The sequence below is a fragment of the Geotrypetes seraphini genome, chromosome 5 (genome assembly GCF_902459505.1).
Source record: "Geotrypetes seraphini chromosome 5, aGeoSer1.1, whole genome shotgun sequence".
In the NCBI taxonomy this organism is placed as follows: Eukaryota; Metazoa; Chordata; class Amphibia; order Gymnophiona; family Dermophiidae; genus Geotrypetes; species Geotrypetes seraphini.
Window position 1 is genome coordinate 41,765,231 of NC_047088.1, and position 121,896 is coordinate 41,887,126.

Genomic DNA, 121,896 nt, shown 5'->3' on the forward strand with positions numbered 1-121,896 from the left:
ACGTCACAACATGTTTTCAATAGTGGCCCCCCAAACTTGGAACTCCCTACCACAATACATAAGAGATGAAAAAGAACTCAGTCATTTTAAAAATAAACTAAAAACCTTTCTTTTTAACGATGCCTTTAGTCTTTAAAATAAACATAATTTATGCAGTGTAGCCAAGTCATCCTTCCTTATGTTTTTCCCTGAATGGTTCTCTCCTCTTTTTTCTAAACATTAACGATGTAACTTTTCCCCTTTATCCTCTCGTATTTCTGTTACGTTTGTTTATGAGTCTGTTTTTTACCCTTTTTTACTTAATATTATTTGTTTGTTTTTTAATATGTTTATTATAACCCGTTGTAATTCGCTTAGTAAATTATGGATAAGCGATTCATTAAATTAATAAATAAACTTGAAACTTAAACTTGATTCCAGTGGCAGCCAATGAAGCTTTTGAAAAAAGGGGGTAACATATTCCCACGTGTGTATGTGTGTGTGGGTGTCGGGCTCGCCATGGGGCAAGGGGTGACAATGCTGAATTAGTGGGAGGCAATGCCCCCCTCAGCACTGAATCGTTTGTCTTTTCCTGTCTTCCTACCAGTCATAGACCCTTCTGATGAACCACATCTATTCTTGTATAATTATACTAACAGCATCTGATTCTTAGAGTTCAGACCACTTAGATGTGCCAGGGAGAGGGGGTCCCTAAAGTTTCTGGTGATCAGAAAGACTATGAAATTGCTCATGACTTGCTGATATAAGTTTTGTGAATGTTATTTGCAGCTGTGGTCATTACGTGACAAATATGTTTTGTAAATATAACAGCAGGAGGGCATGTACAGTTGTATATGCAAAGTAAGAAATATTTGGGAGCTGGTGGGATTTTCACTCCCTTATTTATGCAGCAAGAAAATACCGTACATCTGAACAGCAGCACAGGGAGAACAAAAGGCTGGAGTTCCAAGGAACATGTTTAATACTGGCACCGCCATGGAAAAGTCAGGCATATGTGTGTGGGGGTGGTTGGCAGGTTTAGGACGGGAAGAGTGTGAACAGAAAGAGAAGTAAGCACTACATAGTGTTGAGCCTTCAAATACAGTTCACATTTACTCACCAAGTAAGCTCATGATACAGCAAAGGGTCATTAATTAAAACATTTTATTTAGGAAAATGTTCCTGATGTTTTAGGATCTTCATGTTGAAAATTTAGGGGTAATATTCGTCCCATCGGCTGAACTTAGTCTGGATATTCAATGCTGGGCTATGTCCGGGCTCTGACGCTGAATATCCAGTTACATCAGCCAGCCAGAAGTTAACCATTTACTGGCCGATATTCAGACTGGTGCGCAGGTAACTTGATTGATAAAGCTTTTTTGTTCTGAATTTCATCACAATGGCAGCACAGTGCAAATGAAGCAACTTAATAGACATGCATTTGAACATCTAAATAACATATATGCACCATTCAATTGTCTATCTTAATAACTAAGGGACTCTTTTATGAAGCTCTTTAGCATGAGCTGCTGCAGTAATGGCCCCAAAGCCCTTAGGGATTTAAAGGGCTTCAGGGCTGTTGCCACACAGCAAAAAGTGTGTGTGTGGGGGGGGGGGGTGAGAAATGGAGTTATTTAAGAAAAGAACATAAGTAAAATCCTGCTGAATCAGACCAAGATCCATCGAGCCCAGCGCTCTGTCTCCAACAGTGGACCGTCTGGGCCACCATCTATCCTATTGTCATCCCCTCTGTCTGCTATATCCTCAATTGGGCTTTCGCCCTCTTCATTCTACGGCAACTGCCCTTGCTAGAGTCTCCAATGACCTGCTCCCAGCCAAATCCAAAGACCTTTATTCCATCCTCATCCTCCTGTAGATCACTGCCTATTCATTGATATGCTATCCTCACTTGGTCCGAAGGGCTCCATCTCTGGTGCTATTCAAATCCAGGCTGAAAGTTCACTTTTTTGAAGCTGCTGCATTTAAGTCCTAACCCGACCAACTTGTAAAGCACCCACTTCTGTTTGGCATTCCCTGTATAGTCCACCTCATCAGTCTCCTTTCAATCCCCTACCTGAGAGGCATGTAGAGAGTCAACCTTTTATCCTGTGGGTCTGTCATAATTAGACTGTAAGTTCTTTCGAGCAGGGACCATCTCTTGCGTGTTTAATGCACAGCCCTGTGTGTGTCTGGTAGCGCTACAGAAATAATTAGTAGTAGTAAGAACCCAGAGGTGTGGGAGTGGAGAGACCATTGCTGCCCCATTCCATTAGCCCATCAGGGATGGCCCTGGATAAGTATCTGGAGTTCTCAGTGGTCTGGTTGGGTGGTGGGAGGGTTTGCTGTGAGGAGAGGGTTTGAGAAAGGGCTATATGTAAACATGATGTTTGGGGGGGGAGAGGCTTCAAAAGGTCAAATTGGGTGGAAGGGATCTTTTGGGGGAACTGGATTGTTTGTGGGGCTGATCTTGTGAGGGGGGGGGTCAGATCTTTGGGGTTTCAGAGAGTGGGGAAATGAATTAAGGTTTATGTTTTATGAAAACTTGTTATACCGTTTAAGCATACGACAGATCTAAGTGGTTTACAATATAAATACAATGTAAAAGGAACTCCATTAATTATAGGAAAGACACTGGGAAAATACCTATCACATCACCAGTGTCTCGAAAAGGACATAAACTGAGACCCCTCCCCCCAAAAAAAAACCACATGCGAAATCTAAAAATAAATTAAATCTAATCATACATCAAGTTGAAATGTCCTCTAACCACCATATTCCCGGGAGTCATACCGCTGAGCCAAACTCTCTCAGATACGGTTTGTTGAAGGGCTCTGATTTGAGAAGAATCGGGGGGAGGGGGGAGGTGCTGCTGTGGTAGGTTTTTTTTTTTTGAGTGAACCTACACTCAAAATGTTTCATACTGTGGCAGACAGCATGGATGCACCCACACCATACAGTGTCCCTGGGATAAGCGTCTGACCTATGCTGTAAAGGCAAAGCAAATGCTGAATATTACCACACAACCTTTGCACTTACAATGCACTGGTGTTTGCCACTGATGCACAACAAGTACAAAAACCTATTACACTTTAGTAAAGGGACCCCCAAGTGTAGCTGCGTATATTTTCCATATCTGATCCAGGACTGAGACTTCTGGTCTCCTTATCTCAAGAAAGATGTAGTGGCACTAGAAAAGGTTCAAAGAAGAGCGACCAAGATGATAAAGGGGATGGAACTCCTCTCGTATGAGGAAAGACTAAAACGGTTAGGGCTCTTCAGCTTGGAAAAGAGACGGCTGAGGGGAGATATGATTGAAGTCTACAAAATACTGAGTGGAGTAGAACGGGTACAAGTGGATCGATTTTTCACTCTGTCAAAAATTACAAAGACTAGGGGACACTCGATGAAGTTACAGGGAAATACTCTTAAAACCAATAGGAGGAAATTGTTTTTCACTCAGAGAATAGTTAAGCTCTGGAACGCATTGCAAAAGATTGTGGTAAGAGCAGATAGCGTAGCTGGTTTTATGAAAGGTTTGGACAAGTTCCTGGAGGAAAAGTCCATAGTCTGTTATTGAGAAAGACACGGATCAGTAGCATGGAATATTGCTACTCCTTGGGTTTTAGCCAGGTACTAGAGACCTGGATTGGACCACCGTGAGAACGGGCTACTGAGCTTGATGGACCTTTGGTCTGACCCAGTAAGGCTATTCGTATGTTCTTATGATCTGGGACTGAGAGTTGTACACAAGACATCTGCTATTTTTAATGATATTCTCAGTGTGCTGGTAGTATCATTTTTTTCCTAATATTTCTTGACAAGAGATTGAGAGAGTGGGTGCAGAATCGTTTTTACACCTGTGTACATTTGCATGTGTTGATCCATGTGAAGGAGAGAAATGGCCCTTCTGTTTACATGATTCATTTATAAAGACAGCTCAAAGAAGAACAGGGCAAACTTAGAGCAATTGATACGACGATCAGAATAGAAAAGCAAACTCCCAGTTCTGACAGGGGGCTTTTATCACTTCTCTACGTACTGCAGTGCTGTATATCCTCTATTCTTTCTAGAACAGCAGCAGATGCTGTTAGGAAGACACAGCAGAGAGAGAAATTCAAATGGAAAATCAAAGCCTTCCTTTATAAAGATGCTTATAGCCACTGAGACGTCACCCTCTATGCAGGACACTCCTATCACCCCAGCAAAGAAAGACAAATGCTTACTAAGAAGCAACACCTTCCCCTTATCTATTACCCCTTTCCTCTGTCTTGGTGGGCTCACAATCTATCTAATGTACCTGGGGCAGTGGGAGAAGCAGCATGGATTTGAACCCACAACCTCAGGGTACTGAGACTGTAGTTTTAACCACTGCACCAGTGGTGTAGTAAGGGTAGGAGGTGCTCGGGGTGGTGGCGCGACCCCCCCCCTGCACCCCTACTCCTTTCGCACTCCCTCGCTCCTTCCCCTCTCCTATTCCACATACTCCATCCCCATCCCCATCCCCACATACTTCTAAATCAGTGGTCTCAAATAGAGAATGACACGGGGCGCGATCCCCGCGGGGAACCGCGGCGTGGCTGTGGTTTGGCTGCAGGCTATGGAGACTCCATAGCCAAATCACTGCAGACACGGGGACAAAAGTTTTCACCGCCCGCAAAAACGGTGAAAAGATTTGTCCCCGCAGGCAAATGTATCCCCTTCTACATACCGCAATTTACCGGGTCTTCACCGTGTGTTCGGTTCACTTCGGGACGGGTGTCTGATTTTTTTCCGGCGGCCATGCTTGTCGGCCATGTGGTCTCCTCCAACTCGTCTCTCTCCACCCAACTTGCACGTTGCCTGACTCCGCCCCCTTCAATATTCTGGCTCCTCATTAGTCAGTTCTTTCCTGCTCAAGAAGGGGACCAATCGCTATTGCCACACAGGATTTTTTTTGGAGTCGCTGCCTGGATTGGAGAGGAGTCACTGCTGCAGACTTGGAGGAGCTGAAATTTCATTGAAAACTTTGGCGCTACAAGTAGAGGTAAGGTGCACACTTTCCTACTACTTGCCTGCCCAGGGTTGGCGGCGGCAGGGGTGGGGGGTGGGAGTGGGGGATTCTTTGACCGGTTGGAGACGGGAGTCTGGCTGAGCTGGGAGCTGGTTCTTTTTTTTTTTTTAATCTGAGTGGGATTCTTTGACCGGTTGGAGATGGGAGTCTGGCTGAGCTGGGAGCTGGTTCTTTTTTTTTTTTTAATCTGAGTGAGATTCTTTGACCGGTTGGAGATGGGAGTCTGGCTGAGCTGGGAGCTGGTCCTTTTTTTTTTTTTTATCTGAGTGAATTCTTTGACCGGTTGGAGACGGGAGTCTGGCTGAGCTGGGAGCTGGTCCTTTTTTTTTTTTTAATCTAAGTGAATTCTTTGACCGGTTGGAGACGGGAGTCTGGATGAGCTGGGAGCTGGTTCTTTTTTTTTTTTAAATCTGAGTACTAGTGTAGTAGTGTGCTGTGTCCATTCCCATGGGTTACTGAATCCTATTCCTGATCATGTGCTGCAAGAATGGAGGAATCCAGCACATGTTCAGTATGTAACCCATGGGAACACGTTAATAAAGATAAGTATATAAAATCATACCTGTTTGAGGCTTTTATGCATGCTGCGGTGACGGTGACGGGGCGGTGAATGGGATGGCAGTGGCGGTGACGGGGCGGTGAAAGGGATGGCGGTGACGGTGATGTGGTGGTGCAGAGGATGGGTGGGACGGGGACGGGGTGGTGACGGGGACAGATTTTTTCCCCGTGTCATTCTCTAGTCTCAAACTCGTGGCCCAGAGGCCACATGCGGCCCGCCAGGTAGTATTTTGAGGCCCTCGGTATGTTTAACATAATCACAAAAGTAAAATAAATCAGTTTCTTGATCATATGTCTCTTTAGCTATAAATGACAATATTATTATTACGACTTAGCCAAAAGGTAAGATTTATAAACTATAAAGAGTTTTCCTCATGCAAAATTGTCTTTTCTTTAATAAGACATTAACTATTTTTTTCTAAGGCCCTCCAAGTACCTACAAATCCAAAATATGGCCCTGCAAAGGGTTTGCGTTGGAGACCACCGCTCTAAATCTTCACCAGCATGAGTGGCTTCGGCAGCATGCTCCTCGCGCCAGCGTTGGTTTCCTTCTGACATCACTTTCTGGCCCCGTGACCCAGAAGCGATTCAGAGGGGAACCAGGCTGGCACGAGAAAGCAGCAGAAGTTGCTCGTGCAAGCGAAGAAAATACAAAGGTACAGGGGGAGGGAGGGATGGGGCGACCATGGCGGACAGGAGCCAGCGCCCCCACCAACTTGGCGCCCGGGGAGGTCTGCACCTCCCTTACTATGCCACTGCACTGTGCCACACTCTACTCCTTTTTAAAGGAGAAACAAACATGTGCAGCCTGTAGTGCTGATAATGAGAACCCCCCCCTCCCCATGTCTCATAGACTTATCTGCTTAACAATTACAGAGACGCCATCTAGTACAAAATACCATGGTAAAAATATCTCTATGGTTGAAAGAAGTACGATCTTGTTACTTCTCTTCATGCTGCAGTGCAGAGCACCTGCTTCCAATTGCCTATAGGATTCCTTTTAAGATTAATACTTTATCATTTACTAGCTGATGCCCCGGCGTTGCACGGGTATTTAATTATAGCAATAACACTGTAAATGGATTCAAATAAAGATACTTTATAGTGGTGAATGAAATTAATTTTTAACAGCTTTATAAAAAGTACAATATTCAAATTATAATGTGAAATATTTGACAAAATGAATACAATACAACTAACACAAAACTTGATTATAAACAACATTTTTAGTTTCACCTCCAGGAGCAAGAACATATAAATTCTTGGTTGAACCCACCCTTGAGCAAGCAACATAGAGTTGTCCATGGGAAAAACAGGGGGATCTTAAATCCACTCCACAGTATGTAATAATCTGTCCCTGTGATTTGTTGATTGTGATAGAGAATGCAAGTCTCACTGGAATTTGCAATCTCTTAAACTGAAAAGGAAGATCTGTTGGAATAAGTGGCATCCAAAAGTTTCAGTATTGATTTAAACAACTCAATATGTGGAAACTCAGGTTGAAAAGAAACTCCATGCAGTTTTTTCCCGGTTCAGAATGGAACCTGTGTTCCTAGTTCAGCATATGTGAGTACTCATGTAATGTAATAACATTATGAACTGGGGTGCATGAAGGACACAGTTACAAACACAGTTAGAACATACAAACTCTATATGTATGGTGTCCGTGGTAGAATAGAAACGATGTCTCTAGTGGTTATAGTGTCATAGAAAGTGTTTTATAGTTGGAATTACTGTGAGAATGGCAGCTTTTTACATCCTTTCCATTGACATGAATGGGTGAAATCTCAGTTTCTGTTTGTAGCTCTGCCCACGGGTGCAGGTGGGCCGCGAGACCCCCAGAACATATCACCCCAGGTAGTTGGAATTACTGTGAGAATGGCAGCTTTTTACATTTTTTCCATAGACATGAATGGGTGAAATCTGATTTAATGTTTGTAGCTCCGCCCACGTGTGCAGGTGGGCCGCGAGACCCCCAGAACATATCACCCCAGGTAGTGAGGGATCAGCATACCAAGTTTCGTTCTAATCGGTCAAGCCGTTTTTGAATTACTGTGAGAATGGCAGCTGTTTACATTTTTTCCATTGACATGAATGGGTGAAATCTGATGTTCTGTTTGTAGCTCCGCCCACGTGTGCAGGTGGGCCGCGAGACCCCCAGAACATATCACCCCAGGTAGTTGGAATTACTGTGAGACTGGCAGCTTTTTACATTTTTTCCATTGACATGAATGGGTGAAATCTGATTTTATGTTTGTAGCTCCGACCACGTGTGCAGGCGGGCCGCGAGACCCCCAGAACATATCACCCCAGGTAGTGAGGGATCTGCATACCAAGTTACGTTCAAATCGGTCAAGTCGTTTTTGAATTACTGTGAGAATGGCAGCTTTTTACATTTTTTCCATTGACATGAATGGGTGAAATCTGATTTTCTGTTTGTAGCTCCGCCCATGTGTGCAGGTGGGCCGCGAGACCCCCAGAACATATCACCCCAGGTAGTGAGGGATCTGCATACCAAGTTTCGTTCAAATCGGTCAAGCCGTTTTTGAATTACTGTGAGAATGGCAGCTTTTTACATTTTCTCCATTGACATGAATGGGTGAAATCTGATTTTCTGTTTGTAGCTCCGCCCACGTGTGCAGGTGGGCCGCGAGACCCCCAGAACATATCATCCCAGGTAGTGAGGGATCTGCATACCAAGTTTCGTTCAAATCGGTCAAGCCGTTTTTGCGTGATCGCGGCACATACACACACACACACATACATACATACATACATACACACATACATACCTCCGATTTTATATATATAGATATCATAGAAACATAGAAACATAGAAGATGACGGCAGAAAAGGGCTACAGCCCATCAAGTCTGCCCACTCTGCTTACCCACCCCCTGTCTATGCCCTAATGACCCAATTTCCTTATCTTGACCCTCGTAGGGATCCCACATGGGTATCCCATTTATTCTTAAAGTCTGGCACGCTTAGGTCTCCCTTTTTTCTTAGCCAGTCTCTTAGTTCCCTGTTCCCCTGTGAGATCTTTTCAGTCCGCTAAGCAAAGTCTCCTAACAGTTCCATCCTTCCGTCAAACTTTCCTTGATGTTTCCAGAAGCTCCTGCTTTAGTGTAGCTGTGCCAACTCTGTGAAATGCTCTTCCTTTGCATTTGTGACTGGAAGGCTCTTTCAATAATTCTAAACCCCAGCTGAAAACTTACTTTTCCTCTCTGGTTTTCCCTCCCAGACATCCTCTACTCCTTGCTACGTGGCTGAGATAGTCCCAAGCTTCCTGCTTTGACTTTCCTTTCTCTTCTTGCCCTTTAATTTGTAAACTTTCCTTTCCCCCCTTATCCTTATGTTTGTGCCATTTTGTCATGTTAGTGTCAGTGGCTAGAGCTACAGCCTCAGCACCCTGAGGCTGTGCATTCAAATCCCATGCTGCTCTTTGTGACCCTTGGCAAGTCACTTAATCCCCAATTGCCCCAGGTACATTAGATCGAGTGTGAGCCCATTGGGACAGATAGGAGAAAATACTTGAGTACCTGAATGTAAATCACTTAGGCTATAAGTGGTATATAAATAATAAAAAAATAAATACTTTATGGACTGTAAACCGCTTAGATCAGTGGTTCCCAACCTGCCAATCGGGTTTTCAGGATAGCCCTAATGAATGTGCATTGAGCAGATTTGCATGCCTATCACTTCCATTATATGCAAATCTCTCTCATGCATATTTATTAGGGCTAGCTTGAAAACCCGATTGGCCTGGTGGTCCTTCAGGACAGGGTTGGGAACCATTGGCTTAGATTGCTTCTGAAAATCGACAGTATATCAAATAAATTGAACCTATATTTAATTCAGCACACAGACCTCCTCCTGTCTTACTACCACATACCCCTCCTGTCTAATTATTCAAATAGCTAAAAAATTAGTAAAGTTCAATTTGTTTGAAACATCTGACAACCCTTTGCTTGATGTTAGTCTTTGCAGGTTACCACAGCCTTCTTGGATATATGATGCAAATAAGAGAACCGTTACCGTAGTGATACAAAATCATAAATGTTTCTATGGTAATGTTACATTTTCATTTTGCTAGCAAGGCAGGTTAATTATCATACAAGCTGCATATGTTTTCAGCCAGACCCTTTAATTGTGAGGGTATCTCAGCCGGATCTGTAAAGGCAGGAGTGTCAAAGTCCCTTCTCGAGGGCCGCAATCCAGTTGGGTTTTCAGGATTTTCACCATGAATATGCATGAGATCTATTTGCATGCACTGCTTTCATTGTATGCTAATAGATCTCATGCATATTCATGGAGGAAATCCTGAAAACCCGACTGGATTGCAGCCCTCAAGGAGGGACTTTGACACCCCTGTGTAAAGGGAAAGACAAGCCCTACCATATGGTGTGACAAACAATATTAATTCAACTATAAAACCTTACAATGTATGCATTCATAGTTGCTGCATTTCTTAATCATTTTTCAAAATAAGCAATTTCCTTCTCTGGTAGTTCTGCTAGGAATCTAAAAAAGACCAGTCACTACTTGCCTTCTAGTGGCCATGTATAGTGCCAGGTGCAGGGCCAGCTCAAGGGTATCTTGATGCCCTAAGGGAATCTTCAGCCATGAACCCCCTCCGCAAGAAGAGATTAACATCTTACAAAATGAATTTGCCTTGTACAAGACAGACATTAAAAAAATTGATAAAGAGATTATAACATTAAAACAAAATCAAGATTTCATTGTTAAAGATAACATTATTCTGTGGAAAAACTTGAGACACTTGAAAACTATAATAGAATTAATAATCTACGGTTAATAAATTTTCCCAAGATCTTCTCAACACCTCCCAGAGAAATGGTGAAATGATACTTTCTTGAGATCTTGAAGAATCCTGAAGAATCTTTGCCAATATCGCATCAAAACCAAGATGAAGAATTAAATGCAGAAAGAGAAGAAAACAGGTGAGCTGCATCATAGGTGGCCATGTTTATCTCAAGCTGAGGATTCCAGCATGAGTTCCTCCACCAGAGTGCTTTATAAGCTCACATACGCTTAATACATAAAGTGGGCCAAAAAGCTTAATGGTATTTCTGCCAAGCGTAAGACTTCTGATGCAGGCCGGTTGGGCCGAAACATGTATATGTCGAGTCATCGAGTGACTAAAGCAGATCCATGAAACATATCAGCTCACCTGCTTTCTTTGGACATCACTGTTTGTTTGTTTACATATACTGCACAGCACACATGTATTTCCATAGGAATTTGTTAGTTGCATTCATACAAGACTTTCACTCAAAGCACAAAGACACCATTGTTTCTTTTCCAGCCAAATATAATTTACTATGGTATGTTCCTTCTGTTTTTCCATTAATTTAGTACTATGTCATGCTACACAGTCAATAAAATGAAAGACAAAATGCATCAGTAAATATACACATAGCTATGATGAAAATAAGGCCATATAACATCTACGGTTTGTGAATTTCAGTTGCTGTAGGCGCCATTCTCCTTATGCTTGGAAGTCCAAGAGTTTGTTTTATAGGCAGCCCCCAACATGGGTTGGTATATGATTCATCTAGAAAATATAAGTTGTTATCAGTACTGTGATATTACTGAAGAGCTTCCCAACTCATGTTAGTTGGGAAAAGATCTTAATGTGGTTGGGATGATATCTTTACCATATCAGCCTATGGCAGAGCCTGGAAAAAGATTTTTTATAGGATATCTCTACCTGTGCTGCTTCTATCTAATTAATCATTCATTCTTTGGATAGATTAAATGAACAGGGAATCTGAATCTATCAATGTATATTTTGAATTTATTATGAGGTCTATTTATCAAGGCTTGATGCATGTTAATGTATATTCACTAGGAAAACCCACACTTCATTCACGCACCCCCCCCCAATCAAAGAAGTCAAACGGAAAAAACTATATGATGGCCTCCTAGCCACACAAGCAGCAAAACTCGACAACCAAATCTCCAATCTACTAATTATGACCCCAGACTACAAAACATTCTTTTCAAGAAATTCCTGCAAACGACTTAATAATGCTAGCTCCTTCCCACCTCCCAATACCACTTCCCAATATCTTCCTGATTCCCCAAAGCAACCTCATCTACTCTTTATCTCCTCTAGAAATTACCAGATATCTTCTTCATGTAATTTGCTTTTTGTAATTCTTTTGTAATCCGCCTTGAACCGCAAGGCAATGGCAGAATAGAAATCTCTAATGTAATGTAATTTTTTCCAATAGCAGTTTGAGGTGAGTTGCATTCAAGTCCATGGGGTATTTCCCTGTCCCTGGAGAGTTTACAGTCTTAAATTTGATCATGAGACAAATGACATACCCCAAATTACAAGTACTGTCTTGTGGGCAGTGGTATAGTAAGGGGGAGGTGGGGGGGGGCAGTCTGCCCTGGGTGCCCTGGGCATCCTCCTCTCTATCTCCCACCCCCACAACCGCATGCGCATGCCAATTCACTTCCCTGTACCTTTTTAACCTTTGTGGCATGAGCAGCAACCCCAACCTGCTACTGGCACCAGTGTCAACTCTTCTTCTGATGTCACTTCCTGGACCCACGCCTAGGAAGTGATGTCAGAGGAAGAGCTGACCCTGGCACGAGCAGCAGGTTGGGGCTACTACTCCTATCGCGAACGCTAAAGAGGTATGAGGAAGGGGCGTGCACATGGCAGGAGGGGGTAGGGAAGGGGTGGATGAGGTTGGGGGTGTGCCACTGTCCTGGGTGCCACTGTCCTGGGTGCCTCTCACACTCATTATACCACTGCTTGTGGGATTTGAATTCTGACTTCCCTAATTCTCAGGCTGGCTCTAAACACTAAGGGCTCCTTTTACAAAGCCACGGTAGCGGCTTCAGCGCGCACGACTTTTCATTACGTGCTAACCTCCGCGCTAGTCAAAAAACTACCGCCTGCTCAAGAGGAGGCAGTAGCGGCTAGCGCGTCTGGCGGTTTAGCGCATGCTATTACACATGTTAAATCGCTACCACGCCTTCGAAAAAGGAGCCCTAAGTTACTCCACAACTCCCATTGTTTGCAGAGGGTTCTAATTGCAAATAACAGAGGTCATTATGGGTTAAAGTCCTTATATTTGCCCCATAAAGTATTATACTCAGATTCCATCACAAACCTCAATTTTTCATTTATTGTTTTTTATACGTTTGTAAAACTATATTATTCTAATTTGTTAAATTACTGTTCCTGATGGTACACTGCCTTGAACCGAAAGACTAATGCAATATATAAATAAACATTTATGTTATATTATGTCATATCCATTCTGATCTTTCCTCTTTTATAGTTCTACTAGTCGTTAAGCCCGTTACATTAACGGGTGCTAGAATTTATGTCTGTCTGTATTTTTCTTTCTGTCTCTTTCCTCCCTCCATTTCCCTGTGTAGTGCTGTCTCTGCTTTCTTCCTCAGTCTGCACTCTCAAGCTGTAACATTACTGCTTAGCTTTTTCTCCCTGCAAGCATCTCTGCTCTCTTTCTCATCCCCAGTCTCTTTGCTATTTTTCTCTTCTTGCAGGGGTCTCTGCTCTCCTTTCTCTATATGTTCCTGATTCCTGCAAACTTGTTTTCTCTGTATGCTCTTGATCCTGTATTTCCCTGTAGGTGTCTTTTCCCTTTTTTTTTTTTTATTCCTTCTTCATGTATGGTTGATTTATTAAAAGTTTTTTTATTTTTCCTATTTGTTGCATGCCTGTCTCCTTGGCCGCTGTATGTTTCTAATTTTTTGCTTTGTGTGTTTGTTTGTGTTTTTTTGCTGATTGTCTACTTGGTCGCTGTCAGTCTGTCTGTCTCATTGGCTGCTGTATGTCTGTATGCCTTTTTTTCAGTCTAACTCCTTGGCCACTGTATGTCTGGAAGGTTTTTTTTTCCTGAATTTATCCTTGGGCATTGTAATTTTTATTTTTTTCTGTTTGTCTCCTTGGCTGTTTGTATTTTTTTGCTGTCTCTCTGTCTGTCTACTTGGACGCTGTATGTAAGTATGTCTGTCTCCTTGGCTGCTGTATGTCTGTTTGTCATTTTTTTTCCTGTGTCTCTCTCTCCTTGTCCTCTGTGTTTTGTTATTTTTTCAATCTGTGTCTTTAGCCCCCTGTCCTTCTGTGACTATCTGTGTGTCTCTCTCTACTTGTGCACTGTTGTTTGTTTGTTTTTTTCAATCTCTCTTTAGCTCCTGATCCCCTCTCACTGACCCTTGCGCGACTGCATGTAATTCCGGTTAGGTTTCCATGGCAACCCTGCTCGCGGGTCTGTGAGTGTAGGGCCGTTTTGTCGGGTCTGGCGGCGCCGGGTTGGGAAGAGTCCTGGCTCCTTTTTTGGTTTGGGCCCGTGCAGAGGGGCTCAACAGCGCACAACCACCTTTCCTTCCCTCCCTCCATCAGGTGCAGTGCAGCTCCACCAATGTTAAAAGCAGCCGCGTCGAAATCGGAGCCCTGCCACTGCCGTAGCACTTTCCCCTCTGCCTTGGTCCCGCCCCTTCTCTGACATATGGGACCGCGGCAGAGGGAACATGTTACGGTGGCGGCAGGGCTCCAATTTCAAAGCAACTCCTTTTAACATAGGCGGAGCTGAACTGTACCTGATGGGGGAAGGGAAGGAACGGTGGGGCAAATTTGGTCAACGGCAAGAATTGTTTGGCGGACCAAACACTGTGAAACCATGAGGAAGGCCGCCGCAGCCTCGCAGCTAGGTAGGGGGACAACAATGGCGCTTATGCTCAAGCCCCCGCCGCAGCTCCTCTCTCGATCCTGGTGCGGTTCGAGAGAGGATTCGTTGTGGCGGCTTGAGCATAAGCGCAATTGTTGTCCAAGTTGCCGAGTTTGGTGACATAAACCCGCGCATGCGCACTAAAAAAAACGCGACGGATCAGGGAACACGTTTTTTTTAGTGCGCATGCGCGTCCTACCATTTTATTATATTAGATGTACACTACCTAAGATTTCAGATTCATTGCACAATGGTTACCGTCTGCAGAGCATCACCAGTGCTGGAGCGTTTCTAACAGGCAGCCCGCAGCCTCGGATGCACTTTCCCTCTGCCATGATCCCGCCCCCTCCTCTGATGTAATGTCCTGTTTCGGACTTGGATGTACCGCAGCAGAGGGAAAGTGCAGCACAGTCCACGAGCTGCCACTTAGAAATGCTCCAGTGGTGCGGCAATTCTCTGCAGACGGTAATTAACTACTAAAGTTAGACCGGGAAGGTCAGGGGGATGCCGGATAAGGGTGGAAACAAGGAGGAAGCATGCTGGCCTTTGGCGGAGGGGCCCTAAAACGAAGGGGCCGAGAGCAAAGTGTCCTGTTTGCCCTCCTAACACTGGCCCTGCAATCACATGTCCCCAAAATATTGGGGGTGCTCAGGCACCCATAGAGCTGGTGTCTATGGAAGGGGAGGGGGGTTATAAGATTCAGGGGAAACATATTTTCTTACCATTTTTGAGGATCCTATCATTTTCTGAGTGCGATCCATTGAAAGTGGAGCAAGTATTACTAGACTGCAGAGATTTGGTTCTCACAAAAGTTTCTGTTGATATTTTGTGTGTGGAGTTGTTCTGTTGAGATTCACCAATTATACTCTTCTTATTCCACTCTAAAACAATATAAAATAGGATTTTATGTAGTGAAAAAAGAGCAAGGCATGGTATTTTTCTAGAACGCAGAGGTATATTTTCATCTATCCATGAACTGCTCCATAAAATCAAGAGAGTCAATATTCAAAAGTATTTTTCTGGACAGCAGCATTACCTGGAGAAATGCCACTGAGAAAGATATTTAGCAATACCATCCAAAATTAATACGCTCTATTTCTTCTCTCCTAGATCCTCCTTCTCTCAATATTCTCACTCATTACTTGGTTATTTCACACATCGACTGCTGTAACTCCTTGTATCATGGTATTACACAGAAAGAAATTTGTCTCGTCGTCTACAAATACTTCAAAACACAGCGATAAAGCTTATCTACATAGTAAAAAAAATTTGACCATGTTACTCCTCTACTCCGTGATGCTCACTGGCTGCCTATCACACACCACATAACTTACAAAATTCTCCCTCTCACCTTTAAAACTCGTATTGCAAACACCCCAGCTTTTATCGATAAAATTCTCACCCCCCTATCAGACCACAAGAACGCTGAGATCTAACACTCAGAACCTGCTGGTAATCCCTTCCATTCGGGATATCGTCTATGACACTACTCGAAAATCAATATTATCTGTCATGGCTCCTTTGTTATGGAATGCGCTACCCCTAGATCGTGGGCTAGAACCTTCGCTAATTAAATTTACATCTAAACTGTGCCACATCATTTGACATACACTTTTGCTAGTTATCCAAGGTCACTCGCCTGGTCTTTATTCATCTTCATAATACTGAATTTTCTCTGAAGGATTATGCTACTATGAAATCATCTTTCTCTTACTTTTTTGGAGTCGGATGACAGCAGCACACTCGGGGGACCCTTGACAAAGCATTTTTTATGCGAAACATGTCGGGTCAGACTCCTGAGCTTTTGGCTGTGTTCAAGTTGGATAACGCAAGCTAAGTACCATTACAACATAGAAACATTTAGCACTATTTATTGAATTATTTATTGAAGCACTTTTGTGAATGGGAAATATAAACAAAACACCTTAGAATACTATATAACAAGGACGGCCAATGAGGAAGAGCCACACAAATCTTCTCGCAACAAAATAACAATTTTGCGGTGGAGTGGTGGGGCTGAGGCTTCCTTTAAAGAATAGTGGAAAAAGTAAGTGTAGTCCAGATAGCAGCACAATTCCCATAGCATGGTATTTGTGCATGGAAACTTATACTAACGTACATCATTCTGGACATTTATATATATAAAAGGTTATGGGCCCATAGTTCACACTATGAAATCACTGTCATGTTATCCTGCCAAACCTTCATCAATTAGAGTTCTAAGCGGGTTACAGGCAACATATTTTTACATAGAATTTTGTATAGAGTTAAATATGTTACAAGAAAGAAAGCTATCAAATTGTTATCAAATTATACATACAGTCCGAGGTAATATACTGTGATAAAACTATGGTTCACATTATCAGTTATCTATAGTTTAGAGATTAAGAGAAATGGAACTGCTATGGATTCCATATTTCTTGGAGAGAGACTCAGGCTTGTGCCAGATCTGTATTATACAAGAACATAAGATGTGCCATATTGGATCATATCTAAGGTCCATCAAGCCCAACATTATGAGCCTCTTTTATCAAGCCCCATTGTGTGGGCTGCCGTGGTAAATGTCCCAAAGCCCATGGGGATTTAAAGGGCTTTGGGGCTTTTGCTGCATGGCACTTGCTAGCATGGCTTCATAAAAGGGAACCTATGTCACTTGCAGAAGTCAGGTCACATGTACCCAGCAGAATTTTAAAAGAGTAGAGCAGTTCCTTGTTGCCCATTCCCAGGAAGCTTTGATGGATTTTGCAGGTCTTCATAGCTAATAATGATCTATGGACTTTCTTCCAAGATTTAGCTAAACCCCTTTTAAGCCCAGCTATGCTAGGGGCCCTGACCACATCTTTTGGCAACAGCTTGATTGGACATTGAATGAAAAGGAAAGATTAGGTTCTTACCTTGCTAACCTTCTTTCTTGATAATAGGAATAGTAGTCTTGAGCAGCGGGTGAAGACCTCAATAGCTACGAGGATTGTAGAGAGCCTACTGTTTTGCTTTCATGCTCCACCTCCAATCACTCTGGGATGAGCTCCACTCCCTCAGTCGGTACCAAAGTTTCTAGCATGTCCTAGAGTGCAAACATAAGACAGGGGTGCGTGGAAACGCCCCAAAACCACATGTCTGTTCTGCTTTAAATACAAGCATTAAACAACAATGCTTTTAAACCACTACTAAACTAAACATACAAGGTGGATATAAAAGCAGCCGCCTACCTGTGTGCCATCTGTACTAATAGCTCTGTTCTCTTATGAGTAAATTCCTCTTCATTGCTGACCCTACCGGGCAGACGACAGAAACAAGACATCTGACTAAGAAGGCATGTCTGAAACAGAAAGCAGGCTAGTATACATCTGACGGGACGGGTGTCAAGACTACCATTCCTGTTTACAAGAAAGAAGATTGGCAAATTAAGAACCTAATCTTTCCTTCTTGTGCAACAGGAGTGGTAGTCTTGATTAGCAGGATGTATCAGAACAGTCCCCCATTCCTAGGGTAAGACAGATGAGCCTGCTGCCAGTACTGAGGACACAAAAGTGGTATCCAGCCCAGCTGTGACATCTACCCATAAAGCTTAATGAATGTATGGATATTGGGCCAAGTGGTCACCCTATAAATTTCTGCAGGTGAGACTGCTCTAGACTCTGCCCAAGAGGAAGCGATGCTGTGAGTGGAGTGCACCTTCACTGCCACTAGAGACTGCTTTCTGCTTCAAATATAGGCAGAAGATATGACCATCCTGATCCACCTGGATATGGTCATTTTAGATGCCAGTCTCCCCTGATGTGCCGCATTCATAAGCACGAAGAGGTGATCAGCCAGAGCTTGTTGGTCACCTCCAAGTAACGAATCAAAAATTTTCACATATCTAGAACATTCAACACTCTATCTGCTTTCTTTACTCCCATAGGTGTTTACATGAAAACTTCACTCCTGGTTTACATGAGAACTGGACATGACCTTTGTTAGGAAGGAAGGGACCATTTGAATTGAGATGGTAACCTCTGAGATTCAAAGAAAGGGTTCCCTGCAGGACAGAGCCTGCAGCTCCAACATTCTTCTTGCTGACATTACAGCCAATAAGAAAACAGATCTGACAGTTAAGACAATCAGGAACGCCTCCTCCAAAGGCTCATATGGGACCTTCGCAAGGGCCTGCAGGACCAGATTAAGGTTCCAAGATGAAAAGGGCTGGCACACTGGAGGGCAAAAATGTAAGGCTCCCTTCAAAAATCTGGATACATCCAGATGGGATGCCAATGAGCGTTTGCTGATCTGCGCTCTGAAGCAGAAAAGTCCAACTATCTATACCTTGAGAGATCCAACTGCCAAGTCTTTATTCAGATTTACCTGCAGGGAGTCCAGCACCACTGAAACTGGTGCAATTACCAGGACCAAGCATTTTCGCTCACACCTGATACATTTCTAGGCTTTTGTGTAGGCCACTAATGTGGAGTGCTTCTTAGACCTCTGGAGTGTGGCAATAACTTCAGGTGAATAGCCTTTACGGCCTAAGGTTTCACACTCAAGAGCCATGCCATAACACTAAAGATCTCCGCATTTTCCAGGGCAATGAGAGAAGATTAAGAGAAGATTCATATGACAAGGAAGCCCAAGAGCATCATCCTTCTGCAGACATACTAAGTCTGTGTACCACCTCGGCTAATCTGGAGCAACCAGGATCACTCAACCATCATCAAACCATCAAAGCACTCTATCTATCATTGGCCATGGGAGGAACACATACAGGAGCTCATCCACAGGCCAGGCTTAGACCAGAGTGTCCAACCCAGTGCTTCTGGGCTCGCACCTTTGGCTGAAGAAATGAGCCACCTTTATGTTGGATGCTGAGGCCATAAGGACAAATGTCAGATGCCTCATGCACTTGACCTATGCAGTTGAAGGCCATCCAAGAGAGAGACCACTCTCCGGAATCCAAAGTCTGATAACTGAGGAAGTCCAGCTGCACATTCTCCATTCTGGCTACATGAGCTGCCGAGATGGCCAAGAGATGGGCTTTTGCCCACCGAAAGAGCAGGTGAGCTTCCAAGCTCAGCAGTGCCTCCTTGCTTGTTTACATAGGCCACGGTGGTTGCGTTGTCTGAGAAAATTCAGACTGCCTTTCCTTCCAAGGTGCTTCCCAGGACCTGCAGAGCTAACCATATTGCTCTCAGCTCCAAGCGGTTGATCTGACCAAATTCTCTGAGATGGGGACCACTGCCTTTGCAGTGGACATCTCTCATAATGCACTCCCCAGCCAAATAAACTGGTATCAGTCATCAGAACTTCTCACTGGGAGATATGCAATGGCATTTCCCTGGTCAAGGACTGTGGCTTCAACCACTAGTCCAGGCTGCTCCATGCCTTGCTTGACCACAGCAGTCAAAGGTCTAGGGCGTCCAATTGCAGAGACCACCTTGAATGATTCCTGAAAAGAGCACAAGTGCACTTTTGCCCAGGGCACCACATCTGTTGTGGCTGCCATGGATCCTGGCCACTGTGATAGTGATTCTGGCACCTAAAATGGCCCATGGAGATAAAATGTAAACTCAAAAAACTCAAGCAGAACAGACAGGCTCCCTACTCCTCACTTAGAGAGAATAAGATTGAGGGGATGGAGCTTATCCCAGAGTGATGGGAAGTGGAGCATGGAAACAAAACAGTGGGCTCTCTACAACCTTCGTGGCTAATGAAGGTTTAACCTGCTGGTTAAGACTACCAGTCCTGTTGCACAAGAAAGTACCTTGTCCCATTTCTTTTAAATCTGTGAACTATTGCTTTCATTGAGTGTCCCCCAGTTTTTATACTATTCAAAATGTAAACAACAATCCCCTATTTACCTGTTCTACTACCCTACTCATGATTTTATAGACCTCTAGCTATCTCTTTTCTAAGGCAAAGGCCCTAACCTGTTTAGCCTTCCTTCATAGAGGAACCATCCCACCCCCTTTATCATTTTGGTTTCTCCGCTTTTGCTAAAACTTCACTGGCTTTACATTTACGATCTTGTATGGCATTTTTCCTTCCTTCCTCTATTTTGGAATTCTACAAGATCTGGGATTAGCAGACCTACTCAAAAACTTCAATTATCCTTTCCTAAGCTGAAAGGCGTCATCTATACTGGAAAACTAGGGAAGTCTCTTCTTTTCAAAATTACTGAGCTCTTGAATAATTTTCCTATCCAGCTGCATGATCTGGGCTTTCTCCAATTATTCCAAAAATATCTGAAAATTTGGCTTTTCTCAAAATTGTGATCTTTGCTTCCTTCTATATTATCCCTATCCCTATTGTATTTTTTTCTTTAATTTTCCGTAAACCGTGTCGAGCTCTATTTTTATAGAGAAGATGCGGTATATAAGCGTGGAGGGGCATAATTGAAAGGGACATCTAAGTCCGTTTACGTCCATCTCGCAAGTCGTCCAAAGTTAAAAAGAGCCTAAGACACATTTTCGAAAGATACGTCCAACTTTTTTTTACTTTTGAAAATCATCTAATTATATGTCCTGCTGATCTGATCGTCCAAGCCACTAAATCGTCTATCTTTAAACCACTTTTCTGTCCAACTTTCCATCCAAGTCCAAAACGCCTAGAACAAGCCCTGTTGGACGTGGGAGGGATCTGCAAAGTGATGGACTGCACACCCAGACATGCCACCTAAATAGTGGGGTACCTTACAGGGCACTGCTATGAACTTCACTAAAAGGGTACAATGGTTTCTCCTCACTACAGCTCGCTTGTAGGTGACGGTGAGCCCCCCAAAACACCTCCAGAATCCCCTAGACCCACTTATCTACCATCCCAATAGCCTTTATGGCTGCAGGAGCCACTTATATGCCAGTACAAAAGGGTTTTGGGGGTGTATAGGGAGTGCACATGTTTAAGTATCAATGCAGTGATTACAGGGGCTTATGGGCATGGGTCCTCCTCTATGGGTCCCTAACCCACCCCCAAGACAACTTAAGCTGCCTTTGGGCTGGACAATTAGGCTTTCCTATGCCAGGCAGCCAGGTGATCATGGTCTGGAGGCTGAAATTTAAAGTTGTGAATAAAATTTTTATGGGGGTTGGGGGGTTGGTGATCACTGGGGTAGTGTGTGTGGGGTCTGTGTTATGTGTTTTCAGTGCTTATCTGGTGAGTTTAAGTGGGTTTTTGTGACTTAAACCATGTTTTACATGTTTTACATGGTCTAACTCACAACGTCCAAGTTCCCTCTAGGCTCTGTTGTTAAACTTTCGATTTTACATACTGTAAGACTAAGTCTAAGCCGGCCCACGTCCCGCCCAACTCCCGCCCTCGACACGCCTCCTGAAACGCTCCATTTAGCTTTGGACGTTGAGCGGCACTATGAAGGCCTAGGTCGTTTTAAAATACGTCCAAAACCCGGTTTTATTATCGGCGCTTGGATGTTTTTGAGAAATGTTCGTCCAAGTGCCAACTTAGGCCGGTTTTTGGACGTTTTTCTCTTTCGATTATGAGCCCCTTAAGGTTTAGTTTAGCTTAGTTTTAGTTCTAGTTATGCTATACACTTCTCCCTCCGTATTCACAGTTTCGATTATTCACGGTTTTTAGCTTGCTGGCTCTTGCCCCCCAATTACGTCAGCTTGCATCGAGAAATCGCTGATTCCAAGTGTTTACAGAGAAAAATTGCAGATTCCCAGCACTTTCTTCATCATGTTTTGCCTCTCCTTCAGGAACAGGCCAGGTCTCCCACCATGTTATTCGCGGTTTCACCATATTCACGATGGTTTTTAATAGAAAATAGCGAATAACATATGAAAAAGTTATTCGCGTTTTTTCTGTATTCACGGGTCTGTTAATCCCCTATCACAGCGAATACGGAGGAAGAAGTGAAAAGGCAATCAGAACTGCACACGATACTTGAGTTGTGATTACACCATGGATTGACAGAGGAATTATGATATTCTCCATTTTATTATCTATTCATTAACTCTCTTTACTTGATTGTCATGGCAAGCTCAACTGAGGATTTCAAAGTATTGTTCACGGTGACCTCAAGATCCTTTTCCTGGATGATGACTCCTAATATGTACCTATTGCTGGGATTATTTATTTCCCCCCCATATGTATCACTTGGTACTTGTCTACATTTAATTTCACCTGCCATTTAGAGGTCCAGCCCAGCAAATTCTATCTGCTCATGTAAAGCTAGAGACAGATGACAGAACTATGCACTTAAATCTCCCCCTCCTAATGCATAGCACGGTTTTAGGGCTGGCAGTGTCGGTAACTTCTTCGACGCTCATAGGAATTACAAGCGTCGGAGCAGTTATCACCTCTGCCGGCGATAAAATTATATTAGAAAAAATTCAACTGCCTTGGATAACCTGCCACAAAAGTCCCCCCTACTCACCCCACCCATTCTGTGCTCAGGCTAGCTCTTCAATCATACACAGAGTTGATGTCACAACATAGCTACAGTATTATACTGCTGCAATTAACAGCCAAAATACTGAGACAAATTAGGTGTGAAAATAAGAGCTGACTTACCAGAGTAGTTAAACTGACTGAACCTACCACAGCACAGATGAATCTGACACTGTTTCCTCACATTCTCCTTCATTAAGCAGTGAAACAGAAATATAAAAAATCCTAAAACAAAGCACAAAAATATTTCCACTTAGCATTTGTCAATATAATCCTGCAGATCACTAGGGAATATTTTTCCGACTATGCCCCTCCAGTTCACTGTAGCATTTCTAGAAACTACAGGGCAGAGACTGAGTAACACAGTATCTTTCATCCTGGGAAAATACTGTATGTTGGAAGGTTGGGCAGAAAGTGGAAGTGTTCCTTCAAATTTCCAAATAGTTTGTATAATCCAAAACAAGTACCCAGGGCTATTTATTTTAAGGTGAATATCGGATTATTATTTTGTGTGTGTGTGTGTGTTATGCCTTCTCTTGAATGAATGTGTACTTTAAGAACATAAGAATAGCCTTACTGGGTCAGACCAATGGTCCATCAAGTCCAGTAGCCCGTTCTCACAGTGGCCAATCCAGGTCCCCAGCACCTGGCCAAAACCCAAGGAGTAGCAACATTCCATGCTATCGATCCAGGGCAAGCCGTGGCTTCCCCCTGTGTCTTTCTCAATAAGAGACTATGGACTTTTCCTCCAGGAACTTGTCCAAACCTTTCTTAAAACCAGCTACTCTAGCTGCTCTAACCATATCCTCTGGCAACGCGTTCCAGAGCTCAACTATTCTCTGAGTGAAAAAACAATTTCCTCCTATTGGTTTTAAAAGTATTTCCCTGTAACTTCATCGAGTGTCTCCTAGTCTCTGTAATTTTTGACGGAGTGAAAAATTGATCCACTTGTACCCGCTCTACTTTTCTATTTTTAATGAAGTTCCTCGTATTTTAATCATTTTTTTAATGTAAATAGCTGTGACCTTTTTATATCAAAATTTTATAAATAAGCATAAACCTTCCTTCAGAAATTCAAACATCTTCTTATAGGCTGAAATAAAACACACGGGAGCTTTTTACTAAGCTGTCTTAGCTGCTTAACATGGCAATTAACGCTTACCAAAAGTTAAACAGCACTAATTCCCAAGTTACACAGCTAATTTTGAAAATACATGTTAGGGAAAGGAATGGGTAGAGAACAGGCAACGACTGTGCCTTGCAGTTAATGCTGAGGTCATTAACATCTTTAGAAATGCTGTTAATGAGGCAGGTAACAGACCAGATAATGCTACCTGAAGAGGTATAGCTAATTTCATTGCACATTAAATGCTGTTCAGTTAACGCACTTCCAGAAATGTAGGGTATGCTCCCAAAAGTTAACAGCAAAAATGTATACTACTTTAGTAAATAGGGGCATAAAAGTATCTGCATTGGACTTCATAACAGATTATATGGTATGTGGAGCCATCAATGTGCATGCCTACAGGTTTTCTTATGGGGAGTGGGGTTTAGGAAAGGCCCATGCTGCTGTTACCACTACCATCAGGCCTTAGACAGGAGTGTGGAGGCCACTGGAGCAAGGACCATTGATATTAGCCTTCCTCCTACTGGAAGTACATCCAAATTATTCAGAAAAAATTGGTACTCTGTTGGAAGACCGGGAGTTTGAAGATTTTTTTTCCCCCTCCAATCATAACAAAGGTAACGCAGTGTAAATATTCTGTTTCTTGACATATAATAGTAATGCATAAATTGTATAGTCAAAATAATGTGCTACAAAGAAATAAATGAACGTTGTGTAAATGTATAGTAGCATGGTAAAAAGATGGTCCATCTAGTCTGCCTAGTAAAGTGGCTAGAGTTATTTATTTATTTTTAATATTTTAGGTATTTACAGTATAGCCTAAGTGGTTTACATTCAGGTAAGCAAATATTTTTCCCTATCTGTCCTGTCCCTCTTTCCATCCCTCCCTCATCTTTTCTCACTTACTTTTCTCCTCCTTGGTTGTAATTGTGTTGTCTGTCCTATCAATTGATTGCAGTTTCTTTCTGAATTTCTCTTACTTTTGAAATTTGTTTTATATACTGCTTAGTTCTGCCAGTCAGAGTCAGCAGTATAGCAAGTATGATAGATAAATAAATAAATAAAAATCCAATCAGAAGCACAAAGTGGGAAATTCTAAAACTAGCGACTAAACTTAGGTGTCAGTAAGCGCCCTCCCGGCACCTAAGTTAATTGAAAAACGCCATTAGAAAAAGCAAAAAATGGCAAGATTGAAGTGCCTACCAATACCTAAATAAAAGATCCTGGAATAGCAACTAGGTAGCTGTTTTAGGTCATGGAACGCCAAAGTAGGCATGGCCAACGCCAGAGGTGGCTACCTAGTCATGACTCATGCCAAGACAGGCTGCTGAAATGTAGGCCCGGAAAACCCTGGCCTACATTTCAGCAGCCTATCTTTGCCATGGGATTCTAAAACCAGACCCCCAGCTGCCATAAGCTGATCGTGGCAGAGGAATTTATCCCCAATCAGCTGAGCTGGCGAGACTCCCCCAAGCTGCGATCAGCTTGTGGCAGCTGCGGTCTGGTTTTAGGATCCCATGACAAAGAAAGGCGGCTGAAATGTAGGCCAGGGTTTTCCGGGCCTACATTTCAGCCGCCTATCTTTGCGTGAATTAGGCATGATTCTGAGCTGGCACTGTCGTGTGATTGGTAATCGATCGGCAGCCGCTTTTAAGGCGACCACCATTATGGGTGCCAGTCAGAAAATCTGGGGGATAGTGCCTGGAAGTGCTTAAGAGCCAGGAGCTCTGATACTTAGGGAGAAGTTACCAAAGTGGGCTAGCAATAAGATGGGTTATTTTAGCACAAGTTTTGCTATTTTAAAACAGGATCTCTTTACATAAGAACATAAGAATTGCCGCTGCTGGGTCAGATCAGTGGTCCATCGTGCCCAGCAGTCTGCTCAAGCGGCGGCCCCCAGATCAAAGACCAGTGCTCTAAATGAGCCCAGCCTCACCTGCGTACGTTCCACTTTAGCAGGAACTTGTCCAACTTTGTCTTGAATCCCTGGAGGGTATTTCCCCCTGTAACAGACTCCGGAAGAGCGTTCCAGTTTTCCACCACTCTCTGGGTGAAGAAGAACTTCCTTACGTTTGTACGGAATCTATCCCTTTCAACTTTAGAGAGTGCCCTCTCATTCTCCCTACCTTGGAGAGGGTGAACAATCAGTCTTTATCTGCTAAGTCTTCAGTATTTTGAATGTTTCAATCATGTCCCTTCTGAGTCTCCTCTTTTCAAGGGAGAAGAGGCCCAGTTTCTCCAATCTCTCACTGTGCTAAATAACCCGTTTTAACAGTAGCACACGTTGATAAATTTTTTAGACTCTAAGGTGGGAAATTATCATCATTATAAGCAGAGGCAAAGTCTCTCTCTTAAATCACATACTCTCTTCCCTATTATTGAATGATAAAACATTTACATACCCTGCAATGTGTTGAAAATAGAAAACAGATAGAAAAATGCAACTTTCACAGGTCCCCAGGCAAAGAAGGCAAAGCCCCATGTCAGTCCCAACAGAAAGGTCAGGCTGGCAGAGCTCTTCAGGCCATGTAAAAACCCTTCTTTCTGATTTTTCTCATTCATTGACTTCACTGAGTTTATTTGAAGGAGAACAATAATGAACATAGCCATGTTCGTGAGAAATATTATGCAGAAATAGCCCACGACTGAGATATAAAACACTGTATCTTCACGAATCCAACAGCTGTGAAATGTAGAGAGAGAGAGAATGCCATTTAGTCATTTATGGAGCACAGATAGATTGCAGGAGCTTTGTTTCATAGCTTGCAAATGAAAGCAGCAGTAATTCCTAGCAGCGAAGTTCTGCCTCAGCATGTGAATAGTAAAGACTCTATTTTAAAAACAATCTTAAATCAAATAAAACATATGTACAGTGGAGTAAGGGGGGTGCAGGGTGTGTGGACTGCCCCAGGCACCATGTCAGTGGGGGTGCTGGCACCTCTCCGCCCCGCCCCACCACACCACGTCAAGCCAGTGCCATCCCTCCCCCACCCCGAACCTATGTTTTATTTTTGCTCGTGCCAGCCTGGTTCTCCTCTGAATCCCTTCCGGGTTACGGGGCCAGGAAGTGACATCAGAGGGCAATCCAACTCTGGTGCAAGGAGTATGCTGCAGAAGCCACTCTTGCTGGTAAAGATTAAAAGGTATGGGGGGGAAGGAGAGTGCAAGTGTGGAATGGGGTGGGTGGGAAGGAGTGGGAGGTGCGGAAGGAGTGGGGGGGTACCACTGTCCCGGGCACCTGCTACCTTTACTGCACCACTGCATTTATCATTAATTCCGGTCACCGTTCTTCGTTTTAAGAATACCAACATGGCCAGACAGATGGCTGCAGCAGTCACTGGGCCAGGATTAAATGTGAAAGCAGTAGCCCCTCTCGGCAACCTATACTGTCAGCTACTGCCCCAGCCCTAGGTTATACTGCAGGCTTTCACTGTCTGAAAAATGGACACTGCAGAACCTGACAGGTCTCATGATGCATAGAAGAGGCATCAGGCATCCTATAGGCCAAGGGGTAGAACAGGGGATCTCAACCCTGTCATTCAAGTTTTCAAGTTACGTACTATATAATGAATATGCAAGAGATAGATTTGCATACAATGGAGGTAGTGCATGCAAATTTATCTCATGCATATTCATTGTGGATATCTTACAATCCAGGCTGGTTTGATGTGTCCCAAAGACTGGATTGAGAACCCCTGGGTTAGAGGGATGGAGCTACTGTCAGTCGATCAACATTTTACCAGGGAACATCTGCATAAAACAGGTCTTGTGACTCTATTTATTCCGAAAACAATGGGCTAGAAAGTAGTTATGTGTAAAAAATGAGCCTATTTGTCTTTTCAAGGGTTTTGATTTACTTAAAGTCCTTTAGGTCTTTGGAGGATGAACAGTGAGATATATTTTTGAGTTGCTGAAAACTGCTGTCAAAGAAGGTAGTCATTGAAATAGAACGATATTCAGTACAGCCTGAAGAATGAAGATACTTGAAACACATAGGGGGAGCCACCGCAAATATTCGATAACATCATCTACAACAGTGGTTCCCAACTCTGTTCTGGGGACCCCCAGCCAGTCGGGTTTTCAAGATATCCCTAATGAATATGCATGAGAGAGATTTGCATATAATGGGAATGACAGGTATGCAAATCTCTCTCATGCATATTCATTAGGGATATCTTGAAAACCCAATTAACTGGAGGTCCCCCAAGACAAGGTTGGGAACCACTGATCTACAACAGCCACACATCTGCCTGAACATACCTCTTCACCCAAATACTGTACATACACACCTTTTATTCTCCCTCAGACAGCTCACAGACCTAAAGACGTACTAAATGGGAATGTGATTGGCCGAGCAACGTTTGCCTGTTGCCTGATCAACCAATAAAATTCTGAGAAGTACCCTCAGGGCCTTTAGGGGGTGGGGTGAATCCCGTGAAGACCCTGACTGCACACCACTGGCAGAGACTCTCTTTCTTATATGTATCTGATAGAGCTGTGTATGTCTGGTAGTGCTTTAGCAATAAGTAGTATCAGTAGGAGTAGTGTGAAGGATAGGCTTATCTAGCAGCCTGCTTGTCAAAAAATTTTCAACATTATTGGTGAAGCACCTTATGCTGGCAATGGTTTGTCTGCCCTTCCTACAGGTATGTATGTCATGATGATTCTGTTTTAAATTATGTATGTAACTCTGTGAACTGTTTAGTTATAGAAATTTTTTAAATCAATAAATTAATAGAAAAAATAAGGACACAACCTAAACCAGGCCCATATACATGTACATTCTTTTCCTATAAAGGTATATGACTCAAAAATGCACTCATTGATCATAATTTTTCCATTCATCCAAAAAACAAATGCACATCCCTATTGTGTAATATATTTCAATCCTTTCTTTTACAGATATTTATTCGGCCATTCAAAATATTCTCTGCGTGCATGCAAGCCCTCTGCTGTACAACTGTACAGATGCTAAGATACAAACAGTACTAACATAGGAGTCCCTTTGCTAAGCTGAATCAAATGCTAATGTGTGCTTAACACAGGAAAACAAAAGGCCTGACGCAAGACGTGGTAAAGCATTTTGCATTAGATTTGCCATTTTCATGTTCTAACAGAGCAGTATTTAAAAAAAAAATTATTTTTAGGAGAGGGTCTGTCAAGAGGCATGGAATCACTATTCAGCTAATATTAGCACAAGGCAAGAAAAGATCAAATTGAAATAGGCCAAAATGTGAGTAGCACTTGGAAAAGTCCCGCACTAGGATGCGCTAGCGCAGCTTACCCCCCTCTTCTACAAAGCTGCACACAGCGGCCGACCATGCAGTAATGGCCCCGAAGCCCATAGAGATTTATCCCCTCTTCTATAAAGCCACGCAGTAACCGCACTGAAGCCTATAGAGCAGGGATCTCAAAGTCCCTCCTCAAGTGCCGCAATCCAGTCGGGTTTTCAGGATTTCCCCAATGAATAGAGTGGAGAGCTATGTATGTTAACGCACACAGCTTAGGGAATAAATTTCTAGAACTAGAAACAGAAATAGTTAATGCAGACCTAGACGTAGTAGCAATATCCGAAACATGGTTCACAGACTCTCATGGGTGGGATATAACTATGCCAGGATACAACCTGCTTCGAAAGACAGAGAGGGTAAGTTAGGAGGAGGGGTTGCACTTTACATCAAAGAGAACATCAAGACAACCAGGATCACGGATGTCAAGTATACTGGGGAATCCATCTGGGTGAACTTGGCCAGAGGCAGAGAAAAATGCCTGTACCTTGGTGTGGTATACAGACCCCCAAGACAATCGGAGGACAAGGATGCAGAATTAATCGAAGACATTGAGAATATCACCTTACGGGGGGACGTCGTTCTGATGGGAGACTTTAACATGCCTGATGTAGACTGGAACACACTCTCAACGAAAACTTGTGATAGCAGGAGGATATTAACATCCATAAAGGGAGCACGGCTCAAACAAATGGTACTAGAGCCCACTAGGGCCCAGGCCATCCTGGACCTGGTACTTACGAACGGGGAAAGCGTCTCGGAGGTCTCGGTGGGAGAAACGCTAGCCACCAGTGACCATAACATGGTATGGTTTAACCTTAAGAAAGGCTTCCCCAGGTCACAAACAAAAACAAGGGTACTCAATTTCCGAGGCACCGACTTCGCACGCATGGGTGATTTCGTCCATCAGACGTTGCAGGTTCAAGAAGTAACTGATAATGTGGAAGCTATGTGGTCAACCTTGAAGTTGACCCTTCATGAGGCAACTGAACGCTACATAAAATCGGTAACCAAACAGCAAAGAAAAAAGAAACCCCAATGGTTCACTAAAGAGGTCTCTTACCTCGTCAAAGAAAAGAAAAAAGCATTTCTCTCATACAAACACACGGGGAAAAAAGAAGCAAACATTGAATACAGGACAAGGTCTGCAGCGGTCAAAACAGCAGTCAGAGAGGCCAAACTTCGAATGGAAGAAACTCTAGCGAAGAACATTAAAAAAGGGGACAAATCCTTCTTCAGGTACATTAGCGACAGGAAAAAGAACACAAACGGGATAGTACGCCTTAGAACGCCAGAAGGAAACTATGTGGATACAGATTCTGATAAGGCCAAACTACTGAATGATTACTTCTGTTCAGTCTTCACCTGCGAGGCATCAGGGCACGGGCCACGGCTGGAAGCAAAGCAAAGCATGGAAGACCCATTTCAGAATTTTGAGTTCACACCAACTGATGTTTACAGAGAACTGTCAAGACTTAAGGTGAACAAAGCTATGGGACCGGATAATTTGCACCCAAGAGTGCTCAGAGAGCTATGCGATGTTCTGGCGAAACCGTTAGCCACGCTCTTCAATCTCTCCCTAGGTACGGGGAGAGTCCCCCTAGACTGGAAAACAGCCAACGTTGTTCCTCTGCACAAAAAGGGCTGCAAAGCAGAGGCTGCGAATTACAGGCCAGTGAGTCTCACATCAATAGTGTGTAAACTCATGGAAACCCTGCTTAAAGGTAAATTAGACACAATATTGGATGAGGGAAATCTGAGGGATCCCTGTCAACATGGATTCACTAGGGGCAGGTCATGCCAATCCAATCTTATCAGCTTCTTTAACTGGGTGACAGGAAAGCTAGACTCGGGAGAGTCTCTAGACATAGTGTACTTGGATTTCAGTAAAGCTTTTTTTTTTTTTTTTTTTTAGTATAAACTTTTTTATTCACCAACATGAAAGATATACACAGAGTAGAGAGAACACAATTATTTTCTCAGTACAATGCCACAATACAGAGTAACATGGGAACACCCAACTAGAAATCTCAGATATCAGCGAGAGTCCAGGCCTGTACTCTTATAGCCTGGAGCCCTCCAAATCCCTACTAGTCACAACCCCCCAACCGCTCCATCCCAACCCCCCCCCACCCCCAAAACCCCACCCTCAACCCACTGGCAAAACAGGAGCAACTGGCTTCCGCAAGCGATTGACCACCTGGCTCTTTATCACAGGGGGCAGAGTATCCAAATAAGAAGCCCAGACAGACAGAAAAAGCTTGCTCCGAGATCCAGAGAACCGAGCGGACAGGGACTCCCAGACCATTAAAAGATGCAATTTATTGCGCCAATACCAGATGGTGGGCGGGGAGTCCTGAAGCCAATGAGTAAGAATACATTTCATTCCCACAATATATCCCTTACGAATGAGCTGGCTATCCCCTGCAGAAAGGCCGCCTAAATAGCCCTCCGCCAAAAAAATAGTCCCTTCCACCGATGAGGGGAGCCGATAACCTACCAAAGATTCCAAATAACAGCGGACCTCCATCCAAAAGGCAGAAATTGAAGTACACAGCCACACCCCATGTGCCAAAGAATTATCAACCCGGTGACATTTCAGACAAAGAGCCGTAGGGGCACATCCGAAATAAAAGGCCCGCTGCTGAGAGACATATCCCCGATGTAAAACCCGAAAGTGACATTCCCGGAGCTCGGCGCTCTGCACCACCCGAGGTATCCGGCGCACCAGAGGAGCCAAGGACGCCACCCGCGGGCGACATCCCAGGTCCCGGGCCCAAGATGCCAAAAGCCGCTTATAATCCCGCCGAGGCTGCAGAGCCACCAATCTGCGATGATATTGAGAGATAGAGAGCCAATCCCACTGAGCATCAAAGAAAAAGTCGCGTACAGTGATAGCAAAAGACTGGGTCAATGAGTCCCTGGGCAAGGAGGCTGCATAATGGGAGAGCTGCATATAAGCAAACCGATCCGCCGCCCCCAAAGACCAGGACGCCTGGAGAGTCAAAAAGGGAACAACGCTACCATCCATCTGTAGAAACTGCTCCAAAGTTCGGAGTCCCTTCCTCGCCCACCGTTTGAAAACAACATTGTCCTGACCCGGACTGAAGGCCGCATTGCCCACTATGGGCAGCAGAACAGAACTAAAAGGCGAGTGACCCCACATCCGCGAAACACATCTCCAAGCCCGACGAAGCGGCTCCACCAAGCAGCTACGGGCCCCCGGCCCCAATCGCACCTTCCCGTCCCACTGTAACAGATAAGGCAGAGCCCACGGAAAAAAATAATCAACCTCCAACTCCCGATCAGTATGCTGAGAGCCAAGAAAAAGCCAATCCCGGACATGCCGAAGCAAGCATGCCAAATTATATAAACGAATCGAGGGAAGACCCAATCCTCCCTGTGCCCAGGACCCCTGAAGGAAAGAACGATGCATTTTACCTTTCTTACCCCCCCAGCAAAATGAAATCACCAGTCTCTGAAGACCCAAGATATCTTTTTCCAAAAGAAAGAATGGAAGCGTTTGCAGGACAAATAACCATTTCGGGAAGATAATCATGCGAAAAAGATGAACACGGCCCATCAAGGAAAGAGGGAGATTCAACCAGCGCCGTAAAAGCCCCTTAGTTCCCTGCAACAAATGATCAACATTCAAACGGTAAAGCGCGGAGACATCCATAGACAACAAAATACCAAGGTATCGAAAAGAGGATCCCGCCCAGCGTAACGGAAAGTCCGGCCCCCATTCCACCCGCAAAGATTCCGGAGACGCCATAGCCTCCGACTTCTGCTTATTTAAACGGAAACCAGAAAAATCCCCATATTCACGAAAACATTCCAAAAGAGCAGGGAGGGAGGCCCGAGGATCCGTCAAATAAACCAAGAGGTCATCGGCAAAAGCCGCCAGTTTAAAATGATGAGCCCCCACGACCATTCCCATAATGTCCGGGTTACCCTGCACATCCCGAATGAGAGGATCCAGAGTCAGGACAAACAACAAAGGAGAAAGGGGGCATCCCTGGCGAGTACCCCTACAAATTGGAAAAGGATCCGAAAGGGTATCATTGGCCCACACACGGGCCACCGGGTTTTCATAAAGAGTCCGCACCGCCTGAATGAACCAGGGGCCGAGACCGTACACTCGCAGGACCTCAAACATAAAGCCCCAATCTACCTGGTCAAAGGCCTTCTCGGCGTCAAAGCTGATCATCAAAGAAGGCACCTGATCCTGTGCAGTCCGCTCCAAAGCCGCCAATATACGGCGGACATTTTTAGCAATCGCACGGCCCTTCACAAAACCCACTTGCTGATCAGAAATAAGACTCGGGAGTACCAAGGCAAGACGGGTGGCCAAAACTTTAGCAAAAAGCTTAGCCTCAAAATTCAATAAGGAGATCGGTCTGTACGACTCGGGTCTTGTCGAATCCTTCCCAGGTTTCAACAGAACAATAATCTGTGCCACATTCAAGTGGCGAGGGAGCTCCCCCAGGCCGACCGCCTCGTTAAACACCGAAGCCAACAAAGGCGCCACCTCAGCTCGCAATATCTTATAAAACTCGCTACGCAGCCCATCCGGGCCAGGAGACTTACCCAAAGCGCTAGCCTGGATCTCCCGCTCAATCTCCCCTGCAGTAACCTCCGCCTCCAACTGCTCCCGAGAGGAAGCTGAAAGAGTCGGGAGATCCCGACCAGCCAAATATACCTCCCCATCTAGCAGAGGGTCAGAGGGAGCAGCATACAAGTTCTCAAAGAAATCCCGCAACTCCCTGTTGATGTCTCCATCAGTATGCACTATCTCCGAGGTCCGCGTCTGCAGAGAAGCAATACGCGAACTACCCCGCTGCTGCCGAACTAGCTTTGCAAGAAACGTACTACTCTTATTCGCAAAGCGATAAAGATGATACCTATAATGCTCCATAGACCGACGAGCGTGTTGGTGTAACAGAGAGTTAAGCGAACACTGAGCCTCCAGCAATCTAGCCCTATCCGGGAGTGCCCGAGTGGTGCCGTAGCGTCGACGGAGAGAAGAAACCAGTCTCTCCAGCCGAAGCAGCTCTCGCGTGCGCGCTTTCCGCTGAAAACTAGCATAGGAAATAATCTCACCCCGAAGGACCGCCTTTGCCGTCTCCCAAGCCAACGAAGGAGTACCAAAATGAGCTGCATTGGTATCCTGAAAAGAGCGCCACCGGGCTACCAGATGTTCGTGAAATTTACTATCACGATAAAGGTGGCAAGGAAAGCGCCAACCCCGAGGGGTCCCCGGCGTCCGAGATAGCTGCCATACCAACGCCACCCAAGCATGGTCCGATACCTCAATGGGCCCCAGCGTAGACTCTACGATCTCTGCAAACACAGAGCGGGAACAGAGAATATAGTCTATACGAGATAAGGAAGCATGGGCCCGAGAAACGTGAGTGAAATCCTTCTCCAAGGGATGCAAGACCCTCCAGGCGTCCACCAAGTCAAGAGAAGCACAAAGAATCTCAATTCCAGTAGCAGATTTCCGAGATTCCCTCCCCACCCCCGACGATCTATCCCAAAGAGGATCCGCCACCTCATTGAAATCCCCCCCCACCAACAGAGGAACATCTCCATAGACCGACAAAAGATCTGCTAAATGATGAAAAAAACCCACGCCCGGGCTATTGGGAGCATAAAGGTTGCAGAGAATGTAAGGTTTAGAGTTCAAACTAACCGAGGCTATCACATACCTACCCTCCGGGTCCCTAAGGACAGTCAGTACCTCCAAATGAAGATGTTTACCCACCAAAATAGCCACTCCAGCCCTCTTACCCAACGCCGGGGAATCCAGGACATCCCCCACCCACCAGGTTCGCAATTTGGCATGCTCCGCAGCTGTCAAATGCGTCTCCTGCAAAAAGGCCACGTCCGCCCGGCTCCTCCGCAGCTGTCGAAGCACCTTCTGTCGCTTTATTGGGGAATGAATGCCCCCCACATTCCAAGATAATAACTTAAGGGACATAAAAATGAAACAAAAATACCCAACAAGGAATCAAAAAATTCAAAAGCCTAGGAAGAGGCGTCCCAGCAAGCCCCCCTCCTAAGGCCACAGTCCTGCGGAAGCCAGTGCCTGCGGTCACCATGTAACAAGAACAACAACCCTCCCCACCCCACCCTCCCCTCCCCCCCAACACCAACCCACCCCCACCCACCACCCACCCCAACCCAACCCCCAAACCCAACCAGACCAATCCTACCCCACTAAACTCCTCCCATCCCATCCACCCCAACCCTTCTGGTCCCCACAGGAACCCAATCACTACAGACGCCCCCTCCACAGAAACCCCCCCCAAAATAGCGAAGAGAACTGGACAAACCCCCAAGAGCAACCTTGCAGAATTAGAACCCATCTCCCAATTTCAAGACAGCCTCATATAATGCCTCAGTGTCCCAGGAAGGGCCCCCGACCCAAAGGAACCTAATCCCAGCCCTATCCACCCCCTAATATCCCTTGAGAATGAAAACCAAGAACCCCAAAACTCATACTCAACAGGAACCCCAAAACCCCCACTCAAACTCTCCTCCCCCCCTCCGCACCCATCGCATCAGACACGCCGCCAACCACTCGTCCCCATGCACGCCCCTCACCCCAATCAACAAGCTCAACAACACCCGCTCCAAAACAGGAATCCAGGCCACCGTCCTCCCAACACAGCCTAGGCCGCGCAGGGGTAGAGAGAGGCCCCGGCCACCCGTAATAAACAAGAAAGCCCCACACATCCAAGGGCCTGAAGACCGCTGAAAGTCAAAAGCACAGAAGCTGAGCAGCGCCCCAGTCAAAGACCGAAGTCCAACCAAGGTCCCAGCCAAATCCAAGAAGGAGTCCCAAGTTATAGTCGAGCCAGGTGAATGAGGAGCTCCGAAGAGAGAAATCCAGCAATAGTCCAGGGACACCGTGGCATCTGGAAGCACAAAATCCGAGCGACGCCACCATCAAAGGCATAGCCGCACAGGGCCATCTAAGGACCTGACAAAGATCCAAGAAGAAGACTAGAGTTGCACCAATTCCAGAAGAAAGAGCGTCTCTGAAGACCAGCAGCCATCAAGCCGGACCAGCAGTAGAGGAGATCACACCAGCGGCACTAGTAGAAGGCAGGTCCACATTCCACGCATCCAACATGCTCTGCGCCTCCGCTACGGTAGAACAAAACTGAGTAGTGCCATTGTGATGGACCCTCAACCTCGCCGGGTAGAGGAGGGCGAAGCGAACATGGCGAGCCGCCAGCGTAGAGCACACCGGAGCAAATGCCCGCCGTTGCTGAGCCACTTTCGTAGAATAGTCCTGAAAACAGAGCACCCTGCCGTTTTGATAGGTGAGAACGCGCTCGCCCCGAGCCGCCTGAAGAATAGACTGTTTGTGAGCATAGTTCAAGATCTTTGCTATTACCACCCGTGGCCGGGCCTGATGAGCTGAACTGAGACCCAGGCGATGCGCCCTCTCGATACGAAGCGGGCCGAGATCCGCAGGAAAGGTAACAGAGGCAGCTAACCAAGCTTCCAGCGTGCCTCTCAAGTCCCGCTCCGCCACAGCCTCTGGAAATCCGATAAAACGCAAATTGGACCGGCGTGATCTATTTTCCAGGTCCTCAATACGATCCTCGAGAGCAGAAATAAGGCGCTGCTGGGTTGTCTGGACATCCTCCACGTGCTGCAGGCTATCCTCCACATCGCTCACCCGCTGTCGGAACGCCGCCGTCTCCTGGCCCATAGCATCCAGCGACGCCTGGACCACCGCCAGCTTGTGATCCAACGGCAGGAGCTTTTGTTCCAACACGAGCTCCATCGCCGCCGTAACTCCGGCCGTGATTTCAGCTATCCAAGCCGGACCCCCCGTAACTGCGCCAGGACTCGGCGGCGCCGCCATCTTGAGTTCCCCTTGCTTGCCGCGGTCCTTTTCTCTGCGGGCCGACTTCAGCGACATACCACCGCAGAAGCGGCCCGAGACTCACTCACAGAGTCCGGAGGGGGGGAGATATCGGAGGGTCCGGTCCAAAGGCTCAAGAGCCGTAGAATGCCCAAAAGGGGAGGGGAAGCTGCGTAGGGCCGCGGGAGAGAGAGACACAAACTAACGTCCGCCTCGCTGCACAACTTCACGGATCCAAGACTGCTCAATGGATAGGTGATTAAAGTCTGTGATCCTAGCTCTCAGTGACCAAGCACGATCTCTCTCAGCAGTGCAGAGAAATCCTTACCAGCGAGTCCAACCCCAGTGCAGCACCCCTCTCCACGTGGCTCCTGGTATTTTCGTTTCAGTAAAGCTGGATGTGTTCGTGGAGCTTGTTATTGCCAGAGTTCTAACAGCTGCATAAGCTGGACTGGATTATTGGGCTCATGCTGGTGTGCAGTGACTTATTTTAATTTTTTAATGCTTTCAGCATCAGCCGTGCATTGTGCTGCAGCACTTAACGGAAGTCATTTGGTTTCATTCAGTCGTTCCCCTCGGTTCAGGGACGGACATGCTGCCTTACAGCCAGTCGCAGACAGGATTCCCTAGCTGTTCCAGGGCACGGCAGCGCCGCCATCTTGACCTCCCCCTGCTTACCGCGGTCCGTTGCTTTGCGGGCCGATTTCGGCTACACGCCCCGACGAAATCGGCCCGAAACTCGCCCACCGCGTCCGGAGGAGGGGAGGTATCGGAGGGTCCGGGCCGGCGCCTCAACATCCGAAGAGTGCCCGAAGGGGGAGGGGAATCTGCGGAGGGCCGCGGGAGAGACACAGACTAGCGTCTGTCCCGCAGCATGGCGTCACGTGATCTCCAGTAAAGCTTTTGACAGTGTCCCGCACCGCAGATTATTAAACAAGATGAAATCGATGGGGTTGGGTGAGAAACTAACTGCATGGGTCACTGATTGGCTGAGTGGAAGACTTCAGAGAGTGGTGGTCAACGGCACCCTCTCTGAGACATCGGAGGTGACTAGCGGAGTGCCGCAGGGATCAGTCCTGGGACCATCCCTTTTCAACATATTCATAGGGGACTTGACCCGGGGGCTTCAGGGTAAAGTAACACTGTTCGCTGACGACGCCAAACTGTGTAATATAGTAAGTGAAAGCAATCTCGTGGATAGTATGACGCAAGATCTGATCACGTTAGAAAACTGGTCCTCGACATGGCAGCTGGGCTTCAACGCTAAGAAGTGTAAGGTCATGCATCTTGGCAGTAGAAATCCATGCAGAACATACACCTTGAATGGAGAAGCACTAGCTAGGACTTCAGAAGAACGGGACTTGGGAGTTATCATCAGTGCAGACATGAAGGCTGCCAAACAGGTAGAGAAGGCCTCATCCAAGGCAAGGCAAATGATGGGATGTATCAAGAGAAGCTTCGTCAGCCGCAAACCTGAAGTCATCATGCCACTTTACAGATCATTGGTGAGACCTCATCTGGAATACTGTGTGCAATTCTGGAGGCCGCATTACCGTAAAGATGTGCTTCGAGCCGAGTCGGTCCAGCGTATGGCCACTAGAATGGTCTCCGGACTCAAGGGTCTCTCATACGAAGAAAGACTGGGCAAATTGCAGCTCTATACTCTAGAGGAGCGCAGGGAAAGGGGTGACATGATTGAGACATTTAAATACGTCACAGGTCGTGTCGAGATAGAAAATGACATATTCTTTCCCATGGGACCCTCGGTCACAAGGGGGCACCCGCTTAAACTCAGAGGAGGGAAATTTAGTGGTGACGCCAGGAAGTACTTCTTCACGGAAAGGGTGGTGGATCATTGGAACAAACTTCCGATGCAGGTGGTCAAGGCCGCCAACGTGCTCGACTTTAAAAATAGATGGGATATCCACGTGGGATCCCTACGAGGGTCGAGCTAAGGAACTAAGTCATCAGCACTCAGACTTAATGGGGTGGGTCAGTAGAGTGGGCAGACTTGATGGGCTGTGGCCCTTTTCTGCCGTCACCTTTCTATGTTTCTATGTTTCTAATATGCATTGAAAGCAGTGCATGCACATAGATTGCATGCATATTCATTGGGGAAATCCTGAAAACCCGACTGGATTGCGGCCCTCAAGGAGGGACTTTGAGACCCCTGTTGTAGACAATATTTCCTTATGACCATTAGTTTTCTACCCCATTATTCTTTAGTGCATGGATGAAAAAAAAATTGATATTGTACTCACAATGGAATATCAGATGATGGGTTCAATGCACTGCCGTAGAAATCTCGTTTTATACTAACTACAATAACAACTATAATTGCTGGTACTCCTAATATGAAAAAAAAGACAGAGAAAAGGCATTATGAAAATAAATACATTGGTAAGAGATTTCATTATGTAAGGCCTTAAGTGCAGCTGTAAATGAGAGATTCTGTACCCTGATTTGGGTACCAAAAAAGATTGGGTGTCAATATTTTTGTGCTTCAGAAATCTTTTAGAAAACAGTTTTATTTATTTATTTAAAAATTTATATACCGCATACAACTATGCGGTTTCCATATGACATACATAGAATCTTATTTCCCTCTGATTATCACATATAACATAGACATTGCGAGACAACATCGTTAATCATCCTTGTTATAATAGGGATAGAGCACAAATTCGATCAATTCTGAAGTACAAACAAGCTTTAAATCATGTTTTAGGCACAGAAAATGGCTGTTTGTCCAATACTGGAGGTACTCGAGCACCCAACGCACCCACAGAACTGGCTCCTATGTCCAAAAAGACTGATGCTGTTATTTAGACTTGGTTCTTTGCACAGTCAAGTACAGAAGGTATTTTTCTATCCCTGGAGAGCTCATCATTAAAAACAAAAAAAAATCACAAACAGCTAAACTGGATTATGAACCTGGGCCACCCCCTTACTCCACTGTCTCCACATGGATGTTTTTTGGGGTCAGTTTATAAGATGAATGTTTCTATGCTGCCACAAAGATCCCCTTGTCTGTCGTTTTGCCCCGTTCATATTTTTGGACATTTCAATTTGTAAAATGGATGTCCTTGTTGGATGTAGCCAGCACATGGACGTCCATTTCTGATGCATTTTAGAACACAGACTGTATTTCAGCAGAGCCTGTTATAAAAATACATGAGAAATGGACAACCATATGTAACGTACCAAGCTGAGTTGGATGTCCATATTCTGAGTTGGATGTCCTTTCTAAAATGCCATTTTATATGTCTTTATAAAAATAGCACCAGAGCAGGTGCTTTCCTACTCACTTTTGTTTCAGGGAGCCTAGGCCTACCCCAGTATGTGTCAGAAATTACCCTTGTCTTTGAGCAGCTATAATGTTGTGCGGAAGCCATTTTTGCAACAAAAAGGAATATTCTAGGAATCTAATTCATAATGGCAACTTATGCATGCATATACCCGGGGCTTGGGCTTAGACATAGCCAACAAAGGCACATGCCTAGACCACCAAATTCTAAAAGTGCCCCCAAACTAGGGCTTGGGCACTCTCTAATCCCTACAGAGAGATCTCCCTACTGATCCTCTGCCTATGGTAGTGGTTTCAAACTCTTTGCAGGGCCACATTTTGGATTTGTAGGTACTTGGAGGGCCTCAGAAAAAATAGTTAATGTCTTATTAAGGAAATGACAATTTTGCATGAGGTAAAACTCATTATAGTTTATAAATATTTCCTTTTGGCTAAGTCTTAATAATAATATTGTCATTTATAGCTAAATAAACTGTTTTATTTTACTTTTGTGATTATGATAAATATACTGAGGGCCTCAAAATAGTACCTGCCAGACCGCATGTGGTTCCCAGGCCACGAGTTTGAGACCACTGGCCTAAGGGCACTCTAATCTTAAATTTGGCCTTGTAGATAAAGTAACAATAAAAAATGAGCATGTTCCTTACATTTAATGCAGGTGCCCTGTTATAAAATTACTCCTTAAAAGGGTAATTTTTTCTCAGGATGTCTATGTGAAAACTCCAAGAAAGTATCCTTTGTATCCCTAGTTTATAAAACAAGCTCTTTGTACCAGCCCCAATGGCTTGTAAATGTCCACCCACAAATTTACACCTGCTCTGAAGCTGGAGTACACGTGTGAGTATACTTTGAGTGTACATGTGTATGTTATAAAATACAGCAGAGAGAACAGACCTGGATCTATGAGCTAGACACAGTTGGCCCTAAAGGTCTGAATTCTAACACGGAGTGGTTTTATTTTTATTAGCTTTTCACCAGCTGCTTCATCAGTAAGAGAACTCAAATTTGCCACGATTGGACCTTGACTTGTTTTTGATTGGTTAACCTCACCGTTCTATTACAACAGACTGAGTTCTGATTGGTGGAGGTATAACATAAGATGTTGAGGCGACATGTTCAGTATAGAGCACAGAGGAAAGGTGAAAACCATGTCACAGTGAGTATAATATTAAATTATTGTTGTTTATCTGAACAATACAGTGTGGGTTGTTTTTTGTTTTGTTTAGATACTGAGAAATCTGTTATTTCATAGATCTGTTCAGCAAATGTGGAAGTCTGATATGCCTTGAGGAAATGGTTGTATTACTGTGAAATGTTGGCTTCTAAACATAGGGTCTAAAGTTTAGCTTTAGTCTGAAGTAGTTTTTTCAAAAATTCCATCTTTTTATTGTTGCCTTGGTGCTCACCATTTAAACAAAAGATTTTTTTATGCTGATAATGTGGATGGTAGTGCTTGTTTATGCTCACCTGTATCCTGAGGCTTTTTCTTTCGTCTAGGGTGGTAGCTTGGCTTGTATGTCTTTTTTGAGTTTAAGTGGAGAATAGTAGTTTTGTGGACTGTTACCTGCATACAACACAACTCTGCCACAGACTTTGCTCTTGGAAACATTTATATATACACACACACACACAAGCACGATGCTGTAGGCGCATATACATAATAATAATAACTTTATTTTTTATATACCGCCATATCACAAACAGTTCTAAGAGGTTTATAAGGGAAGAGACTGTATACAGACAGCGACATTACAGCGAACTTTAGCATTTACATTGGCTTGTTAAGTTTAGTCAGGTTTATCTGGAAGTGTATTGAAAGTACATCAGGTTGAGGTGGGGTCAGAGAAATTTGTCATAGAGATAGGCTTTTATTGACTTTCTAAACGTTTGGTACGAAAGTGCGTTTGAGATGAAGTTGATTAAATATTTGTTCCATTTGCCTGCTTGGAATGATAGTGTTCTGTCGAGGTATCTCGTGTAGGTGCAGCCCTTTAGGGATGGAAAAGCGAACAAGTAGGTACTGCGTGTATTAGTGGTGCCTGGGAATTCGAATTGGTGAGACAGATAGGTTGGGCCAATGCATAGTTTTACAAAAGGCCCCTATACAGCACATATTTTATATACTATACACGTGATCTCTAAGTACCTTCAGGAATGCCTATGTACAGATTAGAATATCCTTATCCTCATATATAACCCCAACAATTCTATAATAGCCATTTTCCATGCTTAAAACCTGCTTTATAAAATTACCACCATATTGTCCAGTCAGATGTGAACTGTCTCAAGAGGAACTAAATGTTTCCTTTAATTCTGAGAACAAGCGTTCTCCTTAAATTAAGTTGTAAAGAAAAAACAAAACAAAACACCCAAAGGAACCTGTGGAATTATCATGGTTTCCTCAATTGCTGTATATATTAGGAAATGTAATTTAGGTTTGGGAAATTGCTGTCACCTTCCTAAATCAGATTCTTTCCTAATGCACTTTGCTGTATAAACATCACATGGTCTTAGACAGGCTAAGTGCATGTATCTGCTGAAGCATTAACCAGTATCAAAGCAATCTGAACGCTGCTGATGACTCTATAATTTAGTTGTACAGCATTCGGAGGTAACATCGTTGAATATACATTGTAAAGTGGGTTCAACACTTAAAATTGCATGATTCAATGAGTTTAGCTTTTGCCTTATCTACTAGACACAAATGGATGAAAAAACAGAGAAGATGTCAGCAATTGAGTATCACTTCATTCATTCGAGTTGCCCTTTAATGTGTGGCACACAATTGTGCTGCCATAGACTTCACGCAGCCTTCCTTCCTTGTTCTGCCGCTAAGAGCCCTTTGTGTTGTCTCAAACGTGCTTGAATTCTGCCACAGACTTGACCCCTTCCATCTCTGCTTGAAAAATAATTCAAGTGTCCACCGCCCTTTTCCTAATGATCATTTTTATTTTCTGTTAGTTTCTCTTCACCCGGCCTCATATAATGATCCCTTGCCCCCTCAGTTTTTCATTCCACAGAAAATGCTACTTCTAGCACTTTTATTGAACCAAATTAGATATTTGAATGTTTCCTCCTAGATACGTGATGTATGTCTCACACACCAGGTCATTTACCATTCCACTTGTCTCCCAAAGGGGTTAAATACAAACGTGTATTTGACTTGCTTTTCACATATCTTGGCACCAAGACCAGGAACAACCACACAACTGACATCAGGGCGGAAACATTCTATAAGAGATTCCCAAAAAAATGAAAAACACCAACACCAACTTCTCAATAGCATGGTCTACTTCCCGCAAAACCCTCAACCGGATGCTTCTAAATCTCTCATCCACTAAAGAGCTTCACTATGAACGAGTTTTTCACTCCATGCTTACCTTCCTAGGAGTCAAAACTTGGAATGGCCTTACAGAAAAGACCAGAACTGAACCTTGTCACATCATCTTCCGAAGAAAACTGAAAACCCATCTGTTCGATACTTAGTGTGAGATAATAAAATTTGCGGACGACACAAAACTATTTAGTGGAGCTCGGACTAAAGAGGACTGCGAAGAATTGCAAAGAGACTTGAACAAACTAGGGGAATGGGCGACGAGATGGCAGATGAAGTTCAACGTTGAGAAATGTAAAGTACTACATGTGGGTAGCAGAAACCCAAGGTGCAGCTATACGATGGGAGGGATATTATTGAAGGAGAGTACCCAAGAAAGGGACTTGGGGGTAATGGTGGACATGACAATAAAGCCGACGGCACAGTGCGTAGCGGCCGCTAAGAAGGCGAATAGAATGCTAGGCATAATCAAGAAGGGTATTACAACCAGAACAAAAGAAGTTATCCTGCCGTTATATCGGGCGATGGTGCGTCCTCATCTGGAGTACTGCGTCCAATATTGGTCGCCGTACCTTAAGAAAGATATGGCGTTACTCGAGAGGGTTCAGAGAAGAGCGACACGTCTAATAAAAGGGATAGAAAACCTTTCATACGCTGAGAGGTTAGAAAAACTGGGACTCTTTTCCCTGGAGAAGAGGAGACTTAGAGGGGATATGATAGAGACTTACAAGATCATGAAGGGCATAGAGAGAGTGGAGAGGGACAGATTCTTCAAACTTTCGAATAATAAAAGAACAAGAGGGCACTCGGAAAAGTTGAAAGGGGACAGATTCAGAACGAATGCTAGGAAGTTCTTCTTTACCCAACGTGTGGTGGACACCTGGAATGCGCTTCCAGAGGACGTAATAGGGCAGAGAACGGTACTGGGGTTCAAGAAAGGATTGGACAATTTCCTGTTGGAAAAGGGGATAGAGGGATATAAATAGAGGATTACAGTCCAGGTCCTGGACCTGTTGGGCCACCGCGTGTGCGGACTGCTGGGCACGATGGACCTCTGGTCTGACCCAGCGGAGGCACTGCTTATGTTCTTATGTTCACTCTTCTTTGAAAGCATACACACCGTAGACAACTAACTCAAAATAATTAATGTCACCAAGTCTCACCTTCTACTCAAATGCTATACCAGTACAATCAAAGAACCTCCGTTCTCTTCTCTATTATCCTATTCATAATTCTGACCTCCTCAAACTACTATAAAGTAGTAGATTCATTCTGTAACTCAAAACGTTGTAAGTCGCCTTGAACCTATTTAGTCATAGCGCGACTCAAAAATATCCAATTAGATTAGATTGGATAATTGCCATACCAGGACAGACTGAAGGCCCATTAAGTTCAGTGTCCTGCTTCCAACAACAGCCAATGCAGGTCACAAATACCTAGCGAGATCTAATTACTTCCTCTTTTTAAATGTTCTCTTACAGTTATGGACCTACACATCTAAATACAATGCTTAACGTAAGGTCTTCCCAGAACAGGTATAAGCTAACGATGGAAATGGTAGGACCACTGCTGCTTTGGGGCACTGAGGGAGGAAAGGTTGGTATGTCAGGACTGCTGCTGCCGCCTCGGGTAAGTAAAGACCCTGTCAGGAGGGCCAAAAGGGTACAAAGGAAATGGTGAAAGGTGAGGTGGTGGGACTGGGATCAGTGGGAGGCAGGGTCCGGGCATGATAGAGGCGGGGCATGGGTGGGGTCAAAGTCAGGATCAGGGTATAGGTGGGGCTATTCTAGCACCCGTTACTGTAACGAATGTAACAGGCTAAAATACTAGTATACAATTATCTATCTGTATCCGATCAGTAGCATTCTATTGCTTAAATATTTTATATATACTATATCAATTAAATGATTATGAATGGGTGTGTCCTATACTCGTATGTTTGGTATGCAGTCACCAGGAGAAATAGATCGCTTACTTACCCCAACCAATAAAACAAAATTTCAGCATATATTTAGAGATATACACATTGAAGACTTTGACAAGTGCAAAATACATGTGAACAGCTTCCAACCCCATCCAGGTAAAAGAGGCCAGCAAAAAATAATGGAGAAGAAGAGCTATGGAGAGGCACAAGGCATCATTTTGCAACGATGACAGCCAGGTATCAAGTAGAAACACCAAATTTAACATTAGCAACGCCATGCTCAGATTCATCAGTATCTTTGAAGGATAGTCTCTGCGAAGTTGGCTGCAAGAAAAGTCACAAGATGGTTAAGTAACAGAGGGAATTCGATGTTAGAAGACTTGCACCAGTTGCATATGCATAATGCAGATTCATATGAGTATGTAAAAATTGCGCATATATCTAAAGATTTTAGAGCAGGAGCTACTTATGCATGATGAAGGGCAATTCTAAAACCTACCTGCTTATGTTTACCACATGCTGCATGAATGAACGTTTAGAATGGTAGCATATAATTGCTAGCAGGGTGCCTACGCATTGGTCATAAGAACATAAGGATAGCCATACTGGGTCAGACTAATGGTCCATCAAACCCAGTAGCCCGCTCTCACGGCGGCCAATCCAGGACACCAGCACCTGGCCAAAACCCAAAGAGCAGCAACATTCCATGCCACCGATCCAGGGCAAGCAGAGGCTTCCCCCACGTCTTAATAACAGACTATGGACTTTTCTTCCAGGAATTTGTCCAAACCTTTCTTAAAACCAGTTACGCTATCCGTTTTTACCACAATCTCTGGCAACGTGTTCCAGAGCTTACCTATTCTCTGGGTGAAAAAAATATTTCCTCCTATTGGTTTTAAAAGTATTTCCCTGTAACTTCATTGAGAGTCCCCTAGCCTTTGTAATTTTTGACGGAGCGAAAAATCGAACCTCTTGCACCCGTTCTACTCCACTCAGGATTTTGTAGACTTCAATCATATCTCCCCTCAGCCATGTCTTTTACAACTTGAAGTGCCCCATATAGGGTCCGATGCACAATTGAGAGTATGTGCTATTCTATGAGGTAGTGAATAACTACAAAGGGATATATGCATGGGTGAAACATGGGCAGGACATGGATGTGTCGACATGCCACATGCACTGCTTATTGAATACTATCAGTTATGCGCAAAGCATGGCACATGAACATAAGAATAGCCTTATTGATTCAGACCAATGCTCCATCAAGCCCAGTAGCCCGTTCTCACGGTGGCCAATCCAGTTCACTAGTACCTGGCCAAAACCCAAGGAGTAGCAATATTCCATGCTACCAATCCAGGGCAAGCAGTGGCTTCCCCCATGTCTTTCTTAATAACAGACTATGGATTTTTCCTCCAGGAATTTGTCCAAACCTTTCTTAAAACCAGCATCCACTTAAACCAGCCACTGACCTGGCGTGAGTGCTGCACCTAAAGTTCAGCACGCAAAAGCAGCTTTACGCTAGCATTTTAGAATGGCTTTAGGCATGCCCAGATGCTGTTATAGGACTAGTGCTCAGTGCACCCCATTGTAGCACCTAAATTGAGAATTGCCCTATGTGTATTCCATATTTTAAAAATGGCAAAGAAATATATCCCCAAAATTTTTTCAGGGCATTTACAGCTGCTTTAGGTCACATGTAACTCTTGGGCTAATGTCTCATTTGGACCTGAGGTTCAAAGGCATGCTTGAGGGAGGTATAGTGCTTGCTTCTCTGGTACTCAAGTGCACTTTGAATGACACACCATCAGTTCAGAAGACAGCTCTGTATTCAGCTCCCTATAAACATGCAATTTTACAGAATCTAAGGGCCTGAGATTCAAAAGCACTTATCAAAATTGCATCATCTGCTGCTCGGATGGGTGTTGTTGACTGGTGCCAGTCAGTGATTTTCAGCACCATTATCTGAATTATGCTACTGAACATAGTAACATAGTTCATGTCAGCAGATAAAGGCCTGCACAGTCCATTCAGTCTGCCCAACAAGGTAGCCAGATTTGAATCTGGCACTCTGCACGGGATCTACTTCTTCATGATTTAACACTGGCACACTTAATCTCTGTCTCTCCCTGCCAATTTTGGGTCCCAGACCGTAGACGTCTGCCTGGCACCGGCCCTATTTCTCAACTCCTGGTGTTGCCATTAATGCCCCTCTAGCCTTGATTAGAGAGATACATGGGAATGGGATTTGTGGGAATCCTGCGGAAACCACAGGATTCCCGCTGGTATGGAAGACATTGCCAAGGGATTCGCAAGGGAAGTGTAGTCAAAATCTCTGCTGATCCTAGAAAGAAGCTTGGAATTCACTGAGAGAGGCAACTGGAGCACCAGAATAAGGTTTGGGATGCCCAGAGCCTGCTGGAATACCAGACTGAGGGTTGGAACACTCATTGGTTGAATCGTGAATTCCATCCAAAACACAACGTGAAGCTGTTGGGATTGGGTGAAAACAGAGGGCTGTGAGCAAGTAAATAATAGCATCAACTTCTGTGGATATGGGGGAGATTAATTGTGGAGATGGCATGGATCTTAGCAGGTACAGATGGGTATGAATTAAATTCCAGTAGGGATGGGTAATATAAAGAAATAAAACCATAAAGTAATACCTTTTTTAGGTAGAGAGAGGTGAAATTTCTGTCCCCATGCAACGCTCTAGTCTTGACCCTGACCTGTTTTTTTGCCATTTATGGGACCCAGACCATAGAAGCCTTGGTCTTACTTCCAACCTCTGCAGCTGCCGTTAAAGTTCACTCCAGTTAAGAGGTCGATGAAGTTTTGCTTTAATTGGTTGCCATCCTTTTTCTATACAGTGTTCCTCTGTGTTTATCCCATGCATCCTTGAATTCTGTCACCATTTTGATTGCAAATCTCTCTATCACTATTGGGTCAGTGCCAGGGAAGTCCACATATGAAACAAAGGTGTCCCCCCCCCCCAAGTGACTAGCAATATTCTGTCCACTAACCAGATACAGTTAGACAGCAAAAAGACTGCTTAATTTTATCCAGTTAAATATCGTCATTATCCAGAGAGTGCTGTCAGTGACTACCCTATCTGGATTATTGGCACTGGCCACTATAACATATTCAGATTTAATTCAGCTGTGGTAGCCGATATTTAAAAAAAAAAAAAAAAAAATGCTGACCACCCCAGCTGAACATTGACCTGTAAGAACAGAAGAGCATAAGAATAGCCTTACTGAGTCAGACCAAAGGTCCTTCAAGCCCAGTAACCCGTTCTCACGGTGGCCAATCCAGGTCCCTAGTACCTGACAAAAGCCCAAAGAGGAGCAACATTCCAGCATCTCAAAGAATAGCAAAATTCCGGAACCCCAATGAGAGCAACATTCCAGAGCTGAGATTGTGATGTCTTAATGCCTTATTCCACAGTGCCTCAGAGCCAACTTCATCAGTGATGTTACAATGGCTTGATTTGTCCTATACTTGGCTCACATAAGAACAACCATACTGAGTCATACCAACGGTCCATCAAGCCCAGTAGCCCGTTCTTATGGTGGCTAATCCAGGTCCCTAGTGCCTGGCCATGTAAGTGAAACCATTAACATGCACAAGTAGCAAAATTGTGATTTATACACACATGTAACACTGCATACACATACAAAACCCCTAATGATGCTGCTATTTTTTTAACATGTTCTTTAGAAAATTACTTCTTGTGTTGTTCATATAACGAAACATACAAGCATCTTCTGCAGGCCCCGTGTTTGATAAATACAAAATACCAATGTGGTTTTTTTTTGAACACACAGACTTAAGCTTTTGACCTAGATAAGGCATACAGTTATTCTCTCCGTTTAGCAGTTTGGATTATAATTAATCTGTGACTCCCAAGGGAATTAAATCAGCTGGGAAACTTTGTCAGTCCTAAGCTTTCAAATTGGTAGAGATTTGGAATGGACTTCCTGGTTGTATTAGAACGATAGACCAATTGCAATTGTTCAAAAAACCTTAAAAACTCTGCTATTCCTACAATACCTAAATAGTTTACCTGCAGAATCTACTAATTGTTAACACTGCAAGATGTACTTTTATGATAGACTAAATTAATTTCTACTTTCAATTTCTTACCATAAGGCGGTAAGAGGGGCCAAAAGAGACTATGAAGAAAAAATAGCCAAGGAGGCAAAAAACTTTAAGCCGTTCTTTTGATACATTAAGGGGAAACGACCCGCGAAGGAAGCGGGGGTTAGATGACCAGGGAATAAAGGGAGTACTAAAGGAGGACAAAGCCATCATAGACAAACTGAACGCGTTTTTTGCATCTATATTTACCAAAGAGGATATATCCAATATACCAGAAGCTGACAGGCTTTACACAGGAAATGAAGACGGGAAACTAACAGGGATGACAGTCAATCTAGAGGAGGTATGCAGATAGATAGGCTTAAAAACGATAAATCCCCGGGACCGGACAGCATCCATCCGAGGGTAATCAAGGAACTGAAAGGGGTTATAGTTGAACTGCTCCAACTAATAGCCAATCTGTCGATCAAATCAGGGAAGATTCCAGAAGACTGGAAAATGGCGAATGTTACGCCGATCTTCAAGAAAGGTTCAAAGGGAGATCCGGGAAACTACAGAGCAGTGAGTCTGACTTCGGTACCGGGAAAGATGGTAGAGCTGCTGATAAAGGACCGCATCATCGATCACCTTGACGGACACAAGCTGATGAGGACCAGCCAGCATGGCTTCAGCAAAGGAAGATCTTGCTTGACAAACTTACTACACTTCTTTGAAGGAGTAAATGGGCAGATAGACAAGGGTGACCTGGTCGACATCGTCTATCTAGATTTTCAGAAGGCGTTCGACAAAGTTCTGTATGAACGTCTACTTTGAAAAATTGCGAGCCATGGAATCAAGGGTGATATACTCACATGGACTAAAAATTGTTTGGTGGATAGGAGACAGAGAGTGGGAGTGAATGGACAATACTTAGACTGGAAAAGCATCACGAGTGGAGTGCTGTAGAGTTCGGTGCTCAGGCCTGTGCTCTTCAACATATTTATAAACGACCTAGAAATTGGCACGATGAGTGAAGTGATTAAATTTGCGGACAATACAAAGTTTTCAAAGTAGTGAGGACACAGAAGGATTGTGAATACCTACAAATACACTCGTGGAATGAACTGCGAAATTGCAAATAAGATTCAACGTGGATAAGTGCAAGGTGATGCATGTCGGTAACAAAAATCATATGCACGAATACAGGATGTCCGGTGCTATACTTGGAGAGAGCCCTCAGGAAAGAGACTTGGGAGTACATGTAGACAAGACACTGAAACAGTCCACGCAATGCGCAACGTGGCAAAAAGGGCAAACAGAATGTTAGGAATGATTAAGAAGGGGATCATGAACAGATCTGAAAAGGTTATCCTGCCGTTATACCGGGCCATGGTACGCCCCCACCTAGAAAACTGCATCCAACACTGGTCGCTGTACATGAAAAAGGACATAGTACTATTCGAAAGGGTCCAGAGAAGAGCAACAAAATTGGTTAAGGGACTTGGGGAGTTGCCGTACAACGAGAGGCTAGAGAAACTGGGCCTCTTCTCCCTTGAAAAGAGAAGACTGTGAGGGGACATGATCGAAACATTCAAGATATTGAAGGGAATTGACTTAGTAGAGAAAGAGAGATTGTTCACCCTCTCCAAGGTGAATAGAACGAGAGGGCAATCGCTAAAGTTAGAAGGGAAAAGATTCCGTACAAATGTAAGGAAGTTCTTCTTCACTCAGAGAGGCTATTATAGGGGAAAGCACCCTGCAGGGATTCAAGACAAGGTTGGATAAGTTCCTACTGGAACAGAACATACGCATGTAAGGCTAGACTCAAATAGGGCACTGGTCTTTGACCTAAGGGCCTCTGCATGAGCGGACTGCTGGTCAGACCAGCGGACTGCTGGGTCAGACTACTGGTCTGACCCAGCAGCGGCAAATCTTATGTTCTTATATTCTGGTCTCCTGACTACTTGTAAACCGAGTCGAGCTCCAATGAGAGATGACCCGGTATATAAACTGAAGACTAGATTAGATTAGATAAATTACTTTTCATTGCTACTTGTACACATATCTATATAATACCTTCTTTTTTTCCCTATAAGGTTGCCCTACAAAATGGTTTGCTGCAATAGTAGCAAAATAATCAAAAATACCTCTTAAAAACAGTTTTCCTGTTAAAAGATTTGTAATGGCTCACAATGTTGTATAATGAAAAATGACATTATAAGTGACTCACTTACCGCAACTCCAAAGCACAGGGATAAACAGATACAACACTTACAAGTGAACTTATTAGCATGGTGAGGGCATGTAATGCTTCATCCAGCCTCACTAATTCACAATAACTGACAGCTATGACTTCCATAAGGAGTAATTGGATCTAGACTAGAAGCAACGGCTTCCAGTGTCTTACATCAACAGGGGTATGCAATTTTATATATTATGTATGGGATCGGTGCACCTCTTCTGTTGTGTTGTGAATACCACTTTGCTAGTTGGAGTCTAGAGAAAATGATTTGTGATTTGCTATAATCTTTTGTCAGTAAAATGAATAAAATGCACAACCCATTTTTACTATACCTTGGCTACTCATTCTGAGACTGCTATAAAACAGGTATTAACATGCTATATTATTACACATTAATTTGATGTCATTAACAGCCCATCTTACTCAGTGGCGTAGTAAAGGAGGGGCAGGGGGACGGTCAGCCCTGGGCGCTGTCTTGGTGGGGGCGCTGGCATCCGCCCTCTTCTCCGTCCCCCCCCTGCTCCTTCCCGTTCCACTATTGCATGTGTGCGTCCCCTTCCCTTCCCCCGTACCTCGTTAACGCTTCCGGCACGAGCAGCAACTCCCAAGCTGCTGCTCGAGTCAACTCTTCCTCTGACATCGCGTCCCGGACCCGCGCCCAGGAAATGACATCCGAGGAAGAGTAGCCGGGGTGTTGCTGCTCACGCCGGAAGCGTTTAAGAGGCCGCGGGGGGAAGGGAAGAGGCGTGCGCGGCAGGGAGGGGGCGGGGGGTGGAGAAGAGGGTGGGAGAGGGGCGCCTCCGTCCCAGGCACTTCTCACCCTCGCTACGCCACCGATATTACTAGACGAGCACATGCTTTCTTGGGCCAGGGCTGGGTTTCTCAGGTTAACATTTGCAAAGATAACGCACTGATTTGCAGCTCACTGTGAAAGTTAACCAACGCACGGAGGAACAGCCTAATGGCTCGAACTCCAGGGAAGTCTAGTTCAAATCTCACTGCTGCTCCTCGTGAACCTGGGCCTTAGGCGCGAACTTAGACTGCGAACCCTCTAGGGACAGAGAAATACCTATTGCGTGTGACTGTGATTCCCTACTGAAACGATGTGAGCAAAATCCAAATAAACTAACCCCCCTCTTTTACTAAGGTGCGCTAATCGATTTAGTGTGCACTAAATGCTAACGTGTGCATGTTAGTCTATGGATGCGTTAGTGTTTAGCACGCTCTAATCGATTTAGTGTTCACTAAACGCTAACGCGTACAAATTAGCCTATGGGCGTGTTAGCGTTTAGCGCACGCTAATCGGTTAGAGCACCTTAGTAAAAGAGGGCCTAAGTATGCCGCTGGCAGTGGCATAGTAAGGATGAGCAGCACCCGGGGCGGTGGCGCCCCTCCCCTGCCCCCCCACACCCCCTTCCCTTTCTCTGTACCTTTTAAACTTCTCCGGCGTGAGCCACATGCCTGCGTCGGCTCGCCCTCTGATGTCACTTCCTAGATGCGGGCCCCGGAAGTGATGTCAGAGAGAGCGCCCACTCTGACACGGGCAACAACCTCGCGCCGAGGAAGTAAAAAAGGTACGGGGGGAAGGCAAGGGGTGCGCAACAAGGAGAAGAGCGGGGGGGCCGAGAGGAGGAAGGGGGCCACGCCCTTAGGAAGACCGCACCTGGAGCGGACTGCACCTCCCCCCCTTACTATGCCACTGGTTACTAGAACTTTTAATATATACTACCAGGTGCAAACATCACCACTCTTTAGTGCATGTGCCGTCTATATGAGACAAAGGAAGCTTTATGGTCCTTTTCCTCTCAGTTCCAGAAGAATCTGCTTTTCATGTCAAGTAGAAATTCTGTACTATTTTGCTCATGTTATAGAGCTCTATGTATAGAGACTCCAGGGTCCTGCTTTAAAGTAGGAATACCATATTTGTCAAGTCAAAAAAGAGGACACCTAGAACCCAAATGAATTTCAATTTGAATTCATCCTCATTGTGGTTTCAGCCATAAACGCAGGTGCATTTTTAGCTGATACGGAAGCTTTATGCTGGGTCTCCTAGCTCTCCCTCCCCCCTCCCCCCCCGGACAAAACAAGACCTGCTTCCCGGAACCTCCCCCTGGCTTCCTATATATGCCCTGGTGGTGTAATGGGTAGTAAGGGCAGGAGCAATCTCTGCTGCCAACATGGCTGCCACGATTTTCACTGTCGCTTACTTTGTGGAGAATGCGTTCTTCTGGTTTTTCCTTTGAATGCTTTTTCACCACAACAAACACAAAAACAATGATTTTACAAATATGAAATGTAGAAATCCAAAAACTTACTCAAAAGCTATATATATTACTAAAGCAACTCCCAGGAATATGGAAGAGGTACCGCATCCTATATACGTTATTATGGTTAATATATAGTCGTTCACAGCATCAATTTTTGTTCTTGATAAATCCTAGAAGAGCCAACAAAAGAATTACTTGCCATTAGTACAGAAATTGTACTCCAAAAGCTAGGCAGTATGTCAGATTTGATAAACTATAAATGATGTTTACATCCAACATGTTGAAAATTGTTTCTCCCTTACTCTTGCCCCCCAACAGACACATAGTAACATAGTAGATGACAGCAGATAAAGACCGGAATGGTCCATCTAATCTGCCCAACCTGATTCAATCTAAAAATTTGTTGGGTTTTTTTTTTTCTTCTTAGCTATTTCTGGGCAAGAATCTAAAGCTCTGCCCGATACTGTTCTTAGGTTCCAACTACTGCAGTTTCCGTCAAAGCTCACTCCGGTCCATCTACACCAGGGGTGGGCAACTACGGTCCATTTTAGACATAGTAGAAACAAAGAAAAACAGGGAAGAAGTCTTGCCTCAATGTATAACAAACGAAGAAGAGGCAAGTAAGATGTCATAAAACAACCAGGGGGTACATTTATTAATATAAGAAAAAGTCCTAGTACGTTTACGTGATCAAATCACAAGGCTAAAGTCCCGACTAGGATCCCAGTTTCGGCTATCTGGAATGCCTTCTTCAGGGGACTAATCGAGTAAACTAAAATAAAAGACAGTTATGAATAGGTATATATACAAAGAATCATTAAAATCATAAGATACAGTATATTCCAAAGATAGCCAAACCTGGGATCCTAGTCGGGACTTTAACCTTGTGATTTGATCACGTCAACGTATTAGGACTTTTATGCTAATAAATGCACCCTTTGGTTGTTTTATGACATCTCGTGTGCCTTTTTCCTTGTTTGTTTGCTACACATGATAGAAACCAATATTCCCATTCAAGCTGAACTGGCATGCACAAATTTTAAAGCCTAACCTTCAAATTCTGTATATGGCACTTAAGGTTTTGTGTGTACAGCGGCGCACATAGCCATTCGTGTGTGCACTTGATTAACTGACCTAATCATTGCTGGTAATTGGCAATTAACACCTCATAATTGATGTTAATTGGCCTGGATTCTCAAAAAGCCGCCAAACATTAGTCGCCAGCAGGCACCTAGATCAATGCCTACCAGTGATTAACTGTAGGATTTTAATTTGTTCTGAATGGCGTGATACTTGGTCACGCCATTAAAAACCAATTGAAGCCTAATCAAAACAAAATATTAGGCGATGCTAGATGGCCTCCAGGACAGGCACCTAGGTTCATAGTAACATAGTAACATAGTAGATGACAGCAGATAAAGACCCGAATGGTCCATCCAGTCTGCCCAACCTGATCCAATTTAAATTTAAAAAAAATTTTTCTTAGCTATTTCTGGGAAAGAATCCAAAGCTCTACCCGGTACTGTGCTTGGGTTCCTGCTGCCGAAATCTCTGTTAAAACCTACTCCAGCCCATCTACACCATCCCGGCCATTGAAGCCCTCCCCAGCCCATCCCCTACCAAACGGCCATACACAGACACAGACCGTGCAAGTCTGCCCAGTACTGGCCTTAGTTCAATATTTAATATTATTTTCCGATTCTAGATCCTCTGTGTTCATCCCACGCTTCTTTGAACTCCGTCACCGTTTTCCTCTCCACCACCTCTCTCGGGAGCGCATTCCAGGCATCCACCACCCTCTCCGTAAAGTAGAATTTCCTAACATTGCCTTTGAATCTACCACCCCTCAACCTCAAATTATGTCCTCTGTTTTACCATTTTCCTTTCTCTGGAAAAGATTTTGTTCTACGTTAATACCCTTCAAGTATTTGAACATCTGAATCATATCTCTCCTGTCCCTCCTTTCCTCTAGGGTATACATATTCAGGGCTTCCAGTCTCTCCTCATACATCTTCTGGCACAAGCCTCCTATCATTTTCGTCGCCCTCCTCTGGACCGCTTCAAGTCTTCTTATGTCCTTCGCCAGATACAGTCTCCAAAACTGAACACAATATTCCAACTGGGGCCTCACCAATGACCTGTACAAGGGCATCAACACCTTCTTCCTTCTACTGGCTACGCCTCTCTTTATACAGTTCATGGTGTCTAGCGTCACCTAGTGATGTCAAAGCCCAGAAATGGGCGTGTTTAGGGACAGCGCTAGGCTTTGGCGTCACTAGCCACAATTCAGGAGGGACCCTAGGCACCGGAAATATAGGTCTGTAAAACCCTGGCCTACATTTCTACCATCAAAGGTCATTGGGAGCCATGATTCTGGAAGGTGATTGACACGGGGCAGTTGCCTGTTTTGTAGGCACCTGCCATGGCGGACTTCGCTTACAGAATCTGGGCCATTAAGACTAATTAAAAGTTACATGCACAACTTGAAAAGCATGATTTCAGTGGCGTAGTATGGGCTCCTGGCGCGCAGGGTGGTGGTACCCCTCCCCCGCCCCCATGCCTCACGCGCACACCCCCTTCCCTTTTCCCGTACCTTTTTAACTGCTCAGGCGTGAGCAGTATGCCCACTTTGGTGTCAGCTCACCCTCTGATGTCACTTCCTAGGCGTGGCTCCCGGAAGTGACATCAGAGAGAGCGCCGATGCCGATGTGGGCAGCAACCTCGCGCCAGGGAAGTACAAAAGGTACAGGAGAAGGCAAGGGGTGTGCGGCAAGGAAAGGAGAAGGAGGGATGCTGTGTCCTTAGGAAGACCGTGCCCTGGGTGGACCGCCCTCCCACCCCCCACATTCCCCTTACCATGCATGATCTTTTAGAAAGTATACGCCAGTTGCAGTGCATGGATTCTAAAAGGGGTGTGTGGCCAGAGACAAATCAGGGCATTCCTAAAAGTTATGTGCATTGTTATAGAATATGCCCAATCCATGCCCAATTTAGGCATAGGCATTTAGGCCTAGCTTTAGTGTAAATGGGTACAGCCTAAGTTATGTGCTAAGCGTGGTTCTATAAAAGGTTTGTGCGCCTTGTAGAATCATGCTAAGTGTCCTTCTAGTCAACGCCAATTTTTGGGGCGCTATATATAGAATCAGGCCCTAAATGCAGACATTTTTGTGGTGGTGCATGCCCTCCTCCCTTCCACATTCCGATACTTTCAGTGATACTTGTTCAACACTTGCATGGGGCCTTCCTCTACAGGCTGACACTGAGGCATGCTGCCAGGTTATGCCCTTTGCCTGTCATGTTTAAATATCTGAATAAATCTATGTAAACCGTTCTGTGCTCCTCTGGGAGAATGGTATAGAAAATTGAGTGAATGAATAAATGAGATGTTACATTAATTAGTCAGAATGTCTCTTCTCACCATAAGCACGCCAAAGTGAGTGAGATGGTCACATTGGCAGGTTGTGTAATTGACATCTGTGTAGGCCATTTTGCATCCTGATGAGTTCCATCCACCCAAATTTTCTGCAGAACAAAAAAAATGCGGCCTTTATCCAACAGAGAAAGCCTCTGGCAATGAAATGAGTCCAGAGAGTGTAGAATAGGTTTGTAGCCAAAAATTAAAAAGAAAATGAGGAGCAACAGCTTTGATATTATTTAATGTTTTAAAAACAAACTATGATGCATGGTTTTGGCCAATTGCAATATCCACTACAGTTATTCTAGAGTTTCTTAATCTCCTAAAAATGTATCATATAAATAAGCTTTGAGCAGTTTTCTAAAATTCGCATAAGAAGTAGAAGTGGAAAATAATTGACGAAAAACAATCCCAAGTGGCTGCCTGATATGAAAGTAATCTGTTATAGAATCTTTTTGTAACGACATCCCCTAACTGATGGAAAATCAAATATTGTTTGTATTCATAAGGAGCGTCAGGAACTAGAGAAATTAAAATGCTCAACTGGATACCCTGGGGCCATGCCATGCACTGTCTTAATCCCATTGCACTTCTCAGAGCTGACCAAGCATCCACCATGGGACTACACTGCCCTGAAATACCTGTTGTGACCTCGGGAAAGGATTCGGCCACACTCTCCAATTAAGCATTGTGCTGGATCCGGACAGCAAGAGCTAACCAGGTAAGTGCTGCTCTTACCCAGTTAGCCCCCACGCAGTACTGACCCTGTAAAGTCTGGTTTGAACTGAGCTACAGCAAACAGAATCTTGATGAGTGTGTGGTGCAGTGGATAAAGCTACAGCCTCGGCACCCTGAGGTTGTGGGTTCAAATCCTGCACTGTTCCTTGTGACCCTGGGCAAGTCACTTAATCCCCATTGCCCCAGGTACAGTGGGAGCCTGCCAGGACAGTTAGGGAATGATGCTTGAGTACATGAATAATTTGTAACCCGCATAGAATTGTAGGATACAGAGAATATAAACTTCCCCCTCCGTATTCGCAAATTCTGTATTTATGGATTTGCGGTTTTAAACAAAAAAAATTACTTTCATTTTTTGGGCTATTTTAAGCCTTGTAAGCCTCCCCTTAAGCCTTACCTGGTGATCTAGTGGGTTTTTGGGGCAGGAGCAATCTTCCCAAGCTCCTGCCCCATGCAGATTGCTCACAGGCTCGAGAGACTACGGGAGCTCAAGGCAGCCATTTCCTGTGAGCGACTTGCACGGGGCAGGAGTGTGGGAAGATCGCTCCTGCCTGAAAACCCGCTAGACCACAAGGTAAGGCTTAAGGGGGGGGCTCACAGGGCTAAAAATAGCCGGTAGAAGCAGGGGACAAGGGCAGAACCGGCCCAAATATTATTTGCGGTTTTTCCATATTTGCGGGCCGGCTCTGCCCTTAACCCCCGCGAATACGGAGGGGGAACTGTAAATTATTTTAAATATATATTGAGAGCAAGGCCATCTCAGCTAGAATTTGAGTCAGGATGTTATTGTTTAAAATTCTCTTAAAAATTTAGCCCATGTTATAATCTTAAAAACATTGGGGTCCTTTTATTAAGGTGCGCTAGCTGTTTTAGTGCACGCTAAACGCTAACGCATCCATAGACTAAAATGGACGCGTTAATATTTAGCACGCGCTAAAACGGCTAGCGTGCCTTAATAAAAGGAACCCATTAGGAAAAGCTATATAAATGATTCACTTATGTTAAGTGACTAAAATATAACAAAAATAAGGGAAGTAAATTGCCTACCATTCATTTTGAAGTCCCAAAACACACATTTTATTGTCCTGTTGTCCTACAAGCAAGAGAAAAAGGTGTTGATCGTCTTGACTGTGAGGTATTTGTTAAATTATAAAATAAAAAATTGTACTGGGAACTATGATTTATAAAAATAGGCATTCAAATCTAACAATCAACTACTATGTTATTTGTATGGATTTATAAATTAATTATATTAAATACCTCTATGATAAATAAGTAATATGCTAATATTTAGCATTAGTATTCATTTATTAATATTTATTTATTATAGAGGTATTTAATATAATTAATTTATAAATCCATAAAATTAACATGGCATTAATAATTAGTAAATTATAAAATTACCATTTGATTTATTTACACATTCAAATGCGGGCTTCAGAGATGCTTTTCACACATGCTTGGAATACAAGGCACAATGGATGAAAAGTACAGTTGGTTTCCATATAACAAAGAGAGGGTTCGCACAGCCATGAAATGCATTGTCAAGCATGTCAAGTCACACTCGTTGACGCTTCTTCTCAAGCTCACACACCGAAGTGTTTTGTTATCTTATGTTAATCGGGTTTTCTATTCCGCCTTTAGCTATTCAGTTCAAGGTCGGATTACGTTATAAGAGGTTGGGTCACTTACCCAGGAAGTTACAATGGACAGTTTGAAATGGACATTCAATATGGTTGCTAGTACAGGTAGAGCAGTACGACTATTAATACAGTTTTTATTCGTGTTAATTAAATCAAAATTTATGTGCATTGAAAAAGCATATGTATATGATCGACAACTGCTAAGTGCTAGCTTTATCATTTAATGGCTGACGTTAGCAGTTAAATGTGAAAAGGTTCAATTTAAAGTAATGAGAATTGTTTAGGAAAATTACATTGATACTGCCTGTTATCAATCATATACGTATGCTTTTTCAATGCACATAAATTTTGATTTAATTAACACGAATAAAAAAAGAAAAAATAAACTGGGGTTTTGTGACCAATGATGATGTTCACGACCCCATTAAAGTGATTTTGCTTTTAAAACACTTGGGCGTTTAAGGTCTTTCACCTGTTAGCTTTGCGATAGAATTAAAATCGGAAGCATTAATAACAGATACTATCATATCTGTTATTGTTTTGCCTTTTGGTCATTTTTTGGATATTACGGTAGATCATTTCCATTAACAACTTTGGAAAGTGTGAGGCCACCACAACCCTACTATACTGCCATGTAGGTGCCACCTGCAGTCACAAGGACTATGGGGGTAGTAGACAAGTGGGTATAGTAGGTTTGGGGGAGGGAGTTTTGGAGGGCTCAGCATGCATTATAAGGGGGTTCTGGTGACATGTATATCTGGCATCCTTTATTTGAAGGTCACAGCAGTACTCTCTAAGGTGCCCCACTGTTCTGTTGGCATATCTGTGCAGCCAGTCCATTACAATGCTGGCCCCTTGACATCCTGAAGCCAAGACATCCAAATAGGTCTTACTTTAAAAAAAAAAGGCCTGGACATCTAGCAGTTTAAAAAATGGATGTTTCCCCGCCTCGAAATTTGGACGTTTTGCAGGAAACATCCAAAGTCAGACTTAGACATCCTAGCGAAAATGCCCCTCTATGTCATTGGCCTTCAAACTCTAGCATAGCAGTGGTAAATCTCCAGCCTTCGGATGGGAAACCCTTGGTGTCTCTGCATTCTATTGTATATAATGTAGTGATATTGAAGGTATGATGCCAGATTACCATGGTGAAGTAATGCATTCTCCAAGCTCAGCTGTCCCCTAGTGCCCAACACACCTCCTCCAATGAAAGTCCAGTTAATGTTTAGAAAAAATCAGCAATGCCTAAAAACTGGATCATGTAGACCAGTGGTCTCAAACTCAAACCCTTTGCAGGGCCACATTTTGGATTTGTAGGTACTTGGAGGGCCTCAGAAAAAATAGTTAATGTCTTATTAAAGAAATGACAATTTTGCATGAGGTAAAACTCTTTATACACTTCCCCCTCCGAATCCGCGGTTTCAGCATCCGCGGATTCGGTTATTCGCGATTTTTAAACCAAAGATACATTTTAATTTTGGGGGCTATTTTAAGCCCTGAAAGCCCCCCCCCCTTAAGCCTTACCTGATGGTCTAGTGGGTTTTCGGGGCAGGAGCGATCTTCCCACGCTCCTTCCCCGTGCAGATCGCTCATACGAAATGGCTGCCTTGAGCTCCCGTAGTCTCTCGGCTTAAAATAGCCGGGGGGAAGTAGGGGTTAGGGGTATTTTTTAATATTCGCGGGCCGGCTCTGCCCCTAACCCCCTTTGGATATGGAGGGAGAAGTGTAGTTTATAAATCTTTCTTTTTGGCTAAGTCTTAATAATAATATTGTAATTTATAGCTAAAGAGACGTATAATCAAGAAACTGTTTTATTTTACTTTTGTGATTATGATAAACATACCAAGGACCTCAAAATAGTACCCGGCGGGCCGCGAGTTTGAGACCACTGATGTAGACCTTACAATACCCTAACAGCATTAACTACCAGAACTCAAAAAAGCAATAACCTTGTGAAAAAGTAGTGCTGTAAATATTATACCAGGCCCTAAAACACCAATACAACACCTAATGAAATAAACAGAACAAACGAGACTGCTACAAGATTTCTACCCAGAACCTACATGCTAGCAGAACAATGCATCTTGGTTACATGTGCAAAACCCAGATCTTCAACAATATGAAGGCAAAAAAAAAAACCCAGAACTGGAAACCTCAAGAAGTGAGACTCAGCATTTACAGCACACAAAAAACTAAAGAAATAGAAACTAAAATGCAAGATATCAGAGATGATAAACAAACTAGTATATCTCCAATTAAATTCGCTGGGTATATTTGCCTTTACTGAGCTTAACCCTCTTGCCAGGCCACTTCAAAGAGTAGGGGAAAGGCCTCAGAAGCCACGGGGCACAGCGTTGCACCGGAGCTATGAAGGGGAGCAAATCTTTCGCAGCAGCTCCCCCTCAAACTTCTATCATTGGTCACCAAGTCCTCTCTCCTTGTATTTTCCTTTTACATATTTTTCAATTTTAAATTCTACGGTACTGGCATTTAAAATTGAAAAATATGTAAAAGGAAAATACAAGGAGAGAGGGCTTGGTGACCAATGATAGAAGTTTGAGGGGGAGCTGCTGAGAATGATTTGCTCCCCTTCATAGCTCCGGTGCAACGCTATGCCCCATGGCTTCTGAGGCCTTTCCCCTACTCTTTGAAGTGGCCTGGCAAGAGGGTTAAGCTCAGTAAAGGCAAATATACCCAGAAAATTTAACTAGAGATATACTAGTTTATTTATTATTTTTACTCCAGCACCTCCATTTTTTTGGTTTTTTAGATATCAGAGATGTGCATTTCCATTTAAGATTTCTTCTTTCTCCATGTCAACAATTCATCTTTCTTCTGTGTCCCTTATCCATCCTATTCAGCATCTGTGCCCCATCCCTATTCTTCCCCAGCATGTACCCTCTATGTCTTTATCTTCCTCTCGCATGTCCAGCATCTGCCCTCTGGGTCCCTATCCCTCCACCCTCCCTCCCCCCAAATTCAGCATCTATCTTCCCAGGGTCCCGGTTATCCTCATGTCTTCAACATTTTCCCCATGTCCCTATTCCACCCGGAACTTGGAGGCGAGGAGGATGGCAGTTTGAGTGCAGAGCTCCTCTCCCTGGACATTCTCACTAAAGATTTTATAACTATTTAATCCCTTCAGTTTAACTAAAGTGATTTCAGATGGCTTCAAGAAAACAACTTACATTGGATACTGTATTTGCTACAGATGGGAAAAGTAAAAGACCAAAACCAAACCCTGTAACACCATCTAACACCATTCCAGCAGGGGAGATCTGACGGAGGAGGGCTACAGTCCGGCCATCGGACCAACGGTCAGCTCAGGGGCCCGTTCCAGCGGGGCTCCTGACACTGTCTTCGCTCCTCCCCCATTCCAGCAGGGGAGAGCCGACGGAGGAAGGCTGCAGTCCGGCCATCGGACCAACGGTCGGCTCGGGGGCACTTTCAAGCTGGACTTCAGTTTTGACTGTTTTGATTTTATTTTCACTTCTTTTTATTTTTTAATCTCACTTATTGTTTTACCACTTATTTTGTTTTATTTTATCATTCAAATTTCATTTAAATTTCCCCAGAATTCTATTGTTTCAACGGTTCTCCCTCTGCATCTATTCTTATGTCCCCTCTTTTTAACCTTTCAAATTCCTTTAGATCATTGTAATCTTATTAGTATGTTTATTTTCTTATTTTTCTCCTCTATCTCTATTTTCTTTCTTTATTACTCTTCTAATTGTCATTTTTCCTGGTACTTTAGTTAGATTGTGAGCCTTCGGGACAGTAAGGGAATTTCTAAGTACCTATCTTACTTATAATTTTAATGCACCAATATATTCATTGTAACCCGTTCTGGGCTCTTTTGGGAGGACGGGCTAAAAAATCGAATAAATAAATACAAATTTTCCAGCACTGCACTGGATTTACTAAGGGGAGATCATGCCAATCCAACCTGATCAGCTTCTTTGACTGGGTGACGGGGAAGCTGGATATTGGGGAGTCCCTGGACATCGTGTACCTGGACTTTAGCAAAGCATTCGATAGCGTACCACACCGCAGGTTGCTGAGCAAGATGAGTTCTATAGGATTAGGTGACACATTGACGAAATGGGTTGGGAACTGGCTTGGAGGTAGGCTTCAAAGGGTAGTGGTAAATGGCACCCCCTCCGAAATGACAGAGGTGATCAGTGGAGTGCCACAGGGCTCAGTCTTGGGCCTGATCCTATTCAACATCTTTATAAGGGACCTGGCAGAAGGGCTTCGAGGTAAGATAACATTATTCGCCGATGACGCCAAACTAAGTAATGTAGTGGGCAAATGCACAACGGACGAAGATTCAATGCCCGACAACATGATGCATGACCTACTCCTACTGGAGCGCTGGTCTAGGACCTGGCAACTCAACTTCAATGCCAAAAAATGCAAAGTTATGCACCTGGGCAGCCAAAATCCATGCAAGTCCTATACCCTTAATGGAGAGATCCTAGCAAAAACGGTAGCAGAACGAGACTTGGGGGTAATCGTCAGTGGGGACATGAAGTCTGCCAATCAAGTGGAGCAAGCTTCATCCAAGGCAAGACAAATCATGGGTTGCATACGAAGGGGTTTTGTCAGCCGTAAGGCGGAAGTCATTATGCCATTGTATAGATCCATGGTGAGGCCCCACCTGGAATACTGTGTGCAATTCTGGAGGCCGCATTATCGAAAGGATGTACTGAGGCTGGAGTCAGTGCAGAGAATGGCCACCCGGATGGTCTCGGGACTCAAGGATCTCCCATATGAGGAAAGGCTTGACAAATTGCAGCGTTACTCGCTCGAGAAGCGCAGGGAGAGGGGGGACATGATCGAGACGTTCAAGTATCTTACGGGCCGCATCGAGACGGAGGAAGATATCTTCTTTTTCAGGGGCCCCCCGACAACAAGAGGGCATCCATGGAAAATCAGGGGCGGGGAAACTACGAGGTGACACCAGGAAATTCTTTTTCACTGAAAGGGTGGTTGATCGTTGGAATAGTCTTCCACTACAGGTGACTGAGGCCAGCAGCGTGCCTGATTTTAAGGCCAAATGGGATCGGCACATGGGATCTATTCACAGGGCAAAGGTAGGGGAGGGATATTAGGGTGGGCAGACTGGATGGGCTGTGGCCCTTATCTGCCGTCTATTTCTATGTTTCTATGCCCCTCTGTGTCACTGTCTCTTTACTACCTCATGTCCAGAATTTCGTTTCACTTCTCTTTCCTTCTTCCCACACAACCCACCCTAGGGCCAACATTTTTCCCTCTCTCTCCTCTGCTTCCCATGGTCTGGCATCTATTTCTCTCTCCTTCTCTCCAACCCCCTCCTTGAACTGACCTCACTCTCCCCTATATCTAGCTCTCCTCTTTTCTCCCTCTCCCTAGTCTGGTTTCCACTTTCCCCATCCTGTGGATCCAGCATCTTTCACTCTCCTTCCCCCACCATCCCCCACCTGGCAGATCCAGTATCTCTCTTTCTCTCTCCCTCCCCTTTTCCAATGGATCCAACATCTCTCCTTCTCTCATGGTGAGTCCACCATCTCTTTAGTCCCTCCCCTTCCCTCAGTCTCTCCCCCAGCAGAGTCCAACCCGTTTTATACAGTGAACAATTCAACATTTCTCCCTCTCTCCATCTTTCCCCATCCCCAACAGATTCAGCATTTCTCCTTCTCGGTCTCTTTCCTCCTGCCCTCTCTTGAGTTCTTCTACCATAGTCCTCCAGGTCCAGCAGCTCTTCCTCTCCCCCTGTATCCCCTCCCCAGGACATGAAATGTGTCTTGACTGATGATCAACAGCCACAGTAATTCAGGCAAGCAGATCCTGGCCAGCTCCAGAATCTTCCCTTGGCCTTGTCTAGCCTCTTATGATGCAAATTTTTGTTGCCATGCAGGTGACATGCAGCTGAGGGAAGGCCCCAGAGGAAGCAAGAAGCCACATACCTGAATCATCAGTTTAGACCCAGAGAGTTTAGGGGGAGAGGGAGAGATGCTGTATGGTTCAACCCAAATAGACCACACCTACAAATAGCTGCTACATACCTGCCACACTAGATCCAAGGTTGCTAGATCAGTGAGGTAGTTTTGTTTGTGGATCTTATCCTGCTCACTTTTACCAAGTCATTGATGCGACTTATCACAGCACCCCTTTTTTTTCCATCAGCGAGCCATAATGTGTTTCGTCACATACCATATTAATCCCTGATGCGGGCATTTTCATGCAAAAAACATCAATGCAGCTTAGTAAATAATTTTCTTGCCTCATAAGTCTAGGAAAAATAATTGTAGGTAAACATGTAAGACTCTTAGGTGATTAAACTTCTAGGCTCCAAAGTTCAATTGAAATTTATCCTAAATTTTGAAGCCTAATTTAACCCCCTCTTCTACAAAACTGCGCTGGCAGTTTCTAGCACGGGGAGCCGCGCTGAATGGCCCGCGCTGCTCCCAACGCTCATAGAGTTCCTATGAGCGTCGGGAGCAGTGCGGGTCATTCAGCGCAGCTCTCTGCACTAGAAACGGCTAGCGCAGTTTCGTAGAAGAGGGCGTAAGTGTACAGACCAGTATTTGAAAAATGACCGCACAGTGATTAAGGGAAAATGCATTACCTTATTTTCAATTTCGTGCTTGAGCGTAATGGTCACTGGTTCCTTCAAGTTCACAATTTTTGAATTTCCTATACTGGCTCCTGCTACATAAGAATTTAATGCCAGTTTATTCCTATTTTCTTCGTGCTGAAATGGAAATGCATAGTGGAAAAATGAGCAATATTGTATTCAGTGGGGGGAAAAAAACCTCTGAATATTAAATGCAAATATTATCAGCTTTTAATATGTTTTTAGAACTAGAGCACCCTTCATGCCTGACCCAAAATGACACATTTTGAAGTGTCAGGAGAGATTAACATAGTAACGTAATAGTTAATACTGAGCCAAGTGGCAGTCAGAGTGTTTTAAACACCGACAGCCTCGAGCTGAATTAGATCCAGATATGTTATACTTAACGTGACCATTTATTTTTTTCATCAAAACGGGATATCTATTAATATTCAGTCCCACCCCCAATCCCGCCCTAGCCCTACCCCCAATCCCACCTTAGCCCCGCCCCCAGTTTCTTCCATTCATTTTTCATGTACACACAATATTTTATTATTTCATAACCATAAAATTTAAAAAAACACAAAGCACCCTATATGCAGAGAAAATGTTAATTATCATTTATATTTGGGAGGTTTTCAAAGATGTCACCTCAGTAACTATAGAAAAATAGACAAATATAGTGCAAAATATAGACAGCAGATATAAATTCTCAAAACTAACACATTTTGATCACTAAATTGAAAATAAAATCATTTTTCCTACCTTTGCTGTCTGCTGATTTCATGAGTGTCTGGTTGCGTTTCCTTCTGACTGTGCATCCTTTCTTTCATTTCTTTCTGCACTCAGGCCCAACAATTGTTCTTTTCTATTCCCTCCCTCCTTCCTTCCTATATCCTTAGTCCCCCAGTGCCTCCTTCTTAGTATCCCCAGCGCCTCCTTCCTATGTCCTTAGTGCCCCTTTCTATGTCCTAAGTGTCTCCAGTGCCTCCTAAATATGTCCAGATCCAGTGTCAGTTCTCCTTTGTACCTTTGTTCCAGGTCTCCCTCTCTCTCCCTCCTCTGTTATGATCTTGTCTCTCTCTGCTCTTCCTCAGGGGCTTTCCCCCCTCTGTCTGCACCTCCCAAAGTCCTGCTTCTGCCTCCTGTCTTTCCCCTTTGGTTCAGGCCTTTATCTCTCTAGTCTTTCTTCTGCTTACAACCCCTTCCTTCTCTGCCTCTTTCTCTCCTTCCTTCATCCCTCCTTCCTATGTCCCCCTCACTGCCTTCCAGCCTTTGTCCCACCCCCCTCCCAAAAAGCTTGCCGGCCTACCTCCCCCAAAGCCAGCCTGCCTGCCTGCCTATCTCCCCCAGAGCCTGCCTGCCTGCCTACCTCCCCCAGAGCCAGCCTGCCTACCTCCCCCAAAGCCAGCCTGCCTGCCTGCCTATTTCCCCCAGAGCCTGCCTGCCTGCCTACCTCCCCCAGAGCCAGCCTGCCTGCCTCCCCCAAAGTCAGCCAGCCTGCCTGCCTACCTCCCCCAAAGCCAGCCTGCCTGCTTGCCTACCTCCCCCAGAGCCTGCCTGCCTGCCTACCTCCCCCAGAGCCAGCCTGCCTACCTCCCCCAAAGCCAGCCTACCTGCCTACCTCCCCCAAAGCCAGCCTGCCTGCCTGCCTACCTCCCCCAGAGCCAGCCTGCCTACCTCCCCCCAAAGCCAGCCTGCCTGCCTCCCCCAAAGTCAGCCAGCCTGTGTGCCTACCTCCCCCAAAGCCAGCCTGCCTGCTTGCCTACCTCCCCCAGAGCCTGCCTGCCTGCCTGCCTACCTCCCCCAGAGCCAGCCTGCCTACCTCCCCTCACAAAGCCAGCCTGCCTGCCTACCTACCTCTCTGCTGCGCAAAAGCCAGCCAGCTTGCCTGCTTGCCTGCCTACCTCCTTCCTCCCCTACCGCAGAAAAAAAAAAAGCCTACCTCCAGGCCCGATTTAAACTTCCCCCTGTCCACCGCCGCTGCTCCTCTGCTTACCTCCCTGCCGCTAATCACGCCCAGAAGCCTTCTTCCCAACGTCAATTCTGACATCAGAGAGGACGTTCTGCGCCAGCCAATCGGGAAGAAGGCTTCTGGGCGCGATTAGCGGCAGGGAGGCAAACAGAGGAGCAGCGGTGGCGGACCTGGAGGGAGGTTTTTTGGGGTTTTTTTTGGTGCGGCAGGGAGGGACAGGAAGCGATTGCCTGTCCCGTTGTCCCTGAAAAAGGGACATTTTGGCGTCCCGAAGCTGTGTGTGGGGACAACGGGACAGGGGATCCGTTCAAAACGAGACGTATGGTCACCTTAGCTATACTGGGTCATGTCCAGGTACCAGCACTAAATAGCCAAATATATTTGGGCATGCTTGGGCAATGGCATTTATGTGGGTCCCGGCCAATATTCAGTGGGACTGGCACACAATGAAGCCTCCTGTTCCAATCACCTCCACCCCACCACCCCCAAACACACAAAAAGGCAACCTCCCACTCCAATCCCCTCCTCCACCTCACAACACACATGAAAATATAAGAATTGCAGCTGCTGGGTCAGACCAATGGTCCATCGTGCCCAGTAGTCTGTTCCCGCCACGGCCCTTAGTCAAAGACCAATGCCCTAATTGAGTCTAGCCTTACCTGCATATGTTCTGGTTCAGCAGGAACTTGTCTGACTTTGTCTTGAATCACTGGAGGGTGTTTTCCAATATAACAGCCTCCGGAAGAGCGTTCCAGTTTTCTACCACTCTCTGGGTGAAGAAGAACTTCCTTACGTTTGTACGGAATCTATCCCCTTTTAACTTTAGAGAGTGCCCTCTCGTTCTCTCTACCTTGGAGAGGGTGAACAACCTGTCTTTATTTACTAAGTCTATTCCCTTCATTATCTTGAATGTTTCGATCAAGTCCCCTCTCAGTCTCCTCTTTTCAAGGGAGAAGAGGCCCAGTTTCTCTAACCTCTCACTGTACGGCAACTCCTCCAGCCCCTTAACCATTTTAGTCACTCTTCTCTGGACCCTTTCAAGTAGTACTGTGTCCTTCTTCAAGTACAGCGACCAATGCTGGACGCAGTATTCCAGGTGAGGGCGTACCATGGCCCGGTACAGAGGCATGATAACCTTCTCCGATCTGTTCGTGATCCCCTTCTTAATCACAATACCCCTGCTCCCTCCAGGAATTAGCCAGAGGGGTTCCCTGGTAGTCTAGTGGGCTGGAGCAGAAGCAGTACCCTCCTGCTCCTAACATGTCTAGCTCCAGGTTTAAAATGGCCAGACCTCTTAGTGAAAATCTTGCGATGCTACTGCTAGGGGATAGTGTTCCATATACACTTCTCCCTCCTTATTCGCGGTTTCAGGATTCACATTTTTGATTATTCACGGTTTTTAACTTGCTGGCTCCTCCCCCCCCCCCCCCCCCCAATTACATCAGCTTGCATAGAGAAATCGCTGATTCCAAGCATTTACAGAGAAAAATCGCCAATTCCCAGCACTTTCTTCACCGTGTTTTGCCTCTCCTTCAGGAACAGGCTAGGATTCCTACCATGTTATTTGCGGTTTCACCATATTCACGATGGTTTTTAATAGAAAAAAGCGAATAACATATGAAAAAGTTATTTGCGGTTTTTCAGTATTTGCAGGTCTGTTAATCCCCTATCACAGCGAATACGGAGGGAGACGTGTACTCGTAAGAGTAAGATTATCATATTTTTCTACAGGAAACCCCGGACACATGGCCCCCCACCCCATTCCGCTTTCATCCTCACCCCGTTATGACCCAGCCCTGCCCAGTTCCACCTCCAGCTCTGCCTCCACAAAGCCTCTTCTCTTCTTCTGGACATTGATGCAAGCATTAGTTACTTAAATCTAGATAGCTCATTATAGAATTACCTCCATGAAGAGTAAGCTGGGAGGATTGCAAAGGTGAGGGGGAGTGAGAGAGAGGGGGCTTTTTAAAATATTTGATAGCATAAGATTTTGGTTTTAGTACATGCTATTCGCAAACAAACAAAACAAGCAAAAATTCCCCATCAGCAAAAAAAAAACAACAAAAAAAAAACAATTTTGAAGCTAACCCCTCCTTCGTTGCATACCCTAGAGCAGGGGTAGGCAATTCCAGTCCTCGAGAGCCGGAGCCAGGTCAGGTTTTCAGGATCACCATGAATATGTATGAGATGGATTTGCATGCACTGCCTCCTTGAGATGTAAATCTATCTCATGCATATTTATTGTGGATATCCTGAAAACGTGACCTGGCTCTCAAGGACCAGAATTGCCTATCCCTGCCCTAGAGCACGGGTAGGTAATTCCGGTCCTTGAGAGCCACAGGCAGGTCAGGTTTTTCAGATATCCACAATTAATATATATGAGATGGATTTGCATGCACTGCCTCCTTGAGATGCAAATCTATCTCATGCATATTTATTGTGGATATCCTGAAAACCTGACCTGCCCTAGAGCACAGAGACTTGTACAGGGACTAGATCAGTGGTTCCCAAACCTGTCCTGAGGGACCCCCTGCCAGTCAGGTTTTCAAGATATCCCTAATGAATATGCATGAGAGATATTTGCATATCTGTTACTTCCATTCTATGCAAATCTCTCTCATGCATATTCATTAGGGATATCTTGAAAACCTGACTGGCTGGGGGCCCCCAGGACAGGTTTTGGAACCACTGGACTAGATTTTCCCTGCAAGCTGACATAAAGTATACAGTGCTCCCCTGGTCATTTGCGGTCAGCGATTCACAGTCCCAGTCATTCGTGGTATTTTCCAACCGTTAATGACCGGGCAGGAGAGGGCAGCCGGAGAGCAGTATGCTCCGACCACCTCTTCCTGCACTAAAGTCGAGTCTCACCAATCAGGAGCTGCGTGTCCCGGCATATTTGAACCACAGCTTGAGTTTAGTGTACTGAATTCAGACTGAGATTCCTGTCAGCTTATTTTTGGTTTTGATAGAAATTCTCACAATAATTTGCTGTTTCATAATACTTTGATTTGTGATGCATCATACGATGATGCCCGCTTCACCCCTTTTGTTCCTGAATGAAATTTCCTTTTTTCCATCAAAAAAATGTTCTGCTTCTTTCCCACTTTTCCCTAGAAGTCAGAAATACAAGCCAACTCGAAGGAATTTTCTCATCCCACTTTCATCCCTGAGATTCTTACAAAAACAATAAAGTCTACGGTCTCCTTGCCTAAGACTGGACATCCTCTGTATAAGAACACATCTTATGTTATATCAAATGCACAAAGCACCAATACAATGAAATGACAAAAGCTTCTTTCTTGAAAGTATTCACCTTAAAAAGTGAAGTATAGCCGACAAAATTAAACTGTATCCTTGAACTTTGGTTGATATGAGTCTGCAGGGATCCAGGTAAAAATACACGTGCCAACGCCTGACCACAAGGTAACTTTTCAAGAAAAATCTGAAGGAACAAGATAAGAAATATGAGACATGTATGTGCAAAATATCAGGAATCTTTAATGGCCTGCAACCAACTACTGTTTACTCTTTTGGGATCTTGCCAGCAATTTGTAACCTGAATTGACCACTGTTGGAAATGGGTTACTGGGCTTGAGGGACCTTTGGTTTGTCCCAGTATGGCAACTCTTATGTTTTTAATTAGTTTTCCCATTTATTTCTGATCTCTTTCAGTTTTGAAAATGTTGTATAGACAAAATTGACAACATACAAGTTGGATAAGAATAGACTTACTGGGTCAGACCAATGGTCCATCAAGCCCAGTAGCCCATTCTCAAGATGGCCAATCCAGGTCCCTAGTACCTGGCCAAAACCAAGGAGTGGCTTCCCCCATGTCTTTCTCAATAACAGACTATGGACTTTTCCTCCAGGAAATTGTCCAGATCTTTCTTAAAACCAACTACAATATCCATTCTTACCACAACCTCTGGCAATGCGTTCCAGAGTTTAACTATTCTCTGGGTGAAAAACAAATTCCTCCTATTGGTTTTAAAAGTATTTTCCTGTATCTTCATCAAGTGTCCCCAATTCTTTGTCATTTTTGATGGATGTGCATCGGTTCTGATGCTTACCTATCCAGTTTATAACAATTTACTTAAATTGTTTTGGTTTTTATACAGTACAGAGGCAGTGGAATTGTGTAGATTTTTGGAGCTATAGCCAGCAAAGAAAGAATCAGGTGCTAGAGAACATGGGGGCTGGAGACTGGTTAAGCCCCACTGACCAAAAAGGAGTTCCACTGTCCCAGATCTTATTCCATCCTAAGTTAACATCAATCATATTATTTCCATTCCCCCTCTACAGCAGCACAATTTAAGGCATAGTCACTCATATAGTTCTTCTCTCCAAATAATGAATGTTAGCCTGTGTTTAGAAATAGTTGATTACTGTGGGCTTAAAGAAAAAGCCTCCTACGATAGCTTTTCCATATATCCATAAACACTTTTTTGTATCTTGGTGAATCTCATGCAGGGCGATTGGATAACAGGGCACCAGCAGCATACTGAGCCAGAATCACATCTTATGCAATTTGTTCTCTGGTGCCCCTCCCCTCTCTGGTGGATCAAGAGGAGGAGACTATAGAGAAGGAGCAATTTTGGCACCCTACCTCTCTCATTTTATGTGTAAGATACCTGGTAAGATCCTATTCTATGAAGAAATGTAAACACTCGGGTCCATATTATAAAAACGGTGCCTTAATGTACGGCAAGAAGTTATTGGAGTACCAAAATGAGCTTGGAATGCCCAGAGAAGCAGCTGGAACACCAGACTGAGGCTTGGATCATTTGTTGGTTGAATAGTGAACTGCATCCAAAAAACTATGGGAGACTGGGTTGGGAGGAAACAGAGGGCTATGATCAAGTAAATACTGTAATAGTGTCAACTCCTGTGGGTATAGGTGAGGATGGAATGGATCCTAGCAGGTACAGGTGGTTATGGGTTAGATTCCATTGGGGGGGGGGGTGGACAGAAAAGGGTGAAATTTATGTTCCCATGCAATTCTCTACTGCACTTACACATATACTTTTGCATGTTTAAAAGTTCACACGCACTTTTACTCTGAAAAAATATCCATACAATTTAGTATAAGCAAATGTGTGCAAATACTTTATGGGGGATAATTTTCAAAGTGTTAATTTGCCTTCAAAGAAGGCATACTTCTTACCAGTGTAGGCAGTTTTAAAATTAAACACCTCCCTCCCCCCGACTATCTAATGAAAGTACTGTTATTTAAAAGATAAATATAACTCTGATATATCCCTTTCAACTGGTTCAGTACTGATAAAAGATTTTTCTCCCTGATTTTTGTGCTGCTTCCAAGCACTGGTAACAAAGTTCACGATAGCAGAAGACCATTTGGCCAATCCAGTCTGCAAAATTGTTCTGCTTACACTTAAGACACATGCTCACTGTCAGCCATGGGTCAATTTTTATGTCTTCCTCTACATCTATGGTAGAAGTGCAGACAAGATCCTCAAGAAATTCCCTATAGCACTCTTCTTGTCCATACCCAACCACAAACTCTGTGATAATATTTTTTTAAAAAGTCATCATAGAGCATCTCAAGCAGAATCTCACCCTTAGTGACACATTCCTTAGAGCCCTTCCCTGCTCACTATATTTAGTCAGGGAAGACAATGGATAAGGAGTGAGATTTGCACTCCTATCTCCCTTGTGCCCTCTATGGCAACATTGCCTTCACAACCCTTGGGATGGCCCTGAAGTTAGGGTTGCCATATGGCTCTAGAAAAAAGAGGATGGATGGAGATAGCTGGATTTTACCATATGGTAACCCCACCTGAACCCAACAAACCTAACATGGTCATTGTTCTCTTAGGCTTCCACGGCTGACATTACGCTAGTTGCAGTTTTCCAGGTCTTGCCCCTTCTAGTCAGGTAGAATCGACATTTCAGCCATCATTCCATGGCATTTTTCAGGGTATACTGTGAGGTCTGCAGTTTGTCTTTATATGGGAAAAAGAGACTAACTGATTTTCCCACCAAAAATTTAAATTTGAGGCCAACGGACTTTCCCACCAAAATTCAAATTGGTGATCAACGGACTTTCCTGCCTCATTCACCTCAAGCCCCAACCAATTGGGTTTGAGGACCCACTATACTGTATATAAAGACAAACTGAAGACCTCACAGTATACCCTGAAGAAAGCCACAGTATGATGGCTGAAATGTCGGTTCTACCCGACCAGACTCGGCAAGACCTGGAAAACTATAACTAACATGGTCATTGTCTGAACAACCGACCTCCTAAGTTCCTTGTAATTTGGCTACATCAGTGGTTCCAAACCCTGTCCTGGGGGACCCCCAGCCAGTCAAGTTTTCAAGATATCCCTAATGAATATGCATGAGAGATTTGCATACCTGTCACTTCCATTATATGCAAATCTCTCTCATGCATATTCATTAGGGATATCTTGAAAACCCAACTGGCTTGGGGACCCCCCCAGGACAGGGTTGGGAACCACTGGGCTACATGATAGTCTACATTTCTGCTAGTATATGGCCAGTGTGTGGCGCAGTGGTTAAAGCTACAGCCTCAGCACCCTGGGGTTATGGGTTCAAACCTAGGCTACTCCTTGTGACTCTGGGCAAGTCACTTAATTACCCCATTGCCCCAGGTACATTAGGCAGATTATGAACCCGCAGGGACAGACAGTGAAAAATGCTTGAGTACCTGAATAAATTAATGTAAACTGTTCTGAGCTCCCTTGGGAGAACAGTATAATAAAGAAAGAATTTACAGCCTGTCAGGCAAACCAAACTGCTGGTTTAATTCCATCATCACAGCCAAATCTAAATACCTATTGTAAAGATCCCTTAGGATTCCTTAAGGTAGCAGGTTACCACAATGTGCTTTCCTGTTTAGTAAGAAGAGGAATGTTTTGGGTCTCTGTTCCACAGTAGTGCCAGTCAGATTAATGAAAGGGGTGGTCTACTCTGGGGAAGTATAACAATAAAAGTGGATCCTCATGAACTGCAGGGAAGTAAAAAAAAAAAAGGATGAGGGAGGAGCTTCGGTTCTTTAACATTTTTATAAACAATATTGCTGAAGGACTGTCAGGTAAGAGTTACCTCTTTGCGGATGATACCAAATCTGCAATAGTGTGAATAACATGAAGAAGGTCTTAGCAAAGCTTGAAGAATGGTCTGAAATTTGGTAGCTAAGATTTAATGATAAGAAATGTAAGGTCATGCATTTGGGCTGCAAAAACCTGAGGGAACAGTACAGTTTAGGGGGTGAAGAACTCATGTGTACTACAGAAGAGCGGGACTTGGGTGTGATTGTATGTGATGATCTTAAGGTGGACAAACAGGTTGAAAAGGTGACGGTGAAAGCTAGAAGCATGCTAGGGTGCATAGGAAGAGTTATGACCAGTAGGAAAAAGGAGGTATTGATGCCTTTGTATAAGACTCTGGTGAGACCTCATTTAGAATATTGTGTACAGTTCTGGAGACCACACCTTCAAAAAGATATAAACAGGAAGGAGTTGGTACAGTAGTCTTCGTCATAAGGCGTATGGGGACAGACTTAAAGATCTCAATATGTATACTTTGGAGGAAAGGCGAGACAGGGGAGATATGATAAAGATGTTTAAATACCTACATGACATAAATGTGCATGAGGCAAGTCTCTTTCATTTAAAAGGAAGCTTCAGAATGAAAGGGCATAGGATGAAGTTAAAAGGTGATAGGCACAGGAGTACTCTATATACTCAAATATAAGATGAGATTTTTTGGGTGCAAAAATGGGAGTCTCCTCTTATATTCAAGTCATCGCCCACCCAACCCCCTCCCGGACTTGTTGCAGGCCTCCACTGGCCTACCGTATGACCTAGTAGGGCAGGATAAGAAGGATCCCTCCCGTCTCCTGTCCCAGTTGACTCTTAACTATTTTTTTACCTCCCTCCCACCTCCCCCGTGTACCTTTTTTTGCTTTTTGAATCCCTGGTGGTTCAGCATTGTATCGGGCAGGACTGAGCAAGCAAGATTTCTGTGCTCCTACCTCACGCTGAGCCCCTCTCTCCCTGAATGGCTGCCTGAGTTCTCGCAGCAAAGTGGTGTACCAGGCAGGAGCAAGCTCTCTGCGCTCCTGCCCAGCCCTGAGCCAGTCCCTGAATGGCCACTACCAGTTCTCACGAGCATCAAGATTCCAAGCAGAATCCCAAAGAATATCAAGATTCTGGAATCCTAAATAGTAGCAACATCCCATGCTACTGATCCAGGGCAAGCAGTGGCTTCCCCCATGTCTGTCTCAATAGTAGACTTTGGACTGGTGGAAGGAATAAATGAGGGTGACAAACTGATAAAAGTAGCATTAAAATCCCCCCACCATTTTTAACATGAAAAAGGGAATGGTGAATAATGGATTTCTCTACTTCTGAAGACATTTTAAAGGTTCATGGAATGTGAAGTTTGAATAAAAACAGATATCCAAAGCCTATGAAACAAGTGGGACAAAAGCATGCAGAATGTGTATGTGTGTGTTGCGTGTGTATGCGCACCTGCATGCATGTTGCCTGAGACATGTTCCTACATTTGTGTAGGTGTGGGTTTGTTATTATGGGTGTGTGTATATCTGTGTTGGAAGAGTGGGTTAGTATGTGTATCTGTCTTACCTAAGGGTGAGTGGAGATTTGTGTGTTATGTGTTCAGCTGTATCTTAAGAAGGATATGGCAATACTCGAGAGGGTTCAGAGGAGAGCGACACGATTGATAAAGGGTATGGAAAGCCTTTCATACACTGAGAGACTGGAGAAACTGGGGCTCTTTTCCCTGGAGAAGAGGAGAATTAGAGGGGATATGATAGAGATATGATAGAGACTTACAAGATCATGAAGGGCATAGAGAAAGTAGAGAGGGACAGGTTGTTCAAACTTTCAAAAAATACAAGAACGAGAGGGCATTCGGAAAAGTTGAAAGGGGACAGATTCAAAACCAATGCTAGGAAGTTTTTCTTCACCCAACGGGTGGTGGACACCTGGAGTGCGCTTCCAGAGGGCGTGATAGGACAGAGTACGGTATTAGGGTTCAAGAAGGGATTGGACAATTTTCTGGAGGAAAAGGGGATAGAGGGGTATAGATAGAGGACTACAACACAGGTCCTGGACCTGCTGGGCACGAGCGGACTGCTGGGCACGATGGACCTCTGGTCTGACCCAGCAGAGGCACTTCTTATGTTCTTATGTTCTCTATGTATAATTTTTTGTGGTTTTCAAGCGTTTTTTGGTCCCGGTGCAATCTAGCGTCTGGTAAAGTATCCGCTCTGCTTTTCTATTACTTTTCTCTTTCTACTGGTTTTGACAAAATAACCCCCTCTTTTACTAAGGCACACTAGCCAATTTAGCGCGTGCTAAACGCTAACGCGTCCATAGAATATAATTGATGCGTTAACATTTAGCGCGTGCTAAATCAGCTACAGCGCCTTAGTAAAAGGACCCCTAAGTGCAGTAGCACACGCATTATTTGCACTGTTCCTTAGTGTTCCTTTGAATTGTGAGACAATGCATGTTTTCTGTTTTTTATGCTTTTTAAGTTACATTTTATGGTTGTTTCTCATTTTAACAACATATTCAATGCATTTGGCTGCAGTTTTAATTCTTTTTACACACGGTCATATTTAAGATTTTTTTAAACTGGCCATTGTATTATATCCATGTTATATTTATTATTTTTATGCCTCATTTGTATTTGTATAATTATTTTAGTTGCCTGTTTATACGGTTCACAGTCATTCGCACGTAGGACTTCGGCATGCTGACATTGCAGCGCAGACAAATCGGCGCAAAGCCCCAGTGCATCGCCTAAAAAGTTTCTTTTAAAGAGCTCCGAAGCAGGGTATGAGTGGGAAACCCCCCCCCCTAGTTTACTTCATACTCTTTGCGCTGCTGTTGGGGGGGGGGTTAGGAGGTTGGAACCCTCCATTATAGATTAAACTTAACTTTTTCCCAATTTTTTAGGAAAAAGTTAAGTTTTCTCTATAATGTGGGGGGTTGTATCTCCCACATCCCCCCAAACAGCAGCACGAAGAGTATGAAGTAAAGTGGGGGGGGTTCCCCCCACACCCCTGTCGGAGCTCTTTAAAAGTAATGTTTTAGGCGGCGCACTGGGGTCTTTTGCCGAATTGTCTGTGCTGCAATGTCATCGCGCCAAAGTCTCGCACACTTTTGTCCCTTCACCGTTTATACACATTATGGTCTAGTTGTCGCACACTGATTGAAGGAACGATGCGATATGGAATGAGAAGTAGTCCCTCACTCATTGATTAAAAGGTTTTATTTATTTATTTTTATTTTTAGACCACTGACTGAATACTGACCTGGATCCCTGAAAAAGGCTTTTTGCCGAAACACGGACCGTGTAGGGTCTGTATCACACTACACGTCAGTTGTTCACAAAGTGGAGATTATTTCATTTTGGATTTGTACTTTTATCTGACTCGTCATAATAAACGCCTCATCAAGATCATTGTTTTCCACAGACTGTTCTTCTTTTGTGATTTGGACTTCCCTTCTTTCACTGTGGAACATCTGGGCTTTTGCTTTGTTTGCTCCTATTATTATATTTATGTATTATTTGTATTTTAGTTCTTGTTTATACTCTAAAGAAGGCATTCCAGATTGCCAAAACTGGGATCCTAGTTGGAACCTTAGTTTTCAGCTTTGATATCAAGCCAAGTAACTATGCTGGGACTTTTTATGCTAATAAATGTGACTGTTGGTTGATTTAGACATCTCGCTTGCCTTTTCTATTTGTCTATTGTATTTTGAGGCAAGACTTTTTCTTTCCTTTGTTTGGTTTCTCTATTTTTTATTTTTTTATAACATTTTTTTGGGTTGGAAAGTAAAATTAGGCCATGTGGTAATAATTTATCTAGCCTTTAGATGCCACTGTCAACAAACTCTGTAGCTGCTGAAAATGCCTCTCTTACAGAAATGCACTAGGCTATTTTGGAAGGTCTTCATTTCTCTGGAACTCATTTTCGAACTCAATCTGCCCTTTTCAGGTTCTTTCCCGCACCAAACTTGGCCCCTTTCCATTTAGTTTTCAGAAAGTTATTACCCTCACGTGTAATTCCATTTCAACATTCCATTAAGTTATTGAGAATAAAAATGAAAATTCAAAAAAAACATTGTTATCTAATTCGTTCCATAACTGCAACATTTTAGTCAGTGTCCTGCTATGACTCAAAATTCAGCCTTACCTCAGGATTCTTATCTTCGTGATATGAGGTGACACAAAAGTACATTTCTTCAAATTCAGCCATCAATGCTAGCAATAGCTTTGAGCTCTTCAGAATAGCTTTACCACCAGGTAAATACACTTTTTGCCCCACTTCTTCTACGAGCTTTAAAATTCTTCAGGAAAGGACAGCACAAGGCAAAAGAAACTACTGTCAGTCATTCCACTACTGTCAGTCATTCCAATACTTTATCCAGGTTGATTTACCGTAAGAATGAGGCTGGAGAAAGCAGGATTTGATTCAGCTATGGTACAAATGTTTCAAAACTTTTGATCTAATGCAAACACTGCTGGATGAGAGAAAACACTGGCACACAAAATATAAGAGATCTGTCCCTGTGCTTCAGCCCTGACTCATCTATACATAGGACTCCCATGGCAAGGAAACGTCTGCTAGAAAGAGTGATATGAAGATGACAAAACTAGTTTCAATAAAAAATATATTTAGGATCTGATTTACTAAGGGCCCAATTATGACAACTATTTGATCAGACAAAAGAGGTTCCTGCCAGGTTAAATCATTTTTCCTAGACCAAATTCAGATATTCAATGGCTTTGTGGTCTGGCATCTCTCTGTCCTTCCCTTCCCCCTCTCCCCCTACCTTAATCTGGAATCTCTCTCTCCTCCTTCCCTGGTCTGGCTTCTCTCTTTCCTTCCCTTTCCCCTCCAGTAGTCCAACAACTTTCTCCTTTCCCCTTCCTGTGGTCTGGGATCTCTCTCTTCTCCTCTCCTTCCCTCCTCCTCCCTTCCCTAGTCTGGCATCTCTCTCCTTCCCTCCCTCCTCTAGTAGTCCAACATCTCTCTTTTTCCCTTTCCCCTTTCTTGTGGTCTGGTCCTCTCCTCTCCTTGCTGTCCTTCCTCTCCCCTACCGTGGTCTGGAATCTCTCTGTCCTTCTGTCTCCCCTTAGTCTGGAATCTCTCTCTCCTCTTTTCCTTTCCATTACAGTAGTCCAACATCTCTCCCCTTCCCTTTTCCCCTTTCCGATGATCTGATATCTCTCTCCTCTCCTTCCCTGCCCTGACATCTTTCTCTCCTCCCCTCCTCCCCGCCAGTAATCCAACATCTCTCTCCTTCCCTTTCTCCCTTCTTGTGTTCAGGTATCTCTCTCCTTTCCTTTCCAACTCCCTACTGTGGTCTGGAATCTCTCTCTCCTTTCCTCCCCCTTACCTTAGTCTGGAATCTCTCTCTTCTACTTTCCTTCCCCCTCCAGTAGTCCATCTCTCTCCTTCCCTTTTTCTTCTTCTTGTGGTCTGGTCTCACTCCTTTTCTTCTTTTCCCTCCTCCTCCTCCCTACTGTGGTCTGGCATCTCTGTCCTCCCCTTCCCTTCTCGCCTCTGGAGGTCTGTTACCTCTTTCTTTCTTTTCTCCCCATCCCTGCAGTCCAGCATCTCTTTAGTAACCCTCTCCCATGATCTGGTACTTGCTCACCCTTCTTCTTCCCGATAGCCGCTCTTTCACTCTTCAGGCCACCAGCAGAGTGAATGAAGTAAACACACTGCCTTCAGTGGCCTGGAAGCTTTCCCTCTGCTATTGCTTCTCGCCTATGTGGGGACAAGAAGCAGTAGTAGAGGGAAAGCTACCAGGCTGCCAAAGGCAGCATGTTTACTTCATTCATGCTGCTGGCGGCCTGGAGAGTGAAAGAGCAGCTGCCAGGAAAGAGAAATTTTGAATCCCATGGGGGGGATGGAACCCTGGACAGCTGCATAGGCCACTAAGAAGGTCTCCATAGGCCACCATTGGGTCATGGACTTTGCATTGAAGACTACTGCCTTTCAGTGATATCCTCCTTATGTGCTAAGTTTGCAAGAAACCAAATTCACAGAAGTTAGATTACTCACTGGTTGGTAAATTTTGGCAATTCTAGTATTTTTGGCAAGAGAGCACTTAATATTTCTAGGGTAGTCTCCGCAAGGCTTGTATTCAGGTTTCCAATATTTACAATCTCTGAAGTTTTATTCAGAATAACCTCTGTTTCCTCCTTAGTCAGGTTGGCAGCCATTTTTGTGAGATTTAAAATGTGCTTTGCTATATCCTCTGCGTCTTCTAGGATAGATTAGAAAAAAACAAAAAACCCAACAACTGAGAGAAAGTGTCACAGAGGTCACATTTCCACAATAAAAAGTTCCAAATATTTCCATCATGGGCTAGGGGACAGGTACAATGTGGGTGAGATTATGAATTTTATCATGAAGTCACTTATTAATATCATCATTATTATTATTATTTGTATAGCACAGTACTAAGCACAGACACATTTAGGGGGTAATTCTCTAAACTAGACACTAACATTTACCCCCCCAAAATAAAAAATAAAAAATAAATAAATAAGAGGCACAAAAAAACCACAGCAAAAGTCCAAATGTCAGAAGAGAAGCAGCCAAAGAAAGAAACCATCCAGTGGCTGTCAAATAAAGAACATTAAAACAGCAACTTTTTGAGATGAGATATGCTTATGTTGTCCTACCATACAGACTTCCTAGTAATTGCCTAACATGTTTTGTAAGGGGACTACCTGCCTCAGGGGCACACTTGATCCATGTAATAGGAACACCTAACACACCTTAGGACTGGATACTCCATGCATAAAGCTTGCCTACTTTGGGCTCTTTGAGGTGTGAGCTTCAGAAACAAAATGCTCTTACCAGCATTGAATATAAGGATTAACGCAGCCTGCAACTGTGAGTGGAAATAGCAAGAAAGCACAGTTACTTACCGTGACAGGTGTTATGGATTGTCTTTGAGATGGGTGTAGAAGAGAACCAATACAGTGCAATGGATGAAGAGAAAAATATGTGTCTATTAAACATTGGAAATGCTCTTTGATGCCAGCAAGAATGCATGAATCTGTTGCAGTAACAGTAAGATGCTTCAGCAACTGGGCACGTGATGGAAGGAGGTTGCGAGTGGTAGGAGTCTGATAAGCAGACAAGACTCTTGTTGCCTCATCAAAGGCAGACAAGACACAAATGATGTCAATTAGCAGTAGTTCATTTAAACCCAAAAGCAACTTCACTTTTTCACTTAGCATTTGGGACCTGCAAAAAATTAACATGGGAGCTCCTACTGTCTCCTGTTTATAAAGCAGTTTTTTTAAATCATTGAACTCAGTTGCCTGTTTTCTAAAATGTGTATTTTATAGAGACCATTTCATCTAACTGGAACACCCTGTTTAAGGCTAGTCTCAGGCTTTTAAAGAATGACACAGGGACACAGTTTGTTCACATTCCTACAGACTCCGTCCCTGTCCCCATCCCTACCCCGTCCCTGCCCCGCGTTTATCTGCAGGTACCCATTCCCATGTCATTCTCTACCTCTTAGTAAGTCAAAGAAAGGGGCCAAGTTTCAGTGTGCTCTGTACATTTACTTTTTCTCTGTGCTTTAACAGGATCTTGGCCATACTTTACCTGATGTCACATGCACATCTTTCAGACCCAGAATATCATCTGGAAGGCCTTTGCAATCTTCCATGTTAGGGGATTCCCATTCGGATCTGTCATTTATTATGCTGATGTTGCTGAAAGAAAGCAAAGTTTATTAGAAAGGGTAAATTATTAACAGTCTGCCTTATAAGTCACCACCGACATTTCCAAATGACTTGGATGGGGGAAGCAAACATCATAAAAAATTAACCATCCCTGGACACAATGAAAGAGCTTGCTCAATACTGGGGATCCTCAGCACCCACAGAGCTGGTTTCTATAGCCTAACATATGAATCAATACCCTCATAAGTTACACCAATCTTAGAAAACATATTACGAGCAGTGGCATAGCGAAAGAAGTCTGTGCCTAGGGCAGAGATTCCTAGCATCGTAGCACTGCCGCCCCCTGGCAGATCCATACTGTATGCCCACAGATGCACACTTCCCTGTCCCCCATATCTCTTCAAATCTTCGCCAGTAATGAATAGGATCTCCTACCCACTGCTTGTGCTGGCTGAGCTTTCCCTCTGATGTCACTTCCTGTTCCTGTTAACAGGAAATACCATCAGATGATGAGGCCAGCGCAAGCAGCAGATAAGAAATCCTGCTCACTGTCGGCAAAGATTTGAAGAGATGTGTGTATTTAAGAAACCTCTCTCATCACTGGGGTAGGAGGGTGGGGGGGAAGAAGAGGAGAGGTACTAGCATCGTGCCATGATGGCACCCAGGGCACTCTGTCCTCCCCACATCCCTTAGAACACCACTGCATTCACACTTGCTATTCAGTACTTAGCGTATTTTTTGCACATATTGTCATTTCTGTAGCACAGGGTGGGGCCACACTTCCTCTTTTACCAGATAGACAATCTGGTAACCCTACCCATGCTAATTTTTTGCAAGTCCCACATGCTAAGTGAAAACTTTGCACAGGACCTGCAAAAAAAAAGATTTAAAATGCCCTAAATACTGCCACATAAGATTATGCTTAATGCACAGGAAAGTCCTATGTTAAAATACATTAAGCCCAGATCTTAACGTGTTTTAGTGAAATTCCTTCAAGCTTATGCTCTACTCAAGACAGACAAAAATAATAATAATCAATTAATAAAAGGGCTCTTGGCTAAAGCAATAAGGCCATAATGGGGAATTAAACCAAGTGGATTAGATGACGATCAAATAACTTTATCTGAGAACATCTGCAAGGAATGAAATCTCTTAAGGTGGGAGTGATAATGTCCTTCTTAAAATGTTGTATTTTAGAAAGAATGTACATCAGTATTAACCAGAATTTTCTATCTCCACCGGTAAGAGGATGTAAATTCAAAAGTCATCATCAACATCTTCTCTCATTTCAAGCAGTATTATGGGGTAAAGACCTGGAACAATTACTTATGCTTGCTAATACTTAGAGGGAATTTAGGACACACCTAAAAACATATCTGTTCCTGAAGTACTTAGGCAACTGATTTGTACAACCTTTCCCACATTAACTGATTTCTAGAGCCGCTATTCACTAGTTTTAACTAGTCAGTTCTACTCAATTTGTAGCTTTTTTAATCATTGTAAACCGCATAGAACTTCACGGTCCTGCGGTACATAAACTGTTATTATTATTATTAACCACACACCAGGAGCACTTCCTCTCAGCTTGGGTTTCAATTTTCAAGTTTTATTAATTTTTAATATACTGACCATCAACGGGTATCTAGCCGGTTTACAATAAAATTTTAAAATTGAGATAAAAGGTTAAGCTTATAAAAGTAAAATTTTGTGAGGAAGAAAAAGGGGTGTACATTAAGGACATAGACAGGACAAACTTGAAAGTGAGGATAAGGAGGAGGGAGAGGGGTAAAGTTACATTATAAGAAAGGAGAGGGAAAGAAGAGAGGGGGAAAAAAAAAAGAGTTGAAAGGAAATGGAGGGAGAGGAGTAAAACATGAGGATGGGATCGCTTCTTAAAAGCGGTTGGTTGAATGAAAAAGAGGTAATTCAAGAGCAGTTGAAAGCATCTTGAAATAGGAAAGTTTTCAAGTTAATCTTAAATTTATTGATTAGTTTTTCATGGCGGAGATGAGATGGTAGGGTGTTCCATTGAGTTGGGGCTACTACGGAAAAATTCAATTTCCTTGTATAGAAAAAGTCCTTTATATTCAAATATATTTTATTGAGCAATCAAGAAAAACAACAGAATGCCACAACAAGAGCAAAACCAGCTCAAAAGAGTTTGAAGTATTCCCCCCAAAGAACCTCCCTCCCCACCACCCAACCCAAGACACCCCTCCCCCACCCAGTCCCACCCCAGGGTCCTCCTTCCAATTACCAAAAATAAACAAAGAACAAACTCCACCCAAAAGTAAACAAAGAATATGCATTACAAAAAGCATCAATTAAGTATCCGGCTACGAGCCAGAGGGGTCAAAGTAGTCCAGAAAGGTTCCCAAGTAGTCTGGAAAAGGCGGCCCTGGCGAGAGGACAAATCAGCCACATCCCGTCGCTCCCACATCAAGAGAGCAATCATGCGGCTCCTCCAAAGGGAATAGTCCGGAGCTTCAACTTCCAGCAATTTCAGCAAGATGCATTTCAAAGCAATCAGGATAGACCACTTGAGGAAAGCTGCAACCCCTTTGGAACGTGGAAAGTAGTGAGGAATAGTCCCAAACAAAAGCAAAGGGGAGCTGCGGATGGTAACATGCCAAAGAGTCTCAACAAAAGCAAAGATAGCAGTCCAAAAATGCTGTACCTGAGGACAAGTCCAAAACATGTGTCCCAAACTGGCTTCCGGAGCCTGACAACGAAGGCAGGCAGCGGTTAAACGAAAATGAGCCAAATAAGCTCTTTTAGGAGAGATAAATAAACGAAAAATCAATTTAAAATGTTGCTCCCAAAAGGTGGTATATTTTCGAAATTCTGGCAGACGTCGGACAGCCTGCAGGAGTATGTCCGAAGGCAAGTCTACAGCAAGATCGCAAGACCAGGCATCTCGCAGCCGAGAATGGTCAAACAAAGGGCATTCATCTTTCAAGTGGCGATGATGGAACTTGAGAGGGACCGGCTCCTGCGAACCAATGATAAAGGCCGTAGACAACGACTCTTGGCAGGAGGCTTGTAAGGAACTAGGAGGTAAGGATGAAATGTAATGATGGATTTGCATATAAGCAAAAAAATCGGAAGGGGGAATATCAAATTCTGTTCGCAATTGAGCAAAAGATTTAGGTGTACCATCATCATTAACCAAGTGAAATAGATAGTGAATGCCCTTCGCTTCCCACCTAACAAAACTCGGCCCATCAACCCCAGGCAGAAAAGAGCCATTAAAGCGAAGAGGCAGAAAGGGAGAGACAGAGGAAGAAAGAGTGTGAAATTTACAGACCCAACACCAAGCCTTCCTCAAGGGTCGATGCAATACTTTCATGGAAAGAGATTCAGGTAGAAGAGAAGGGACAGAATGCAGATAGGCACTAAAGTGAGCAGAAGAAAAACAAGAAAGTTCTAGAGAAGTGTTAGTGAAAGCTGAAGTACCCCGAAAGAGGTCATTAATATGTCGCATGCCACAACCAATCGTCAAATAACGAAGATTCAATAAGCCCAAACCCCCTCTATACCAGGGAGTCGCCGCCCGCTTATAAGACAAACGTGGTCTCTTACCAGCCCAAAGAAATTTCTGTACTAGGCGCTCTATTCTACGCTCATCACGAAAAGTCAAATAAAGGGGAAGGACCTGAAAAACATAAAGCCAACAGGGAACTAAGAGCATGTTATACAAGTGTACCCGGCCCAAAAGCGAGAAAGGAAGAGATTCCCAGAGGTGCAACTTATTGTGTAAAGCCTGAAACAGCGGCGTGACATTTAACCGGTACAAATCAGATAAATCTAACGGAATCGTAACCCCTAAATACCGTAAAGTGGAATCAGCCCAACGAAGAGGGAACGCACCCCTCCAGGAAGTGCGTAAATCCGGCGGAAAAGGTAAGGCCATGGATTTATCCAAATTAAGAGACAGCCCTGAATAAAACCCAAATTCAGAAATGAGATCCAGAGCTGCCGGGAGAGAATCTTCAGGGTGGGTAAGAATTAAGAACATATCATCTGCATACGCCAGAGTCTTAAGTTCGAAGTCGCCAACTGAGAGACCTCGAACCTCTGCGAATCCCCGAAGAGTGCATAACAAGGGTTCCAAAGAAAGAAGAAACAGAAGAGGGGAAAGAGGGCAACCCTGTCGGGTTCCACGAAGAATAGGGAAAGAATCCGAGCGGGTCCCATTAACCAGCAAAGAAGCATGTGGATTAGAGTAGAGGGAACTTACGGCATCCAAAAAGAATCCCCCGAGCCCCACATACTCCAAGGTACGAAACATAAACGACCAATGAATGCTATCAAACGCCTTGGAGGCATCTAGGCTAACAAATAAGGTCGGAATATGGCGAGATTGGCACTGGGCAAGAGCGAAAAGGACCTTACGGACATTGTGTACAGACTGGCGGCCCCTAACAAAGCCAACCTGATCCTCATGTATAAGCTGTGGTAAATGAGGAGCAAGACGATCAGCCAGCATGCGTGCAAAGAGCTTGAGGTCAACGTTTATTAAAGAAATGGGGCGGTAGGACCCAGGCAAGTCCGCTTCTTTACCCGGCTTCAAGAGTAAGGTAATAAGGGCCTCATTCGCGGAAAGGAACCACAGGCAACAGCTTCATTAAAATATGCCAACAATGGTCCAGAAAGAGAAGGAAAAAGGATCCGATAAAAGTCACCCGAGAACCCATCTGGGCCTGGCACCCGATCAGAGCGGAGCGATTTAATAGCTGATTCTAATTCAGCTGCCCGGAACGGACTATTAAGCGAAGAAACCGTAGCCTCCAACAAACGAGGGAGCCCAGAAGAGTGAAGATAGTCTGTCACCATCTCCAAAGAAGCATCTTCCGAAGCGTCATATAACCGACAAAAAAAGTCAAATAAAACCCCGGAGATTTCAGAAGTCTGGGACACCACCCCACCACCCTTGGTCCGTAAAGACAAAATTGGTTTCCTTCCAGTCGTAGCGTTAACCAAACGAGCCATAAGGCGGCCGGGTTTATTCCCATAGCGATGAAAACGATGCTGGTAAAAAGCTTTACATTTTTGAAAACGAGAATGAAGAAGGGAGTTCAAGGCCACCTGGGTAGACAGATAACAGTCACGAGTCTCCTGGGAAGGGTGAAGAGAAAAGGACCGCTTCGCCAAACGCAAGGCCCGTTCGAGAGTAACAATCCCCTGATTAATACGCCTGGAACGGGCACACAGAAATGAAATGATATGACCTCGAATCACCGTCTTCCCAGCCTCCCAAAACAAAATAGGATCATCCAAGTGGGAAGCATTATTCGCGGAATAGTCATCCCATTGGGCCTGCAAAAAGGTACGAAATTCCGTATCCTGTGCATGATAGAAGGGAAACCGCCAGAACGAAGCTCAGAGGTATGAAGAATCCAAGAAAACATCTATCCATATAGGGGCATGATCCGATATAGATAGAGGTCCTATCTCAGCCGATTGAACGGAAGGAAACAAAGAGGAAGACAAGAAGATATAATCCAAGCGAGACCAAGAGCCATGGGCACGAGAAAGATGAGTGTAATCACGAACTTCAGGGTGCAGGAGGCGCCAAGGGTCTACAACCGAAAGAGAGTCACAAAAATCCGAAAGAAGGTGACCCTTAGAACCCAAGGAAGAAACGGGAGATCCGGATTTATCCTGATCAGGAGCCATGACCAAGTTAAAATCTCCCAGGAGAAATAGAGGATCACCAGGAAAACGAGAACAAAGTTGGAGCAACCGCTGCAAAAAGGCTGATTCACCAGAATTGGGGCCATAAACCACTAACAAAAGATATGAGCGCCCACCCAAGGTAAGACGTAAGAGCAGGGATCTGCCGTCGGACTCCTTATCCAGAACCTGGACACCAATGGGAGAAGACTTGCGGACCAACACAGCAATGCCCCCATGACGGCCCGATGAGGAAGCAAAATACACCTCTCCCACCCAGGATCGACGCAACTTAAGATGTTCAGCATCGGTTAGTCTAGTTTCTTGTAGACATGCAATATCTGACTGATAACGCTGTAGAGCTGCAATTATTTTGGATCTCTTAACAGGCGACGTAATCCCCCCTACATTCCAAGATGTAATTCTAAAAGGGGTACTCACAGCGGAAAGGCAGGAAAGATGCAAGAAAAGAAAAAGGAATCCAAAAGAAAACTACCCCAAGGGCCCAGCCCCCCCCAGAGTAGCAGTGACCACCAAAGAAGAACAATGCAACAAATATGGAGCAAAAGAGCACAGCAAAATGGAGGCAAACACTGTGAAGGAGGACCCCCCACCCCCAAATACCAACCCCCACCCTCCCCAACCCACCCCCCGTTCCCTAAACCCCCCCCACCCCCCAGAAACAAACCCTCCAAGAACCCATCCAGAATGAAACCCTCGTCCCACATACGTGGAACAAAGATAGAGTCACAAAGATGCAGGTAGGGCCCCAAATCCCTCAAACCCATCCCCATCATAGACAAGCAGAACATCCCATCCATCCATCACACACTCCGAAGGAGTCATAAGAGAGCGAAGCTAAGAAACAAAATAACCCCCAAACCCGGGGAGTAACACAGTCCAATGCCAGCTGGCCTAAAGGATCACCAAGGAGCCTCCCAAGGGGCGTTTAATCCAAGCAGTCATAATACAGTCAACCCCACTGGCACGATTCTAAAAGTGAGCAAACACCAACCCCCAGGCACACAAATACTCCCCCCCAGCACCCACGCCCAGCAATACACACACATGTCCGCCCCAAACAAAACGTAGCTCCCACAAACATACGCCCACCCGCCAAGAGAAACAAACCCCCGACTCAGGCAGGAAACCAACTCCCCCCCATTTACACAACACCCATATAACCCTTTAAGAACATCCACACCTAACAAGGACTCCTAAAAATGCCCTAAACAGAAACTTGAAAAGTACAAAACAGCAAATCCAGGCATACACCTCCAGAATGACAAATTATAGTAAAAACAGAAAATGTAACAAGAATGGGCCAGAAACCAGCCCAAACTCTGGGTGAAAAGGAATGGTCAAAGTCCAGGAGGCCAAAAGGCCAAAAGGAATCAATCTGGAGCAATGCTCAAAGGGCTAACAATGGCCCAAACAGAGTAAAGCCACTCAAATGAGGGAGAACAGCACCATTCAACAATTCTGCTACAGAACTCAGGTGGCCGATGAGGGTCCCGCTTCTCCCGGTAGGGAATCCAGGTAGTTCTGTGCCGCCTCTGCGGTAGCAAAAACCTGCCATCCTGTAGAAGTCCAAACTTTTAATTGCGCCGGGTAGAGAAGTTGAAATCGGTGCTTCCGATCAAACAGAGCAGAGCACACTCGGGAGAAGCGCCGCCTGCGCTCCTGCAGCGCCGGAGAATAATCTTGGAACAGGCGAACCGGAACTCCATCATACTGAAGCGTATTCCTCTTTTGCCGGTATTGCTTCATCAACTCAGCCTTCACGGCTGAGTTGTGGATCTTAAAGATGGTGACCCGAGCTCGATCACTGCCATCGAATCGCCGGCCCAGGCGGTGCGCCCGATCGAGTTGCAGGGGGCCCACACCAGCCGGAAGAGGGAACTCCGTCCGGAGCCAGGACTCCAAAGCAGTTAGCAGGCGGGATTCAGGAACCGCTTCGGGGAGGCCAATCAAGCGCAAGTTGTCCCGTCTTGAGCGGTTTTCAAGATCTTCCAGCTTGTCCGCTTGCCGCATGAGTTGCGCCTGCATCGCCGCCAGATCCACAGAGGAAGCAGAGTGGGCATCTTCCACCTGTGATACCCGTTGCTCAAGCTCGCCTGTTCGCCTCGTGGTCTCCCCCAAAAGAGTCTCCAACGATGTTAATTGACCAGACAGTTGGTCAAAGCGGGAATCCAAGGCCCGCACGACCGAGGCAGACAGTGCAGCTATGTGAGCCTCCGACAAGGGGAGCGCGGAACCGGAGTCACCCGCCGCCATCTTGAAATCCGGCCGCGCCGATCTGGTCTCCCTGTCTCTTGTGGAGCGGCACGATTTGCCACTCATGGCCGGGCTAGGCACAATAGGAGACCTGCCAATGTACTACCCCAATCGGGCAGTACAGATCCGAGCTAGAAAAATCGCTGGATCAGGTTCAAAGGGACCCGGGGCCCCGGAGCACGAGCAAGGCACGTCCTGCTCGGCTCAACACATCACGTGACCTCCGAAAAAGTCCTTTATAGAAGGAATGGAGAGTAAATTCTGGTCTGCTGATCTAAGCGTCCGTGTAGGGCGCAGTGGAATGAGGAGCTTATCAAGGAAGGAAGATTGATGGGAGAGTTTGATTTTGAATGTCAGCATGATATTTTTGTAAGTAATGCGGTGTGTGATGGGCAACCAATGCACTTCTTTCAGAAGAGGGGTGATATGATCATATTTCCCTAACTTGTGTATAAGCTTTATTGCCGTGTTTTGGATTAATTGTAGTCGTCGGAGTTCTTTTTGGAGAATTCCGTTGTAAAGGGAATTGCAATAGTCAAGATGGGAGATAACTAAAGAGTGAATCAAGGTTGTGATTGCATCCGTATCAAGAATGGAAGTAAGGGAACGAATGAGACGAAGTTTGTAAAAACATGTTTTTACCACTGAGCTGATTTGATCGTGAAATGTAAGGACTTTATCTATAATTACTCCCAGTAATTTTATTTTTGTTTCTATTTTTAGGGGGGAGGAATTGATAAGGATCTTTCCTATTATTGTTTCATTGTTTTTGGTTGGAAAAAGTAGACCACATGATTTATCAAGATTAAGAAAAAGTCTATTTACGTAAAGCCAGTCACTTATTTTGTCTAATTTATTGTTGATTTCTTGCATTTCTGAGGTATTTGTAGTATCCACGGGATGGAGAAGTTGAATATCGTCCACGTACATGAAGATTGTGAAACCGATCGATTGGGCTAAAGTAAGGAGAGGTGACAAAAAGATGTTGAATAACAAGGGGGATAGGATAGAACCCTGTGGAACACCGTAAGTTTGAGCTATTGGCGCTGAGGTTTCCTCCTTTGAGTAAACTTTGAAACAACGTTCATTAAAATATGAGGAAAACCATGAGAGGGCTGATCCTGCGAGGCCGCAGTTTTTGAGGCGGCCGATGAGGAGAGAATGGTCAACGATAAATGCTGCGGACAGATCTAGGGAGATGAGAAGAACGGATTTCTGGTGATCAAGATAATAGTATATAGTAGAGGTAAGACCTAGCAATGATAATTCGGTGGAGTGGGAGGAACGAAAGCCAGTTTGATGTGGATGGAGGGCATGAGTTTTGTCGATAAATTCTGCAAGTTGGTTATGAATGATTTTCTCTGTCAATTTTGAAATGAGAGGGAGAATGGCACGGAAATTCGCTGGCAAGGTGGAGTCTAAGTTCAGATTTTTTATTTTAGGGAAAACAAGAGCTGATTTCCAAGCTTTAGGGACGAGACTATCGGAGAGACTTTTAGATACCATTTCCAAGAGAAATGGTCCGAAAAAGGAGAAGAATTTTTTAAGAAGGGAAGGGGGAATACTCTGTCGGATTGTTAGGCGCGTTTACAGATTATAAGATTTGGAGAAGATTAGCTAGAGAAGGGAGTTTAAAGTTAGAACAAGTACTGAATGGTAAATGGATAGTATCGTCACGGACGTCTGGAAGTGAAGAAGGAATAGGAGGTCCTAGGTGGGATCTGATATCCTTGATTTTCTTATCGAAAAAGAGTGCTAGTTCAGTAGTAGACGGATGTGTGGATAGAGGTATAGGTTTCTTGTTTGAATAGGGAGATAGAGATTGAACTATACTGAAGAGGGCTGAGGAGTTGTGGGTTATAGTGATGTACTTAGAATAGTATTCTTTTTTTGCCTGTTAGCAGTTTTGTAATGAGTGGCTTTTTCCTTAAATAGGAGAAGAGAATTGTTTGAACGAGTTTTGTGCCATTTGTGTTCGATGGAGCGGAGCTGACAGTGGAGAAGGATAAGTTTGTCATTGTACCAAAGTTTTTTCTTAGAATCTAATTTTGGTGATTTTTCCTGAGGAGGTGCAAGAAGGTTCATTAAGGATTTTGTTGAGGTGTCCCAGAGGAAGAATTGTTCTTCAATTGGGAGGGTAGTAAAATCTTGTAGTTTCAGTTTGAAGGCATTCTGAATGGCTGGGTGAATTTCTCTGTTCAAAGGCTTTATATACATAAGTTTATTCACATGGATAAATAGTGGGCACTGGGTATTCTGTATTTTCAAAATTCATAAGAACATAAGCAATGCCTCTGCTGGGTCAGACCTGAGGTCCATCATGCCCAGCAGTCCGCTCATGCGGCGGCCCAACAGGTCCAGGACCTGTGCAGTAATCCTCTATTTATACCCTTCTATCCCCTTTTCCATGGAGAAAGCAACCACAGAAAACCAGATGCAAATTTCCATAGGAACGTATATCTAAGGCAATTTTCAGAGACAAAGGTCTTTCCCTTTCAGAACTGAAAATTTTAAAGAAAAGACAAATTGTACAACCACCCCAATGACATCTATCCCTGTATGTAACCCTTGATGGATTTTTCCCTCATGAACCCCCTTGATTGCAGCTCCCCTCCAAGGGTCTGTCTCCCAAAGCAGCCCCTCCCATAGCAACCCACACATAAGAGCAAGTGTCCACCACATAGTGCCCTTCCCTAAAGTCAACCACCCTACTGTGGTGAAAATAACCTCAGGCAGGTGCCTCTACTGCAGCCCCCGATGCCATCCTCGGCCTTACCAGAGGTCCCTCCGTTTAATGGGGAAGGAGCAATGCCTTCTCACCCCTGCTGTAATGCTCCTCTAAACAATAATGGCCACTGAGACCTTTAGTTATAATATCAAGACAAGGGGAGGGCACCTGGTAGAAAATACATGTCCATATTTGTGGGGGTATTGATATGGGTGGGCTGAAGATCCCTCCACATCTTCTATTTTTTTTTTCTTCTTCAATTTTACAGTTTACAAGTATAACACTTGATGAAGAAAATAGATTTTACAATGAAAAATCCTTGCAAATACAGTATATATATAGCTAAACATATAGCAAGTATCTATTATTTAAACCCCAAAATTAAGAAATAATAATAAAGCAGAAGAGAACAAGATTACATCAAAATTAGGGGAATCAAAAGAAAATATATAGGAAAATTCTTAATTAGACTTAGGTGGGGCTCCAATTTTCTTCCACATCACTCAATTTAACACATCTAAAGGAGTAGATATAGCTATAGGAACTGGAAACTTCTTGACTCTAGGAAATTCTTTAAATGTTCTGGGTCAAGAAAAATATGTTTTTTCTGAAATCTTTATAATATATTTACATGGAAATTGCAGGAAAAAAAAGTCCTTTAGAGAGCCAAAACTTGAGATTTAAAAGCTAAAAAAACCTTTTCTTCTCAATTATGTGGCTCTACAGAGGCCAGGAAAAATCATAACAGACTGTCTCAGAAACTTAATATCCTTGAAATGAAAGTACAGACGAAGAATCCAATTTCTATCATATTCCAGGGCAAAAGTAGCAATAAAGTCACCACAGATCCAGAGTCTTCAAAGAAGCCAGTAAGGTCAAAACTGACTCCCTCCCTTTGTCCCTTAGCTGTTTGTACTATTGGACTTCCTAAATTAACATAGAAAGCTTTGGAAATTAGTGGTATCGTCTCAGTTGGAATCTGTACATTTTGCTTTAAATAGATGGCAAAATTGGAGACTGTGGGAAATTTAAAAACCTCATATTCAATCTGTGTTCATAATTTTCCAACATTTTCAATTTCTGGTGGATATTCATATTATCTTTCACCAAAGCTAATTGAGTAGATTGCATTTTCTCAACAGTCCTTTTCATATCTTGAGCCCATCTCTCCAACTTAGTGACTAAATCTTCACACTGCTTCACATTAGATTGTACTAGTTCTGGAATTTATAAAACACTGTCTATACAATTAGTCAATGAAATTGCCAGAACATTTACAGTGTCCCATACCTCTTCAACTGTTATCCTCTCTGGTCTCTTCTTCAAATTGGGAAGTATATTATCTACAACTACGGGATTCTTGGCAGTCTCGGCTTGTCCTTCAAGGTCTAAAAGACCCTCAGCTGTTCCACCCTTAGGTCCACCAATCTGTTCCCTCATTGAGTATCCCATCTCCTCGTGGAAAGTGTTGAACAGCGTCCTGGCTACAAAGTGAGAACCGGCAGCATCTTTGGCATCCAAGGTCTCACTCTCCAACTGCTCATACCACATCTGGGTTGAGAGCGTTTTGCGGTCTTCGGGGCTTAGCAGTATTTTAGGATATTTGGTATCCGGGACTTAGCGGTATTTAGGTCTTGCGGTATTTGGGACTTAGCATGGTATCAGAAATGCTCAGAGCCAAGTCCCCTACAGCATGCACATTCTCCTGAATATTCCTCCCCGCCTGTGGAAGAAGGAAGCCTTCCAAGGTCCGCTGAGTTAATCCCAGAGAGGAAGCTGGTTCAGCCAGGTAAGAATGTGGCTTCCCTTTTTGCATCACCATGGTGTTACTATTGGCGGTACAGTGGACCAAATGGAGCGCCTTCTTGCACATCTGTTCAAGTCACCATCTTGATCTCCTCCACTGCTGTATTACTTATCACCTACCACCTGACAATAAGAGGCACATTAGATAGTGGTCACAACCTAATTAAACGGATCCATAGCAGGACCAACATCAGGAGTGGGTGTCAGGGTTACATGTTAGGAGGGATCCACTGGTACGTGGTAGCCATCTGGAGGCTGTCATTGGAGGTTTGTGAGAGAGCAGCGGAGGGAATTGTGCAATTTTCTCCAAATGCAGCTTTCTATCATTTCTGCTTTCTCTAGACATGGAGTGACTTTGACATACAGCCCTATACCTATTTTGTAAAAGGTTCTACATTTGGGAGAGCCTCTTGAAAAATAGTACAAGAATTCCCCATATCCCGGCTTGGAGGTGTGAATTCCCCTCTCTACAATCTCTCTAAAATCAGCCTCAAAATGTAGCTGCCAACGTAGAATGTATTAAAAGAATTGTAGCCTTCCAGTCAGAATCTGGAATGAAATATTAATCCAAATATTTCTTTCATATATATGCTTACTTTGCACTTTCGTTAGAGAGGTTCAGTCTGATGACAGTTCTCCTCCACAGGTTTTATTTTTTCAAAATGCGTAGTTGAGCTTACCAATATCTGGTGGCCAATCTATTCATCTTATTTTTGCATGTCTGTTGAGCTGTCTCAGTGGCATTTGTCTGTGGCCAGTCATAATACTTTTGTTCTGAAACTGTTGTACTCTGAGGACAAAATTCTGGATCTAAAATGGAGATATTGAAAAGAGGACGTTCAAAAAAATTTCAATTAAAAAGCTCATTAATATAAGCTGTTACATAACCCCCTGATGTTAGAAAATTATGCGTCCAAATTTGCACGGGCAAGTTATACAGTAAGGTCAGTTGCACATATAACTTAACCCCCCTTTTACAAAACCACGATAATGTTTTTTAGCGCAGGCCGGCACACTGAATTCTCTGTGCTGCTTCCTTTTGGAGGAGTACTGTATCATAAAACCTAATATGAGGCATAAAATCCAGCTTCCTACAAAAGTCCCAAATATAAATAAAATCACTAAAATCACTAATTGACAACTATAAGGTGTATGGGGACGGACTCAAAGATCTTAATATGTATACTTTGGAGGATAGGCAGGAGAAGGGAGATATGATAGAGGCATTTAAATACCTACGTGGCATAAATGTGCATAAGGCAAGTCTCTTTTATTTGAGAGGAAGCTCTGGAATGAGAGGGTATAAGATGAAGTTAAGAAGTGATAGGCTCAAGAGTAATTTAAGGAAATATTTTTTTACAGAAAGGGTGGTAGATGTGTGGAGTAGTTTCCTGGTAGAGGTGGTGGAGACAAAAACTATGTCTGAATTCAAGAAAGCGTGGGACAGGCACGTGGGATCTCTTAAGGAGAGGAGGAGATAGTGGATGCTGCGGATGGGCAGACTGGATGGGCCATTTGGCTTTAATCTGCCTTCATGTTTCTATGTTTCATATTTTAAGAGGCTTCTGTAATTTTAAAAAACCCTGCAAGGGTCTACTCAGATCTAGTACAACTCTCTTAGTATACAGTAACCAGGACCACATTTTTTATTTGCTATACTCAAGGGGTGCCTGCTCATTCATGTGGATGGAATGTCATCTCCCTGTGGTGGAGAGACAAGAAAGTGTGTAGCTTTGGAGGAGTGTTGTTGAGCCTCTGTTCAGATTTTTGGATCTTTGCACTCAGACAGAAGAGCGGAGGAGGGTATAAAGTCAGGCCGACCACTTCCCAGATCATCTGGGGAAGTTTAGGGGATTTTTGGAGGCTTCTGACATGTAGGGGAATTATAAAGGGAATTGTTTAAATGAAATTGGGTTCAAGAGAGTAGAAATCAGAGGCCCTGCTATAGTTGTGATTCAGCACATGCATGAGAGGGGAAATGAAAGGACAGTTGGACCTGCATTAAATTTTATTTGGGTGGTGAGGGAGGACTTAGCAGGCTATGTTTGAGCAAATAGTCTAAGCCCCCCCCCCTATACAAGGTGACTAAGTTTAAGATAGTTTTCAGTGATATTCCAGCCAGCTACAACTGGATGAAAATCAGCTTAACTTAGCTGGTCAAAATTTGACCTGCTAAGTTAAGCAGTCAGACCTTTTTTTTTGGGAAATTGGGCCCAATAGAACTTAGGTCTTTCAGGAAATCACTACAACAAAAAAGCGGTATATCAAATCCCATTAACCTTATATTCTTTTTCTAAATTTTGATACTAAGTAGGTAACATTCAGAATAGTGGCATGGCCAGACACCCAATTTGGGGGCTGGTCTGAGCTCAAAGTGGGTAGGCACAACCTTGCCTCCTCCGCCTAGCCCAGCAACCTTCCTCCTTTCAGGTGATCAGGAGAGTCACTTAACTCCACTCCCCTGACCCCCCCCCCCAAATACCTTTAAATCCTTTAGTTCTTTACTACCAGCAAACAACAGCACATTCCCCTTGCTCATGCTGGCCCAAGCCTTCCCTCTGACATGACTTCCTATCCTCAGGAAGACTAAAATTCTGTTGGCCCCAATTTCCCCCCTACCCCAGATCTCATGGAGTGAGAGATGCCAGGAATCTTCAACTAGCAGGGCTTCAGGATCCCTGCCAGTGACATCACTGCTGTGCTACTGCTGGGTGGGCCTGAGTCCAAAGTAGATGGGCCTGTGCCCATCTAGGCCCACCCATGGTGATATAACTGATTCAGAAACATGTGGAAGAAACATGTTACCTAGATGTGTCACATTTATGGATTGTAGAATTATACTGGATGGATCCACCTTATAGCTTGTTCTATTCAATAGTTGTTCTATTCTTGTAATTAATTTGTCTTCTGTTTCACTGGAATGTGCCTGTACAACCACTTTAGATCTGGAACAAATAATATGGTACGAAACTAGCATGAGAACATATGGACATGAAGAAATGCCTACTTTTCTTTATTTAATACTAGCACAAATGGCTGAAACCATATAAATTCAAAGGCATAATCACTTCCAACAGCCTTACAGCATACGCAACCGGATGTTAGAATGTACACATGCAAATGATAGAATTCTATACTCACATACTCACACTCCATCCATGCACTCACTCACTGGCAAAGTACTTGCCATCAAATAATGGCATATACATTTCTATTAGTCAGTATTCTATAAGGGTTCATTTACATAGATAAGTGACCTCTTGCACTCTAATAATAGCATTTAAACTTGAACTTTCATACAGAAACTACTAGCAAGAAAATGTTTCTTTTCTGAAGCCTTAGAACTGGCTTTGCTTACATTTGCCTTAGAACTGAAGAGCCTCTCCAACTCAACTCCTTGTTACTCTCCCAGAATTCACAGGGCTGCTATAAGAGTATTGGGCACCCTGGTTGAACCTTCAGCCTTATATCCTCTCCCCCCAATTAAATTTTCCAGACCCTAACCAATTATCTCCCCCTCCAAGATTGTAATAAAAATTCTGCAATGTTGAGCATCCTGCAACAGTGCAATAAAAACGCATGCTTAAACCCAAACTTATAATATTAAATTTTGCTTTGCAAGTAAAGGTAGACATTGATAATTCGTTGAGTCTGTGCGATTGTCAGGACTTACAATTTTGTTTTGACTATGGCTGCTGTAACAGCCAGGCACGACCAGTAATAGTGCAGAAAAGTGCTTTATTGGCTTTAAACCAAATACTCCATGAATCCTGTTGCTTCACAGGATCAGGCACACAGAAACAAACAGTCTCTTGATTTGACAAACAAACGTCCTGAGCTGAGCCTGGAGCTGGTACTGCCATGCCCCATTCCACCCAAAGCCCGACCCCATTCTGCCCACGCCCATACCCTACCTTGGCCCCACAGACCTCATCTCTTCAGGAGGGTCTCTGCGCCCGCGTGGATGTGATGCGATGATGTCACATGCATGCGCGCATGTGTGTGACATCATCATGTCACATCCACACACGTACAGAGACCCTCTAGATGCCGCCCTGAGCTCAATGCTTTTCAAATACCTGGACAAACTGCCGGGTTTTAAAAACCCATCTGGACACTCGGACAGTTCTCTAAAATGGAAACATGTCCAGGTAAATCTGGACATCTGGTATCCCTACCGAAACACAGACTGCAAAAAGTCTTCTAAACAGGTAGCAAGGTCTAGTCCTAGCCAGACCTTTGAACAGGGCTCATGTGTAGTTAGTACAAAGAATTGGCTTGCCTCAGCCAAGCAGAGTGTCCAGATGTTAAAGTCAAGGAGTATGCTGGGGCTAATTCTTTCTCCTACTCCCCTGGGCCTCTCTAACCTTGTTCTGGCCCTGCCTTATATACTTCCTGGAAGCTGCTTCCCTGACTCCTCCTGCCCATGTCACTTCCTCCTAAGGAGGAGCTGCCTATGTTAAGGTAGTTCTGACAATGTGAGGGAGTATCCAGCAGGGGAAGTGGTAGTATCCTATAGACTCTCTCATACTAGTTTTTACTGCCTTCTAAGAACTTGCTGCCCTAGGCAACTGCCTTGTGTTACCTAATAATAATAATAATAATAACTTTATTCTTTTATACCACCATAACCAAAAGTTCTAGGCGGTTTTCAATAAAAAGAGCTGGACAATCAGCGAAATACAATAATACAGTAAAAAATACAAATATTTGTAAAACAGAATTTCAATAATAAAACTCTCATTAAGTAATAAACTTATTGAACAAAGTGGTCTTAATTAATTTCCGAAAACAGCAATAGGATAACATAACCTGCTGAATACATTTGCCTAACCAAGATTGTTGCCTACCAGCTTGAAATGCTAGGGTCCTATCTAAGAAGGCTAGACCAGCCCATTTTATACTTATAGGGTTCTTTGCCCACCAGCCCTGTTTATACTTACAGGAGTCTTCTCCCACCAGCCTTGTTTGTACCTACAGGAGTCTTCTTCTACCTTCTTCAAACAGAACATTTCTTGGCTCAATTCAGGGGCTTATACTGAACCATGCTATGTCTCTAAATAGATAAAACAATGGCCCTGATATTGAGACTGTGGGAGGCAGCCCAGCTACCTCCCGTGGTCTGCAGTGATCCTAGATGTTCAATGCTGAATCCTAGATGTTCAATGCCTGTTTAAGAATACTTGGAGCTGTATCCAGCCACCAACACTGAATATCTGGATCAATGTTTGCTGCCTTGAACTTAGTCAGCCAAACTGATATTCATCAGCTGGCTGGCTACGGCAAAGCGGCAAAAGATAGAACTGCTTTTTAGGCGGGTCTGTTTAGCTGCTAGCCTTAGCCAGCCAGCCGATGAATATTGGCGGTGACTGATTATGTCACTGACTAATCCAGCACACCAGATATTCAGCGATTGGCAGATAGCTGGCTAAGCAGTGCCAGGAGCCAATCGTACCACTACATATCAGGGGGCATGTATTAAGTAAAACTGAGAGTGTTACAAATAATTGTATACTGGCTTCACACATTGCTGTTTAAGAATACTTGGATAACTGTGACTCGGGTTAGATTCTATCTCATAAGAAAACAGTAACTTAATATTTATAAATTGTATGTTAATAAGGAAGCTAAAAGGCTAGTTTAAAAAGTAATCTTTACGACTGGTTCTTACCTGATATTAACAATGGAATACTTCTTTATTTCACTCTGCTTATATAAAAAAAACAAACCACAGAAAATACGCAATAAGAATTCTATTTCAAAACCTACCCAGAACTACTAAGTATTTATTTATTTATTTTACAAATTTCTATACTGTTTTTATCCAAAACGGTTCACAAGGGGTTACATACATACATAAAATGTTAAAAGTCCTTACAAAATAAGTAAATGTAATAACATGACTTTTGTGTCTAGTGAGACCCCATTTTTACTGCTGTGTACAATTCTGGAGACTGTATCTTCAAAAAAAATATAAACAAAATGGAATCGGTCCAAGGGATGGCTACTAAATTGGTCAGTGATCTTCATCATAAAGGGCTCCTTTTACAAAGGCACGTTAGCGGTTTAACGCGCGTAATAGCATGCGCTAAACCACCTGCCGTGCTAGATGCTACCGCCTCCTCTTGAGCAGGCGGTAGTTTTCCAGCTAACGTGGAGGTTAGCGCATGATTAAAAGTCACACACGATAAAGCCGCTAACGCGGCTTCATAAAAGGATCCCAAAGTATATGGAGACAGACTTAAAGGAAAGGAGAGATATGATAAAGACACTCAAATACCTCTGTACCATAAATGCACATGAGGTGAGTCTTTTTCAATTGAAAAAACGCTTTGGAGCAAGGGGCATAATATGAAGGTAAAAGGGGAAAGATACCCTATTTCCTCAAAAATAAGACCTAGCATGAGTTTTAAAGATGCTCCTAATATAATCCCTACCCCAAAAATAAGCCCTAGTTAAGATCAACCCTTGAAGGCCCCCCCCCCCCCGAATGTCCCCGACACACCCGACTCCATCCCTGACACTAGTGCTGCACGAGTCAGCGACCCTCACCCCGGTGAGATCTGACATACCTTCGCTCCAAGGCCTCCTAAAGCAGTGGCGGCAGCAGCAGCACTCTGAGCGGACTGCTTCGTGGTCTTTCTTGCTGGGGTTTTCCCTCTGCAGAGTCACAGTGGGAAGGTCAGTAGGGTTCTGTTGTACTGGGGGATGGGAGGGAGGGATAGAAATATGCTGCAGAGGGAAGGCCTGGCCCTGGCGGGGAAGACCGCGAAGCAGTCTGTTCAGAGTGCTGCCGCTGCTGCTGTTTTTGGAGGCCTTGGAGCGGAGGTATGTCAGTCTCACAGTGAGAGAGTCGGTGGAGTTATGCTGCACAGGGGGATGGGAAGGAGGGATAGAAAGATGTTGCAAAAGGGGATGGGTGAGAGGGGAGGAAAGATGCTGCACATGGGGGGGGGGGAGAAAGGAAAGAGAAAGAATTGGGGTGGAGGAGAGGAAGGGAGAGATGATTGTTGTACATGAAAAAAAAATAAGACAACCCCCGAAAATAAGTCCTAGTGCATTTTTTAGACCCAAAATTAATATAAGACACTGCCTTATTTTCGGGGAAGCACGGTACTGAAATAATGAGATGCAATATTTCTTTATGGAAAGAGTGGTGAGTGCATAGAACAGCCTCCTGGTGGATTTGCAAATTTTATCATATCACTTGTTCCTTTTTCCAGATCACTAATGAATAAGTTTAATAAAGCTGGTCCTGGTGCACTCTACCTCACTCTCTGTTGAAAGAATTGATCATTTTTACCAGTTCCCAGTACTCCACTGTCTCCTATCCTGTAACTTTGTCATTTCCTGAAGAGTCTCATTATCAATATGCTTCTGAAAATCCAATAATGCAATACATAATCACCAAGCCAACCTTATCAACATGTTCATGAACTTTGCTTCCTTTGCTAAGCCCACACTGATATATACCTCAGTGGCATAAAAGCACAGGTGAGTCTCCTTTTGAGAGGAAGCTCTGAGATGAGGGGAGGCATAGGATGAAAATGAAAGGGGACAGGCTTAGTATTCAGGAGAGAAAGAATCCTGACCAGAACTGTCTATTGTATGTTAAAATGTACAGCGCTGTGGAAGCCTTTCAGTGCTTTAGAAATGATAGATAGTAGCAGGAACTGTATCCAGTGTACCTGTACATAAGCTTTCAGCTCTTCAGTTCTCCACATTTTCTGGCTGTCACTGCATAAAGAAATACATGGTATTGTAAATAAAATGAGCAGATGAAAAAGGAGAAAGTGTGACATTCTAGCTAGCCTCAGCCAAGCTGCTCCCCTCCCTGAACCTTTTTGAAAGCTGCCAACTACCCCCAAGTTTCCAAGTTTATTATTTCTTTGATATACTGTCCATCAAAATTTATCTAGTTTACAGTTAATTAAAAAAAAAAAAAAAATATATATATATATATATATATATTTAATTCTTTATTGTTTTCATTCCAAAATAATGCAATAAAATGTATAGAAATATATATATTAAACTATAGAATTGCATTTTTATCCAACATAAAGTACATCAAAACTATTATCCCCCCCACCCCAGTATAAGAAGAATTCAAATCTAATAATTTAGCGAAAAACCTATTGAACTTATTAATCAGTGATAATAACAAAATACAATACCCCTCCACCCACTCACCCTCCCTGGATATGTAACTCAAGTGAACAATCAGAAAAATAGTCCGGCTAATCAACTTTAATAAAATTTACCAATGGACTCCAAGTTGATTTAAAAGTCCTGTTCTTACCCATAAGTTCTGAGATCATTCTCTCGTATTTGTAACATAAGCATACAGACTCCCACCAAAAATGAAAATTAAGCCGATCCCAACTTTTCCAATTTTTGGTTACCATTTGCATGGCTATCCCAGTCATGATACCAAATAATTAATTTTTATATTTATCCAAAGGAGGCTTGGATCGAGGATCGAGTCGGTTCAGCGAACGGCCACCAGGATGGTCTTGGGGCTCAAGGATCTCACGTATGAAGAAAGATTTAAAAAATTGTGGCTGTACTCACTTGAGGAAAGAAGAGAACGGGGAGATATGATTGAAACGTATAAGTACATCACGGGACGCATCGAGTCAGAAGATGATATCTTCTGGCTCATGGGACCCTCGACCACCAGAGGGCATCTGCTGAAAATCAGGGGAGGGAAGTTTCATGGCGACTCCAGGAAGTACTTCTTCACCGAAAGAGTAATGGATCATTGGAACAGACTCCCACTCCAGGTGATAAAGGTCAGCAGCGTGACGGATTTTAAGAGAAAATGGGATACTCACGTGGGATCTTTAAGGGAGTAAATTCAGGGGAGGGGATAATTGGAATGGGCAGACTTGGTGGGCTATAGCCCTTTTCTGCTGCTTTTTTCTATGTTTCTATGTTTCTAAAGGGCCACAAATGACCGCCTCATATGACAATGGAATAAAAGATTCCAAAACCAAATTTATTTGTCCCCATATTGATCTCCAAAAGCTGAATATCAATTTAAAAACAAAAGGAAAAAAAAAATCCATCACAAAATAATTAAGGGCTCCTTTTACAAATGTGCATTAGGGCCTTAACGTGCGTAATAGCGCATGCTAAAATGCTGCACGCGCTAGCCACTACCGCCTCCTCTTGAGCAGGTGGTAGTTTTTCAGGTAGCGTGCGCTATAGCGTGTACTAATCCGGTACGTGCGCTAAAAATGCTAGCACACCTTTGTAAAAGGAGCCCTAAGTGAGGGGGATGGGGGAGATTAAATATCTTACTTAAGACTGACATGACAAGGGAGGAAGGTGCAAGAGGTGGCAAAAAATACATTGAGATTAAAAAAATATATAAATGAAGGAGAGGGGTGGATAGAACATTAGGGGTTAGTTTTCCTCAAGAGAGGCGTTTATAGTTGAGAACCTGAGATGAATATTATTTCAGGGAAAGAAAAAAGGGATCCTATATTAGGTATCATAGGCATCCTTGAATAAGAAAGTTTTGAGATCTGTCTTGAATAATGTGAGAGAAGACTCCTGCTTTATATGCAGGGGAAGAGTGTTCCAGAGTGTGGGCGCCATGACTGAGAAGATGGACTTTCTGGTGGTGTCATAGAAGATTTCACGAATGGAGGGGAACAACGAGCAGGTCTTGATAATTTGAGCGTAGTGTACGAGTCAAAGCATAAGGGATTAAATATTTCTCCATAAAGGTCAGTTTTGAAAGTGGGAGATGCCCCCCTCAACCACCCCCACCACCACTACTGTATAGTGCTACTAAAAATTCACAGAGAGGGGGCAAATCTGTACAGTTAAGCAGTTTTTAATATCCGCACCCTTAGTCTTTCTCATGGGAGGATTTTCATATTATACCCAGCGCTCAAAGGCTTTTGTGCTCTATGTTACAGTTTTGATATTTTTGGTTGACAAACTGAACTTTCTCACACTCATATAATTTGGTCACAAGCATATGAGTTTCCAGCTTCCCTTGAAGTCTTTAAACCAGAAAAATCTTGTGGAACTCGTTGAGGGTAGGCAATGATGTGCATTTCAGTCACCTGAGAATAATGCGAATTATTCCATCTAGCAATCAGCATGAAACTAAAATATAAATACTACATCTATTAACCATTTTAGTTGTGGTATAGACACTTCTATTTCATTTTCTGGAATGTTTTCTGATATAAAGTGATTTTCATAAAAAAATATTCTGTTCTCATCTTTTACACCTGTGAAAGGTAATTAAATAGCACCTAGGAAGGAAAGGTATCTAGGTGTACATACGTTATACCTAATTTATAAAGATACCATATACACCATTTATTTATTTGAAAAAATTTATTAAACCGCTTTATCTTATAACTCTAGGCAGTTTCCAAAAATAACATACATATTAGAAACGTGCTGTATATTAAAGCAATATAGTTACCACCAAAAAAAAAAAACCCAATACAAACAGTAAAATAAATAAGCAAGCAGCAATCATAAAAGCCTATTTCATAACAGCAATTGCAGTGAGTAAAAAAAAATCCTACTTATCAGCAAAAGCCTGGGTAAACACGTATGCTTTAAATTGCCTATAGGAGCAATTCGCTTAAACCCTGAGTGTGCCTGATCCCACTGCAAGTGTAGAATACTAGGGCAAGTCCTAAGGCTCATGCCCATAACTAATAGTATTCTATTACCCATGCATGACTTACCCATGCTCCTCCCAGGAACATACCCCCCTTGCAGCTGCATGCTAATTAACATCAATTATGGGCAGTAATTTGTTGTTAATGCCAATTAGTAGCTAATTATCAAATAAAGTTACACACACAACTGAAACTATCCTATAACTTGCACATGGAACATTGTGCGCTAACCTCTGGATTCTACATATTGCGCAGAAAGTTGTACGCCAAATTCTGAGCATGGCACCTAAGGTTCACGCACAACTGAATAGATTTATGATCCCTTAGCTAGCAATAATTGGATGCTTATAACCAATTATTGCAGTTAATTGGCTTTGACTGGCATTTTCATGTGTATCTTGCTGAGCGTTATATTTTAAGATCCACGCAAAACCTTTAGAGCATGTATCTGAAAACGGGATGTGACCAGGGGCATGTTCCAGGCATTCTCAAAGTTATACACAGAATTACGCCAATCCACACCTATGTTAGCTGCTTTTAGCAGGTGGAAGTCCCACACCCAACAGTTAGGCACAGATCCATGCCTAAGTGCAATTCTATACAGTGCATGCACCCTTTATAGAATCGTGCTTAGTGCCGATTTTGGGGGGGCATGGAATTTTGAGCATCATTTACTAAATTTCCTCCTAAGCGTAAAACTATGCCTGCGAGTTTATTAAGGGGATAGCAGTTCCTGCTGTATGGATAAATCCCTTTGAATATCTCTGGCTCTTTGGATTTTTGACCTTGTTCAGCTGCACGATTTTTTTGATGCCAAGATGACTCTGGTATTGTGTTTATGTCCTGACACAGAAGCAACTTACAGCATGAATGTAATTCTCCACTTTTTCCTTTATTCATTTTTTTTTTCTTAATGGATTAGAATATCACTTACAGTCCCCTTTTACCTCTTTTTACTCTCATTGAATTAGAGGTATATAGAACATATCAATATAACATACCTGTAGTATGTATTGGCTTCCTATTGATTTATTTGTTCTAATTTTTTTTTATAGATACAATAGTATGTTCTGTTTCTGTTCAAGATTACTCTTTTAAGTTATTTTTGTAAACCACATTAATATAAAGGAAAAAGAAACAAAAGTTCATAGATGGCCCAGGGCGAAACCTAATCTGACTCAGCCTGGCCATAAAATCTGCAGCCATCTGGTTGCCTGGCACCATTACTAACTTTAGAGCTTCTCCCTCCCTCATTGGTGAATGATTCAGTGTTAATTAAAACTGTAAATGAAGGCTGTGAGCTTTATGAAATCTGCCAAAATAGGTTAAAATCCATGGCAATGAAGGAAACTACTCATAAACTGGAAGAGTAACTGGATTAAACATGTGTTGATGCTTTCCATAAGAACAATTATTGTACATGAATTCTATACAGACCTTTCCTTCCCTCTCATCTCCATTTTTCTGGAATACTCTCTCTAATACATAGAGCACTTAAGCAAGGTCCTACTTTTCTGCCCCTACTGACTTAAACAAATGAGACTATGCAATGAGACTCTACACACAGCCCTGTATCCATCAGCTTCCTCGTAGGCTGTCCCTGTCTTCTTGCTGTCACTCCTTTCCAATCCCCAGATCAAGTACAAGGGTAGTGGGTGCTCAAGGCTACCCTTCAGTCCTACTCCCCCATTAACTTTCATGCGCTTAGCCTGCAGCTTCTCCCCCCCCCCCTCCACACACACACACACACACAAAATTTTGATAATTGAAGTCAACAATCATGATCAGCATACAAACATCCTACAAAATGGCATTGTTTTTTTTATTTTATGTCAATAATATGCTGTTCTTCACACAGAAGGAATTGTGTGCTTCTAGTTTTAATAGTTTGGCCAATGCTATTTCAGTTGCTGTAGTATGTTCAAGTTATGAGAACAAATAAATCAAGTTATGAGAACAAATAAATCAACAGGAAGCCAATACATACTACAGGTATGTTATACTGATATGTTCTATATACCTCTAATTGGATGAGAGGGAAAAGGGGACTGTAAGTGATATTCTAATCCATTAAGAAGACCATGAATAAAGGAAAAAGTGGAGAATTACATTCATGAAGTGACGTATGGCTTCCTCTTTAAAAACTACGAGGAGCGGGTCTGGAGGCCCTATATCTATCTTTGTCTCCTAGAATTCGGAGTTCGATTCTTAATACTCTGAGGCTTTGAGCTGCTCTGAGCGGTGGGCGTGGGGGCTCGGGAGTGCCCCTCCCTGGATATGGACTTCCTTTCTTCCTATTTTTTATTTTTGAGGGGGTTGGGGAGGGGGGAAGCCTTACATTTGTTCTCAGGGCTCATCAGAGTACAGGGCTCTGTTTGTATGGTATCTTGGTATATACTGTCTAGGCCTTTCCAATGGTGAAGGCTTGAAGTTTTGTCTGTTATTAGCCTTGCATAGTGTTGCTTTCCCCCCTTTCCGTTCCCTTGTTTTTTTGGGGAGGGGGTTTGGGGGGGGATTTGGTTTGGGTTGAGGGGTGGGCTGGGGAGGGAGTTGGGAGTGAGGGGGAGAGTTGGGGGAGTTGTTGTATATTCTCTACACCATCTGTACCTTTCTTGTGTCTTCTCTGTTCCGTCAATGCTGATTTCCAGTACCATATCTGTATTTCATTTATGCGATTCTGGACAATTTTCCTGACATATGTTCTCGCTTTCCCTGTTTTTCCTGACCTGTATATGTTTTCTGCTGCTCCTGGATGTTATTATTGAAAATTTAATAAACAGTTTGAACTAAAAACTATGAGGAGGTCGGCGTCCCTTTGTCAGCTGGTCTGTCTGCTGAGTTGGGCTCAGTTTGGTTGCTCCATGCAGTTGGAGTCGTTGTAAAGTATTTATTAAGTATTATAAGTGTTTTGAGTTAAGTTATAGAGAAAATGATGATATTGTTTTAGCGAGGTGGTTGATTGTTGTTTTATTTTGAGTTTGTTTTGTGTTTTAGAATTTCCCCTCCTGAGGAAGCATTCTGTCGCGAAACTCGAGTCGGGGGGAAGACTTGTGTTTCATGACTTCATGAGTTTTTATTGGTTTGCACTGGTGCTAATGCACATAAGACTGCCTGTTTCGTGACCAGCCCACTTTAACCACCACCAGCAGATAAGTAAACGTGTTTATTTCTAGTTCTGCTATATAAAAATGATCTAGATTATGGTGATGCAGACATCGTTGGTGCTATGATGGTCTGATGGCAGCCTATGTTTGGTTCACTTCATTTGAACATAAAACAGGTTGTGGGTCTGAGCACTAATCTAAGTATTGCTGTGTAGAAATATATGGCTGTGATATATTTTTATCTACATTGAGAATCACAGATAAATATTAGTTTGCTCCCTTGATATATATATATCAAGTTATATAGTATACAAGTTATGAGATGGTCATCTTTTTAATGCAGATATCTCATGGCCAGAAGCTCTGACTGTAGATGGTAATCTTTTTACCAGTTAGGTCATAAGTACCTAGACATACTATTAGACTCTTGTTTGACTTGCAAGTCTCAAATTTTGCATCTTCTGCATACTTCCTTTTTAAGGTTTTATATGTTGCAGCTGATGAAACTTTGTCTTCCTGCAATTGACTTTAGGAAGAATATATGGATCCAAGATGGCCGAAGGTTTGTTGGGCTGAGTTGAATGCAGTGGGAGCTCATCTGAACAAGTGCTGCAAACTCCTTTGGGGAATTTTTTTCTTTATTCCATTATGCCGAAGAGAAGAGGTCGTAGCGCTGCTGGAGTCTCGCGGCGCTCTAATGCCTCCTCCTTCGGCAATATCGAACAGCTCCTGCACCGTATTCAGGCTGTCCCGGTCGCGGCAGCATCGGTACTCCCATTGGAGGCACCTCAGAGTGGCGAGACTGAGGCGACTTCCTTGGGACTGGAAACATCATGGAGTCCGGCATAATGGGCACCTCCCCCACCTCCTCGGACTGCTAGCTCCCCACGAGTGGAGGAGCTGCCAGTGGAGGCCAGGAAGATCACAGAGGGCAGCAGAGAAATGGACTCTCTGGATTTCCAGGAGAGCCCGGGGAAACCGAGTCCAGGAGAGGGACAACCAAGAATTCCTCTCAGCTGGTGAGACTATTCAAGTTGCTAAAGCTACCTGTATCATTGAAAAACCTAGAGAGGTAACTCTTGATTCCATTTGGGATCTCGTGGCTGATCTGGCTACATCCATAAAACCTCAGTTGGCTTTGCTGGAAAGTAAATTGCAAAATCAAGAAACTGATGTTAAGAATTTGAGGGCTGAAATGGAGGATTCAAAGAACTCTATAGTGAATATTCAACAAGAATTAAAAGTTTCAAAACAACTTAGTGAAACACTAGTATAAGATCATTTAAATTTACATAAAAAACTGGAATCCTTGGAAAACTTTTCGCGTACTAATAATTTGTGACTGATTAATTTCCCTAGGATGGCAGTTGTGCCCCCTAGGGATATGTTAAAACGCTATATGACAGAGATTTTGGAAATCTCTGAAGATATGATTCCACCATTTACCTATGTTTATTATTTGCCATCAAAAATTAAGGCACAGCAATCGCAATTCCAAGATGATAATCAACTGCTCAATGTATCAGCAATGCTGGAACTTTCTGATCAAGAGGCCGCTGAGGCGGCCACATTACTTATTACAGTAGCCCTTGCACCAGATAAAAACTGGTTGCTTCGGCTTTTCTTTAAGAATAAACAGAAAGATTTTCTTGGTCATAAAATATTTATGTTTCCAGACCTGGCACGGGATACACAGAAGAGGAGATGTGAATTTCTTATGTTAAAGCCAGGGGTCATCTCTCATGCAGGGACTTTTTTTCGTCGTCACCCATGCAAATGCATAATACATTATCGTATGAAAAAATATGTTTTCTTTGAACCTCTTCAGCTGACAGCCTTCTTGGTTGGAACTCAAATGGATAAAGGGGAAGTTTGAGTGCTAATTTCAATATTAAGGGACATCCTTTCTCAGTCGAGCGATCTTATTTTCTTTATGATGTTTAGTATTACTTTATTTATACTCACAATTTAATCTTGGATCAATTTGAGGACTTGAGTTGAAGTTAAGCTAAGTTTATATTTTTCTTATATAATTTTGCATTTGAAACAACAGTGCGACAGGTGTTTTAGGCGCGCTAGTTGTGTTTAGTTGTTTGGTTGTTTGTTTTTTCTTCAACATTCTGTACAAGTGGATACTTGAATTATTAATTTGAAAATTATAAATAAAAAAAGGAAGAATGTACAACAGCTATCACTCATCTCACTTGACTACTGCAATTCTGTTTATTTGGGTCTACCAGAGTATGTTACTTACAGTAAGTATTGCAAATGGTGCAAAATTCAGCAGCCACGTTATTGTTGAATCTAAAAAAAAATATGAGCACATATTTTGCTCTCGCTTCATTGGTTGCCTATTGAATGGCAGATAAAATTTAAGGATACTCAACACACCGGGGATACTTAATAACCAAATGTGTCACTAAGGACAATGTGATACAATGTAACAACCAAAAGGAGTCCTCAATGGTTAATAATTCAAATACAATGTAACATGTTGGGGGGGGGGCTTTGGGGGGGTAGTTTGAGTGCTCAGAAAAAAGTTTGTGAGAGGCCAGACTTAGAGCAGAGCTCCAGTAGCAGAAAAGACTCTCCTTTTTCAATCATAGCACATAACATGGCTTTGCATTTGATAAGTTTTCAACATCTTGCATTAATTATTGTAAAAAAAATTATCTGCGCTGGAGCGGGGCAAAGGCTTAGGCAGGTCTCGACACGTTTTGCATCCAGATGACTCAGAAAACCTAACACAGACTTTATTGGTATCTGCACTTTATTGTGGAAAATAACAGAAACTTAACATACTTCACTAATAGCTAAACACGTACACTTTGGTGTAGTCATCTACCAATGGTGTTCCAAACACTTTGGTATAGTCATCTACCAATGGTGTTCCAAACACTCAAGCATTCAATGTCTTCTTGAGATAGTCAGGATAAGGTCTTGTTGAAAGGAGCTGAATAGCATCTCAGGCCATAGAGAGGAGGACCCAGGCTCTTAAGACACTCTAAACACTACATTTATGGTGGAAAGTGTGAGTCCATCAAAACCCACCAAAATCTTACTCTACTGCCATATAAGTGCCACTTACAGCTATATTGGGGTGGTAGAGAACTGGGTATAGTAGGTTTGGGGGAGGTTTTGGAGGGATCACCATACATTTTAAGGGGATTATGGTGAGATGTATATCTGGCACCCTTTATGTGAAGTTCATAGCAGTGCCCTCTATGGTACCCCACTGCTCTATTGAGATGTCTATGTGGCCTGTCCATTATAATGCTGGCCCCTCTCATATCTAAATGGTCTAGATTTAGATGTTTTCAACATGGATGTTTCTGTGGCCTCACACTTCCACCATAAATGTAGTGGTTAGAGTGTCTTATGGGCCTGGTTCTTCCTCTCTATGGTTCACTAGTCAACTCAATAGGTTACTTAAGACACCTGTGTGCTACTCTAATAGGCTTTCCTATACTTGGTGGTGCTGTTCTAGAGACAGGTATGTATTTTTCATTCAGAGAGTTATGGGACAGGAGGGGTGTGTGTGTGTGTGGGGGGGGTCATTACTTAATCCCTCCAGAGGTAATTTGGTCAGCCGGGGTAACTTTTTGGCACTTAGATGCTTCTAAAATAGGTCTAGCTTGGAACATCTAAGTTCCATCTAGGATGTCCTGCAAAAGGTTTGATTTTGGCCGCAAAATGTCCAAGTCTAACCCGGCCCCCATCCCACCCAAAACACACCTCTAACATGTCCCTTTCTGAGTTGGACATTTTGAAGGTTGAAAGTCGCACAAAATGTTTAATTCTTTGTTTCGATTATCGGCACTTGGGTGTTTTGTAGAGAAAAATGTCCTAGTGCTGATTTTTGGACATTTCTGTATTTTGAAAATGATATGATATGCAGTATTAAACATTATAGAACTATTTATTTAATTAAAACATGACACCAATCCAGAAAGCACATTCTATTCTAACCTAAAATTTATGATTAAATGTTAACAAATACTGATTTTGTTGATTACTTCTGATCAGTAGTAATATAGGACAATTGATCACATCTGCTTAAAAACTGGCATATAAATGAACATTTTCTTGTTGGTGGTATGCTAATATTATCTACAAATACCTTGATTCTTCACTTGCCAGAAAATAGACTACAGCAAATTCGGTGTTCATAAAAGTATTGTTAATCTGTGAATATAATAACAAAGATTTAATTAACTAAGATGTACCGGTAATTGTTAAATTTTAAAACCACTTTCAATAAAGGCAAATTTGCTATGTCGTGTTAATTTTATTGTTACATTCTTCATTGTTATCATTTTACAGTATATGTACATTATAATTAATAAGTTAAATTTAAAAAAAACATGTATGTACAAAAGCATGGAATATGACAGCAGGCAAGAACCCTAAGACCTATCCAGCCTGTTCACTTTATTCATAGAACAAAGGAAAAAACTGCAGTGATGATGTACAAGATACCAAGGGCTCCTTTTACTAGGTGTGCTAGTGGTTTTAGTGCACGCGCTAAACGCTAACGCCTCCATAGAGCTTGTGTTAGAATTTTTCGTTTAGCGTGTAGTTTGCACGCGCTAAAAACACTAGTGCATCTTAGTAAAAGGAGCCCCCAAGTCTTTAATGAAACATCATAGAAATAAAAATAAATACATAAAACAGTTTGCATCCAAAAGGATTGATGAATCCGGACCCTCAAGGGTCCTAATGTGAGCAATTGAAATATATGTGAGTAAATTGACAATGGTAACAGCAAAGGAATAGTATCCAGTGAATGCTGTGTGTGATCCAAAGTGTGGTGGTGTAAAGCATGCATACGCAAAGTATGAAGCAATCATGTGCAAAATTTGAAATGTGATGGTAATCATTGCATAAAATAGTATTGATGTGAGCATAACAATGAAACAGTGTAAATCAAGCCGAGTGTGCAAGAAATAAACCTTGCGTATGTGGGATGTGGAGTTAGCGAAACCAAGAATCCATAAGAGATAGAAAATTTAAATCGAGAACAATGAGGAGATATATAGGCATATATCAGAAGATAGAATACATCCCTAGATTGTGTTAATACATAAAAACTGGATGGATAACAACTGGACAGAAACTGGAATCAGCTAAAAGAAGTGTCTGAATCCATTAACAACAAAGGGAAAGGATTAGACAGATAAAACTAAAATCCAGTTTAATTGATACAGTGAAAACAGAATAAAGAGGGTACATGATTAAAAGACAAAAAATGGTGGTGACATATGGAAAAGCATATTAAATCAAAATGCACTGAAAAAATGTAGACTGTGCACAGCAACCGGTGTGACACCTAGTCCAAAAAACCGGACAGGAATAAAAAGGTGCAATTTGAAGAGAAACAGGGCTGGTGCCTTGATAACCATAACGAACTTGCTTTGTTTCTTCAAGCTTCGTCAGATCCCGCCTCATGTTATCCACACCCTCCAGAGTGTCTACTCTATTACAGAGCTTGGTATCATCCACAAAAAGACAAACTTTGCCAGACAGTCCTTCCACAATATAACTCACAAAAATGTTAAATAAAGCTGGCCCAAGGATAGATCCCGTGGCACTCCGCTAACAACATCCTTTTCCTCCAAGCAAACTCCATTTACCATTACATTAAATTACATTGGTGTCTTCTATCCCGCCAATACCTTTCAGTTCTAGGCGGTTTACAAAAGAATTGGCCTGGGCATTCCCAGGGAGATTACAAGGTTGATAGTTGGAAAATGTATTAGGATCTGGGGAGTCGGGAAGGTTAGTTAGATCAATTGATAAATTTCTTGAACAGTATAGTTTTCAATTCTTTCCTGAAGGTTTTGTAGTTGGGCATTGTGGTCATCAGATTGGAGAGGTGGTGGTCTAGTCTTCTTGCTTGGGTTGCTAATAGTCCGTCATATAGTTTTTTGCTTTGCATGCCTTTGACTGGGGGGGGGGTAAAGTGTGCCTTTGTTCTCCTTGGTTTGAATGTGTTGTTCCTGATTAGGCAATTGTTTAGATAACTTGGTCCATCTCCATTCAGGGCTTTATATAAGGTGCAGTAGAATTTATATTGTATGCGTGCTTGTACTGGGAGCTATGCGAGTCTTGGATCGCGGAGGTAATGTGGTCATATTTCTTCAGCGAATATATCAGTCTGAGAGCTGTATTTTGTACTGTTTGTAGTTGTTTTAATATGTTGGCAGGGCATGGCAGGTAAAGGATGTTACACTAGTCCAGGAGTCCGAGGATTAGGGACTGGACCAGGAGTCTGAATTGTTCGTTGTTGAAGTATTTTTGGATTTGCCTTAAGTTGCGCATGACTGCGAGTGCTTTCTGGGCTGTTATGCTGATTTGAAGTTGCATGGTGCAGCCTTTGTCGATCATTATTCCCAGCAGTTTTAGGATGGGTTGTAGGGAATATATGATGGAGTTTATTTCTTGGTTTTGTTATGGTTGGGGTTTTGTTTTTTTTCTAGTAGGAATTTGGTTTTGTCTTGGTTGAGCTTTAATTTGTGGTCTCTCATCGATTGTGACACTGTTTCTAGTGTTATGTGTAGTTGGTTTGTAGTGTTGGGGGTTGGATTGGTTGTAAGGGAGGAGTATGGTGATATCATCTGCGTAGCTGTATAAAGTTAAGTTTAGTTTGTCTAAGCAGGTGCCGAATGTGGCTGTGTAAAGGTTGCCTTGTGATGGAGGCAAAATTGGTGCTGAATTCAAAAGGAATGGGATAAACTGAGTGGATCCCTAAGATCTAAAGAATGGAAATCCAGGTTGGAGCAAATCAGCTCAAAACAGCTGAGATATAACTGTTGTGCTTATGCTAGGAAACGATGAGGCAAGGTGTGGAAGGTATGACCCCTCAAAATAGAAACAGGAATGGAGAAAACAACTTACACTGTGCAACAGGTACAGCCCTGACAAACTGAATCGATGGACTTGCCATCATCCATTACGTGTTACATTTTTAAAAAATAGGGAATCACATCAAATGTTATTGGAACGTCGTGAAGTGGTGGACATGTCGACCAAGGCGGGACGATTGTATTCTCAATGTTGGTACCCCTTTAGTTTGACTTTTACACCTTACGTCCAAAATCAAATTTGGGGTACTTAATTGATTTTATTCCCTCTTTTTGCTTTATCCTCAATAGACTTTGTTACCGCTGCTGCCAGGGTGGGAGGGAGGGTGGGAGGGTGGTCGGTTGGGTGGGTGGGGATTGGATTTGTGTAAGGTTTGAAAACTATGCTGTGTTTTTATTCATTGCTATGTTTGTGATCTAATAAAAATGATTTAAACATAAAAAATAGGGAATCTAGGATCGGTAAAATAAACTTATTACCCCTATTCTGTGGTCCCATACTATTTGGTGTGGGAGTTTTATTAAGAAATATCGCCCTCCCCATGATATAACATTAGTAGCACTATTAGAACATTTATTAAAACTATGTAAAAAAGCCCGTATATCAAATTATTAAATCAAATCATTCTGTAAGATGATCCACTCACAAAACCCAATTAAATTACCCAGAGTTTTCCACATCAATAAATCAAAAACCATATTCTCTTTACCCATTTTTCAGTCAGCCTTGATATGATTTTGGTGACACTGTCATCCTCTTTGACACCCAGGACGGTAATGATGATTCGGATGATATAGAAGGTAACTGCAAATCATTAGGACACAAAATTAACATTAGTTCAAATCTTCATTCAGTGGGGAAGTATTGGGCTACTGTTAAGTTGGGTTATTTTACCACAAGCCAGATTACCAACTTGTGGCAATAACTCAAGAGTAGCCCACGGTGATAATTTCCTCCCTCAGTTTTTCCCCCACTTACATTTTTATTGCAGAAAATCAGATCATAAAAGCACAAAGAAGAGTCAAGACAGAACAGAATTATTTCTACATTTATCTGGGTGGGTAATGCTAAATACAGCAATTAAAGTCGTCAACCATCCTAAAAATGTCACTCCTTATCTTAAAAGTGCCTACTGGCTAGCCATCCAACATTGACATGGTACAGTAATGTGTGCTGAGTTGAACACCTCTCAATCATTTTAAAAAGGTGGCTCCTGTTATCTAATCTGCTGTCATGAACGGTCTTTACAACAGTATTCACAGTCCCAGTCAACTCAAAAAGCAGAAGTAGGACCCAAAATGAACCCCAAATCTCCTGCTCTGTGATCTACAGTGCTAAAACAACTGAAAAATTCAGAGTTTAATTCTGCGTTGCAAAAAAAAAGGAAGACCACTTAAGGCCACCAAAAGTTGCAGTAAAAATTGGCCTTAGCGCGTTCATACACAAGTTTTTCCCAAGCACTAAGGCCATTTTTACCGTGGCCATAAAAAATGATTTTGAATTTATTTCATTAATGGCTGGGCATTAATGTTCTATTAGTGCACAGCCATTTTTGTAAATTACCATGGGAGCGCATACCACCCCCTATTTTGTAGGCGGTAAGGGCTCCTGTGTTATTCATGTGCTATCAGTTAGTGTTAGGTAATCTAAATGATTAGCGCAGGAATGTACACGCTCTACTTGACACACACCCTAAAAAACTTTTTAAAATATTTAGCATGCAGTTACCGCATGCATGACACTTATTTTGGTGCCTCAAATGTTAGACCTGTTTCTGGGTATATTTGATTCCAAAAATGACACCAGTTTTCTCCTATCAGCTCTAGTTTTTGAGATACAGAACATGTGCCATATACTAGAGAATGACACGGTGACAAAATTCATCACCGTTCCCGTCCCCGTGGATAACCGCGGGAAACCATCTTCATGTCATTCTTTAAGGAGAGAGGGAAGAATCAGAGTATAATTGGGCACAACCACTGACCCGCAAGCTTTGCTTTGAAGAATGCTGGTGTAGAAGGACTGAGGTTGAAACAGACACTACAGAATGACAGTCTCTGGTTTCCAGAGCAGATATTGTGATGTCATAATGCCTCATTCCACCAGTGCTTAACAGCCAATCACATCAGTAATGTCACAATGGCTTCATTATCCTTGGCTCACATAAGAATCAGAGTATGAATGGCCACAACCACTGACCCGCAAGCTTTGCTTTGAATAATGCTGGTGTAGAAGGACTGAGGTTGAAATAGACACTAGAAAATGACATGGGATTATTTCCCGCGGTTATCCATGGGGACGGGAACAGTGATGAATTTTGTCACTGTGTCATTCTCTACCATATACCACTCTTCACTTTGCTCACCCATTAAAAAATCAGGATATTTTAATATAGTGTTTAAATTAATGTGCAGAACAGAAGAGTCACCTCCACGAATCAGACGCAACAAAGCAAATAGTAGAGTAACTGAGCTATTGAAGTGAATAAAAGAGTTCTGAAGAATATTTAATGCTCACCAGTCTTGATTGGACATCTCCAATGTTTGCTTTGTTGTGTTTAAATTAATACCTTTTAAGCATGAAGGAAACATTAAAAATTAAAAGAAAAGTGTACAACATGAAAATCTACTCATTTCATACCAACATCACAAGTTTATGATACAAATTTTTCAGTCATTCGACACACAGGAAGCTCCTTTTGTAAGACTTCCGAGAGTAGGATCTGCCACCACAATCTTGCATAAGGTTATAACAATAGTCTGCCCTCATGTGTGCATCCCGTCTTCCTTGGTATCTGGCTTACATTGTTTTTATGTTTTGGTGAAATCTTTCACCTTGCTCTTCGCTTAAGTCACCAAGGTTCTCTGGAAATGGATTTTAACACTTATGTTACAGCCAAGCCTGTTGAAATGAAAGAGAATATCCTCTACTAATTTTGTGTAGTTGCCTGCTTTCTTGTTGTCAAGAAAGTTTTTCACAACAAGAACAAATGAAGACCAGGCACATGATTCAATTTCATTCATTGATGCTATGAAATGCGGATCATTTATAAGTTGTTTGATCTGTGGACCATCAAAAATTCCTGCCTTCAGTTTTTCCATGGTGAGTCCAGGTATGTATTCAATGCACGAGCTGTCTTTATTCAAAGCCTTTACAGATTGTTTCATTAGGCCTAGCTTTATATGTAGTGGTAGCAGTATGATTCTATCTCATGCTACCAAAGATTCATTGATTACATTTTGTCCTCCAACCACCATATATTCCCTCGGAGGCCAATCTTTTTTTGCCCAATGCTCATGTTTGGCTCTACTATCCCAAAGGCATATCTACTATCCCTTAGCCATATCTAAGAAACTAGAGCTGATGTGGTCTATCCAATGCAATTTTCTGAATCAGCACCCCAAATGACCCCAGGAACAGGTCAAAAACCCAAGGCACCAAGATTTTTTTGTTGTTGTTGGACTATGTTATTTTAAAAAAGAAACAACAATAAAAACAAAAAGCTAGTTGGATAATGGATAGTTTTATTACTCTAATGAAAGTTTAAAGAGTCAACATTTTTGGGGTCTCAGAAAACTTGAATAGAATTTGTGGGCTCCGAGTACTTCTGAAAGTTTTATCAAGAGCCTAATAAAGATATTCTCTACCAATTTCATTTTGTCTATACCTAAAATATTAACTAGAACCCATGAAAAGGATAATTGCATAAAATAAGAATTCTCTCCCAGGTTACAAAAATGCTGTTTTACAGTTTCCTACCATGAGGTGGCGCAGCAGGGGCATCAGATGTTGAAGTACACACCGTAGTCTGTGGCGCTGTCGTGACTGAGGGACTTGAGAGGTTTGCTGGAAGAGACAAATGTGTCCTTGTTGTTTCTGCTGGATTTGCTGTCAGATATGACAGTGGACATTACATAAGCAAAAAGACTTATGAGGGAATCCTGAAAAGTCCTCAGCCCAACCAACCAATTTCCTAAATTCTGAGCGATATTTTGTCACTGTAGCTGAAAAGAGTGTTATCTTATTTTGTTAAGTGCCAATTTTCAAAAAAAAGAAATTCTATGTTTTGACATTATTTCAGGTCATTGATTGAACCATATCCACATTATTCTCTTCTTGGGTGGGCTGAGAACATTTCAGCACCCCCTCGTATACTGGGAAACAGAGGGAAAAGGATCTCAGTGACAACTAGAGAGAAAACTGGGGCATTTAGACAGACCCAGAGAAAAATCACTAGCAAAGGCCATGTAAGCAATGGGATTGATGCTATTTAACTTATTTATAAACGATCAGGAAATTGGAATGATGAGTGAGGTGATTAAATTTGCAGATGACACTAAACTGTTCAAAGTTGTTAAAGAGCATGCGGATTGTGAAACATTGCAGGCAGACCTTAGGAAATTGGAAGACTGGGCGTCCAAGTGGCAGATGAAATTTAATGTGGACAGGAGGTTTGGCTAGGGGCAGAATGGGCGGTACTGGGGTAAAATGGGGCAGGGCCAGGTGCTCTCTTTTTTTAAAGAGGAAATCTGGCAATTCTGAGTCTAATTGCTTAGTAGTAATGCTTTATACTGCCATGCAGAGGCACATAAGTTCAATTCCTGGCTTAAGAGTTCAGCTCCCCGGATCAACCAGGAATGGGATGGTGTGAAAGTAGCATCCATAGACTCTGGTAGTCATAGTTGTTATAGAATAGTGACACCTAGTGACCATAGTTAGGGACCACAATTGAATGGCCCTAGAATAGGGTTACTATGTGGCTCCAGAAAAAGGAGGACGGATTGAGACATCCAGGTTTTACTTCCATTGCTTTCAATAGAAGTAAAGCCCAGATGTCTTTCTGTCCTCCTCACTTCCAATGCTTTCAGTAAAAGTAAAACCTGGATGTCTCAATCTGTCCTCCTTTTTCTGGAGCCATATGGTAACCCTACCCTAGAAGAAGCGCTGTTAATGGCCCTGGGCAACAATTGTCACTACAGTACTTAGCTTAAGGTGATATAAAATGGGGAAATTCTTTAATAATTATAAATGAAGGCTCAGGTACCAGATTCCAGCTCTGGTTCAAGCACAACTGGAGGTATAGTTATAGTGCAAAGGAACAAGAAGACAGATCAAGATCAATAAATGGATATGGAGAGCAGTAATTCTCAATCCATTCCTAAGACACACCCAGCCAGTCAGATTTTTCAGGATACCCACAAGGAGTGTACATGAGATAGATTAGCATACAAAGGAGGCAATACATGCAAATTTGTCTCATGAATATTCATTGTAAATATCCTGAAATCCTGATTGGCTGGAAGTGTCCTGGTTGAGAGCTCCTGATATAGAAGATAGTTTACAGTTTTGATTAAGTTTACTATACTCCAAAAACCAGTTTGTGAAAAGTTTGTTTTGTAAATTTAATCAAATAAGTTTCCAGTTAAACCAAGCAGAAGAATGTCTAACTTTCAAACTGGTTTTTAACTTCTTTTTTTCTGAGGGGAGGTGGGGCAGGGGAGAGTTCTAACCTTCG

The 121,896-nt window shown here is 43.3% G+C and overlaps 1 protein-coding gene across 1 annotated transcript; it reads right to left on the reverse strand.

Moving 5' to 3' along the window:
* Positions 1-11,018: 11,018 nt before the first annotated feature.
* On the reverse strand, positions 11,019-120,292 carry ADGRG4 (adhesion G protein-coupled receptor G4). Its single transcript, XM_033946863.1, has 21 exons — positions 120,184-120,292; positions 117,091-117,185; positions 113,638-113,702; positions 103,444-103,492; positions 101,427-101,461; positions 98,561-98,700; positions 96,436-96,565; positions 83,189-83,298; positions 81,623-81,827; positions 79,745-79,898; positions 71,840-71,968; positions 66,561-66,686; positions 59,355-59,400; positions 57,573-57,676; positions 54,203-54,324; positions 45,624-45,892; positions 39,265-39,352; positions 26,233-26,513; positions 22,828-22,929; positions 15,048-15,206; positions 11,019-11,165 (listed from the first exon to the last, which is right to left on the reverse strand). The coding sequence occupies exons 1-21, from the start codon at positions 120,290-120,292 to the stop codon at positions 11,059-11,061; spliced, it is 2,625 nt and encodes an 874-aa protein (XP_033802754.1). The 3' UTR covers positions 11,019-11,058.
* Positions 120,293-121,896: the final 1,604 nt, after the last annotated feature.

Bases quoted from the DNA above. Each gene is read 5' to 3' on its own strand.
- ADGRG4 (XM_033946863.1), bottom strand. From the start codon at position 120,292: ATGTCCACTGTCATATCTGACAGCAAATCCAGCAGAAACAACAAGGAC. The intron at 98,701-101,426 runs GTAAGAACCAGT...TATTTGTTCCAG, and splicing joins TATTCCATTGTTAATATCAG to ATCTAAAGTGGTTGTACAGG. The intron at 81,828-83,188 runs GTAAAGTATGGC...AATCTATCCTAG, and splicing joins AGATGTGCATGTGACATCAG to AAGACGCAGAGGATATAGCA.